General features: G+C 42.4%; 8 protein-coding genes across 12 annotated transcripts; 7 read left to right on the top strand and 1 right to left on the bottom strand.

The window, feature by feature from the left end:
• Positions 1–2,102: 2,102 nt before the first annotated feature.
• LOC115118145 (vascular cell adhesion protein 1-like) lies at positions 2,103–7,096 on the bottom strand. 2 transcript variants are annotated; one of them, XM_065002255.1, is made up of 5 exons: positions 6,888–7,096; positions 5,476–5,742; positions 3,423–3,788; positions 3,127–3,239; positions 2,103–2,908 (listed from the first exon to the last, which is right to left on the bottom strand). In XM_065002255.1, exons 1-5 carry the CDS (start codon positions 6,931–6,933, stop codon positions 2,831–2,833), a joined length of 870 nt encoding a protein of 289 aa, XP_064858327.1. In that variant the 5' UTR covers positions 6,934–7,096; the 3' UTR covers positions 2,103–2,830. The 2 variants fall into 2 exon arrangements, with proteins under 2 accessions (XP_064858327.1, XP_064858326.1); XM_065002254.1 differs by lacking the exon at positions 2,103–2,908 and having other exon boundaries at positions 2,917–3,239.
• A 5,397-nt stretch (positions 7,097–12,493) lies between these two features.
• Positions 12,494–17,146, top strand: LOC115116784 (uncharacterized). Of its 2 annotated transcripts, none has more exons than XM_065002264.1 (3): positions 12,494–12,586; positions 13,055–13,171; positions 13,681–17,146. In XM_065002264.1, exon 3 carries the CDS (start codon positions 14,095–14,097, stop codon positions 14,770–14,772), a length of 678 nt encoding a protein of 225 aa, XP_064858336.1. In that variant the 5' UTR covers positions 12,494–12,586; positions 13,055–13,171; positions 13,681–14,094; the 3' UTR covers positions 14,773–17,146. The 2 variants fall into 2 exon arrangements, with proteins under 2 accessions (XP_064858336.1, XP_064858335.1); XM_065002263.1 differs by having other exon boundaries at positions 12,504–12,770.
• Positions 17,147–19,301: 2,155 nt separating this feature from the next.
• LOC135560333 (zinc finger protein 484-like) lies at positions 19,302–30,971 on the top strand. 2 transcript variants are annotated; one of them, XM_065002207.1, is made up of 4 exons: positions 19,302–19,440; positions 28,270–28,478; positions 28,728–28,763; positions 28,962–30,971. In XM_065002207.1, exons 2-4 carry the CDS (start codon positions 28,286–28,288, stop codon positions 30,911–30,913), a joined length of 2,181 nt encoding a protein of 726 aa, XP_064858279.1. In that variant the 5' UTR covers positions 19,302–19,440; positions 28,270–28,285; the 3' UTR covers positions 30,914–30,971. The 2 variants fall into 2 exon arrangements, with proteins under 2 accessions (XP_064858279.1, XP_064858281.1); XM_065002209.1 differs by lacking the exon at positions 28,728–28,763 and having other exon boundaries at positions 19,303–19,440.
• Positions 30,972–37,028: 6,057 nt separating this feature from the next.
• On the top strand, positions 37,029–50,432 carry LOC135560359 (zinc finger protein 271-like). Its single transcript, XM_065002250.1, has 3 exons — positions 37,029–37,166; positions 45,664–45,880; positions 47,870–50,432. The coding sequence occupies exons 2-3, from the start codon at positions 45,682–45,684 to the stop codon at positions 48,721–48,723; spliced, it is 1,053 nt and encodes a 350-aa protein (XP_064858322.1). The 5' UTR covers positions 37,029–37,166; positions 45,664–45,681; the 3' UTR covers positions 48,724–50,432.
• Positions 50,433–55,237: 4,805 nt separating this feature from the next.
• Positions 55,238–65,709, top strand: LOC115115666 (zinc finger protein 345-like). Of its 2 annotated transcripts, XM_065002214.1 has the most exons (4): positions 55,238–55,397; positions 62,856–63,066; positions 63,485–63,571; positions 65,588–65,709. In XM_065002214.1, exons 2-4 carry the CDS (start codon positions 62,874–62,876, stop codon positions 65,662–65,664), a joined length of 357 nt encoding a protein of 118 aa, XP_064858286.1. In that variant the 5' UTR covers positions 55,238–55,397; positions 62,856–62,873; the 3' UTR covers positions 65,665–65,709. The 2 variants fall into 2 exon arrangements, with proteins under 2 accessions (XP_064858286.1, XP_064858285.1); XM_065002213.1 differs by having other exon boundaries at positions 55,245–55,397; positions 63,485–65,709.
• A 17,852-nt stretch (positions 65,710–83,561) lies between these two features.
• On the top strand, positions 83,562–96,793 carry LOC115126728 (zinc finger protein 883-like). The gene is made up of 3 exons (XM_065002212.1): positions 83,562–83,802; positions 91,284–91,498; positions 91,873–96,793. The coding sequence occupies exons 2-3, from the start codon at positions 91,300–91,302 to the stop codon at positions 93,735–93,737; spliced, it is 2,064 nt and encodes a 687-aa protein (XP_064858284.1). The 5' UTR covers positions 83,562–83,802; positions 91,284–91,299; the 3' UTR covers positions 93,738–96,793.
• Positions 96,794–97,256: 463 nt separating this feature from the next.
• LOC115115023 (gastrula zinc finger protein XlCGF26.1-like) lies at positions 97,257–106,567 on the top strand. Its single transcript, XM_065002176.1, has 5 exons — positions 97,257–97,307; positions 97,713–97,735; positions 98,461–98,552; positions 101,641–101,856; positions 103,737–106,567. The coding sequence occupies exons 1-5, from the start codon at positions 97,257–97,259 to the stop codon at positions 105,179–105,181; spliced, it is 1,827 nt and encodes a 608-aa protein (XP_064858248.1). The 3' UTR covers positions 105,182–106,567.
• Positions 106,568–110,527: 3,960 nt separating this feature from the next.
• LOC115116757 (zinc finger protein 345-like) lies at positions 110,528–117,937 on the top strand. The gene is made up of 3 exons (XM_065002215.1): positions 110,528–110,740; positions 114,110–114,326; positions 114,781–117,937. Exons 2-3 carry the CDS (start codon positions 114,128–114,130, stop codon positions 116,397–116,399), a joined length of 1,818 nt encoding a protein of 605 aa, XP_064858287.1. The 5' UTR covers positions 110,528–110,740; positions 114,110–114,127; the 3' UTR covers positions 116,400–117,937.
• The last annotated feature ends 3,959 nt before the right edge of the window (positions 117,938–121,896 follow it).

Raw genomic sequence — 121,896 nt, 5'->3', positions numbered from 1 at the left:
GCCACACCCTATCATAAACTACTAGTTGCCACACCCTATCATAAACTACTAGTCGCCACACCATATCATAAACTACTAGTCGCCACACCCTATCATAAACTACTAGTCGCCACACCCTATCATAAACTACTAGTCGCCACACCCTATCATAAACTACTAGTCGCCACACCATATCATAAACTACTAGTCGCCACACCCTATCATAAACTACTAGTCGCCACACCCTATCATAAACTACTAGTCGCCACACCCTATCATAAACTACTAGTCGCCACACCATATCATAAACTACTAGTCGCCACACCCTATCATAAACTACTAGTCGCCACACCCTATCATAAACTACTAGTCGCCACACCCTATCATAAACTACTAGTCGCCACACCGTATCATAAACTACTATTCGCCACACCCTATCTCCCTAGAGCCCAATCCTCCTGATATTTCATCATAAACTACTAGTCGCCACACCCTATCTCCCTAGAACCCAATCCTCCTGATATTTCATCATAAACTACTAGTCGCCACACCCTATCTCCCTAGAGCCCAATCCTCCTGATATTTCATCATAAACTACTAGTCGCCACACCATATCTCCCTAGAGCCCAATCCTCCTGATATTTCATCAAACATCGCTACAGATAGTCAACGACGTGGGTTGTAAAAAAAACAATGTTGTAACTTAATATTACTACCTGCACTGTAGATTTCCACCATCACATCATTGATATTCAGATGGGACAGTTATATTACAATATACAAGACCTTCCCTTAGGAACGTAGCACACCCACCACAATGTCCAGATGATATAACAGATCTGATTGGACAATAACCAGGAACAATACAGTCAAGACGTGGTCTAAGCCATGTTTCTTGAACACACATGACATCAGGTTTCAATCTCTAAATCTATTACACATTTCTTAAACTCCTGACCAGTTAGCAAAAAGGCTTCTGGCCAGTTAGCAAAAAGGCTTCTGACCAGTTAGCAAAAAGGCTTCTGACCAGTTAGCAAAAAGGCTTCTGGCCAGTTAGCAAAAAGGCTTCTGACCAGTTAGCAAAAAGGCTTCTGACCAGTTAGCAAAAAGGCTTCTGGCCAGTTAGCAAAAAGGCTTCTGACCAGTTAGCAAAAAGGCTTCTGACCAGTTAGCAAAAAGGCTTCTGACCAGTTAGCAAAAAGGCTTCTGACCAGTTAGCAAAAAGGCTTCTGGCCAGTTAGCAAAAAGGCTTCTGGCCAGTTAGCAAAAAGGCTTCTGACCAGTTAGCAAAAAGGCTTCTGGCCAGTTAGCAAAAAGGCTTCTGGCCAGTTAGCAAAAAGGCTTCTGGCATTCCACTGAAGGATATACATTTTTTAAAAACTGTACTTATCATCATACTGAGACATTCCATCATTGGTATTACATATCAACAATCATGGAGACAGTAACATCTGTTACTCCTAAAAACTCTGTTGTTGCTTCCACAATGACCTTCAACATGGTAGTTTTTCTTTCCACAAACGCAGTCAGGTTGATGACCTTTGACCTAGCCTTCATTAGAAAGGTTATCAAGTCAATCTGATTAACTATTAAGGTGAACCTTTTTTTGCGTGACACATTTGTGTGAGAACAAGATTTCTGAACAGGTCTGGTATCAGTGTCTGGAGCCACAACATTAACAACATTTCCTGTAGTAGCTCTACTTATACCAGGACTGACCCTGTCGTCTCCATCATTCTGCCGAGTGTGCGTTCTGTGTGGTTGGGGTTCGTTTAACATCTGATTTTAAGAAGAGAATTGTAGAAATATATGCAGGGTTTTTGACTTTACGGTTGTGGTAATGATCCACGATATCTGGAATCCCTGGGACGTCCATACCGCACTACCACATTGAAGTCGACATTTAAAATGGTAGTGGTTAGGTTTAGGATTTAGGCTAGTGACATCCCAAGGATCCCAGTTAGCACAAACCCTGTGGTAACTCGTGACGACTCTTCTCCTGTGGATCTGGTTGAAAATGCATAACATGGCGCGGCTACGTCACCTACACACAAACACATCCACCCACACTCATCATCATCATCATCATCGCAGCCAACCTGATAACAAATATGTTAAACCAATGACAGTTTATGGGTCGACTTTTATTCGTCACAAAAGACATAGACAACAAACACATTGCAATAAGGATTATGGTAGATCTGTTGCTAGAGACTGGGTTAGGATTAGGGTTAGGATTAGGGTTAGGATTAGGGTAGATCTGTTGCTAGAGACTGGGTTAGGATTAGGGTTAGGATTATGGTAGATCTGTTGCTAGAGACTGGGTTAGGATTAGGGTTAGGATTAGGGTTAGGATTATGGTAGATCTGTTGCTAGAGACTGGGTTAGGATTAGGGTTAGGGTTAGGGTTAGGATTAGGATTAGGGTTAGGGTTAGGATTAGGGTTAGGGTTAGGATGAGGGTTAGGGTTAGGATTAGGGTTAGGGTTAGGATTAGGCCGAAACATTTATATAGTTTATTAGTAATAAACATTTAAGGTTAGGATTTGAAATAAACATTTATACCGTTGTGTCGTGCATAAGAACAGCCCATAGCCATGGTATATTGGACATATACCACACCCCCTCGGGCCTTATTGCTTAATTACAGACCTGTTCAATAGCACTACTTCAAAATAACACATTTCAAAACAGCTCATTTCACATTTAGGCAAAAAGGGTTTTCTACTAACTCTGATTCCAGATCTATTGAAGACTCCCTCACAGATCACTGTCAAATCACAAAGCTCCAGCACAGAGATCGGTGTCCTAATTGGTCAATGAATAACTCAACCGTTCAATCAATAAAATAATCATTCAATATAGCCAATGAATGAGCTGGTGGAGCAGCACAGCCACCGTGGCACTCCCAGCAGCCTGACAGGAAGCTCCTGTGGAGGGAAACAGAAGTTGAACAACACCTTAAAAATCAGTTGCTAACGCACACAGACAGACAGACAGACAGACAGACAGACAGACAGACTCTAGCAGCACGGCCATGTAGGACCTCCACCTCCACTGTGTGATTGGCTCTTCCGATACGGTTCAAAGCCATGAGGGTGTAATTCCCAGCATCCTCTCTGCTCAGGTGTGTGGGCGGGGTCAGTACCTGTCCGTCTCTCAGCCAGGTGACCGATGGGAGGGGATTGCCTCTGACATCACAAGTTAGCCCCTCCCCCGCTCGCACCTCTAGCTTGGCAGAACAGGAGAACTCAGGAGCGACTGGGGGGGGGAGAAAGGATACGAAACTTCAGTGAAACAACCATATTATAATCATCATCATGACCTCATAATTACATCCCCCATCATTTGATCCCCGTCATCTTTACAACCATCATAACCCACAGCACTGATCTGTACAGATAGACATTACCAATCGAGTCACGAATCACCAGACGGACTCACAGTGCACAGTGGTGTTGAGGCGGTCTGATTCCATTACAGCAGGAGGTCGGGGTCCCTCTGGTCCCAGATCCAACATGGCTGAACAAAACCACTGGGCCCCGTCGTCAACACTAGTGGGGGAGAACTGCAGAGAATAGCTCTCGTTCACCGGTTGCCTCATGTCATTGTTCAATTGGTGAATGTCATTGTTCAGGGGTTGTGTGTATAACACTGTCCGTTCACCATTGGTAGAGACTTTGAAGAAGGTCACTCTGAGGTGCTCAATAGGAGCGGTGTTCTGGACAAAACAATGCAGAGAGTACCGATGCCCCTCAACCACGGGACCAGAGTGGTTTAAATATCTGATGGAGACTCTGTCTGGAAGCTCTGTGGAGGAAGGGAAACACACGCGCACCATTGAAATGAACAGAGTGTGTTTCTGGTCAGTTACTAACAGGTTTCTGGTCAGTTACTAACAGGTTTCTGGTCAGTTACTAACAGGTTTCTGGTCAGTGTGTTACTAACAGGTTTCTGATCAGTGTGTTACTAACAGGTTTCTGGTCAGTTACTAACAGGTTTCTGGTCAGTTACTAACAGGTTTCTGGTCAGTGTGTTACTAACAGGTTTCTGGTCAGTGTGTTACTAACAGGTTTCTGGTCAGTGTGTTACTAACAGGTTTCTGGTCAGTTACTAACAGGTTTCTGGTCAGTGTGTCACTAACAGGTTTCTGGTCAGTTACTAACAGGTTTCTGGTCAGTGTGTTACTAACAGGTTTCTGGTCAGTGTGTTACTAACAGGTTTCTGGTCAGTGTGTTACTAACAGGTTTCTGGTCAGTGTGTTACTAACAGGTTTCTGGTCATTTACTAACAGGTTTTTGGTCAGTGTGTCACTAACAGGTTTCTGGTCAGTGTGTCACTAACAGGTTTCTGGTCAGTGTGTCACTAACAGGTTTCTGGTCAGTTACTAACAGGTTTCTGGTCAGTTACTAACAGGTTTCTGGTCAGTTACTAACAGGTTTCTGGTCAGTGTGTTACTAACAGGTTTCTGGTCAGTGTGTTACTAACAGGTTTCTGGTCAGTTACTAACAGGTTTCTGGTCAGTGTGTTACTAACAGGTTTCTGGTCAGTGTGTTACTAACAGGTTTCTGGTCAGTGTGTTACTAACAGGTTTCTGGTCAGTGTGTCACTAACAGGTTTCTGGTCAGTGTGTTACTAACAGGTTTCTGGTCAGTGTGTTACTAACAGGTTTCTGGTCAGTTACTAACAGGTTTCTGGTCAGTTACTAACAGGTTTCTGGTCAGTGTGTTACTAACAGGTTTCTGATCAGTTACTAACAGGTTTCTGGGCAGTTACTAACAGGTTTCTGGTCAGTGTCACTAACAGGTTTCTGGTCAGTTACTAACAGGTTTCTGGTCAGTTACTAACAGGTTTCTGGTCAGTGTGTTACTAACAGGTTTCTGATCAGTTATTAACAGGTTTCTGATCAGTTACTAACAGGTTTCTGGTCAGTTACTAACAGGTTTCTGGTCAGTGTCACTAACAGGTTTCTGGTCAGTGTGTCACTAACAGGTTTCTGGTCAGTTACTAACAGGTTTCTGGTCAGTGTGTTACTAACAGGTTTCTGGTCAGTTACTAACAGGTTTCTGGTCAGTGTGTTACTAACAGGTTTCTGGTCAGTTACTAACAGGTTTCTGGTCAGTGTGTTACTAACAGGTTTCTGGTCAGTTACTAACAGGTTTCTGGTCAGTGTGTCACTAACAGGTTTCTGGTCAGTGTGTTACTAACAGGTTTCTGGTCAGTGTGTTACTAACAGGTTTCTGGTCAGTTACTAACAGGTTTCTGGTCAGTTACTAACAGGTTTCTGGTCAGTGTGTTACTAACAGGTTTCTGATCAGTGTCACTAACAGGTTTCTGATCAGTTACTAACAGGTTTCTGGTCAGTTACTAACAGGTTTCTGGTCAGTTACTAACAGGTTTCTGGTCAGTGTGTTACTAACAGGTTTCTGCACAGACAAAAGATACTGGGAGACACGAGAGACAGTCAGAGAGCAAACATAGGAGGGAAGTTACTCACTGTAAACAGTAACTTTCAGCACTCTGGCACACTGGCCTCCCACCTCAGAGATCTCAAAGCATTGAGGCTTTATATTCCAGTCAGTCAGGCTGTCTACTCTCCAAGTCAGCTCTTTCACCTCAGTGCCAAAGAGCGGAGATTCTCCTAGGCTCGGCTCCCAGCCCATAGAGGTGACCGTATCAGAGGTGCAGTTGGCCGAAGCAGGGGCTCCATACTTCACCACCAGCCCAGCAGGACTGACCACCAGGGAACAGGTCTCACACACGCCTGGAGAGAGAAACGGATGGGGGTGAAGGGAGGGGAGAGATATTATGTCTGTGAGTGGAGAGCCTGGAAGTGTCAGGAAACCAACGTCTTAACAATTACGCAAATAGGAAACACGACTACACACTTTTTGAGAGACGAGAGAGAGAGAGCGAGAGCGAGAGCGAGAGAGAGAGCTGGGGAGGAGGGTGCTGGTGGGACAGGAGGAAAGGGAAGTGACCTCACCTGTGTCATTGACAGAGAATGCTGACGACGCCAAAATCCAAACACAGCAACAGCACACGCATGCACACACACACACACTTAATATCAAACAATGAGGAGAGGAAAGGAGTTCCTGATAGGAAGGAAGGAGTCCCTGACCTAGCCAATCATCTCTCTGTGACCATTTTTCAGCCAATTACCTCATTCCTCTCTATGAACAGTGTTCAGTGGTCCTTTGGGATATTATGATCTCATTTACATTCACTGACATAGGCAATACATGTACAGTCATGATAGCACTGTGTGTGTGTGTGTGTGTGTGTGTGTGTGTGTGTGTGTGTAAGTCGCTCTGGATAAGAGCGTCTGCTAAATGACTTAAATGTAAATGTATGTAAATGTGTGTGTGTGTGTGTGTGTGTGTGTGTGTGTGTGTGTGTGTGTGTGTGTGTGTGTGTGTGTGTGTGTGTGTGTGTGTATTTGTTCAACCGCCATCTCTATCTAACTCAACCTCAATCTTAGTGTAATATAACCCTAAACATAATAGACATCTGAAATCATAATTTCAAAGTTGATTCGCCACCTGCAAAGCATACAACAGCTGTAAAACAGTACAGTGGAATTCTTACCTTGAGAACTCTTTCCCATCAATGCAGTGATAATAATAATGATACTAATACTAATAATAATGATAATAATAGAAAATAGAATTTAAAAAAGTATCAGATACTATGATATACGTTCTTTTTTAAAACCAATTGTTTCCTGGTGATCTAATAGTCACCTTTCTAAATACTAAATCTCTTTCATGATCTACTGCTCTGTATCACTCCTCTCTCCTTCTCACTCATTTTCTCTCTCTCTCTCTCTCACACACACACACACACACACACACACACACACACACACACACACACACACACACACACACACACACTCTCTCTCACCTGGCTTCAGAAGGTGGAGGATGAGGAGGAGAGAGAGTGTGTGCATGCTGCGTCTGTTCCTTCACTGAGAGATCAGTAGCTGCACAATGCTCCCCTCAAGAGTTCTCTTAGTAACTGAGACGAAGATAGCTTATCTCCTCCGATGTGTGTGTGTGTGTGTGTGTGTGTCCAGCTCATTGTCCCTTTTCTTTAGTCTTTTGGGTTTGTCCTGTGACTAACCTGGGTGTTCCTACTGTTCTGACTACGACCGCGTTCCAAGAATGGCACCCTATTCCCTATATAGTGCACTACTTTTAACCAGAGTCCTATGGCCAATGGTACCCTATTCCCTATATAGTGCACTACTTAGGGAGCAGGGTGCCATTTAGGACGCAGACCTGTGAGAGGAAGGAAGGGAGGAGAGAATGCTTGTCTCTAAACACAATGTGGAGTAAGAAGGGTGGGCAGAACACAAACACCATTTACAGCACACAGTACATACACACTATAGTATCAGATACTATGTCTGCTAATGAGGAGGCTACACACATACACACTAAAGTATCAGATACTATGTCTGCTAATGAGTTGAATAGGAGGAGGCTACCTACATACACACTATAGTATCAGATACTATGTCTGCTAATGAGTTGAATAGGAGGAGGCTACCTACATACACACTATAGTATCAGATACTATGTCTGCTAATGAGTTGAATAGGAGGAGGCTACCTACATACACACTATAGTATCAGATACTATGTCTGCTAATGAGTTGAATAGGAGGAGGCTACCTACATACACACTATAGTATCAGATACTATGTCTGCTAATGAGGAATAGGAGGAGGCTACCTACATACACACTATAGTATCAGATACTATGTCTGCTAATGAGGAATAGGAGGAGGCTACCTACATACACACTATAGTATCAGATACTATGTCTGCTAATGAGGAATAGGAGGAGGCTACCTACATACACACTATAGTATCAGATACTATGTCTGCTAATGAGGAGGCTACACACATACACACTATAGTATCAGATACTATGTCTGCTAATGAGTTGAATAGGAGGAGGCTACCTACATACACACTATAGTATCAGATACTATGTCTGCTAATGAGTTGAATAGGAGGAGGCTACCTACATACACACTATAGTATCAGATACTATGTCTGCTAATGAGGAGGCTACACACATACACACTATAGTATCAGATACTATGTCTGCTAATGAGGAGGCTACCTACATACACACTATAGTATCAGATACTATGTCTGCTAATGAGTTGAATAGGAGGAGGCTACCTACATACACACTATAGTATCAGATACTATGTCTGCTAATGAGTTGAATAGGAGGAGGCTACACACATACACACTATAGTATCAGATACTATGTCTGCTAATGAGTTGAATAGGAGGAGGCTACCTACATACACACTAAAGTATCAGATACTATGTCTGCTAATGAGTTGAATAGGAGGAGGCTACACACATACACACTATAGTATCAGATACTATGTCTGCTAATGAGTTGAATAGGAGGAGGCTACACACATACACACTATAGTATCAGATACTATGTCTGCTAATGAGTTGAATAGGAGGAGGCTACCTACATACACACTATAGTATCAGATACTATGTCTGCTAATGAGTTGAATAGGAGGAGGCTACCTACATACACACTATAGTATCAGATACTATGTCTGCTAATGAGGAGGCTACCTACATACACACTATAGTATCAGATACTATGTCTGCTAATGAGGAGGCTACACACATACACACTATAGTATCAGATACTATGTCTGCTAATGAGTTGAATAGGAGGAGGCTACCTACATACACACTATAGTATCAGATACTATGTCTGCTAATGAGTTGAATAGGAGGAGGCTACCTACATACACACTAAAGTATCAGATACTATGTCTGCTAATGAGTTGAATAGGAGGAGGCTACACACATACACACTATAGTATCAGATACTATGTCTGCTAATGAGTTGAATAGGAGGAGGCTACCTACATACACACTAAAGTATCAGATACTATGTCTGCTAATGAGTTGAATAGGAGGAGGCTACACACATACACACTATAGTATCAGATACTATGTCTGTTAATGAGGAATAGGAGGAGGCTACCTACATACACACTAAAGTATCAGATACTATGTCTGCTAATGAGTTGAATAGGAGGAGGCTACACACATACACACTATAGTATCAGATACTATGTCTGCTAATGAGGAGGCTACACACATACACACTATAGTATCAGATACTATGTCTGCTAATTAGTTGAATAGGATGAGGCTACCTACATACACACTAAAGTATCAGATACTATGTCTGCTAATGAGTTGAATAGGAGGAGGCTACCTACATACACACTAAAGTATCAGATACTATGTCTGCTAATGAGTTGAATAGGAGGAGGCTACACACATACACACTATAGTATCAGATACTATGTCTGCTAATGAGGAGGCTACACACATACACACTATAGTATCAGATACTATGTCTGCTAATGAGTTGAATAGGAGGAGGCTACACACATACACACTATAGTATCAGATACTATGTCTGCTAATGAGTTGAATAGGAGGAGGCTACACACATACACACTATAGTATCAGATACTATGTCTGCTAATGAGTTGAATAGGAGGAGGCTACCTACATACACACTAAAGTATCAGATACTATGTCTGCTAATGAGGAGGCTACACACATACACACTATAGTATCAGATACTATGTCTGCTAATGAGTTGAATAGGAGGAGGCTACCTACATACACACTAAAGTATCAGATACTATGTCTGCTAATGAGTTGAATAGGAGGAGGCTACACACATACACACTATAGTATCAGATACTATGTCTGCTAATGAGTTGAATAGGAGGAGGCTACACACATACACACTATAGTATCAGATACTATGTCTGCTAATGAGTTGAATAGGAGGAGGCTACCTACATACACACTATAGTATCAGATACTATGTCTGCTAATGAGTTGAATAGGAGGAGGCTACCTACATACACACTATAGTATCAGATACTATGTCTGCTAATGAGGAGGCTACCTACATACACACTATAGTATCAGATACTATGTCTGCTAATGAGGAGGCTACACACATACACACTATAGTATCAGATACTATGTCTGCTAATGAGTTGAATAGGAGGAGGCTACCTACATACACACTATAGTATCAGATACTATGTCTGCTAATGAGTTGAATAGGAGGAGGCTACCTACATACACACTAAAGTATCAGATACTATGTCTGCTAATGAGTTGAATAGGAGGAGGCTACACACATACACACTATAGTATCAGATACTATGTCTGCTAATGAGTTGAATAGGAGGAGGCTACACACATACACACTATAGTATCAGATACTATGTCTGCTAATGAGTTGAATAGGAGGAGGCTACCTACATACACACTATAGTATCAGATACTATGTCTGCTAATGAGTTGAATAGGAGGAGGTATAGATACTATGTCTGCTAATGATACACACTATAGTATCAGATACTATGTCTGCTAATGAGGAGGCTACCTACATACACACTATAGTATCAGATACTATGTCTGCTAATGAGTTGAATAGGAGGAGGCTACCTACATACACACTAAAGTATCAGATACTATGTCTGCTAATGAGTTGAATAGGAGGAGGCTACACACATACACACTATAGTATCAGATACTATGTCTGCTAATGAGTTGAATAGGAGGAGGCTACACACATACACACTATAGTATCAGATACTATGTCTGCTAATGAGTTGAATAGGAGGAGGCTACCTACATACACACTATAGTATCAGATACTATGTCTGCTAATGAGTTGAATAGGAGGAGGCTACCTACATACACACTATAGTATCAGATACTATGTCTGCTAATGAGGAGGCTACCTACATACACACTATAGTATCAGATACTATGTCTGCTAATGAGGAGGCTACACACATACACACTATAGTATCAGATACTATGTCTGCTAATGAGTTGAATAGGAGGAGGCTACCTACATACACACTATAGTATCAGATACTATGTCTGCTAATGAGTTGAATAGGAGGAGGCTACCTACATACACACTAAAGTATCAGATACTATGTCTGCTAATGAGTTGAATAGGAGGAGGCTACACACATACACACTATAGTATCAGATACTATGTCTGCTAATGAGTTGAATAGGAGGAGGCTACCTACATACACACTAAAGTATCAGATACTATGTCTGCTAATGAGTTGAATAGGAGGAGGCTACACACATACACACTATAGTATCAGATACTATGTCTGTTAATGAGGAATAGGAGGAGGCTACCTACATACACACTAAAGTATCAGATACTATGTCTGCTAATGAGTTGAATAGGAGGAGGCTACACACATACACACTATAGTATCAGATACTATGTCTGCTAATGAGGAGGCTACACACATACACACTATAGTATCAGATACTATGTCTGCTAATTAGTTGAATAGGATGAGGCTACCTACATACACACTAAAGTATCAGATACTATGTCTGCTAATGAGTTGAATAGGAGGAGGCTACCTACATACACACTAAAGTATCAGATACTATGTCTGCTAATGAGTTGAATAGGAGGAGGCTACACACATACACACTATAGTATCAGATACTATGTCTGCTAATGAGTTGAATAGGAGGAGGCTACCTACATACACACTAAAGTATCAGATACTATGTCTGCTAATGAGGAGGCTACACACATACACACTATAGTATCAGATACTATGTCTGCTAATGAGTTGAATAGGAGGAGGCTACCTACATACACACTATAGTATCAGATACTATGTCTGCTAATGAGTTGAATAGGAGGAGGCTACACACATACACACTATAGTATCAGATACTATGTCTGCTAATGAGGAGGCTACACACATACACACTATAGTATCAGATACTATGTCTGCTAATGAGTTGAATAGGAGGAGGCTACACACATACACACTAAAGTATCAGATACTTTGTGTGACATGTGCTGCTTCGTGTGATGTATTGTTGTCTCTACCTTCTTGCCCTTTGTGCTGTTGTCTGTGCCCAACAATGTTTGTACCCTGTTTTCTGCTGCTACTTTGTTGTGTTGCTCCCATGTTGTTGTCATGTCTTGCTGCCATGCTATGCTGTCATCTTAGGTCTCTCTTTAGGTAGTGTTGTCTCTTGTTGTGATGTGTGTTTTTATCCTATATTTTTATGTAATTTATTTTTATTTTTAATTTCAGCCCCCATCCCCGCAGGAGGCCTTTTGCCTTTTGGTAGGCCGTCATTGTAAATAAGAATTAGTTGTTAATTAACTGACTTGCCAAGTTAAATAAAGGTTAAATAAATAAATATGTCTGCTAGTGTGTTGAATATAGTAGGCGATTCCAAAATAAAAGGAGAAGGCTAAACACAGAGCTGATCATAAGTGGAGAAATACATGTTTGATAACTAGTATATGATAGGGTTATAATTGTGCATATATTTCCAATCGTTTATTTCTCCTTCATAACCCATTTACACACGGTTTACAGGACACGACTCTTATTTTGAAGGATTTTTTCAACCCAAAATGACGTCACCCGGAAGTTATTGCTTAGCTGGCGGCAAATAGTTTTCCACCGATATTCTCATCCCAACAAACAAATTATTTCAGGTAGCTAGTAAATTCGTTTAAATGCGTTTTACATTTTCAGTTTGAACTTTAATGAGTTATTTAAATAACGCATGTCTCAGACAAACTCTTGAGTCTTTTAGAGTGTTTGTTATCCTAGCTTGTAAAGCTAGCTAACGTTACATTAGCCATTGTCTTGGGTTGGAAAGTGACGGCAGCTCAATAGGTTGGTATCTTTCTAGCTAGCTAACACTATGCATTGTGTTTTTTGTCCATAATATAGTATTTAGCTATTGCTTTTGACTACGAAAAGTTATACACTCATATGTTGCTCTGGATAAGAGTATCTGCTAAATGTCTCAAATGTAAGCTAGCTTGCTATGTTTACTACCACATCAGCATGTTACTACCACATGTTAACATTGCACCCCTTTCCCAAATGTGGTATAACCGGATTGTTTTTTAAACTCGCCATTTATACCGCCTCTGGTTCTACTGACCCACCTCTAGCCCACCATGTCTAAACCGGGTTCTGACTGTGGCGTTCCAGTCCAGAGAAGCTCACAGCCTGGTCCAGAGACGGTCTCAGTGAAGCTGGAGGACTGCGGTCAAACACTGGAACTCAATGTGATTTGAGATTTTTTTTATTTTTAAATAGCTGATTTGGCAGTACCTTTCAAAGAATCTGTCCACAATTCACAGATTTCACAATCACTCTTTGACTGACAACGGAGCAGAGAGTTAGTCGTACAGAAAGACGAGTCACGTGACCCTTTTATGCAGCTTTCCAGTTCTAGACTGCAGGGAGAGAGAGTGAGAGTTCTAGACTGCAGGGAGAGAGAGTGAGAGTTCTAGACTGCAGGGAGAGAGAGTGAGAGTTCTAGACTGCAGGGAGAGAGAGGGCCATAGGGCAAACTCCAGCTAACTAGTTTCAATGTATGTAATCACTTGGGAAATTTTGGATTTTAGGTAAACTTCCCCTTTAACCTCATACATTCTGATAGGTGCTGTAATTTAATTGGGGAGACCTTTTGTATTGTTTGGTGTTTTAATCACACCTGAATTCTAAATAATGTATTAATTAAAAAAAAAACGTTTCTGATTGTAATCCCACATCTGTTAATATATTCCCACAGGAGAGAGCTCCAACTCAGGCTCACTCAGCGAGCCCAGTACCACAGTATCAGGAAACCACCAACAACACAGAGGGAGGAACTCAAGGCAGAAACATCACCACTGCTTGGACTGCTTCACTCGTTTCTGTGATCCAGAGGAGTTGAGACACACTTGTAAAGACCACAGCCACGGTGTAACATGTCCTCCCAAACGGAAGACGACTTCCAGCTCCTTCTCACCAATCCTCCCACCAGTCCTCCCAAACGGAAGAAGACTTCCAGCTCCTTCTCACCAATCCTCCCACCAGTCCTCCCACAATTTTCTTTCATCATCGTGTCAGCTAATGGGGATCCTAGTAAACATAAAGATATATCTGATGTTTAAGTGCGTCTTTGAGACGATGTGTTAGGGAGACTCCAGACTCCAGAGGCATTATGACGCTCACGGCTTCTTTAAGCACCCAAGAGGCACAAAACAAACTGTTTGACTGTATGCACGAGGTGTACAAAGAGGCGATTACCAAGGAGGTGTGGGCGGCTAGCTTCGTAGCGGTGCAGGTGGACGGAATGCCGTGGACAGGGGAGGTCTCCTCCGGGGTGATATTGCCCCTAGCTACAGATCTAGGATCAGCTTCCCCAATCCCAACTGTGACCATTAGTGTGGAAAATGCCATACTGGCCCAAGATCAGCTTCTTGGGCTAACAATCTACTCCAGTACGCCACAGCAGGTCTCTGTTGTGCTACGGTACACGCTTCCAGACAATACTGTCACGGAGAGGTTTTGGGAGCTTGTGGACCTAAAGGATAAAACGGCCGCCGGTCTCACCAACGCAGTCAAGGACTCACTGGAGCCACTGAATCTGGAGCACAAGATGATTGGTCAGACGTACGACGGGGCTGACGTACGCGACCTGGAAACACACCTGAAACACACCTATCCCAGCACTAACTCTGTGCACTGCTACGCTCACCCACTACGCGTCACACTCCAGCAGATCTGCTCGGCGACAGCGACTCAACTCAAAGTGTCTTTTTTGCGGATTTGTCTTTGTTTTGAAACTTTCTTCAAAGATCAGCCAAAAGAGAGCTACAGCTGCAGGGTGGAACTGTGAGCGAGAAACGGTCAGTGTGGTTTGGGAGAATCGCATTGCTCTTCTGAAGTGTGTGGAGGATATTAGGACACAGCCGATGTGGGACCAGGACTCTATCAGAGAGGCTTACGGCCGGTCAGCCAAACTCAGGGACCCCACGTTCCTACAACTACTGCAATGTTTCTATTGGGTCATGCAAGAGGTGGATGTTCTCACTGTGAACATACACAGAAGGGATGTTGTCGTGGTGGACATCGAACAGGCAGTTGATAGTTTCGAGAAGTACGTTCAAGCCCAACAGGGGAGAGCTGAAGCCACAGCACACGTAGGCCCCGTTTCGGACAACGACAAGAGAGAGAGACACAGAGAACTGCAGCGGTCATGAGGAAGGCATGTGACGTCATCGTCACACATGTGCATCACAGGTTTTCTCAAAGTAGCGACCATTTTAATCGCAGCCAAACTGGCGAATCCCACGCTCTTCTCTAAGTTCGTAGGCTGTTTCCCGTGCTCAGCCCTACAGTGTGCTGCCAAGCTATGGTGGTTAACACTGGGAAGCTGAAAGATGAATTGACCTCTCTGTACCAACACACGGAGCTCCACAGTGGTACAACAGCTCTCTCTTTACTGAAAACAATCAGCGAGCTCAACCTCCAGGATGTTTTGTCAGAGACGGTCTCTCTTCTCAAAATCATCATCACCACTCCCATGCAGACTGCCGAGTCTGACAGAAGGTTCCCCACTCTGAAGAGAATCCAGGCGTTGCCGTGTTCTCGGAACACCTCGGGTTCCGGGATCGCTTGGCAACAGAACAACGGAAGGCTAAATGCACTGTTCATGCTCTCTGTCGAGAAGGACTTCATTCAAACACTCAGGTCAGACTTTAACGACAAGGTCGTTGATAAGTTTGTCCAAAATAAAACCTGCCCTGGAGCCTTCCTGTTTAAATGAGCAGTACAGCATCTAAGAAGGCTTGGGCTGTGTCTTTATATAGTATATACTGGGGCTGTGTCTTTATATAGTATATACTGGGGCTGTGTCTTTATATAGTATATACTGGGGCTGAGTCTTTATATAGTATATACTGGGGCTGTGTCTTTATATAGTATATACTGGGGCTGTGTCTTTATATAGTATATACTGGGGCTGAGTCTATATATAGTATATACTGGGGCTGAGTCTATATAGAGTATATACTGGGGGCTGAGTCTATATAGAGTATATACTGGGGGCTGAGTCTATATAGAGTATATACTGGGGGCTTAGTCTATATATAGTATATACTGGGGGCTTAGTCTATATATAGTATATACTGGGGGCTTAGTCTATATATAGTATATACTGGGGGCTTAGTCTATATATAGTATATACTGGGGGCTTAGTCTATATATAGTATACTGGGGGCTTAGTCTATATATAGTATACTGGGGGCTTAGTCTATATATAGTATATACTGGGGGCTTAGTCTATATATAGTATATACTGGGGGCTAGGTCTGTATATAGTATATACTGGGGCTGAGTCTATATATAGTATATACTGGGGCTGAGTCTATATATAGTATATACTGGGGCTGAGTCTATATATAGTATATATTGGGGCTGAGTCTATATATAGTATATATTGGGGCTGAGTCTATATATACTATATACTGGGGCTGAGTCTATATATAGTATATACTGGGGCTGAGTCTGTATATAGTATATACTGGGGCTGAGTCTATATATAGTATATATTGGGGCTGAGTCTATATATACTATATACTGGGGCTGAGTCTATATATAGTATATACTGGGGCTGAGTCTGTATATAGTATATACTGGGGGCTGAGTCTATAGGCTGAGTCTATATATAGTATATACTGGGGCTGAGTCTGTATATAGTATATACTGGGGGCTGAGTCTATAGGCTGAGTCTATATATAGTATATACTGGGGGCCGAGTGTCCCAAATGGCGCACTATTCCCTCTGTAGTGCACTACATTTGACCATGGGCCCACAAAATAAGTCCATAGACTCCAGTAGTAAATCTTTTTTTATACATAATTCAAATCAGTAGAAGGTCTTTTAATGTTGGCTACGCCTTCTATAAGTCAATCATTTCACCTGATTAAAATATATATGCTATAGACTATGCAGAGCCACGGTCGGGTCCATTCGGATCTATCAGCTGTGGTTACGTAGACCCGAGATCCGATGACAATCAAACAGGACCCGAGGGACAGGGTAGAATTTCAGACCAGAATGGGCCCGGGTCTCGGGTATATGAAGACCTCTAATTGGCATCCAAAGTCAACAATATGAGTGTGTTGTTATGTCATGATCTGCTTGTAAACTGTAAAATGTTGTCAACTATCCTTCAACTGAATTATAAATCCAAACAGTTCCAACTGTCTGTGTGGCTCCTCTTCTTCACTGAAAGGGTATTATGTTGGTAGATTGTCTTTATCGATGACAAGTCAGTATAGTAACATGGTGATAATAAATGAAGGATAACAGATGCTATACACTGACTGTTGTAATAATATAACATCACACTGCAGATAGAAATATAATGTAATGACAGCTGTCTTGTTTTGGTTGAGAAATCCCATGATCATGATTCATGATTCATAAAACATTCCTGAAATGTTCCATAAAGCACAGGAAGCTTATTTCTCAAAAATGTTGTGCACATATTTGTTTACATCCCTGTGTGTGAGCATTTCTCCTTTGCCAAGATAATCCATCCACCTGCCAGGTGTGGCATATCAAGAAGCTGATTAAACAGCATGATCATTACTCAAGTGCACCTTGTGCTGGGGACAATAAAAGGCCACTCAAAAAATGTGTAGTTTTGCAATTGGCATACTGACTGCAGGAATGTCCACCAGAGCTGTTGCCAGATAATTTAATGTTAATTTCTCTACCATAATACGCCTCAATGTCATTTTAGAGAATTTGGCAGTACATCCAACTGGCCTCATAACTGCAGACACATGTATGCCTTCGTGTGGATTAGCTGATGTCAGCATTGTGAACAGAGTGTCCCATGGTGGGGGTGGGGTTATGGTGTGGGCAAGCATACGCTACGGACAACAAACACAATTACATTTTATCGATGGCAATTTGAATGCACAGAAAGAAATGTGACGGGATCCTGAGGCTCATTTCTTTTAAGGTGTCTGTGACCAACAGATGCGTATCTGTATTCTCAGTTATGTGAAATCCATAGATTAGGGCCTAATGAATTTATTTGAATGGTCTGATTTTCTCATAAGAACTGTAACTCAGTAAAAATCGTTTAAGTTGTTGCATCTTTTTGTTGTTGTTGCTTTGCCTGACTTATTTCCGTCAGACATATCAAGAGCATGAATCGAGACAGTGGATGGAGGTTGGAAGAGCGAGATGGCGGTGGATGGAGGTTGAAGAGCGAGACGTGGATGGAGGTTGGAAGAGCGAGATGGCGGTGGATGGAGGTTGGAAGAGCGAGACGGTGGATGGAGGTTGGAAGAGCGAGACGTGGATGGAGGTTGGAAGAGCGAGACGGTGGATGGAGGTTGGAAGAGCGAGATGGCGGTGGATGGCGGTTGGAAGAACGAGACGGTGGATGGAGGTTGGAAGAGCGAGACGGTGGATGGAGGTTGGAAGAGCGAGATGGCGGTGGATGGCGGTTGGAAGAACGAGACGGTGGATGGAGGTTGGAAGAGCGAGACGGTGGATGGAGGTTGGAAGAGCGAGACGGTGGATGGAGGTTGGAAGAGAGAGACGGTGGATGGAGGTTGGAAGAGCGAGACGGTGGATGGAGGTTGGAAGAGAGAGACGGTGGATGGAGGTTGGAAGAGCGAGACGGCGGTTGGAAGAGCGAGACGGTGGATGGAGGTTGGAAGAGCGAGACGGTGGATGGAGGTTGGAAGAGCGAGATGGCGGTTGGAAGAGCGAGACGGTGGATGGAGGTTGGAAGAGCGAGGCGGTGGATAGAGGTTGGAAGAGCGTGCTTGTTAGAAATGGAAAAGCATCGCAGTAGCTTTTGATAAAGAAGAACATCAAGACGAAGCAGCTGCTTTATAAGTGGGATGTTTAGCGCTACATCCTGAGGGGTTCGTGCTGATTGTACGGAGATTGTGATTGATTGGCTGGTTTTAAATGGCGTCCCTTGAGAACGCAAGAACAAGATGTATGTCAGGAGAAGTGCAGTATTATTATAAGGAGACTTATACTGTACTTGGAATACGGAGGAGGAATGGAGGGGGGAAAAGAGGTCTAAGAAGCTTTATTTAACTAGGCAAGTCAGTTAAGAACAAATTCTTATTTACAATGATGGCCTACCGGGGACAGTGGGTTAACTGCCTTGTTCAGGGGCAGAACGATAGATTTTTATCTTGAGTGAGTGTTATATGGTAGGGTATATGTTCATTTATTTTTTTCAAACAAACTATAAGGAAGTTCTACTCCAGTCTAGATGGTGGCGGTAATGCAACATGTATTGGATGCCAAACGCCGTTAAACCACACCGAAGAAGAAGACGCATTTCCGCCAGAAGCACGACTCTACGCTGATACGACGCTCACGAACATTTTCTGCAGCATCTCATCAACCAGACCAAACGCACTCGGGAAGTGGATGAATGTTTCCGCTTGCTCTACGAGACTTCGCCATTTCATCAAGTTCTTCTCGGCTAAATAATTAGCTACAGGAAATCAGTTCAAGGTAACCTATTGCTAATTTCAAAAACATGTTAAACGTGAGCTTGTAGCACGGTCTGTAAACTAACGCATTACACGATTAAACGGCAGTGGTTGCCGCGGCCTGGCTTTGTTGTTCCCCCAGCTAGCCAAATTTAGCTTTTAGCGATAAGCCACTTGTTAGATAGCTAGCTACACATCTCCCGTTCAACCCGTTTGTGTCGATAGCTAGCTAACAAACTAACATAACTTCGGGGTAACGGTTGAAGTGACTTTTACTTTATAATTAGCCATCTGTCGTCTCATTGTGAGTAAACTGACTGTGGCGAGGAATTAGCCAACCAGCCAACCGCCAGCTCATTGTTTAGCCACATGTAGCTAAACAAAATGTCTTAACTACAGCAACGTTAATCTGAACCACTGTAGGAAGCTAAATTGGCTGGATTAACCGTTGCTAAACTCTTGCTATCTGTTGTGAAAACAGCTAATCCCTGAACAGTTTTCCACAATTTATTAATTTGCATGATAACGTTATGTCGACATAACTTGTAGTAATTTTATTGTTTCTATCAAAATAATGGCGCGTGAAGCAGGCACACAAGCGTTTCGCTACACTAAAAATAACATCTGATAAATAAGTGTATGTGACCAAAACAATTTGATTTGAAGAATAACTAAATACGTCCGGGTCACGGTTTTTGTTTGGAATCCTTCAGAATAAGAGAGTCGTCATGTGTACTTGTGTAATAAGGCCAGAGGAGGTGTGGTATATGGCAAATATACCACCGCTAAGGGCTGTTCTTATGCGCCACGTGGCGTGCCTGGATATAGTGGTGGGAGGTCGAATCTATTCCTTGTTAAGCTTCGATTCCACTAGGAACCAACTCCTTAAGGAATCTATTTGCTGTAGTCTACTTTGAAAACAAACTCAGGCTATATCTTGGTTATCTGTCTCGTCTAGCAATGCGTCATAAATTCACCAAAAGTATATATTAGGCTATCAATGACTGGTTAAGCTATTCTTCATGGTGCCAGTGTATTGAAGTTGAACATAGCCAAATGCGTCAGTTTAATTAGCCCTAAATATGCATTAAAGCGTGTTTTGAGAGTCGAGCAAGAGTCGGCTCCAGCCGCAGGGAGTCGGCTCCAGCCGCAGGGAGTCGGCTCCAGCCGCAGGGAGTCGGCGTCGGCTACCTGGACACAGCCCTTGACCATGGGCTCCGGAGTGGCCCAGTGATCCAAGGCACTGCATCTCAGTGCTAGATGCGCAACTACAGACACCCTGGTTGGAATCCAGCTGTATCACAATGGTCCGTGGTTGGGAGTCCCATAGGGCGTCGCACAATTGGCCCAGCGTCATCTGGGTTTGGCCGGTGTTGGCCGTCATTGTAAATAAGAACTGACTTGCCTAGTTAAATAAAGGTATATAAAAAAGCAACACCTTATGCTATTATAAACTGGTTACCAAAGTAATTAGACCAGTAAAAATATCGGTCTTATCATACCCGCGGTGTACTTAAGGGATAATCAACGAGGGTTATGTCTATGGAAAATAATGAGTGACGTGGAAGGTGTTTTCAGGGAACTGATAAAACTGACTTATTTTCCAGAGAACCCATAGAGAACCCATAGAGCCCTGCGTTGATTATCCCTTTCATGCCACGGCTATAATTTAACAACATTTGCCGGTAGAAATGTGTTCAACATCCACTGAAGTAGCTAGCAAGTTTTTCTAGATAGCTACAGTAGTTGCTGTGGTAACCAAACAGACTTGCTTGTTTAGCTAACCAAACCAGCAGTCCTAGCTTGCTATTATGAAAATCGAATTCAACAATACCAATACTGTTTTCAATTACACTTTTGCAGCTCAAACAAAACTTGTAAAAATGAACTATAGCGATTTTATTATAAGAGGTCATATTAAAGAGACGCCAATCATCTTAAATCCACTTGTTTAATATTGGACATAAATATTGCACCGTAAAAAATCGATTGTGTGTCCATAAAACCAGGGTCCGGCCTACAAACTAAAGTCCATAGCATACAAAACGGAAGAGTTTGACCCAAAGTTTAATTAGATTTTTTTTACTGGGGTATTAGTCGTGCAATTTGACATCTTACTACGATGGTTTGGAGCAGTATTTCATTTGAATTTGCATTAAAATGAGTCTGTCGTTGAATGACAACAAGCCTTCCCCACAGTTGACCAATCACAGACAGTGGCGTAGACTTTGGATACTAGACTTCAGCTTGCCTCAAGAAAATTGTGTGCGCTCGAAAAGTCAAAAGAAGAAAAAAAACATACGAACACCAAAAACGAACAAAAATGTCATCAAAATAGAAGGGCAAATTGTTTCTACTGGGAAGCATATGGCAAGCTTAAGGGATGGTTGATTGATCAAGAGCATTGTCTCTCTGTTGACCCAGACAGTCAGTTAACAGAACCAAGACGTTCTAAGGAAGGTCCAATAATTTTTCTTGTTAGACCCAACTTTTCAGAATATCAATGACGTTCTGCGTGATGCGGAAGCTGTTGGCAAGTTAGGGACTGCTGCTGCATTTAGAGTTTGTTGCCCCCTCGTTATTTTTCTTGATTTTAGTCTAGCGACAAATTCAGTTACTTTTTTTAGGCTGCCATTGGGAAGTTTTCTATGGTTTTGATTAGGCACCGATATGACATTTTTGGACAATATCTGATATTTTCCTTGCCTTTAAAAAAAAAACTATACCAATTTTTTATTTCACTTACTTGCTGTGCTGTTTCGTTGTTCATTTGTTCAGTGGTTTAATTATCAACCAGGAGTTCATCATACATGTCAAGCAGTAAAGTTTCAGCTCTGTCTGTCCGTGGCCTCTCTTCCTCGGTGCGTCACTGTCACTGTGTCCGTTTACATCTTGTCCAGCTGTGTCTAACATTTCACGTAAACCCTCTTTCTTGTCTGCATCGAAGTAGCTCGATGCTAGGTACAAGGCCCGCATGGTGGCGACACCGTAAAGAGGCTCAGAGAGAATGCCACCGAATCGCTTGTTCACAGCCTCTACTAGAGTACTTTTCCAAGTTAACCCCACATTCTGTTGGCATTTTTCTTTTGGAACAGGCATGAGAACCAGCACATTTTTTGAGCATGCATTACAGCTTTCCTCAGTATGAAATCCTTGTAGACCCACTTTGCTGTCAGACTCGGAACGCTCATCACTGGTCCTAATGTCAGTCGTGAAGCAAATGGCAGTGATGCCCATTAGCAAGTAGCTCATAGACGTGTGTTTCAACAATACTCCGGTAAGGCAACATCTGAAAAACAGCTCCTACTTGGTAGTGTGGTACCGGTGCTCGACCAGTTGGGGAAAGCCAACATCATCCACGACAGAGAACGGTTGATTGTCAAGGGCAATGAATTACATTATCTTGGCATTAATGGATTTAGTCTTTTGAGTTGTCTCGCTGAAATGTTGTTAATCTTTCAAATGACTGCTGGACTTGTTGACTGCTCCATCCACACAGCAGACATTGTGGGCTAGTAGGTTAGGAATGTGTTTGTCATAATTAAATTATACTATGTGCTTTCATCAATTGAAAGCCATTAATCTATTTTATGATAATTTGTAAGGTTTCTTGTTTGCATAAAATAGACGCAGACCAGTCTTTAAATAATAGGTAATAGAATTTATTCTCGGAGCGCGCTACCACTCAAAACAAATGCATCAGTTTAAATACAGATCATGACGTCATTTCACTGTCTTAAACGAACCCCCCCCCCTCTCGACAGGACAAAGTAAGGTGAAGAGTTCATTCTAACTTACTAACACACTCCCAGATAACTTTTGACCCCTCAACATTATCGATCACCACTGAACTGACAGGTTTAATTAACAGAAACCCTAGGAATGCACTCACTGCCTAATCTAAAAACCCCAGAGCTAAGTTTCAGGTTGGGTCAACCATAGGCTAACGACCTTATGTGTTTACACAGTCCACAACCCATTTGTTCCTGCCCAGTTGGAAATGGTGTTCATTAACATTCTATTCCTCCTTGTCCTGTCACACAATTTCTTCTTATGAACTCATATTGTTAATCAAACATACAGAGTATAAGTTTACCTAGACACAATTCTATTTAAAATGGGGATATTGTTTATTCATTTATCCATAATAAATTCAACAGAATGCTGTGTTGCACGTGTAGGGCTATATTTGTTGTGGTGTCATTACGTCATCTACCTACGTTATATAGGTATGACACGTCAGCGTTAAACTAGACAGCGGGCCGATGTTGGCATTTTTAGCTAATATCGGCCAATTCCAATACTCTTACCGACCTATATCGTGCATCCCTAATTTTGATAGCATTTAGCGACTTTTCCCACTCAGTTCTGCTGCGAAAGCTGTCTGTGTAACGGAAGTCACAGCAACGGCGCACACAGGCAGAGAAGCACAAGGGGAGGGGGTGAAAACGCTACATCGGGGACCAAATAGCGATTCTCACTGAAATTGTTGGCAACACTGTGCGGAAGAAAGTGCGAAACAAACAGCATGTTGAATATAGTGGCATGATAAAGCCTAAAGAACTGTTGAATATAGTGGCATGATAAAGCCTAAAGAACTGTTGAATATAGTGGCATGATAAAGCCTAAAGAACTGTTGAATATAGTGGCATGATAAAGCCTAAAGAACTGTTGAATATAGTGGCATGATAAAGCCTAAAGAACTGTTGAATATAGTGGCATGATAAAGCCTAAAGAACTAGGATCCAGCGGAAATAACTTCATAAAATAAAAATGTGACTTAACTGAAATCTCGGACCGTCTCCGACTAAAATGACAATTTAAAGTAAAAATCTTGGTCGACCCAGAGTTGCCTGTTCTTTGAACTTTTCCATGTATAGACACATCCTATGTGTTTTAATCAAATCAAATTCATTTAGCTTGTCTGATGCTTTAAGCACACTGTTTGATTAAATAATTAACACACACAAATTACTAGAGGGAGTCCAACCAGCAATTTATTTGAATGTGGTGAGCCAGGCTCAGACTTGCTGTACTGTGTTTAAAAAAAAATGTAAAAAGATTGCAAGTGACAGGTTGCTCAGGAGGTAAAGGGGAAGTCAGATGTGTGGAATAAATGTGACTAGTTGTTTGTAAATACTGGAGATCAAGAAAAAGAAGGTAAAGAGCAAGAGCTGCGTGTCTTATGTCATGCCAGAAGGTGCTGTATAGATTTACAATTAATAATTAAAATACAGTTTTTCTGATCGTTTGGAACAATGTTAACACAATACATTAAACGTACCATAGAGAGCCGTAACGTTTATTTTTGTTTTTATTTGTCAAGATTTTATTACAGCACAGAAAACCAGTCGCATTAATTTGCGAATGCAATTACCCGAAATGGAACTGTTTATTTACTTGTTTAAAACCTCTTAGGGATATGGAGACGCTAGTGTCTCTTGTGGTCTATAGCCTGGGGAAATGCATAGCGCCAAATTCAAATAGTACGCGATAAAACTCAAACTTTCATTAAATCACACATGCAGTGTACTCAATTAAAGCTACACTCGTTGTGAATCCAGCCAACATGTCAGATTTTAAAAATGCTTTTCGGCAAAAGCATGAGAAGCTATTATCTGATAGCATGCACCCCCCCGAACCACCTGGACGAGATGTAAACAAAATAATTAGCGTAGCCGGCGCTACACAAAACGCTGGAATAAAATATAAAACATGCATTACCTTTGACGAGCTTCTTTGTTGGCACTCCAATATGTCCCATAAACATCACAATTGGTCATTTTTTTTCGATTAATTCCGTCCATGTATACCCAAAATGTCCATTTATAAAGCCCGTCTGATCCAGAAAAAAACAGCTTTCCAAAACGCAACGTCATTACAAAACATTTCAAAAGTTGCCTATAAACTTTGCCAAAATATTTCAAACTACTTTTGTAAACCAACTCTAGGTATTTGTAAACGTTAATAATCGATCAAATTGTTGACGGGCGATCTGTATTCAATAGCAGCAAGTCAACAATACATGCACGATTTTCTCTCTTTCATAACTATCCACAGTGTAACCTCTGCCCTGAATTGCCTCTTCTTCATTTCACCAATGATTAACTTCAACCCAATTCCAAAGACTGGTGACATCCTGTGGATGTTGTAGGAACTGTAAACTGGGCGCAATCTAATTTCCCTTGACAAAGACAATACAGGGAACTGCCAGAGGGATTTTTTTTTTTTCCTGAACAGTTTTTCTTTTGGGTTTTGCCTACTACACAAGTTCTGTTATAGTCACAGACATGATTGAACCGGTTTTAGAAACTTCAGAGTGTTTTCTATCCACACATACTAATCATATGCATATACTATATTCCTGGCATGAGTAGCAGGACGTTGAAATTTTGCACACTTTTTATCAAAATTTAGAAATAATGCACCCTAACCTTTAGGCTCGCTTTATTTTAACAACTAAAATGCTTGATTGCATTTTCAAATCATGAATGACTTGTATGCTGTGTGATGACATGAACGAACAAATGATATAGTAGCTTATATAAGTATTGAATTATAGTCCTCGGTAAGTTACAGTATTAAGACTAGACGGGATGCGCTCTTAGGCCTACAGCTCAATGGTGGTTATACAAGAATGCTATAATAATAAGCCTACTAATAATGACATTACTCATTATTAATGATCATAATAACAATAAGGAGATCGAGATATGGGTTGTACTGATTTTATGATGAGCTAATGCTACGTTATTTTGGCGGCCATGTTTGATGACATCATTCAATGCATTTTGGAGATCAAGAAAAAGGAGCAGTATAATTCTAAATATCCTGGACAATTTGGAACCGTGTAAGCTAACACTAAATTAATTATAAATATTACCAGATGGGCTGTATTAATTATTACAGCAAAGCAAAGATTAAAATATTATTTTAGTATTAATATTAAATTAGAATTTGTGAAATTATTTACTTGGCATATAGTTGCGTGAGGCATGGTGCTCACGGAATCCATTAGGCTATTAAACAGTCAAACAGGCAACAGTGGCAGGATCTGTCTCATTTCTCTAGATGGATTATTTATTTATTTATTATAGGCCTAATTAAGTTGGTTTCCTCCCTCAATTTTCTTAGACAATTAAAGCAAGGGCTGTTTCCTTGTCTCCTCAAGGGGTACGCGCAATGCCTTCGGGGGTACGCCAAATACAAATGTGATTCACTTTTATTTTTTATTTTAACAACTGTACATTTATATTTTCCAACAGGGCTATACATTTGGGTGAGATTTGTTTCTCGCCTGAGTAGCCTCGTTTCACTGCCAAAAACGTTATTAAACCATCTAGTGTTCAGCGAAATAACTACACAATGTCAAACATACAGGTAAATAATGAACATCCAATCACAATAACCGTTACTCATCCAATCACAATAACCGTTACTCATCCAATCACAATAACCGTTACTCATCCAATCACAATAACCGTTACTCTCTAGCGGGAAACCTTCACTCTTGCGCAGACATTTAAAAATTAAACATGACCATTTGAAATGTGAGTGTGCGCTGACCCTGGTGCTAGAGGGGGTACACAGCTGGTACGCAGCTGGAGGTTGAATGTTTGAAGGTGTACGGGACTATAAAAAGTTTGGGAACCACTGTCTTCGACTGATGGGACTGTACCATCCACACCATTTGTCCACTCAGACAGGTGCGAATCAGAGTCTTGTACACCATGATACAGTGCATTCAGAAAGTATTCAGACCCCCTGACTTTTTCCACATTTTGTTATGTTACAGCCTCATTCTAAAATGGATTAAATACTCCCCCCCCCCCCCCCCAATATATTAAAAATAAAACATACCTTATTTACTTAAGTATTCAGACCTTTTCCTATGAGACTCGATATTGAGCCCAAGTGCATCCTGATTCCATTGATCATCCTTGAGATGTTTCTACAACTTGATTGTTGTCCACCTGTGGTAAATTCAATTGATTGGACATGATTTGGAAAAGCACACACCTGTCTATATACGGTCCCACAGTGCATGTCAGAGCAAAAACCAAGCCATGAGGTTGAAGGAATTGTCCGTAGAGCTAGACAGGATTGTGTCGAGGCACAGATCTGGGGAAGGGTACCAAAACATTTCTGCAGCATTGAAGGTTCCCGGGAACACAGTGGCCTCCCATCATTCTTAAATGGAAGAAGTTTGGAACCACCAAGACTCTTCCTAGAGCTGGCCCCCGGGCCAGGTGACCAAGCACCCGATGGGCACTCTGGCAGACCTCCAGAGTTCCTCTGTGGAGATGGTTGTCCTTCTGGAAAGTTCTCCCATCTCTGCAGCACTCTACCAATCAAGCCTTTCCGGTAGAGTGGCCAGATGAAAGCCACTCCTCAGTAAAAGGCACATGACAGCCCGCTTGGAATTTGCCAAAAGGCACCTAAAGGACTCTGACCAAACCAGATTGTCTGGTCTGATGAAACTAAAATTAAACTATTTGGCCTGAATGCCAAGCGTCATGTCGGGAGGAAACTAGCCATCGCTCATCACCTGGCCAGTACCATCCCTACAGGGAAGCGTGGTGACAGCATCATGCTGTGGGTATTTTTTTTCAGTGAAATTATATCAAAATAGTGGTGCCAACTTCCTCTGGAGGGGTCCTTTTTTAACGTAAAACCACCTCTTCTGAGCAAACATATCTATCTATTGTGATCTAGTGTGCCTGAAGTCGGATTAAATCATTTTCCATCATTTAACTCGCTTAGATACATACATTTTTGTCTTTTCCAGAACTATACCACGATCAAGGTCTGAAAGTCTCACACTGAAATCTTTCGGTCTCCTCTTTTTTAGATCTACCCAACTTACCATGTCTGGTTCTGGATGGGGTGTTCCAGCCCAGAGAAGCTTACAGCGGGCTCCAGAGATTATTTTAGTGAAGCTGGGGGACTGCAATCAAACAGTGGAATTCAATGTGATTGTCAAAGAGGAGGAGGAGGAGAGAGAAATCAATGAGGGGGAGGAGGAAGAGCGAGAGGATGACAGGGACTCTGTTGACCCAGGTAAATTCAGGCTAACATCCTCTTTGGTTCAGAGAGGTAAAACTACAAAGCAATGAGTTGGTCAGCTAACTTTGATAAACAACTCAAAATAGCTATTGGTTTTCTGGTTCATTAAGAAATGTAAACTTAGGTTTTTGGTTGTTGAGTTAATTAGACCATGACAATGTCTATCATATCTTAAAAAAAAAGAGTTAATTATGAATATTTAGGCAATTTAGCTGGTTAACTCATTGATTCTGCTTTTTGTAGTATACCCCTCAGGCTTCTGTATGTGTAAGAGGGAAGGTGAGTGTCAAAACAAAAATGTCTACAGACCAATGGGCAATGCATCGTAATTCAACAATTGTATTATATATGTGTGATGCAACAAGCAAAGTATTTATTTCAATACTCTGTTCATTCTAATGACTGAATCCTGCATGAAGATAAAATACTTTGTTCCTCTGTCTGTATCTTACCCTATATCTGTTCATATTCTTACAGGAGAGATCCCCAACCCAGACTCGGTCAACAAGCCCAGTTCCACAGCATCAAGACTGCCTGGTTGTGGGAGTTACCCCTGTCCTCAATGTGGAAAGTTTTTCAGTTCCTCAACTCATCTAAAGAATCATCAAAGAGTACACACTGGAGAGAAACCTTTTGACTGCTCGGCATGTGGGAAGAGTTTCAGTGAGAAAGTAAACCTTAAGAGACATGAGAGAGTACATAGTGGAGAGAAGCCTTACCACGGCACCACGTGTCGGAAGAGCTTCAATCACTCAGGAAGCCTTAAGGAACACCAGCGACTACATACATGGGAGAAACCTTACCACTGCTCTCTTTGTGGGAAGTGTTTCAATCGAGCAGGAGACCTGAAAACTCATAAGAAATCACACAGTGGAAAGAAGCCTACCTGTACTTTCAATGTGATTGTCAAAGAGGAGGAGGAGGATGAGGAGAAGGAAAAGAGGGAAGAGCAGGAACCTAGTGGTGTAGTTGACCCAGATACATCAAGACTATCTGGTCGTGGTCGTTACCCCTGTCCTCAATGTGGGAAGAGTTTCAGTTCCTCAGGTAAGCTAAAGAATCATCAGAGTGTACACACTCGAGAGAAACCATTCCACAGTGCCACATGTGGGAAGAGTTTCAGTGTAAAAGTCAACCTCACGAGGCATGAGATGGTACATAGTGGAGAGAATCCGTACCACTGCACCAAATGTGGGAAGAGCTTCATCATTCATTCTGGAAGCCTTACACATAGAGTACCTACAGGGGAGAAGCCTTACCACTGCTCTCTGTGTGGGGAGGGATTCACTCAGCTAAGAAGTCTTAAAAGTCATGAGAGAACATCCATTGGAGGGAAGCCTGCCTGTGCTTTTAATGTAATTGTCCAAGAGGAGGAGGGAGAAAAGAAAGAAGTTGAGGACAATAGCGGTGTAGTAGACAGTGCATGTCGGAGCAAAAAACAAGGCACGAGGTCGAAGGAATTGTCCGTAGAGCTCCGAGACAGGATTGTGTCGAGGCACAGATCTGGGGAAGGGTACCAAAAGATTTCTGCAGCATTGAAGGTCCCCAAGAACACAGTGGCCTCCATCATTATTAAATGGAAGAAGTTTGGAACCACCAAGACTCTTCCTAGACCTGGCCGCCCGACCAAACTGAGCAATTTGGGGAGAAGGGCCTTGGTCAGGGAGGTGACCAAGAACCCGATGGTCACTCTGACAAAGCTCCAGAGTTCCTCTGTGGAGATGGTTGTCCTTCTGGGAGGTTCTCCCATCTCTGCAGCACTCTACCAATCAGGCCTTTATGGGAGAGTGGCCAGACGGAAGCCACTCCTCAGTAAAAGGAACATGACAGCCCGCTTGGAGTTTGCCAAAAGGCACCTAAAGGACTCTCAGACCATGAGAAACAAGATTCTCTGGTCTGGTGAAAACAAGATTGAACTCTTTGGCCTGAATGCCAAGTGTCACATCACCATCCCCATGGTGAAGCATGGTGGTGGCAGCATCATGCTGTGGGGATGTTTTTCAGCTGCCGGGACTGGGAGACTAGTCAGGATCGAGGGAGAGATGAACAGAGAAAAATACAGAGAGATCCTTGATGAAAACCTGCTCCAGAGTGCTCAGGACCTTAGACTGGGTCAAAGGTTCACCTTCCAACAGGACAACGACCCTAAGCACACAGCAAAGACAACCCAGGAGTGGCTTCGTGACAAGTCTCTGAATGTCCTTGAGTGGCCCAGCCAGAGCCCGGACTTGAACCCGATCGAAAATCTCTGGAGAGACCTGAAAATAGCTGTGCAGCGACGCTCCCCATCCAACCTGACAGAGCTTGAGAGGATCTGCAGAGAAGAATGGGAGAAATTCCCCAAATACAGGTGTGCCAAGCTTGTAGCGTCATACCCAAGACGACTTGAGGCTGTAATCGCTGCCAAAGGTGCTTCAACAAAGTACTGAGTAAACGGTCTGAATACTTATGTAAATGTATTATTTTAAATAAATTTGCTAAAATTTCTAAAAACCTGTTTTTGCTTTGTCTTATGGGATATAAAAGTGACGATAAACTATTTTTTAAATCCATTTTTAGAATAAGACTAATGTAACAAAAAAGTGTAAAAAGTGAAGGGGTCTGAATCCTTTCCGAATGGGCTGTAATATGAACGCAGCGTCATTAAAGCAGTTAGATGCAGTTTATCATAGCGCAATGCTCTTTATTCCGGGAGACAGTTTTAGAACTCACCACTGCATTCTCTATCAGTAAGTTGGTTGGCCCGCTGTGATGTCACCACTGCATTCTTTATCAGCAAGTTGGTTGGCCTGCTGTGATGTCACCACTGCATTCTCTACCAGCAAGTTAGTTGGCCCTCTGTGATGTCATCACTGTATTCTCTACCAGCAAGTTGGTTGGCTCTCTGTGATGTCATCACTGCATTCTCTACCAGCAAGTTGGTTGGCCCCCTGATGTCACCACTGACATCACAGAGAGCCACTGACATCACACCACTGACATCACATGTCACCACTGACATGACACAGATGTTTGTTTGGCCCTCTGTTACGTAGGTAAATAAATTGCTATGTTTTCATTTATAATGCCCTTTTACAAAAAGTCTCACCGTAGCTAACCTGTTTACCACATCCGGTCTCAGGGATGGTTAACTCTGGAAACTCCTTTGGTCTCTACTGAGTTCGGTACATCAGCCTTTAGTCTTCTTGCACCTTATTTGTGGAACAGTCTTCAAAATGTTAAATGTGATGTTTTGATGCTGCTAAGGGGTCATTCAGAAAGCTGATTGAGGACCTTATAACTGATTGTTTATTTCTGCTTGCATTTTGTATTTATTCTGGGGGGAGAAATATTAACGCAACATGCAACTATTTCTAAGATTTTACTGAGTTACAGTTCATATAAGGAAATCGGTTTTTAAAAAATGGAAATAAATTCATTAGGCCCTAATCTACCCGAACAATGTAATAGTCCGGTGGCCATTTGATGAATTGTTCAGCTCTTATGGCTTGGGGTTAGAAGCTGTTCAGCAGTCTGATGGCTTGGGGTTAGAAGCTGTTCAGCTCTTATGGCTTGGGGTTAGAAGCTGTTCAGCAGTCTTATGGCTTGGGGTTAGAAGCTGTTCAGCAGTCTTATGGCTTGGGGTTAGAAGCTGTTCAGCAGTCTTACGGCTTGGGGTTAGAAGCAGTTCAGCAGTCTTACGGCTTGGGGTTAGAAGCTATTCAGCAGTCTTACGGCTTTGGGTTAGAAGCTGTTCAGCAGTCTTATGGCTTTGGGTTAGAAGCTGTTCAGCAGTCTTACGGCTTGGGGTTAGAAGCTGTTCAGCAGTCTTATGGCTTGGGGTTAGAAGCTGTTCAGCAGTCTTACGGCTTGGGGTTAGAAGCTGTTCAGCAGTCTTACGGCTTGGGGTTAGAAGCTGTTCAGCAGTCTTATGGCTTGGGGTTAGAAGCTGTTCAGCAGTCTTACGGCTTGGGGTTAGAAGCTGTTCAGCTGTCTTACGGCTTGGGGTTAGAAGCTGTTCAGCAGTCTTATGGCTTGGGGTTAGATGCTGTTCAGCTCTTATGTCTTATGGCTTGGGGTTAGAAGCTGTTCAGCAGTCGTATGGCTTGGGGTTAGAAGCTGTTCAGCAGTCGTATGGCTTGGGGTTAGAAGCTGTTCAGCAGTCTTACGGCTTGGGGTTAGAAGCTGTTCAGCAGTCTTACGGCTTGGGGTTAGAAGCTGTTCAGCTGTCTTACGGCTTGGGGTTAGAAGCTGTTCAGCAGTCTTATGGCTTGGGGTTAGATGCTGTTCAGCTCTTATGTCTTATGGCTTGGGGTTAGAAGCTGTTCAGCAGTCGTATGGCTTGGGGTTAGAAGCTGTTCAGCAGTCGTATGGCTTGGGGTTAGAAGCTGTTCAGCAGTCTTACGGCTTGGGGTTAGAAGCTGTTGTTAGCAATTGGATATGTAGATGGGTGAGCCGGTCAAGGATCGATTCAGACTAAGTGGTAAATTTTATGACAAGTAAACAGTTTATTCAGAGTGAAAATATGTAGTACAGCGTAATTACGGCTCTTCCGTTAATTCGTGTTGGAACAGCAGGCAGAGAGCGAGTAAACAGTCAGCACAGCCCTTGTATACGTCACAGAAAGTAGGTTGACTCTAGGAAGATCGGATCTCCGGATTGGTTCAGCTGGTTGTAGTCTGTAGTCTTCCGCCATTGGCTCAGTTGTCTGTCCGTCATCATAGAATCTTCTTCGGGCACACAGTGTTCGTTTAAAAGGGAGATTATGTGTGTAATGTGGGAGCTATCCTGTAGGGGACCCCACAGGCTTTACTGTGAAAATACGTTGCTATGTGTTGTCTCAGTTATAACAATGCAATAGCCACGTATTTAGCAGTAGATTGGTCTCCTGCATAATAGCAATTCTTTACACTGTTCAGCAGTCTTACGGCTTGGGGTTAGAAGCTGTTCAGCAGTCTTATGGCTTGGGGTTAGAAGCTGTTCAGCAGTCTTATGGCGGCTTGGGGTTAGAAGCTGTTCAGCAGTCTTACGGCTTGGGGTTAGAAGCTGTTCAGCAGTCTTACGGCTTGGGGTTAGAAGCTGTTCAGCAGTCTGATGGCTTGGGGTTAGAAGCTGTTCAGCAGTCTTACGGCTTGGGGTTAGAAGCTGTTCAGCAGTCTTATGGCTTGGGGTTAGAAGCTATTAAGCAGTCTTATGGCTTGGGGTTAGAAGCTATTAAGGAGCCTTTTAGTCCTGGACTTGGCGCTCCGGTACTGCTTGCCGTGCGGTAGCAGAGAAAACAGTCTATGACCTGGGTGACGAAGTCTCTGACAATTTTATGGGCTTTCCTCTGACACGTCTAGTATATAGGTCCTGGATTGCAGGAAGCTTGGCCCCAGTTATGTACCGGGCCATACACACTACCCTCTGTAGCGCCGAGCAGTTGCCATACCAGGCGGCGATGCAGTCACTCAGGATGCTCTCCATGGTGCAGCTGTAGAACTTTTTGAGGATCAGGGCACCCATGCCAAATCTTTCCAGTTTCCTGAGGGGGATAAGGTTTGGTTGTGCCCTCTTCACGACTGTCTTGGTGTGTTTGGACACTGATAGGTCGTTGGTCATGTTGACGCCAAGGAATTTGAAACTCTCGACCCGCTCCACTACAGCCCCATTGATGTTAATGGGGGCCTGTTGGGCCCGCTTTTCCTGTAGTCCACGATCAGCTCCTTTGTCTTGCTCACATTGAGGGAGAGGTTGTTGTCTTGGCACCACACTGACAGTCTCTGACCACCTCCCTATAGGCTATCGTTGGTGATCAGGCCTACCACTGTTGTGTCGTCAGCAAACTTAATGATGGTGTTGGAGTCGTGTTTGGCCACGCAGTCGCGGGTGAACAAGGGAGTACAGGAGGGAACTAATTACACACCCCATGAGGGTCCCCAGGGTTGAGGATCAGCATGGCAGACGTGTTGTTGCCTGCCCTTACCACCAGGGGGCGGCCCGTCAGGAAGTCCAGGATCCAGTTGCAGAGGGAGGTGTTTAGTCCCAGGGTCCTTAGCTTAGTGATGAGCTTCGTGGGCACTATGGTGTTGAACGCTGAGCTGTAGTCAATGAATAGCATTCGCACATAGGTGTTCCTTTTGTCCAGGTGGGAAGGGCAGTGTGGAGTGCGATTGAGATTGCGTCATCTGTGGATCTGTTGGGGCGGTATGCAAATTAGGGTGGGTCTAGGGCAGTGGTTTCCAAACTTTTCATAGTCCTGTACCCCTTCAAACATTCAACCTCCAGCTGCGTGTACCCCGCTAGCACCAGGGTCAGCGCACACTCAAGTGTAGTTTTTTGCCATCATTGTAAGCCTGCCACACACACACTATACAACACATTTATTAAACATAATGAGGTTTTTTTTTCACAACCCGGCTTGTGGGAAGTGACAAAGAGCTGTAGGACCAGGGTACCAATAATAATCAATAATTTTACTGTTTATTTAACTATCTTACATATACCTATACATTTACCTTATTGGACCAGAGTACCAATAATAATCAATAATTGTACTGTTTATTTAACTATCTTACAGATACCTATACATTTTACCTTATTGGACCAGAGTACCAATAATAATCAATAATTGTACTGTTTATTTAACTATCTTACATATACCTATACATTTACCTTATTTGTATAACTCACACCTCAGAGAGTCTGGTCTTTCATCTGCTGAAGACAAACAGAATATGTGGTTAAACAGAGAGACCTGAAAGAAACCTCTACATCAGTAGTTCCTAAATGTTTTATAGTCTCGTACCCCTTCAAAACATTTGACCTCTAGCTGTGAATCCTCCTCTTAGCACCAGGGTCAGCACAGTCTCAAATGTTTTTCAAACTCTCAAATCATTCTAAGCCTGCCACACACACTATATACATTTATTAAACATAAGAATGAGTTTGTCGCAACCCGGCTCGTGGAAAGTGACAAAGAACTGTTATAGTACCAGGGCACAAATAATAATAATCAATAATGTTGTACTTTATTTAGCCATCTCACATATGAAGCTTTATTTGTTCATTGAAAATTGTGAGTAACTCACCACAGATTAATGAGAAGGGTGTGCTTGAAAGGATGCACATAACTCTGCAATGTTGGGTTGTATTGGAGAGAGTCTGTCTTAAATCATTTTCCACACACAGTCTGTGCCTATATTTAGTTCTCATGCTCGTGAGGGCCGAGAATCAACTCTCGCATAGGTACGTGGTTGCAAAGGGCATCAGTGTCTTAACAGTGCTGTTTGCCTAGGCAGGAAATCTGGCAGTGCCGTCTGATTTTAAATTCAATTTTCACAGAACCGCTTGTTGCAATTTTGATGAGGCTCTTGTTCAGATATCGGTAAGTAGACTGGAGGCAGGCAATGAATGGGATAATGAATCCAGTTGTTTGCGTCATCCGTTTCGGGAAAGTACCTGCATAATTGCGTACCCAATTTACTCAGGTGCTTCCCTATATCACACTTGACATTGTCCGTAAGCTTGAGTTAATTTGCACACAAAAAAATCATACAATGATCGAAAGACGTGTGTGTTGTCCTTGTTAATGCAGACAGAGAAGAGCTCCAACTTCTTAATCACAGCCTTGATGTTGTCCCGCACGTTGAATATAGTTGCGGAGAGTCCGTCTAATCCTAGATTCAGATCATTCAGGTAGGCCAGTCGTGTGAGAAACTCATCATGCAAGAGGTCAGACAAGTGATTATGGTCAGTAAAAACATTAAGCTCGTCTCTCAATTCAAATAAACGTGTCAACACTTTGCCCGTTGATAACCGGCGCACTTCTTCTGTATGTTGTAAAAGCGTTACATGGTCACTGCTCATATCCTTAACGTAGTGCATAAAATACAAGTTCAGGGGCCTTGCTTTAATAAGTTCACCATTTTCACTGTAGTGTCAAACGTCTTTCAAGCTGCGGTGGATGCTGCAGTACACCCAAGTGGGGTCGGGAGCAACTGTTTGCACGAGCGTTACCACTCCACTATGTCTCCCTGTCATGGCTTTTGTGCCATCAGTACAGATACCAACATGAGCAGCAGCTACGTTTGGCTACATATGGACCGTTAGTGGAATTCCCACGAGAGAGCAGCGGTTAATGTGATTGGATGTTAATTATTTGACATTTTATATTTGACAATTTTGTTATTTCACTGAACACTAGATGATATAGATATTTAATTTATATTTTTGGCAGTGAAACGAGGCTATTCCGGCTAGAAAAAACCCAAATGTATAGCCCCGTTGGAAAATATAAATGGACTGTTTTTTAATGTGAATCACATTTTTAATACCTGATCTACGGTATCCGGGAGGATGCTGTTGTGAGCCATGACCAACCTTCAAAGCACTAAATGGCACTTCATGGCTACTGTCTGTAATGCATCTTCTTCGTTGAAAGTGTATTATGTTGGTAGATTGTATTTATCGATGACAAGTCAGTATAGTAACATGATGATAATAAAGGATAACAGATGCTGTACACTGTTTGCCTGACTTCTTTCCGTCGGAGGCCTGTAAAACATGCACAATGACTACGCTGATACGACGCTCACGAACATTTCCTGCAGCATCTCATAATCCAGACCAAACTCACTCGGAAAGTGGACACATTTTTCCCGCTTGCTCTACGAGACCTCACCATATCCAATTATTTTCAGCCAAACAGGAAATCAGTTCCAGGTAACCTATTGCTAATGATTATTATTTGTTTTAATGATACTTGTAACACGGTCTGTAAACCAACACATTCCAGGATGAAACCGCACTGGTTTCCGCGGCCTGGTTTTGTTGTTCCCCCAGCTAGTTAGCTGTTAGCCAGTTAGCAACATATCTCCCGTCAAAACCCGTTTGTGTAGTTAGCTAGCTAACATACTAACTTTATTTCAGGGTCACGGTTGAAGTATGACTTTTATTTAATAGTTAGCCAGCTGTCGACTCATCGTGAGTAAAATGACTGTAGCGAGGAAATAGCTAACCGGCTGCTCATTGTTTAGCCAAAGATAGCTAAACTAAATATGTTGTATAACTAACCTATCTAGGTAGATAGCTCGCAAAATTATGACTTCCCGGCTACCGGTTTATGCAAACAGTTAATCCCTTGAACAAACCTATAGTGTCATTGCGCAAAATGGTATGCAGCATCATATCTGGATATTTGTGCAACAAAAGTTCAACCTTAAGCTACAATTTCTGCCAAGCCGTCCACACATGCATTTACGCATACTTCCGATAAATTCAACGTATGCACCACACAGAACGCACTGCAACGCAAGGCAAACGCATTGGTCCACTGCCTGTTCATCCCGCTATCATCAAGAAGGCGAGGTCAGTAACGTAAACTCGTAAATCGCCTTGGTCTGTACAATTGCCCTTATTTTAGCTCCCCAAAACGTAATACTTCCAGATCAACTGTATTTTCAATACCATTGTAAAGCACAATTCCTCCCCTTTCCAACAAAATCAATTACATGACCTTAACACTGCCCGTTTCTGCATAATTCAAGCAGGCAATGAGCCCCATCTGGTCTTTTTAAAAATGGCAGGTGGGGACATGTCTTGTGGGAAAATTGCTTTTTTCATTCGATCTGTCACCTTATCACCTCTAAAATGTAAATAAAACACAAGAGTTTATATAATCTTTCATTACATACCTATTTGAAGGTTTGTGTTGAATTTGAATCGTGTTTTTAGGGCGGCGCTAAAGTGAGCTTAGAAGTAAACAGCGGCTTTGAGAAGGATGATCGCATGCAATGATGATGAAAAAAATGACTCTTACCCCCGTCACTGTCCATTTCTTGTTTTTAAAGGATGAGAGAAGTGCTACACCTGGTGGAAAGAGATTGTAAGACAGGAATAGTTGCTTTATGCGTGCTGTACGTTACAACATGACACATCAAGATGTAACGGAGGGTCAGTTTTTTTTCAACTTTTCTCCAATACTATAGAGCCATTACCATGTCGATCAACGCTTGAATAGAAACCTAGTTCACACCCCCGATTTTTGACGTCAACAGTCGCTACAGTCCCATTAGTTTTCTTTGTAGCCTCGTTTGAAAGTCGCGGTTACGCACATTTGTACAGAATGGGGTGAGTTTACGTTACAGGTGCATCAAAGCTGGGACCGAGAGACTGAAAAACAGCTTCTATCTTAAGGCCATCCATCACTAACATTGAGTGGCTGCTGCCAACATACTGACTCACATCTCTAGCCACTTTAATAATAAATTATTGGATGTAATAAATGTATCACTAGCCACTTTAAACAATGCCACTTTATATAATATTTACATACCCTACATTACTCATCTCATATGTATATACTGTACTCTATACCATCTACTGCATCTTTATGTAATATGTGTATCACTAGCCACTTTAAACAATGCCACTTCATATAATGTTTACATACCCCACATTACTCATTTCATATGTATATACTGTACTCTATACCATCTACTGCATCTTGCCTGTGCCTTGTTTATGTACATATTCTTATTCTTATTCATTCCTTTACACTTGTGTGTAAAAGGTAGTTGTGGAATTGTTAGGTTAGATTAATCGTTGGATATTACAACATGGTCGGAACTAGAAGCACAAGCATTTCGCTACACTCGCATTAACATTTTAATTTTACCTTTATAGGCAAGTTAGTTAAGAACACATTCTTATTTTCAATGACGGCCTAGGAACAGTGGGTTAACTGCCTGTTCAGGGGCAGAACGACAGCTCGGGGGTTTGAACAACAAATCTGTTGCATTTGAGATATGCCTGACCGCATATCTCACATATCCAAGCTTCACTTGTTCAGGTAGAGTCTCCTCAAACGACAATAATATCGACAGGCTTTTCTCCTTCCTTCCATTCACCATACGGGTCAGGTGACGTGCACTGACCAATCCTGGGACTCGTCAACTATATCCTCCTTTTGCAGGCTCCGAAGATCAATACAGGTTACTTCTGACGTAGGTTCACCTTTCCCACTGCGTTCTTCACAGTCCTCGGTATTACAAATGGATTTCCCAAATGAACCTCCTTGTCCAAAAAAATGCAGTCCGATAAGAATTATGTTATTGGACCGGTCCTTCTCTTCTACTACAACTTTGGCCCGTTTTTGTTTCCATTCTTTGATTTCACTAGTTTCCATTTTTTGATTTCACTAGTTTCCATTCTTTGATTTCACTAGTTTCCATTCTTTGATTTTACTAGTTTCCATTCTTTGATTTCACTAGTTATCCATTCGTTATCACACACTTCACTTGTCGCACTTTCCGTCTTACTCGCTTCTTGGAACCGGTTGTTGTCATTGGATCTTTTGGAATCCTTCAGAATAAGAGTCCCGTCATGTTTACCAAACATTATGGATAAACTGAAGAGGATGCATGTCTCTCCGCCCTAATAATGGGAGTGGTTGTCCACAAAGCGGCTGTCTAACTCTCTGAACTGGTGGCCTCATCTCATTTATTGTAATCTGTTTTTGAATATATAACTGCCTGTATTCAATGGAGAGATAACAACAGTCATCCTCCAAGCATCGTTACCCATCGCTCCACAAAAGCCGCGGCCCTTGCAGAGCAAGGGGAACCACTACTTCAAGGTCTCAGAGCAAGTGAAGTCACCGATTGAAACGCTATTTAGCGCGTACCGCTAACTAAGCTAGCCGTTTCACATCCGTTACACTCACCCCCCTTTTGACCTCCTCCTCTTTCCGCAGCAACCAGTGATCCGGGTCAACAGCATCAATGTAACAGTATAACTTTAGACTGTCCCCTCGCCCATAACCGGGCGCGAACCAGGGACCCTCTGCACACATCAACAACAGTCATCCTCCAAGCATCGTTACCCATCGCTCCACAAAAGCCGCGGCCCTTGCAGAGCAAGGGGAACCACTACTTCAAGGTCTCAGAGCAAGTGACGTCACCGATTGAAACGCTATTTAGCGCGCACCGCTAACTAAGCTAGCCGTTTTACATCCGTCACACTTTGTAAGAAAGCTAACATTTCAGTTCCTTGCTCAGAACATGAGAACATACAGTGCCTTGCGAAAGTATTCGGCCCCCTTGAACTTTGCGACCTTTTGCCACATTTCAGGCTTCAAACATAAAGATATAAAACTGTATTTTTTTGTGAAGAATCAACAAGTGGGACACAATCATGAAGTGGAACGACATTTATTGGATATTTCAAACTTTTTTAACAAATCAAAAACTGAAAAATTGGGCGTGCAAAATTATTCAGCCCCCTTAAGTTAATACTTTGTAGCGCCACCTTTTGCTGCGATTACAGCTGCAAGTCGCTTGGGGTATGTCTCTATCAGTTTTGCACATCGAGAGACTGAAATTTTTTCCCATTCCTCCTTGCAAAACAGCTCGAGCTCAGTGAGGTTGGATGGAGAGCATTTGTGAACAGCAGTTTTCAGTTCTTTCCACAGATTCTCGATTGGATTCAGGTCTGGACTTTGACTTGGCCATTCTAACACCTGGATATGTTTATTTTTGAACCATTCAATTGTAGATTTTGCTTTATGTTTTGGATCATTGTCTTGTTGGAAGACAAATCTCCGTCCCAGTCTCAGGTCTTTTGCAGACTCCATCAGGTTTTCTTCCAGAATGGTCCTGTATTTGGCTCCATCCATCTTCCCATCAATTTTAACCATCTTCCCTGTCCCTGCTGAAGAAAAGCAGGCCCAAACCATGATGCTGCCACCACCATGTTTGACAGTGGGGATGATGTTTTTCAGGGTGATGAGCTGTGTTGCTTTTACGCCAAACATAACGTTTTGCATTGTTGCCAAAAAGTTCAATTTTGGTTTCATCTGACCAGAGCACCTTCTTCCACATGTTTGGTGTGTCTCCCAGGTGGCTTGTGGCAAACTTTAAACAACACTTTTTATGGATATCTTTAAGAAATGGCTTTCTTCTTGCCACTCTTCCATAAAGGCCAGATTTGTGCAATATACGACTGATTGTTGTCCTATGGACAGAGTGTCCCACCTCAGCTGTAGATCTCTGCAGTTCATCCAGAGTGATCATGGGCCTCTTGGCTGCATCTCTGATCAGTCTTCTCCTTGTATGAGCTGAAAGTTTAGAGGGACGGCCAGGTCTTGGTAGATTTGCAGTGGTCTGATACTCCTTCCATTTCAGTATTATCGCTTGCACAGTGCTCCTTGGGATATTTAAAGCTAGGGGAATCTTTTTGTATCCAAATCTGGCTTTAAACTTCTTCACAACAGTATCTCGGACCTGCCTGGTGTGTTCCTTGTTCTTCATGATGCTCTCTGCGCTTTTAACGGACCTCTGAGACTATCACAGTGCAGGTGCATTTATACGGAGACTTGATTACACACAGGTGGATTGTATTTATCATCATTAGTCATTTAGGTCAACATTGGATCATTCAGAGATCCTCACTGAACTTCTGGAGAGAGTTTGCTGCACTGAAAGTAAAGAGGCTGAATAATTTTGCACGCCCAATTTTTCAGTTTTTGATTTGTTAAAAAAGTTTGAAATATCCAATAAATGTCGTTCCACTTCATGATTGTGTCCCACTTGTTGATTCTTCACAAAAAAATACAGTTTTATATCTTTATGTTTGAAGCCTGAAATGTGGCAAAAGGTCGCAAAGTTCAAGGGGGCCGAATACTTTCGCAAGGCACTGTATGAAACCTGGTGGTTCATTTTAACATGAGTCTTCAATATTCCCAGGTAAGAAGTTTTAGGTTGTAGTTATTACTATCTAGCCATTTCACTTCGGTTACACCAGCCTCATCTCGGGAGTTGATAGCCTTGAAGTCATAAACAGCTTGACGCACAATGAGGCGCTGCTGGCAAAACGCACAAAAGTGCTGTTTGAATTCATGTTTACGCGCCTGCTTCTGCCTACCACCGCTCAGTCACATACTTGTATGCTCAGTCAGATTATATGCAACGCAGGACACGCTAGATAATATCTAATAATATCTTCAACCATGTGTAGTTAACTAGTGATTATGATTGATTTTTTAAAATAAGTTTAATGCTAGCTAGCAATGTATCTTGGCTTACTGCATTCGCGTAACATGCAGTCTCCATGTGGAGTGCAATGAGAGAGAGGCAGGTCGTTATTGCGTTGGACTAGTTAACTGTAAGATTGCAAGTTGGATCCCCAGAGCTGACAATGTGAAAATCTGTCATTCTGCCCCTGAACGAGGCAGTTAACCCACCGTTCCTAGGCCGTTATTGAAAATAAGAATGTGTTCTTAACTGACTTGCCAAGTTAAATAAAGGTATAAAAATGAAATGTTTTTAAAAAATTGGCAAATCGGCGCCCAAAAATACCGAGTTCGATTGTTATGAAAACTTGAAATCGGCCATTCCGATTAATCGGTTGACCTCTAGTTTGGACTATGATAGTTCTTTAGTGATGTGAACACAGAGGAACTTGAAGCTCTCGACCCCTCCCCTACAGACCCGTCAATGTGAATGGTGGCGTGCTCGGCCCTTCGTTTCCTGTAGTCCACTGTCAGCGCCTTTGTCTTGTTGAGGGAGAGGTTGTCCTGGCACCACGCTGTGTGTTGTCGGCAACACTTAATGGTGATTCACCTAGCTGTATAGGGCCATAAGCAAACAAGAAAATGCTCATCCAGAGACGGCACACCTAGTGGCCGGTGATCAGTTTTACCTCATTTCTATCAGCATGCACCTGTGCAAAACTCTAAATCACCTTTTACTACACACACAGAGACACATACGAAGCTCTGCCTCGCTCTCCGTCTGGCAAATCATCCTCCCGATTCCTGTTTACAAGCAAAAACTCAAACAGGAAGTACCAGTGACTCACTCAATACAGAAGTGGTCCGACGAAGAGGATGATAAGCTACACGACTGTTTTGCACAGACTGGAATATGTTCCCGGGAATCATCTGATGGCATTGAGGAGTACACCACATCAGTCACCGGCTTCATTAATAAGTGCATCAACGATTTTGTCCCACAGTGACTGTACGTACATATCCCAACCAGAAGCCATGGATTACAGGCAACATCTGCACTGAGCTAAAGGCTAGAGCTTCCGCTTTCAAGGAGTGGGACACTAATCTGTACACTTATAAGAAACCCCGCTATGCCCTCCGACGAACCATAAAACAGGCAAAGCGTTAATACAGGATCAAGTTTGAATCCTACTACACCGGGTCTGTTGCTCGTTGGATGTGGCAGCGCTTGCAAACTACCACAGATTACAAAGCGAAACCCAGCCACGAGCTGCCCAGTGACACAGACGTACCAGAAGAGCTAAATGCCTTCTATGCTCACTTCGAGGCAAGCAACACTGAACCATGCATGAAAGCATCAGCCTTTCCGGACAACTGTGTGATCACGCTCTCCATAGCGGATGTGAGTAAGACCTTTTAAATAAGTTAACATTCACAAGGCTGCAGGGCCAGACGGATTACTAGGACGCATACGCAGAGCTGACCAGCTGGCAAGACATTTTCTCCCTGACACAGTCTGTAATACCTACATGTTTCAAGCAGACCACCATAGTCCTTGTGCCCAAGAACGCCATGGTAACCTGTCTAAATGACTGCCACCACGTAGGACTCGCATCTCTAGGCTGGTCATGGCTCACATCAACACCATCACCCCAGACACCCAGGTCTCACTGCTGGTCATGGATCACATCAACACCATCACCCCAGACACCCAGGTCTCACTGCTGGTCATGGATCACATCAACACCATCACCCCAGACACCCAGGTCTCACTCCAATTCACATACCGCCTCAACAGTTCCACAAATGACCCAATCGCTATTGCACTCCACACTGCCCTTTCCCACCTGGACAACAGGAACATGTGAGAATGCTGATCGTTGACTACAGCTCAGCGTTCAACACCATAGTGCCCTCCAAGCTAGCTCATCGCTAAACTAAGGGCCCTGGGTTTAAACACCTCCCTCTGCAACTGGATCCTGGACTTCCTGACGGGCCGCCCATTTATCTGACAATCTAAGGTTGATTATCTACAAGGTTATGGTTGAATGACCTGTTTTAATATTTCACCAGCTTGTGTTATGTTATTGGTTATTGAGGGGTTACTGAGTGAGAAATACTTTGTTTCACCTTGCTGAATTTTGAATGTGGTTTTGGGAAAGCTACTGTTTTATTATTGAATGTTTAATGCTGATGGTTTGAGAAAACAGTCCACTGCTCTTTATTATTTTGAGTGTTACCAGTGTGAAGCTATATCACAGTGAGTGATTGTATACATTGACTATTAAAGACACCATACTGTTGCTCTTGTTTTGTTGTGTTGACAATCAAGACTCTCAACACTAATTCCACTGCTCCTAGTGGATGAACATTCTATAATTCTTACACTTCATAATGGAATTAAATCAAACGATTCGAAACTACTTTTAACAATTAAGACTGAAAATGATACAAAAACACGTTGACTTGAAGAACGATGCGGATACAAAGTTTGTTAACACAATGACGGTTTGTGTTGTTCTGTGTGGAAATGGTTAGAAGTAGGGTTAGGAGTTAGGGTTAGGGTTAGAAATAGGGTTAGGGTTAGAAGTAGGGTTAGGGTTAGGAGTAGGGTTAGGGTTAGAAGTAGGGTTAGGGTTAGAAGTAGGGTTAGGGTTAGGGTTAGAAGTAGGCCTTGTGCATGGAGTTGGATGGTTTGTTTAACGTTGTAGAATATTCAGTGGAAACAGTGTTTGTGCTCCACGGAGTTGTATAGATTGTTTAACTTTACATTCATTGGTTTTTCATACATTTTTAAAGTGACAACTCTGTGTGTCAGCATCAATCTGTTACCTTGGAATTGCCCCTAATCTATTCAACATGAATAGCCAGGTGATTTTGAGGTAAGAAAATGCTTGTGTTGCTTATAGGGTGATGTTTGAATCGGCTACTGAGGATGGGGTGGTAATGTCAATCACTGAGTGTATCAGATATTAGTAATGAATTTGAAGTGAATATGCTTGTACTCAACAGCCAGTGTTTTTCTTCACTTATGGCCTAATCTGACTGGCTGTTGCCGTCAATCCTATATTTATTTTAGGGAAAAAAGTTTCCTACTGGACTGGATGTGTGGTTAGCTAGCTTAGATACATGTTTGTCTTTTCTGGAGCTATACCACGATCTAGGTTTGTGAAAATCACCCTGAACTCTTTCGGTCTTCTCTTCTTTTAGATCCACCTCTAGCCTACCATGTCTGAACCAGGTTCTGGTTGTGGTGTTCCAGCCCAGAGAAGCTCACAGCGGGGTCCAGAGTTGCTGTCAGTGAAGCTGGCGGACTGCAATCAAACAGTGGAACTCAATGTGATTGTCAAAGAGGAGGAGGAGGAGAGAGAAATCAATGAGGGGGAGGAGGAAGAGCGAGAGGAGGACAGGGACTCTGTTGACTCAGGTAAATTCAGGCTAAAATCCTCTTTGGTTCAGAGGTAAACAACCCAAAATAAGCATTGATTTTCTGGTTCATTAAGAAATGTAAATATGTTTTTGGATGTTGAATAAAATGTTAATTCTGAATATTTAGGCAAGTTAGCTGGCTAACTCATTGATTCTGCTTTGTAGTATAACCCTCAGACTTCTGTATGTGTAAGAGGTGAGGCGAGTGCCCCCAAAAAATGGCTACAGACCAATATGCTATGCATTGTAATTTGACAATTGGTTTCAGAGCTGGTCATGGGTGCACCTCAGCCACGCTCAAGGTCCTAGACGATATCATAACCGCCACCGATAAAAGACTGTGCAGCCATCTTCACTGATCTGACCAAGGTTTTCGACTCTGTCAATCACCGTATTCTTATCGGCAGACTCAATAGCCCTGATTTCTCAAATGACTGCCTCGCCTGGTTCACCAACTGCTTCGCAGACAGAGTTCAGTGTGTTCAATCGGAGGGCCTGTTATCCGGACCTCTGGCACTCCTATGGGGGTACCACAGGGTTCAATTCTTGGGCCGACTCTTTTCTCTGTATATATCAACGATGTCGCTCTTGCTGCGGGTAATTCCCTGATCCACCTCTACGCAAAGGACACCATTTTGTATACATCTGGCACTTCTTTGGACACTGTTAACTAACCTTCAATGCCATTCAACACTCCTTCCGTGGCCTCCAACTGCTCTTAAATGCTAGTAAAACCAAATGCATGCTTTTCAACCGTTCGCTGCCTGCACCTGCCCGCCCGACTAGCATCACTACTCTGGACGGTTCTGACCTAAAATATGTGGACAACTACAAATACCTAGGTGTCTGGCTAGACTGTAAACTCTCCTTCCAGACTCATATCAAACATCTCCAATCCAAAATCAAATCTTGAATCGGCTTTCTATTTCACAACAAAGCCTCCTTCACTCACGCCGCCAAACTCACCCTAGTAAAACTGACTATCCTACCGATCCTCGACTTCGGCGATGTCATCTAGAAAATAGCTTCCAATACTCTACTCAGCAAACTGGATGCAGTCTATCACAGTGCAATCCGTTTTGTTACCAAAGCCCCATATACCACCCACCATTGCGACCTGTATGCTCTCGTCGGCTGGCCCTCGCAATATATTCGTCGCCAGACCCACTGTCTCCAGGTCATCTATAAATCTATGCTAGGTAAAGCTCCACCTTACCTCAGTTCACTGGTCACGATAACAACACCCACCCGTAGCACGCGCTCCAGCAGGTATATCTCACTGTTCATCCCCAAAGCCAGCACCTCCTTTGGCCGCCTTTCCTTCCAGTTCTCTGCTGCCAGTGACTGGAACGAAATGCAAAAATTGCTGAAGCTGGAGACTTACATTTCCCTCACTAACTTTAAACATCAGCTATCTGAGCAGCTAACCGATCGCTGCAGCTGTACCTAGTCCATCTGTAAATAGCCCACCCAATCTACCTACCTCATCCTCATATTGTTTTTATTTACTTTTCTGCTCTTTTGCACACCAGTATCACTACTTGCACATCATCATCTGCTCATCTATCACTCCAGTGTTAATCTGCTAAATTGTAATTAATTAGCTACTGTGGCATATGTATTGCATTACCTCCTCACGCCATTTGCACACACTGTATGTAGACTTTCTTTTTTTTCTATTGTGTTATTGACTGTACACTTGTTTATTACATGTGTAACTCTGTGTTGCTGTTTGTGTCGCACTGCTTTGCTTTATCTTGGCCAGGTCGCAGTTGTAAATGAGAACTTGTTCTCAACTAGCCTACCTGGTTAAATAAAGGTGAAATAAAAAAATGCATTGTAATTTGACATTGTAATTTCACAATGGCATTATCTATGTGCAATGCGACAAGCCCAATCCTAATGACTGTTGAATCCTACATTGTTAAACTTAAAGCCTTTGTTCCTCTGTCTGTTTCTTACCCTATATCTGTTCATATTCTTACAGGAGAGATCCCCAACCCAGACTCAGTCAACGAGCCCAGTTCCACAGAATCAATAGTACCACCTGGTTGTGGGAGTTACCCCTGTCCTCAATGTGAGAAGAGTTTCAGTTCCTCAACTAACCTAAAGAATCATCAAAGAGTACACACTGGAGAAAAACCTTTTGACTGCTCAGCATGTGGGAAGAGTTTCAGTGAGAAAGTAAACCTTAAGAGACATGAGAGAGTACATAGTGGAGAGAAGCCTTACCACTGCACCCAATGTGCGAAGAGCTTCAATCATTCTGGAAGCCTTAAGGAACACGAGAGAATACATACAGGGGAGAAGCCTTACCACTGCTCTCTGTGTGGAAAGAATTTTCGTGTCGCAGGAGGCCTAAAGAATCATCAGAGATCACACAGTGGAGAGAAGCCTTACCACTGCTCTCTGTGTGGGGAGGGATTCACTCAGCTAAGAAGTCTTAAAAATCATGAGAGAATACCCATTGGAGGGAAGCCTGCCTGTCCTTTCAATGTAATTGTCCAAGAGGAGGAGGGTGAGAGGGACATCAATGTGGAGGAAAAGAGAGAAGTTGAGGGAGAGGAGGACAAAAGTGGTGTAGTAGACAGTGCATGTCAGAGCAAAAACCAAACCATGAGGTCGAAGGAATTGTCCGTAGAGCTCCGTGACAGGATTGTGTCGAGGCACAGATCTGGGGAAGGGTACCAAAAAATTTCTGCAGCATTGAAGGTCCCCAAGAACACAGTGGCTTCCATCATTCTTAAATGGAAGAAGTTTGGAACCACCAAGACTCTTCCTAGAGCTGGCCGCCCGGCAAAACTGAGCAATCGGGGAGAAGGGCCTTGGTCAGGGAGGTGACAAGAACGTTACAGTAACCGTATTACCGCCACACTGGGGTTCATGATGGCAGTCAAATTCCACGTGACCAATTAGGCTTCTCCGAGCTCTGATGCAGCTGATGGTCATTAGTAGCCTACCAAACTTGCTTAAAAACCTCTAGTGACACCCCATCCCGTGAACGGGACCGTTGTCATCATCTGACACTAATTAGCATAACGCAATGGACATAAATCTTCCTAGAAAATATTCCTATTCATGAAAATCACAAGTGAAATATATTGGAACACAGCTTAGCCTTTTGTTAATCACCCTGTCATCTCAAGATTTTCAAAATATGCTTTACAGCCAAAGCTAGACAAGCATTTGTGTAAGTTTATCGATAGCCTAGCATAGCATTATGCCTTGCTAGCAGCAGGCAACCTTGTCACGAAAATTAGAAAAGCAATCAAATTCAATCGTTTACCTGAATGAACTTCGGATGTTTTCACTCACGTGACTCCAAGGTAGATAGCCAAAGTTCATTTTTCCCCAAAATATTATTTTTGTAGGCGAAATAGCTCCGTTTGTTCTTCACGTTTGGCTGAGAAATCGACCGGAAATTGCAGACACGACAACGCCCAAAAAATATTCCAAATTAGCTCCATAATATCGACAGAAACATGGCAAACGTTGTTTAGAATCAATCCTTAAGGTGTTTTTCAAATATCTATTCGATAATATATCCACACGGTTTCTCAGTAGAAGCGATTGGAATGATGGCTACCTCTGTACTTTACACGAGATTTTCTCCGGGAGCATCATGTGACCACTTGCGCAATGTAGCCCCCTACGGTATTCTTCAACATATATGCGTAAAACTACATCACAGTGCTGTAGACACCTTGGGGAATACGTAAAAAGCGTAAGCTGGTTCATAGCACATTCACAGCTCAATGGGGACTCATTGGCACGCAGCGCTTTCAAAATATGGGGCACTTCCGGATTGGATTTTTCTCAGGCTTTCGCCTGCAACATCAGTTCTGTTATACTCACAGACAATATCTTTACAGTTTTGGAAAACGTTAGTGTTTTCTATCCAAAGCTGTCAATTATATGCATATTCTAGCATCTTGCCCTGACAAAATATCCCGTTTAAAACAGGAACGTTTTTTCCCCAAAAATGCAAATACTGCCCCTAGAGTCGCATCAGGTTAACTGCCTGGTACTCAGCACTCTGTTGTCCCTCTAATCACTCTGGGATCAATGCAAATGTAGTCCAACAACTAATCAAACACTTCATGATAATGGTCCATTCTAAATCAAAACTAAACTAATTTCACACATTATTATTTTATAAATGTAAAGACAACTTTAAAATCAAGAATAGTCTGATAGGTGACAATGTTAGCTTGTGGATGATGTGTTGTCACTTGTGGATGATGTGTTGTCACTTGTGGATGATGTGTTGTCACTTGTGGATGATGTGTTGTCACTTGTGGATGATGTGTTTCCACTTGTGGATGATGTGTTATCACTTGTGGATGATGTGTTATCACTTGTGGATGATGTGTTATCACTTGTGGATGATGTGTTATCACTTGTGGATGATGTGTTTCCACTCGTGGATGATGTGTTGTCACTTGTGGATGATGTGTTGTCACTTGTGGATGATGTGTTGTCACTTGTGGATGATGTGTTGTCACTTGTGGATGATGTGTTGTCACTTGTGGATGATGCAATGAAACTTGTGGATGATGTGTTATCAGAAATGCCTTTTTGTTTGTGTGACTTTTTCAAATCATAGTCGCACACACCTCATGAAGCCCAGCCCACAGGCCTTGTACTATGGGGGATAGTAGATTGACATAGGCAAGTGCTTTTGCTGTTTGTTAGGCCTACTCATCTTGTTGGTTGACGTAAAGTAGGCTAAATGTGGACTGTTCTAACTTCTTCAATATGCGCCTCGGAATTCGAAAAAGAGGGGCTTGCGCAGTTTTTCTTTTTTCTTTATTTAACTAGGCAAGTCAGTTAAGAACAAATTCTTATTTTCAATGACGGCCTAGGAACTGTGGGTTAACTGCCTGTTCAGGGGGAGAACGACAGATTTGTACCTTGTCAGCTCAGGGGTTTGAACTTTCAACCTTCCGGTTACTAGTCCAAAGCTCTAACCACTAGGCTACCCATCCCCCCGATGTATCGGTCTTCACTTGTAGCCCAGTTCTCAGCTGGAATATCTCGTGAGAAGCACCACATCACATGGCGGGCGTTGGCTGATAAGAATGTAGATATCTGAGAGAGCCATGTGAGAGAAGTGCTTCGGCGCACGGCAGCTGGGAGAAGGGAATTATCACTGTTATATTCAGCCCAAGGGCACCATGATGCATTTACGTCCACACAAGGGGGGGACGTCGCCCGGGAAATTCGAGGCCTGATGTGAATATTGTCAAGTGCTTGTCAAAATTTTTAATGAGAGACTGATGAAGTGTGTGCAGCTTGCGACTATTTTTCAAATCGTCCTTAGAGACCCATCATGCAGGCTTAGAATGTATTACAAAATCAGAACATACGTCCCAACGTTTGTATCACAACTAAAGTTGCATAAGTAACTCTACATGAAGCATATCGGAGGACAGGGTCCTGTGTTAACCGCTCAACACAGAATAGCCGCATGTGCGGACTTCCTTTTAAATTGTTTGTAGAAAATATCCTTGCTATTTTACTAAGCTGTGTTCAATTGTATTCGTCATACTATAAAATAATTTTAAGAAATAATGCCACGGAATTCTAAGCAAATCTTGTCTGCTAAAATGAACTAGTGTAGCCCACAGCCATATCAGGACCTAACGTAAGGACAACTTTTACAGAGTATGGTATTCTGTTCTTCTGAAATATACTTTATTTAGATTTGATTCATATCGTGTTTCTTTAGACCTGTCTAAAATAAATAACGGATTTATTGTGATGTAGACTACTACGTTAAATGGATGTATTAGACTTTTAAAATGTAGATGTTCCAAAGGTCTACATCAGTGGTTTGTAGGCTGTGTGTGGAAGCCAGGAGATGCAAAATGTGTTTGTTAGTTAAATATCAATTACCGTCTGACCGGCAGTTATTTGCTTGACAATCACCGGCTGACAAAATGTCATGACCACCACAGCCCTCACTCTGACAGAGCTCCAGACTTCCTCTGTGGAGATGGGAGAACCTTCCAGAAGGACAACCATCTCTGCAGCATTTAGGCCTTTATGGTAGAATGGCCAGACGGAAGCCACTCCTCAGTAAAACGCACATGACAGCCCGCTTGGAGTTTGCCAAAAGGCACCTAAAGGACTCTCAGACCATGAGAAAGCAGATTCTCTAGTCTGATGAAAGGAAACCAGGCACTGCTCATCACCTGGCCAATACCATTCATATGGTGAAGCATGGTGGTGGCAGCATGATGCTGTGGGTATGTTTTTCAGCGGGAGGGACTGGGAGACTAGTCAGGATTGAGGTAAGATGAATGGCGCAACATATAGAAAGATCCTTGATGAAAACCTGCTGCAGAGCGCTCAGGACCTCAAACTGGGGTGAAGGTTCACCTTCCAACAAAACAACAACCCTAAGCACACAGCCAAGAGAACGCAGGAGTGGTTTCGGGACAAGTCTCTGAATGTCCTTGAGTGGCCCAGCCAAAAGTCCGGACATGAACCCGATCGAACATCTCTGGAGAGACCTGAAAATAGCTGTACAGCGACGCTCCCCATCCAACCTGACAGAGCTTGAGAGGATCTGCTGAGAAGAAGGGGAGAAACTCTGTAAATACAGGTGTGTCAAGCGTGTAGCGTCATAACCAAGAAGATTTGAGGCTGTAATCTCTGTCAAAGGTGCTTCAACAAAGTACTGAGTTATGGGTCTGAATACTTATGTAAATGTGATATTTCAGTTTTTTATTTGTAATAAATTAGCAAAAATGTCTAAACTATTCTTGTTTTGTCATTATGGATTAGAGTATTGTGTGTAGATTGATGAGGGGACGACGACAATTTAATCCATTTTAGAATAAGGCTGTAATGTAACAAAATGTTTAAGAAGTTGTCTGAATACTTTCCAAATGCACTGTATATAGACAGGTGTGTGCCTTTCCAACTCATGTCCAATCAATCAAGTTGTAGAAACATCTCAAGGATGATCAATGGAAACAGGAGGCACCTGAGCTCAATTTCAAGTCCCATAGGAAGGGGTCTGAATACTTATGTAAATAAGGTTTTTCCATTTTTTTATTTTATCCATTTGCAAATGTTTCTAAAAACCTGTTTTTGCTTTGTCATTATTGTGTCTAAATTGCTAGGAATTGTTTTATTTATCCATTTTAGAACAAGGCTGTAATGTAACAATGCAGTTAGATGCAGTTTATCATAGCGCACTGCTCTTTATTACGGGAGACAGTTTTAGTGCTCACCACTGCATTCTCTACCAGCAAGTTGGTTGGTCCTCTGTGATGTCATCACTGTATTCTCTACCAGCAAGTTGGTTGGCCCTCTGTGATGTCATCACTGCATTCTCTACCAGCAAGTTGGTTGGCCCTCTGTGATGTCATCACTGCATTCTCTACCAGCAAGTTGGTTGGCCCTCTGTGATGTCATCACTGCATTCTCTACCAGTAAGTTGGTTGGCCCTCTGTGATGTCATCACTGCATTCTCTACCAGCAAGTTGGTTGGCCCTCTGTGATGTCATCGCTGCATTCTCTACCAGCAAGTTGGTTGGCCCTCTGTGATGTCATCACTGCATTCTCTACCAGAAAGTTGCCAGAAAGTTGGTTGGCCCTCTGTGATGTCATCGCTGCATTCTCTACCAGCAAGTTGGTTGGCCCGCTGTTACGTAGGTAAATAAATTGCTATGTTTTAATTTATAAAGCCCTTTTACAAAAAGTCTCACCGTACTTAACCTGTTTACCACATCCGGTCTCAGGGATGGTTAACTCTGGAAACTCCTTTAGTCTCTACTGAGTTCGGTACATCAGCCTTTAGTCTTCTTGCACCTTATTTGTGGAACAGTCTTCAAAATGTTAAATGTGATGTTTTGATGCCGCTAAGGGGTCATTCAGAAAGCTGATTGAGGACCTTATAACTGATTAATGTTTATTTCTGCTTGCATTTTGTATTTATTCTGGGGGGAGAAATATTAACGCAACATGCAACTATTTCTAAGATTTTACTGAGTTACAGTTCATATAAGGAAATCGGTCAATTGAAATAAATTCCTTTGGCCCTAATCTATGGATTTCACATGACTGGGAACTGGAAGATGCTGTCGTATAAGTCGAACATCCCAAACATGCTCAATGGGTGACATGTCTGGTGAGAATTGCAGGCCATGGAAGAACTGAGACATTTTCAGTTTCCAGGAATTGTGTACATGTAGCGGTCTTTATATGTACCACAGAAGAAAAAAACAAGAAATAAAGAGCGACACCAGAGCTGTGTATTTTGGGCTTTTACATAGATCTGCAATGGTATTATGAAAAGACAAGACAGGAATACATCAGTCTCCAAGGCACCATCTGACGAGTTGTTCTTTCTCTACATCTCCCATAATGCAATGCTAACATACGTCGGCAGCTCAGCAAGCCATCTGCATCACAGAAAGACATGCTAGCTAGCAACTGCAATACTTTTCAGCACTCTGTAAAACTATATCAATAACGATACATTTCTGAAAGTTCCATGGTTTCAATAGTCTCACACTCTCATATAACAACACCCATAGCATTAACATTGGGATGCTTCATTTATTTACATTTATGGACTTCAACACAAGGAGTAATCTGCGACACATACCTTTCTCAGTGTTTTCTCAGACTGAGGAGAACGGGAACTACGGGTAGTGCCAGGGTGTTAGTAAGTGACGTAAGCACCCAGATTAAATAAAATACATTTCATGACATAAAAATAGAAGATTTTAATATCAACCTCTACAGGATTGGTGGGTCCCCCTCGGGACGGTTGAGCTAACGTAGGCTAATGCGATTAGCATGAGGTTTTAAGTAACACGGCCATTTGCCAGGACATAGACATGTCTGATATTGGCAGAAAGCTTAAATTCTTGCTAATCTAACTGCACTGTCCAATTTACAGTAGCTATTACAGTGAAATAATACCATGCTATTGTTTGAGGAGAGTGCACAGTTATGAACTTGAAAAGTAATTAATAAACCAATTAGGCACATTTGGGCAGTCTTGATACATTTTGAACAGTAATGCAATGGTTCATTTGATCAGTCTAAAACGTTGCACCTACAATGCTGCTATCTAGTGTCCAAAAGCTCAATTGTGCCTGGGCTGGAATAATACATTATGGCCTTTCTCTTGCATTTCAAAGATGATGGTACAAAAAAATCATGTTTTTTTCTGTTTATTATCTTTTACCAGATCTAATGTGTTATATTCTCCTACATTCATTTCACATTTCCTCAAAGTGTTTCCTTTCAAATGGTATCAAGAATATGTATATCCTTGCTTCAGGTCCTGAGCTGTTTGGCCTGACTTCTGTCTGTCAAAGAGGCTAACAAAACATGCACAAACACTACGCTGATACGACGCTCACCAACATTTCCTGCAGCATCTCATAATCCAGACCAAACGCACTCGGAAAGTGGGTACATTGTTTCCGCTGCTCTACGAGACCTCACCATATCCAATTATTTTCAGCCAAACAGGAAATCAGTTCCAGGTAACCTATTGCTAATGATTATTATTTGTTTTAATGATGCTTGTAACACGGTCTGTAAACCAACACATTCCAGGATGAAACCGCACTGGTTTCCGCGGCCTGGTTTTGTTGTTCCCCCAGCTAGTTAGCTGTTAGCCAGTTAGCAACACATCTGTCAAAACCCGTTTGTGTAGCTAGCTAGCTAACATGCTAACTTTATTTCAGGTTCACGGTTGAAGTGTGACTTTTATTTAATAGTTAGCCAGCTGTCGACTCATCGTGAGTAAAATGACTGTACCAAGGAATAGGCTAACCGGCTGCTCATTGTTTAGCCACAGATAGCTAAACTATATATGTTGTATAACTAACCTATCTAGGTAGCTAGCTCGCAAAATTATGACTTCCCGGCTACCGGTTTATGCAAACAGTTAATCCCTTGAACAAACCTACAGTGTCATTGCGCAAAATGGTACGCAGCATCATCTGGATATTTGTGCAACAAAAATTCAACCTTCAGCTACAATTTCTGCCAAGCCGTCCACGTATACACTTACGCATGCACGTTCGATAAATTCGACGCAGTTATTGAAAAAAAAAAGTGGTTGTCATACTTGAGTAAAAGTAAAGATATCTTAATAGAAAATGACTCATATAAAAGTCACCCAGTAAAATACTACTTGAGTAAACGTCTAAAAGTATTTGGTTTTAAATATACTGAAGTATCAAACGTAAATGTAATGCTAGGGACACACCCCAACACTCAGACATAATTTAAAAACGAAGCATTTGTGTTTAGTGAATCCGACAGATTAGGTAGGAGGGATGACCAGATGACCAACCTTCTAAGCATTCAACACATAATGAGTACTTTTTCTCTTGATAAGTGTGTGAAATTGACAATTTTCATGTCCTGCTAAGCATTCAACATGTAATGAGTACTTTTGGGTGTCAGGGAAACTATGGAGTAAATAGTACCTACTTTTCTTTAGAATTGTAGTGAAGTAAAAGTTCTCAAAAATATAAATATTGTAACGACCCTGTGTTTATAAACGCGGATATCGTCTCTGCCGCTTGAGAATGCTTTTGCGGCACAGTCGATAGCGCGCTGGACTTCAGGGCTGGAAGGTCGGGGGTTCGAGTCCTGCTCCCATCCTGTTTCATTACAATATAAATATTGTGATGATCAATGCATGGTCCGTTTCCCATGACTTTTTCAAGCAAATGAATAAGGAATGTCGTCATAAGAAGCAAAATTCGGGTTTCCATCAAAAAAATAATGCAGCTGTGAAGCAGGGAAAAGTAACTAAGTATTTCGGGGTCACAGATCATCTTCTATGGTATAATGTCGTTCTCAACAATTGGACGTGCATTCCACCACCTACTGTGGGGTGGATAATCAGGATCCTAAAAAGGAAATAATGTGGGTATTTCTTATTTATTTTTTCAGACAAACATTATGTATATTTATTTTTTGTATACCAAACATTATGTATATACTGAGATGATGCATGTCTCTCCGCCCTAGTAATGGGAGTGGTTGTCTACAAAGTGGCACGGTGGGCTGTCTAGCTCCCCCCTATCCTTTCTTTGAATTGGTCGATACATCTCATTATTGTAATCCGTTTTTGAATATTTGATGAGGGTTGTTGACGTCAACCGCCTGTATTCAATGGATTCGAGATGCTATGTCACTTTAATAATGTCACTTTAATAATGTTTACAGATCTTGCATTACTCATCTCATATGTATATACTGTATTTTATACCATCTATTGCATCTTGCCTATGCCGCTCGGTCATTGCTCATCCGTATATTTATATGTATATATTCCATCTCTTTACTTAGATTTGTGTGTATTAGGTAGTTGTTGTGGAATTGTTAGATTACTTGTTAGATATTGCTGCACTGTCGGAACTAGAAGAATAAGAATTTTGCTACACTCGTAATAACATCTGCTGACCATGTGCATGTGTGACCAATAACATTTGATTTCATTTATGCTACTAGCCTCATGTCATGAATATGCATAGCCATCTCGAGACAACTCCAAAATAGTGTCCTACTTATATCAGTGCACTCGAAAACTACTTGAACATTCCCGAAAACTCTATTAGATCAAATAAACCTTGTGTAGCAAATAAGCCATTGTTTTTTTGTTGTTGACCAAATTCGACTCACTCTCATTGACCTCTATACAAAAACTCCTTGCTTGGTGGGCAAAACAACGAGAAAGATTTGCAGCCAAGTTAGGCATCTCTTCCTATCTGTGTATACAGTCTTGGCCAAAAGTTTTGAGAATGACACAAATATTAATTTTCACAAAGTCTGCTGACTCAGTTTGTATGATGGCAATTTGCATATACTCCAGAATGTTATGAAACGTGATCAGATTAATTGCGAAGTCTCTCTTTGCCATGCAAATGAACTGAATCCCCCCAAAAACATTTCCATTGCATTTCAGCCCTACCACAAAAGGACCAGCTGACATCATGTCAGTGATTCTTTCGTTAACTTCTTATGGCTGGGGACAGTATTGAGTAGCTTGGATGAATAAGGTGCCCAGAGTAAACTGCCTGCTACTCATGCCCAGTTCCTAATATATGCATATTATTAGTAGATTTGGATAGAAAACACGCTGAAGTTTCTAAAACTGTTTGAATGATGTCTGTGAGTATAATATAACTCATATGGCAGGCAAAAACCTGAAAAAAAATCCAACCAGGAAGTGGGAAATGTGAGGTTTGTAGTTTTTCAAGTTATTGCCTATCGAATATACAGTGTCTATGGGGTCATATTGCACTTCCTACGGCTTCCACTAGATGTCAACAGTCTTTAGAACCTTGTTTGATGCTTCTACTGTGAAGGAGGGGAGAATGGGAGCTGAATGAGTCAGAGGTCTGCCAGAGTGCCATGAGCTGACCACGCGCATTCACGTGAGTTAGCTTGCGTTCCATTGCATTTCTACAGACAAAGGAATTCTCCTGTTGGAACATTATTGCAGATTTATGTTAAAAACACCCTAAAGATTGATTCTATACATCGTTTGACATGTTTCTACGGACTGTAACGGAATTTTTTGACTTTGTCTGCTCGCGCCTCATGAATTTGGATTACTGGGCTAAACACGTTAACAAAAGGAGGTATTTGGACATAAATGATGGACTTTATCGAACAAATCAAACATTTATTGTGGAACTGGGATTCCTGGGAGTGCATTTTGATGAAGATCATCAAAAGTAAGTGAATATTTATAATGCTATTTCTGACTTCTGTTGACTCCACAACATGGCGGATATCTGTATGGCTTGTTTTGTTGTCTGAGCGCTGTACTCAGATTATTGCATGGTGTGCTTTTTTGGTAAAGCTTTTTTGAACTCTGACACAGCGGTTGCATTAACCAGTTGAAGCTAGGGGGGCGCTATTTCATTATTGGATAAAAAACGTGCCCGTTTTAAGCGCAATATTTTGTCACGAAAAGATGCTCGACTATGCATGGAATTGACAGCCTTGGAAAGACAAAACTCTGACGTCTCCAAAACTGCAAAGATATTATCTGTGAGTGCCCCAGAACTAATGCTACAGGCGAAACCAAGATGCAACCTCAAACAGGAAATGAGCAGGATTTTTGAGGCTCTGTTTTCCATTGTCTCCTTATATGGCTGTGAATATGCTGTGAACGAGCTTATGCGCTCTGCCGTTCGTCCAAGATGTCTGCAGCATTGTGGCGTATTTGTAGGCATATCATTGGAAGATTGGCCATAAGAGACATTTACCAGGTGTCCGCCCGGTGTCCTTTGTCTATGTTGGTGCGTAATTCTCAGTGGCAATAATTTTACTATGCTATACAGACAGAGAAGTATCGTTCCTGGAAGTGTGCATCATTGAAGAGATATGTGAAAAACACCTTGAGGATTGGTTCTAAACAACGTTTGCCATGTTTCAGTCGATATTATGGAGTTAATTTGGAAAAAAGTTCGGCGTTTGGATAACTGAATTTTCGTTTTTTTTTTGGTAGCCAAACGTGACGCACCAAACGGACCGATTTCTCCTGCACAAAAAATCTTTCAGGAAAAACTGAACATTGCTATCTAACTGAGAGTCTCCTCATTGAAAACATCCGAAGTTCTTCAAAGGTAAATGATTTATTTGAATGTTTTTGCTGGTTTTTGTGAAAATGTTTCCTGCTGATGCTAACGCTAAATGATACGCTAGCTATCAGTACTGTTACACAAATGCTAGTTTGCTATGCTTGAGAAGCATATTTTTGAAAATCTGAGATGACAGTGTTGTTAACAAAAGGCTAAACTTGAGAGCAAAGAGATTAATTTCATTTCATTTGCGATTTTCATGAATAGTTAACGTTGGAACTACAGAACATAACGCGCCAATGTAAACTCAGATTTTTGTATATAAATATGAACTTTATCGAACAAAACATACATGTATTGTGTAACATGAAGTCCTATGAGTGTCATCTGATGAAGATCATCAAAGGTTAGTGATTCATTTGATCTCTATTTCTGCTTTTTGTGACTCCTCTCTTTGGCTGGAAAAATGGCTGTGTTTTTTGTGGCTAGGTGCAGACCTAACATAATCGTTTGGTGTGCTTTCGTCGTAAAGCCTTTTTGAAATCGGACACTGTGGTGGGATTAACAACAAGTTTATATTTTAAAATGGTGTAAAATACTTCTATGTTTGAGGAATTTTAATTATGAGATTTCTGTTATTAATTTGGCGCCCTGCACTTTCACTGGCTGTTGTCATATCGATCCCGTTAGCAGGATCTAAGCCACAAGAAGTTAACACAGGTGTGAGTGTTGACGAGGACAAGGCTGGAGATCACTCTGTCATGCTGATGGAGATCACTCTGTCATGCTGATGGAGTTTGAATAACAGACTGGACGCTTCAAAAGAAGGGTGGTGCTTGGAATCATTGTTCTTCCTCTGTCAACCATTGTTATCTGCAAGGAAACACGTGCCGTCATCATTGCTTTGCACAAATAGGGCTTCACAGGCAAGGATATTGCTGCCAGTAAGATTGCACCTAAATCAACCATTTATCGGATCGTCAAGAACTTCAAGGAGAGCGGTTCAATTGTTGTGAAGAAGGCTTCAGGGCGTCCAAGAAAGTCCAGCAAGCGCCAGGAACGTCTCCTAAAGTTGATTCAACTGCGGGATCGGGGCACAACCAGTACAGAGCTTGCTCAGGAATGGCAGCAGGCAGGTGTGAGTGCATCTGCACGCACAGTGAGGCAAAGCCTTTTGGAGGATGGCCTGGTGTCAAGAAGGGCAGCAAAGAAGCCACTTCTCTCCAGGAGAAACATCAGGGACAGACTGATATTGAAAAATCAGTCCTGTGTCATGCCAACAGTAAAGCATCCTGAGACCATACATGTGTGGGGTTGCTTCTCTGCCAAGGGAGTGGGCTCACTCACAATTTTGCCTAAGAACACAGCCATGAATAAAGAATGGTACCAACATATCCTCAGAGAGCCAACTTCTCCCAACCATCCAGGAACAGTTTGGTGACGAACAATGCCTTTTCCAGCATGATGGAGCACCTTGCCATAGGGCAAAAGTGATAACTAAGTGGCTCGGGGAACAAAACATCGATATTTTGGGTCCATGGCCAGGAAACTCCCCAGACCTTAATCCCATTGAGAACTTGTGGTCAATCATCAAGAGGCAGGTGGACAAACAAAACTCCACAAATTCTGACAAACTCCAAGCATCGATTATGCAAGAATAGGCTGCCATCAGTCAGGATGTGGCCCAGAAGTTAATTGACAGCATGCCAGGGCAGATTGCAGAGGCCTTGAAAAAGAAGGGTCAACACTGCAAATATTGACTCTTTGCATCAACTTCATGTAATTGTCAATAAAGGCCTTTGACACTTATGAAATGCTTGTAATTATACTTCAGTATTCCATAGTAACATCGGACTAAAATATCTAAAGACACTGAAGCAGCAAACTTTGTGGAAAGTAATATTTTTCATTCTCAAATGTTTGGCCATGACTGTAGGTCGCATTCTGTATCATACAGCTATGAAAGTTGTATATTTAGAACTACCTGCTCGATTGGAATCCAGTGACGTCTGTGTCTTGAGTGACTTTGTAAATGTATAATTAGTGCGAAAATTTGCAGAATTATCTATATATTTTATACTTGTTATCATAGTTCAAAAGGCCTTTCGCACATCTGAGCTATCTTTATTTGCAGGTGCCTGGTAAGTTGAATAAAATGAGAAAAAAGAAGAAACCCGCACACTGCTATTGATAGTATCACTGCTCTTTAATAAGCTTTATGTACGGGCTTTGAGGCCTTCGTCGGAGCTTTACGTATGGGTCTCGAGGCCTTCGTCGGAGCTTTACGTACGGGCCTCGAGGCCTTCGTCGGAGCTTCTAGTCTCAGGAACACTTCTAGTCTCCAAGTCCACTGAGTTTACACCCCCAGGAACACTTCTAGTTTCCAAGTCCACTGAGTTTACACCCCCAGGAACACTTCTAGTCTCCAAGTCCACTGAGTCTACACCCCCAGGAGCGTCACTGCTCATTTTGCGGCCCTTTAAAGAGTGGCCAATCAGCTTTAATCCACTTGTTTGTCATATTGGACATAAATACTGCACCGTACATAATCGATTGTGTGTCTATAAAACCAGGGTCCAGCCTACTCACTAGAGTCTATAGAAGGGGTGGGCAAACTGTTTGGCTCAAGGGCCACATCAGGATTTTGAAATTCAACGGAGGGTCACATTTTTGGGGGGACCAATTGTTTGTTAAAATCAATTTGAGGGGAACTCCCGAGTGGCGCAGCAGTCTAAGGCCCTGCATCGCAGTGCTCGAGGTGTCACTACAGACCCTGGTTTGATTCCAGGCTGTATCACAGCAGTCTAAGGCCCTGCATCGCAGTGCTTGAGGTGTCACTACAGACCTGGGTTTGATCCCGGGCTGTGTCACAGCTGGTCATGACTGGGAGACCCAGCATCGTCCGGGTTAGGAGAAGGTTTGGAAGGCTGAGATTTCCTTGTCCCATCCCGCTCCAGCGACTCCTGTGGCGGGCCGGGCGTATGCACGCTGACACGGTAGCCAGGTGTACGGTGTTTCCTCTGACACATTGGTGCGGCTGACTTCCGGGTTAAGCGGGCATTGTGTCAAGAAGCAGTGCGGCTTAGCTGGGTCATGTTTGGGAGGACGCACGGCTCTCGACCTTCGCCTCTCCCGAGTCCATAAGGGATTTGCAGCAATGGGACAAGAATGTAACTACCCATTGAGATGCCACGAAATTGGAGAGAAAAGGGAAACTTTTTTTTTATTTTTAGGTTTAACTCAGCATCACTCTGTTACCTTGGAATTGAAAAAGGATTCCTGCTGGACAGGATGTGTGGATAGCTAGCTTGGATGTTTGTCTTTTCTGCAGCTATAACACGATCAAGGTTTGTGAAAATCACCTTGAACTCTCTTGGTCTCCTCTTTTAGATCCACCTCTAGCCTACCATGTCTGAACCAGGTTGTGGTGTTCCAGCCCAGAGAAGCTCACAGCAGGGTCCAGAGGTGCTGTCAGTGATGCTGGATAACTGCAGTCAAACAGTGGAATTCAATGTTATTGTCAAGGAGGAGGGCGAGGAGAGAGAAATCAATGAGCGGGAGGAGGAAGGGAGAGAGGAGGACAGGAACTCTGTTGACTCAGGTAAATTCAGGCTAACATCCTCTTTGGTTCAGAGAGTTGAACAACCCAAAATAACCATTGATTTTCTGGTTCATTAAGAAATGTAAACTTACATATGTTTTTGGGTGTTGAATAAAATGTTACTTCAGAATATTTAGGTAAGTTAGCTGGCTAACTCATTGATTCTGCTTTGTAGTATACCCCTCAGGCTTCTGTATGTGTAAGAGGGAAGGCGAGTGCCAAAACAAAAATGGCTACAGACCAATGTGCAATGCATTGTAATTTGACAATTGTATTATATATGTGTGATGCAACAAGCCCCTTGCAAAGTATTTATTTCAATACTCTGTTAATCCTAATGACTGTTGAATCCTGCATTGTTAAGCTTAAATACTTTCTCTGTCTGTATCTTACCCTATCTCTGTTTATATTCTTACAGGAGAGGGCCCCAACCCAGACCCAGACAACGAGCCCAGTTCCACAGCATCAAGACTACCTGGGCGTGGGAGTTACCCCTGTCCTCAATGTGAGAAGAGTTTCAGTTCCTCAACTAACCTAAAGAATCATCAAAGAGTACACACTGGAGAGAAACCTTTCGACTGCTCAACATGTGGGAAGAGTTTCAGTGAGAAAGTAAACCTTAAGAGACACGAGAGAGTACATAGTGGAGAGAAGCCTTACCACTGTACCACATGTGGGAAGAACTTCAATCATTCAGGAAGCCTTAAGCAACATCTGCGAATACATACAGGGGAGAAACCTTACCACTGCTCTCTTTGCGGGAAGAGTTTCAGTCGGGCAGGAGACCTGAAGACTCATCAGAGATCCCACAGTGAAGAGAAGCCTTACCACTGCTCTCTTTGTGGGAAGAGTTTCAATCAGCCAGGAAACCTAAAAAGTCATCAGCGAATACACATTGGAGAGAAGCCTGCCTGTGCTTTAAATTTGATTGTCAAAGAGGAGGAGGATGAGAAGGAAATCGATGAGAAGGAAAAGAGAGAAGTTGAGGATGAAAATAGTGGTGTAATTGACCTAGGTACATCAAGACTTCCTGGTCGTGGGAGTTACCCCTGTCCTCAATGTGGAAAGAGTTTCAGTTCTTCAGGTAATCTAAAAAATCATGAGAGAGTACACACTGGAGAGAAACCTTTCCACTGTGCCACATGTGGGAAGAGTTTCAGTGAAAAAGTTAACCTCACGAGACACGAGAGGGTACATAGTGGAGAGAAGCCGTACCACTGCACCCAATGTGGGAAGAGCTTCAATCATTCTGGAAGCCTCAAGGAACATCAAAGAGTACATACAGGGGAGAAGCCTTACCACTGCTCTCTTTGTTGGAAGAGTTTCAGTCAGCCAGGAAACCTTAAGAAACACCAGAGAATACATACAGGGGAGAAGCCTTACCACTGCTCTCTGTGCGGAAAGAATTTTCGTTTCGCAGGAGACCTAAAGAATCATCAGAGATCACACAGTGGAGAGAAGCCTTACCAATGCTCTCTGTGTGGGAAGGGATTCACTCAGCTAAGAATTCTTAAAAGTCATCAGAGGATACATATTGGAGAGACGCCTGTCTGTGCGTTCAATGTATTTCTCCAGGAGGAGGAGAGTGAGAGGGAAATCAATGTGGAGGAAAAGAGAGATGTTGAGGAAGAGGAGGACAATAGTGGTGTAGTTCACCCAGATATATCAAGACTACTTGGTCGTGGTCGTTACCCCTGCCCTCAATGTGAGAAGAGTTTCCGTTCCTCAAGTAATCTAAAAAATCATCAAAGAGTACACACCGGAGAGAAACCTTTCCACTGCTCCCTATGTGGGAGGAGTTTCAGTGAGAAAGTAAACCTTAAGAGACATGAAAGAGTACATAGTGGAGAGAAGCCTTACCACTGCACCACATGTGGGAAGAGTTTCAATCATTCAGGAAGCCTTAAAGAACATCAGAGAATTCATACAGGTGAGAAACCTTACCACTGCTCACTGTGCGGAAATAATTTCCGTTTTGCGGGAGACCTAAAGAATCATCAGAGATCACATAGTGGAGAGAAGCCTTACCACTGCACTCAGTGTGGAGAGAGATTCACTCAGCTAAGAAGTCTAAAAAGGCATGAGCGAATATCCATTGGAGCGAAGCCTGCCTGTGCTTTCAATGTGATTGTCCAGGAGGAGGAGGAGGGAGGAGAGCGAGAAGTTGAGGGAGAGGAGAGTAACTTGAAATAAAGGTGAAGTGAGGATACTTAAGCTAACTCAATAACTATTGAAATTCACACCTTTCCTTACAATGGCATCTTCTGTGACAACATGGTCATGGACAGCACCATTTAGGGCTATCTTCATCTTCTTATACTTACTTCTTAGTGTATTGGAAGTTCACAAATTAACTCAACTTGAATACCTCCACCACCTAATGTGCTAGAGAGTGTATTCCCTCCAATTGTCACCTAAAATGACTGCCTGTAGCTCAGGACCTGAAGCAAGGATATGCATATGCTCTATACTCCCAGGAATGATGGATAATTAACTTATATATTAACTTTCACACATCTAGATGGCCGGGCAGGTTGGGTGTGGAGCCAGAGACAGCAGGGGTTCAAACTGGAGAATCCAGTTCCTATATTTAAATAGAACAATAACAATTTAATGTATCAAATAAAACTATGCTACATTTTATCTCTGGCTGTGGTAAGTTTTTGTTGTTGTTATGCATTCTCCTCAAACAATAGCATGGTACTTTCCCTCTATAATGGCTACTGTAAATTGAACAGTGCAGTACGATTAACATGAATTTAAGCTTTCTGCCCATATAAGACATGTCTATGTCCTGGAAAGTTTGCCGTTACTTACAATAGTCATGCTAATCAAATTAGCGCACGTTAGCACAACCGTCCCGTTATAGGGACACCGATCCCGTAGAGGTTTTTAACCAACCCTGTGAACGGGTTTGAGGCAGCTGCTCTTTTATAAATAGTATCACCATAATTGAGAACAGGTAGACAGGTTGACTGCCAAATCTGTTTCCTGCTGACTGGAGAGAGACTAGATCTGTTTTTGTAAAAAAAAAAAAAAAAAAAAAAAACAGCTCATCGGTCTAGTGTTGGCCATTGTGACGTCATACATTTCATTGTAAACATAAACATCGGATGGTGAGAACAGAGGATTTTTTTTTACCACCAGCCAATGGGATGACATCACAGAAGCTCTCGCCATTCACACTTCCTGCCAGTTCATTGTGAACGCTTTAACCTATTTTATATCCAGCAAGGTTCTTCTTTATTGAATATACTTTTTTTTTTATTGCTCAAAATAAGTGAACAAACTACAGGGTTTTTAGGGAAGGGTTTAGGGAAGGGTTTTTAGGGAAGGGTTTAACATGTCTAAACTGCTGAAGGTTTCCAAAAAGCACAGTGGTCTCCATCATTGGAAAAAATATGGAACTACCCAGAATTGGCCTGGAGCTGGCCATCTGACCAAACTGAGCAACCGGGGCAAGAAGGACCTTGTTCAGGCAGGTGACCAAGAACCCAATGACCACTGACAGAATTCCAGTGTTCCTGGGCTGAGATGGGAGAACCTGCCAGAAGGACAACCGTCTCTAGAGAGCACTTTATCTGGACTTTATGGGAGAGTGGCCAGACGGACGCCACTCCTAAGAAAAAGGCACATGACAGCAGGCCTGGAGTTTGCAAAGAGGCACGTTAAAAAGACTCATGAGAGCATAAGGCAAAAATATTATGTGGTCTGATGAGACAAACATTTAACTATTTGGCCTGAATGCAAAGCTCTATGTCTGAAGGGAAAAAAACAGGAACAGTTCATCATCCGTCAAACACTATCCCTACCATGAAGCATGGTGGTGGCAGCGCAATGCTTTACAGTGGCAGGTACTGGGAAGCATGGTGGTGGCAGCGCAATGCTTTACAGTGGCAGGTACTGGGAAGCATGGTGGTGGCAGCGTGATGCTTTACAGTGGCAGGTAATGGGAAGACTGATAAGGATATAGGGAACAATGAATGAAACCAAATTAGGGCTGACCCCATTTTTAGTCTAGTGGTCGATTGTTTGGTCGATAGGTTGTTGGTCGACCGAGATTTCTTTAGGTGTGCAGTCACAAATATATATTTATGTGTGTATATATATACATATACAAATATATACAAATATATATTTATGTGTGTGTGTGTGTATATATATATACTAGTGTCACGGTGCTAAAACATATGGTTCAGTGCGCCGTTGAATTTGCCGCCATTTCCTAGACCATGTTGCTATGTGCATAACAGCAAAGTTAACCCTGGTATTGGTGTTGTTTACACTATTCCCAACGGGCAGAATAATATTATTGTAATCTTAAAACAGCCTCTGTTTGTCACGCAGCTCTGTGCACATAATATGCACGCAGCTCTGGCTCCTATACCCTCCTTCTTTCTCTTGATCTCGTGCATCTTTGTTGTTATTGTCGTGATCGTCATTATAATAACGTCATTGTCATTCGTAGGCTTCTTATAATAGTACTCTCTAAGCTGTAGGCTTAAGAGCGCGTCCTGTTTTAGTCTTAATACTGTAACGTCGCTCTACTGTGTCAATCAATCATTTGTTCGTTTCGTGTCGTGTCATCGCACAGCATGCGAGTCATTCATGCAATCAAGCATTTTAGTTTTAACATCAAAGAACAAAGGGAGTTCTGGGTAATTAGCCTAAACAACACATAAACCGGCCTAAACAACACATAAAACAACACATAAACCGGCCTAAACAACACATAAACCGGCCTAAACAACACATAAACCGCAATTCACAAATCCATGCAACTATTTTACTCTTTGCTGTAATAAAGGATTTATATATTTTTTATTTGACAAAAAAATGAATTTAGTGTTGTTTACACTGTTCCAAACATGTTTCAATGGTTGAGGGAGTAGGGAATGCTTTTCCTAAACAAATTAGGTATTTGACTTGAAGCTGATACAGACATACCCAAGGTGACTCAAAGCTGATACAGACATACCCAAGGTGACTCAAAGCTGATACAGACATACCCAAGATGACTCAAAGCTGATACAGACATACCCAAGATGACTCGAAGCTGATACAGACATACCCAAGATGACTCAAAGCTGTAATCACAGCCAAAGGTGCTTCTACAAAGTATTTACTCAATGGTGTTATTGACTCAAGGATGTGAACACTTATGTAAATGAGTTATTTCTGTAACTTAATTTTCAATTTTTAAAAATCGCAAAACATTTCTATAAACACATTTTCACTTTGTCATTATGGGGTATTGGTGTGTAGATGGGTGAGGAAAAAAATATTCACATTTTAATTTCAGGCTGTAACACAACAAAATGTGGAATTAAGTACTTTCTGAAGTCTCTGTAAGTGAGAACTGTAACTCAGACAGGATCACCTTCTCAGTGGGAGGAGTCAGTTTATTCATGTTAATTGACTCCGGGGGCCACGAGTAACATAGTAGATGAGAGCACATGGCAAATCACATAGTAGATGAGAGCACATGGCAAATCACATAGTAGATGAGAGCACACGGCAAATCACATAGTAGATGAGAGCACACGGCAAATCACATAGTAGATGAGAGCACACGGCAAATCACATAGTAGATGAGAGCACATGGCAAATCACATAGTAGATGAGAGCACATGGCAAATCACATAGTAGATGAGAGCACATGGCAAATCACGAGTAACATAGTAGATGAGAGCACATGGCAAATCACGAGTAACATAGTAGATGAGAGCACATGGCAAATCACGAGTAACATAGTAGATGAGAGCACATGGCAAATCACAAGTAACATAGTAGATGAGAGCACATGGGAAATGTTGAAAGCCTAGATAATCAGATGCCGTTCATCACTGACTGATAAACAGCTGTATGCATACTCATCAGACTGATAAACAGCTGTATGCATACTCATCACTGTCTGATAAACAGCTGTATGCATACTCATCACTGACTGATAATCAGCTGTATGCATACTCATCACGTGAGTCATCACCAGTAAAAGTGTTTTCTTCACATGCCAAATAAAGATCAACCTACATGTTGAAGGGAGGAGATCAACCTACATGTTGAAGGGAGGAGATCAACCTACATGTTGAAGGGGTGGGAGATCAACCTACATGTTGAAGGGAGGAGATCAACCTACATGTTGAAGGGGTGGGAGATCAACCTACATGTTGAAGGGAGGAGATCAACCTACATGTTGAAGGGAGAAGATCAACCTACATGTTGAAGGGAGGAGATCAACCTACATGTTGAATGGGGGAGATCAACCTACATGTTGAAGGGAGGAGATCAACCTACATGTTGAAGGGGTTGGAGATCAACCTACATGTTGAAGGGGAAGATCAACCTACATGTTGAAGGGAGGAGATCAACCTACATGTTGAAGGGAGGAGATCAACCTACATGTTGAAGGGAGGAGATCAACCTACATGTTGAAGGGTTGGAGATCAACCTACATGTTGAAGGGGAAGATCAACCTACATGTTGAAGGGTTGGGAGATCAACCTACATGTTGAAGGGAGGAGATCAACCTACATGTTGAAGGGAGGAGATCAACCTACATGTTGAAGGGGTTGGAGATCAACCTACATGTTGAAGGGGTTGGAGATCAACCTACATGTTGAAGGGTTGGAGATCAACCTACATGTTGAAGGGAGAGATCAACCTACATGTTGAAGGGAGGAGATCAACCTACATGTTGAAGGGGGAGATCAACCTACATGTTGAAGGGGTTGGAGATCAACCTACATGTTGAAGGGAGGAGATCAACCTACATGTTGAAGGGAGGAGATCAACCTACATGTTGAAGGGAGGAGATCAACCTACATGTTGAAGGGGTTGGAGATCAACCTACATGTTGAAGGGGGAGATCAACCTACATGTTGAAGGGAGGAGATCAACCTACATGTTGAAGGGAGGAGATCAACCTACATGTTGAAGGGGTTGGAGATCAACCTACATGTTGAAGGGGGAGATCAACCTACATGTTGAAGGGAGGAGATCAACCTACATGTTGAAGGGGGGAGATCAACCTACATGTTGAAGGGAGGAGATCAACCTACATGTTTAAGGGGTGGGAGATCAACCTACATGTTGAAGGGAGGAGATCAACCTACATGTTGAAGGGAGGAGATCAACCTACATGTTGAAGGGGTGGGAGATCAACCTACATGTTGAAGGGGGAGATCAACCTACATGTTGAAGGGAGGAGATCAACCTACATGTTGAAGGGGTTGGAGATCAACCTACATGTTGAAGGGAGGAGATCAACCTACATGTTGAAGGGAGGAGATCAACCTACATGTTGAAGGGGTAGATCAACCTACATGTTGAAGGGAGGAGATCAACCTACATGTTGAAGGGAGGAGATCAACCTATATGTTGAAGGGAGGAGATCAACCTACATGTTGAAGGGAGGAGATCAACCTACATGTTGAAGGGGTTGGAGATCAACCTACATGTTGAAGGGAGGAGATCAACCTACATGTTGAAGGGGAAGATCAACCTACATGTTGAAGGGGGAGATCAACCTACATGTTGAAGGGAGGAGATCAACCTACATGTTGAAGGGAGGAGATCAACCTACATGTTGAAGGGGAGAGATCAACCTACATGTTGAAGGGAGGAGATCAACCTACATGTTGAAGGGAGGAGATCAACCTACATGTTGAAGGGAGGAGATCAACCTACATGTTGAAGGGAGGAGATCAACCTACATGTTGAAGGGGTTGGAGATCAACCTACATGTTGAAGAGAGGAGATCAACCTACATGTTGAAGGGGTAGATCAACCTACATGTTGAAGGGGGAGATCAACCTACATGTTGAAGGGAGGAGATCAACCTACATGTTGAAGGGAGGAGATCAACCTACATGTTGAAGGGGGAGATCAACCTACATGTTGAAGGGAGGAGATCAACCTACATGTTGAAGGGAGGAGATCAACCTACATGTTGAAGGGGGAGATCAACCTACATGTTGAAGGGAGGAGATCAACCTACATGTTGAAGGGGAGAGATCAACCTACATGTTGAAGGGAGGAGATCAACCTACATGTTGAAGGGAGGAGATCAACCTACATGTTGAAGGGAGGAGATCAACCTACATGTTGAAGGGAGGAGATCAACCTACATGTTGAAGGGGTTGGAGATCAACCTACATGTTGAAGAGAGGAGATCAACCTACATGTTGAAGGGGTAGATCAACCTACATGTTGAAGGGGGAGATCAACCTACATGTTGAAGGGAGGAGATCAACCTACATGTTGAAGGGAGGAGATCAACCTACATGTTGAAGGGGGAGATCAACCTACATGTTGAAGGGGTGGGAGATCAAAGTACATGTTGAAGGGAGGAGATCAACCTACATGTTGAAGGGGGAGATCAACCTACATGTTGAAGGGAGGAGATCAACCTACATGTTGAAGGGTTGGAGATCAACCTACATGTTGAAGGGGGAGATCAACCTACATGTTGAAGGGAGGAGATCAACCTACATGTTGAAGGGAGGAGATCAACCTACATGTTGAAGGGGGAGATCAACCTACATGTTGAAGGGGGGAGATCAACCTACATGTTGAAGGGAGGAGATCAACCTACATGTTGAAGGGAGGAGATCAACCTACATGTTGAAGGGGGAGATCAACCTACATGTTGAAGGGAGGAGATCAACCTACATGTTGAAGGGAGGAGATCAACCTACATGTTGAAGGGGAGATCAACCTACATGTTGAAGGGGAGAGTTGAAGGGAGAGATCAACCTACATGTTGAAGGGTTGGAGATCAACCTACATGTTGAAGGGAGGAGATCAACCTACATGTTGAAGGGAGGAGATCAACCTACATGTTGAAGGGAGGAGATCAACCTACATGTTGAAGGGGAGAGATCAACCTACATGTTGAAGGGAGGAGATCAACCTACATGTTGAAGGGGAGAGATCAACCTACATGTTGAAGGGGGAGATCAACCTACATGTTGAAGGGGTTGGAGATCAACCTACATGTTGAAGGGAAGAGATCAACCTACATGTTGAAGGGGTAGGAGATCAACCTACATGTTGAAGGGAGGAGATCAACCTACATGTTGAAGGGAGGAGGACCAATAGAGAAGCGATAGAGAAGAGAGAAGAGAAGCTGACCAATAGAGAAGCTGTGGACCAATAGCACAGACCTTTATGTCTGAGAGAAGCTGTGGACCAATAGCACAGACCTTTATGTCTGAGAGAAGCTGTGGACCAATAGCACAGACCTTTATGTCTGAGAGAAGCTGTGGACCAATAGCACAGACCTTTATGTCTGAGAGAAGCTGTGGACCAATAGCACAGACCTTTATGTCTGAGAGAAGCTGTGAACCAATAGCACAGACCTTTAGGCGTGTTCCGTTCCACCTGAGAGAAGCTGTGAACCAATAGCACAGACCTTTAGGCGTGTTCCGTTCCATCTGAGAGAAGCTGTGAACCAATAGCACAGACCTTTAGGATAAGGAACGACAAAACATGGATTTAATGGAGAGAGTGGATGGTGTCCACACCCTGAGTGATTCTGGTAGTGTTCGTGCCAATATGGTGAATCTGGTAGTGTTCGTGCCAATATGGTGAATCTGGTAGTTTTAGTGCCAAAACCGGACGGCGATATAAGACTGTCTGGACATGAGACAAGCACACAGCGATCATACGTGGCAGATACCCAACCCCCACAGAGGATGAACTTTAGCAAGGAATGAATGGGTTTACTGTCACGTTCAGTAAACTGGATCTTAAAAGGGGGCTTAAATCATCAACAGGAGCGAACCCCAGACATAACGACGTTTGCAGTGCATAATGGGACATACAGAAAGAAAAGACTCTGGAGTTCCATCGGAGAGCGAGAACGTATCAACGTGACATCACAACAGCAACTGGCATCGAGGGGTTTGGAGAACATATCGGATGATATCATCGTCCACGTCCCAGACGAAGGAGAGCCGTGACCAGCGGGGCTAAAATGCTGTCCTCAATAGGCTGACTGTCCTCAATAGGCTGACTGTCCTCAATAGGCTGACTGTCCTCAATAGGCTGACTGTCCTCAACAGGCTGACTGTCCTCAATAGGCTGACTGTCCTCAACAGGCTGACTGTCCTCAACAGGCTGACTGTCCTCAACAGGCTGACTGTCCTCAATAGGCTGACTGTCCTCAATAGGCTGACTGTCCTCAACAGGCTGACTGTCCTCAATAGACTGACTGTCCTCAATAGGCTGACTGTCCTCAATAGGCTGACTGTCCTCAATAGGCTGACTGTCCTCAACAGGCTGACTGTCCTCAATAGGCTGACTGTCCTCAACAGGCTGACTGTCCTCAATAGGCTGACTGTCCTCAACAGGCTGACTGTCCTCAATAGGCTGACTGTCCTCAACAGGCTGACTGTCCTCAACAGGCTGACTGTCCTCAACAGGCTGACTGTCCTCAATAGGCTGACTGTCCTCAACAGGCTGACTGTCCTCAATAGGCTGACTGTCCTCAACAGGCTGACTGTCCTCAATAGGCTGACTGTCCTCAATAGGCTGACTGTCCTCAACAGGCTGACTGTCCTCAATAGGCTGACTGTCCTCAACAGGCTGACTGTCCTCAACAGGCTGACTGTCCTCAATAGGCTGACTGTCCTCAATAGGCTGACTGTCCTCAACAGGCTGACTGTCCTCAATAGGCTGACTGTCCTCAATAGGCTGACTGTCCTCAACAGGCTGACTGTCCTCAACAGGCTGACTGTCCTCAACAGGCTGACTGTCCTCAATAGGCTGACTGTCCTCAACAGGCTGACTGTCCTCAACAGGCTGACTGTCCTCAATAGGCTGACTGTCCTCAATAGGCTGACTGTTCTCAATAGGCTGACTGTCCTCAACAGGCTGACGGTGAGCTGACTCTCAGCTCAGAGAAATGTCAGTTCAACATGGGGGCAAATGGGTGTTTTAAATGAGCCCACAGCTGAAAGAGTGAGAGCAGAGTGGAGAGCAGAGTGGAGAGCAGAGTGATGAGCCTGAGACGACATCAGAGGTTTGTGTCTTTCTAGTTCCCCACTTCGGACCAGGAAACAGAAGAAGAAGAAGAAGGCATTTCAGTCATTTTAAAGAGGAACTGTCTGAAGCCGTCAACACTCTCGCATACTTTGACAAAGACACTCCCACAAAAAGTACCAGCAGACGCAGGACCAGTGGGCCTATAGGAGCTGTGATCCTGCAAGAACAACAGAGAGAAATAGTTCCAGTCTGTTATGTGAGCAGGAGTCTGAACGCAGATATTCACAAAGTGAGCGTCAGGCCCCTTTGTGTTGGTTTGGCCTTGTGAAAGGCTTCAGCCATATGTATACGGCAGGGAGTTTGATCCAGTGACTGATCATAAGGCGTTAGAGGCTATTGACAGTCCTCGCTCAAAGCGCTCCTATCAAACGGTGGGGTGCTGAGACTCCAACAATATGACTGTTGTGTTGTCCACATATCGGGGGGGGGGACACAACATGGCTGACCCTCTGTCTCGTCTAATTGAAGAGACTGCAGTGAAAGACTCACACACACACACGGAGCAGAGGAGAGCGTGAGATTTGTGGCTGTGAAACCATCTCCAAATGCAATGAGACCACAAGGGAAGTGGAGGAAGCATCAGCTACAGACAAGGAGCCAAGAGAGCTGAGAAATGCTCTGCAGAGTGGGTGTTATGAGACATGCCAGGCCTGTAGAAAATTAACTGTGTATAATCCGACAGTCCTAAAGGGAACAGGCATTGTTTTGCCACGTGAGCTTTGTGTGACGGCTGTAGCCTTAGATCACCAGGGACATGTGGGTATTGTAGTCACAAAACTACATGTCATGGGTAAAGCACGATGGCCAGACATTGTAGTCACAAAACTACATGTCATGAGTAAAGCACGATGGCCAGACATTGTAGTCACAAAACTACATGTCATGAGTAAAGCACGATGGCCAGACATTGTAGTCACAAAACTACATGTCATGAGTAAAGGACAATGGCCAGACATTGTAGTCACAAAACTACATGTCATGGATAAAGCACGATGGCCAGACATTGTAGTCACAAAACTACATGTCATGAGTAAAGCACGGTGGCCAGACATTGTAGTCACAAAACTACATGTCATGGATAAAGCACGATGGCCAGACATTGTAGTCACAAAACTACATGTCATGAGTAAAGCACGACGGCCAGACATTGTAGTCACAAAACTACATGTCATGAGTAAAGCACGGTGGCCAGACATTGTACAAGGCTGCAGAGAGACACGTCAAGTCCTGCCTTTGCTGTCAGATTGTAGCACGACCAGACGTGCCAGAACCTCTGAGACCCACAGAGCTACCTGAAGGGCCGCGGCAGGACGCCACCAACTGACCTATTGGATCCACGACCAACAGGACACTCAGTACTAGTAGTTGTAGACGATTACAGCAGATATTATGAATATAATATCATGCAATCTACTACCACAGAAAAAAAGGTGATTGATAGTCTGGAGACTATTTTCAGTCGTCATGGTCTCCCATGAACAATCCCATCTGATTGTGGCCCACAGCACCTGTCCTCCCAGTTCTAGAACTTCTGCCGGGACAATGATGCTGAGCAGAAAGGGAAATTCAAGATCTATGCAGACAACTGTCGCAGAGCTGAACACTCTGACATGGACATCGGAGACCAGGTTCTCCTAAAACAGGACAAAAACAGACAAGTTCACAACAACCTTCAACACTGTGATCAATATAGAGGGAAACAATGTGGTTGTTCCATCTCCAACTGGAGCCAGGTGTTCCAGCAATACAACATTCATGAAGAGCTATAGAATTGAGGAGCCAAATCCACAACCAAAGGACAGAGACTGCGGAAACAGAGTCCTACTCTGAGACATTACATAGAGTCCAAACCAGAGACTGACAGAGACTGCGGAAACAGAGTCCTACTCTGAGACATTACATAGAGTCCAAACCAGAGACTGACAGAGACTGCGGAAACAGAGTCCTACTCTGAGACATTATATAGAGTCCAAACCAGAGACTGACAGAGACTGCGGAAACAGAGTCCTACTCTGAGACATTACATAGAGTCCAAACCAGAGACCATATGTGCGGGATCACCACAAAGACCACGGACACCCAAGCTAGTCAGGCCTCAGAGATGAATTTAACTGCCACAGAAGTTAACAGACTTAGTCATTTAAATCATTATCCTGTTCTGTAAGGGGTAAAGAAAACAAGCATAAACTGGAAAAAATGACAAGCACAAAGGACTAATGTGAAGACTGAATGTTTGAATTATGTTGTGAAAAAGGTGCAAAAATGTTTTGTTACAGTAAGAAAATAATAATAATAGTGTTTTGTTTTTCTTAGAAGTAGACTTAAAAAGGAAAATCCATTAGGAGAACAGAAATAAGACATTGAACAGATTTCAGTTGTTTATTGGTAACACAACGGTTGCTATACAGGTAAAGAATGAGAGTTGTCCTGTACAGTCGTTATAATTAAAAAAAAAAAAAAAAAAAAAGGTTAAATTGATACACACCTTGGTTATTGTGCCAATTAGCTGTCTATAGCATGCTCTGAACACCTGTGTGTAAGTGTAACTCGGGAAGAGTAGTGGAAGTGTAGTTTGGTCGGATGGAGGCACCATAGCTGTATGGCTCTGTTACTACTACAGTGTAGTTTAGTAGGATGGAGGCTGTACCTGCTACAGTGTAGTTTAGTAGGATGGAGGCTGTATGGATCAGTAACTACTACAGTGTAGTTTAGTAGGATGGAGGCTGTATGGATCTGTAACTACTACAGTGTAGTTTAGTAGGATGGAGGCTGTATGGATCAGTAACTACTACAGTGTAGTTTAGTAGGATGGAGGCTGTATGGATCTGTAACTACTACAGTGTAGTTTAGTAGGATGGAGGCTGTATGGATCAGTAACTACTACAGTGTAGTTTAGTAGGATGGAGGCTGTATGGATCAGTAACTACTACAGTTTAGTTTAGTAGGATGGAGGCTGTATGGATCAGTAACTACTACAGTGTAGTTTAGTAGGATGGAGGCTGTATGGATCTGTAACTACTACAGTGTAGTTTAGTAGGATGGAGGCTGTATGGATCAGTAACTACTACAGTGTAGTTTAGTAGGATGGAGGCTGTATGGATCAGTAACTACTACAGTGTAGTTTAGTAGGATGGAGGCTGTATGGATCTGTAACTGCTACAGTGTAGTTTAGTAGGATGGAGGCTGTATGGATCTGTAACTACTACAGTGTAGTTTAGTAGGATGGAGGCTGTATGGATCTGTAACTACTACAGTGTAGTTTAGTAGGATGGAGGCTGTACCTGCTACAGTGTAGTTTAGTAGGATGGAGGCTGAATGGATCTGTAACTACTACAGTGTAGTTTATTAGGATGGAGGCTGTATGGATCTGTAACTACTACAGTGTAGTTTAGTAGGATGGAGGCTGTATGGATCTGTAACTACTACAGTGTAGTTTAGTAGGATGGAGGCTGTATGGATCTGTTACTGCTACAGTGTAGTTTATTAGGATGGAGGCTGTATGGATCTGTAACTACTACAGTGTAGTTTAGTAGGATGGAGGCTGTATGGATCTGTAACTACTACAGTGTAGTTTATTAGGATGGAGGCTGTATGGATCTGTAACTACTACAGTGTAGTTTATTAGGATGGAGGCTGTATGGATCTGTAACTACTACAGTGTAGTTTATTAGGATGGAGGCTGTATGGATCTGTAACTACTACAGTGTAGTTTATTAGGATGGAGGCTGTATGGATCTGTAACTACTACAGTGTAGTTTAGTAGGATGGAGGCTGTATGGATCTGTAACTACTACAGTGTAGTTTAGTAGGATGGAGGCTGTATGGATCTGTAACTACTACAGTGTAGTTTAGTAGGATGGAGGCTGTATGGATCTGTAACTACTACAGTGTAGTTTAGTAGGATGGAGGCTGCATGGATCTGTAACTACTACAGTGTAGTTTAGTAGGATGGAGGCTGTATGGATCAGTAACTACTACAGTGTAGTTTAGTAGGATGGAGGCTGTATGGATCTGTAACTACTACAGTGTAGTTTAGTAGGATGGAGGCTGTATGGATCTGTAACTACTACAGTGTAGTTTAGTAGGATGGAGGCTGTATGGATATGTTACTGCTACAGTGTACAGTTGTGGGCAAAAGTTTTGAGAATGACACAAATATTAATTTCCACAAAGTTTGCTGCTTCAGTGTCTTTATATATTTTTTGTCAGATGTTACTATGGAATACTGAAGTATAATTACAATAATTTCATAAGTGTCAAAGGCTTTTATTGACAATTACATGAAGTTGATGCAGAGTCAATATTTGCAGTGTTGACCCTTCTTTTTCAAGACCTCTGCAATCTGCCCTGGCATGCTGTCAATTAACTTCTGGGCAGCCCATTCTTGCATAATCTATGCTTGGAGTTTGTCAGAATTTTGGGGGTTTGTTTGTCCACCCGCCTCTTGAGGATTGACCAAGTTCTCAATGGGATTAATGTCTGGGGAGTTTCCTGGCCATGGACCCAAAATATCGATGTTTTGTTCCCCGAGCCACTTAGTTATCACTTTTGCCTTATGGCAAGGTGCTCCATCATGCTGACACGGTATTGTTCATCACCAAACTGTTCCTAGATGGTTGGGAGAAGTTGCTCTCAGAGGATCTGCTGGTACCATTCTTTATTGATGGCTGTGTTCTTAGGCAAAATTGTGAGTGAGCCCACTCCCTTGGCTGAGAAGCAACCCCACACGTGAATGGTCTCAGGATGCTACTGTTGGCATGACACAGGACTGATGGTAGCGCTTACCTTGTCTTCTCCAGACAAGCTTTTTTCCGGGATGCCCCAAACAATCTTAAAGGGGATTCATCAGAGAAAATGACTTTACCCCAGTCCTCAGCAGTCCAATCCCTGTACCTTTTGCAGAATATCAGTCTGTCCCTGATGTTTTTCCTGGAGAGAAGTGGCTCCTTTGCTGCCCTTCTTGACACCAGGCCAACCTCCAAAAGTCTTCGCTTCACTGTGCGTGCAGATGCAATCACACTTGCCTGCTGCCATTCCTGAGCAAGCTCTGTACTGGTGGTGCCCCGATCCCGCAGCTGAATCAACTTTAGGAGACTGTCTTGGCACTTGCTGGACTTTCTTGGGCGCCCTGAAGCCTCTTCTTCACAACCATTGAACCGGCCTTCTCCTTCTTCTTCACAACCATTGAACCGGCCTTCTCCTTCTTCTTCACAACCATTGAACCGGCCTTCTCCCTCTTCTTCACAACCATTGAACCGCTCTCCTTGAGGTTCTTGCCTGTGAAGCCCTTTTTGTGCAAAGCGATGATGACGGCATTTGTTTCCTTGCAGGTAACCATGTTTGACAGAGGAAGAATAAGTTACTTCCGGCGCCGACAGAGATGGCCGCCTCGCTTCGCGTTCCTAGGAAACTATGCAGTTTTTTGTTATTTTACGTGTTATTTCTTACATTAGCACCCCAGGTCATCTTAGGTTTCATTACATACAGTCGAGAAGAACTACTGAATATAAGATCAGCGTCAACTCACCATCAGTACGACCAAGAATATGTTTTCCGCGACGCGGATCCTGTGTTCTGCCTTACAAACAGGACAACGGAATGGATCGCATGCAGCGACCCAAGGAAACGACTCCGAAAAAGAGGGAAACGTAGCGGTCTTCTGGTCAGACTCAGGACAAGGGCACATCGCGCACCACTCCCCAGCATTATTCTTGCCAATGTCCAGTCTCTTGACAACAAGGTTGATGAAATCCGAGCAAGGGTAGCATTCCAGAGGGACATCAGAGACTGCAACGTTCTCTGCTTCACGGAAACATGGCTCACTGGAAAGACGCTATCCGGGGCGGTGCAGCCAACGGGTTTCTCCACGCATCGCGCCGACAGAAACAAACATCTTTCTGGTAAGAAGAGTGGCGGGGGCGTATGCCTCATGACTAACGAGACATGGTGTGATGAAGGAAACATACAGGAACTCAAATCCTTCTGTTCACCTGATTTAGAATTCCTCACAATCAAATGTAGACCGCATTATCTTCCAAGAGAATTCTCTTCGATTATAATCACAGCCGTATATATCCCCCCCCAAGCAGACACATCGATGGCTCTGAATTAACTTTATTTAACTCTTTGCAAACTGGAAACCATTTATCCAGAGGCTGCATTCATTGTAGCTGGGGATTTTAACAAAGCTAATCTGAAAACAAGACTCCCTAAATTTTATCAGCATATCGATTGCGCAACCAGAGGTGGTAAAACCTTGGATCATTGTTACTCTAACTTCTGCGACGCATATAAGGCCCTGCCCCGCCCCCCTTTCGGAAAAGCTGACCACGACTCCATTTTGTTGATCCCTGCCTACAGGCAGAAACTTAAACAAGAGGCTCCCACGCTGAGGTCTGTCCAACGCTGGTCAGACCAAGCTGACTCCACACTCCAAGACTGCTTCCATCACGTGGACTGGGATATGTTTCGTATTGTGTCAGATAAAAATATTGACGAATACGCTGATTCGGTGTGCGAGTTCATTAGAACGTGCGTTGAAGATGTCGTTCCCATAGCAACGATAAAAACATTCCCTAACCAGAAACCGTGGATTGATGGCAGCATTCGCGTGAAACTGAAAGCGCGAACCACTGCTTTTAATCAGGGCAAGGTGTCTGGCAACATGACCGAATACAAACAGTGCAGCTATTCCCTCCGCAAGGCTATTAAACAAGCTAAGCGTCAGTACAGAGACAAAGTAGAATCTCAATTCAACGGCTCAGACACAAGAGGCATGTGGCAGGGTCTACAGTCAATCACGGACTACAAGAAGAAACCCAGCCCAGTCACGGACCAGGATGTCTTGCTCCCAGGCAGACTAAATAACTTTTTTGCCCGCTTTGAGGACAATACAGTGCCACTGACACGGCCTGCAACGAAAACATGCGGTCTCTCCTTCACTGCAGCCGAGGTGAGTAAGACATTTAAACGTGTTAACCCTCGCAAGGCTGCAGGTCCAGACGGCATCCCCAGCCGCGCCCTCAGAGCATGCGCAGACCAGCTGGCCGGTGTGTTTACGGACATATTCAATCAATCCCTATACCAGTCTGCTGTTCCCACATGCTTCAAGAGGGCCACCATTGTTCCTGTTCCCAAGAAAGCTAAGGTAACTGAGCTAAACGACTATCGCCCCGTAGCACTCACTTCCGTCATCATGAAGTGCTTTGAGAGACTAGTCAAGGACCATATCACCTCCACCCTACCTGACACCCTAGACCCACTCCAATTTGCTTACCGCCCAAATAGGTCCACAGACGATGCAATCTCAACCACACTGCCCTAACCCACCTGGACAAGAGGAATACCTATGTGAGAATGCTGTTCATCGACTACAGCTCGGCATTCAACACCATAGTACCCTCCAAGCTCGTCATCAAGCTCGAGACCCTGGGTCTCGACCCCGCCCTGTGCAACTGGGTACTGGACTTCCTGACGGGCCGCCCCCAGGTGGTGAGGGTAGGCAATAACATCTCCTCCCCGCTGATCCTCAACACGGGGGCTCCACAAGGGTGCGTTCTGAGCCCTCTCCTGTACTCCCTGTTCACCCATGACTGCGTGGCCACGCACGCCTCCAACTCAATCATCAAGTTTGCGGACGACACAACAGTGGTAGGCTTGATTACCAACAACGACGAGACGGCCTACAGGGAGGAGGTCAGGGCCCTCGGAGTGTGGTGTCAGGAAAATAACCTCACACTCAACGTCAACAAAACTAAGGAGATGATTGTGGACTTCAGGAAACAGCAGAGGGAACACCCCCCTATCCACATCGATGGAACAGTAGTGGAGAGGGTAGCAAGATTTAAGTTCCTCGGCATACACATCACAGACAAACTGAATTGGTCCACTCACACTGACAGCGTCGTGAAGAAGGCGCAGCAGCGCCTCTTCAACCTCAGGAGGCTGAAGAAATTCGGCTTGTCACCAAAAGCACTCACAAACTTCTACAGATGCACAATCGAGAGCATCCTGGCGGGCTGTATCACCGCCTGGTACGGCAACTGCTCCGCCCTCAACCGTAAGGCTCTCCAGAGGGTAGTGAGGTCTGCACAACGCATCACCGGGGGCAAACTACCTGCCCTCCAGGACACCTACACCACCCGATGTTACAGGAAGGCCATAAAGATCATCAAGGACATCAACCACCCGAACCACTGCCTGTTCACCCCGCTATCATCCAGAAGGCGAGGTCAGTACAGGTGCATCAAAGCTGGGACCGAGAGACTGAAAAACAGCTTCTATCTCAAGGCCATCAGACTGTTAAACAGCCACCACTAACATTGAGTGGCTGCTGCCAACACACTGTCATTGACACTGACCCAACTCCAGCCACTTTAATAATGGGAATTGATGGGAAATGTTGTAAATATATCACTAGCCACTTTAAACAATGCTACCTTATATAATGTTACTTACCCTACATTATTCATCTCATATGCATACGTATATACTGTACTCTACATCATCAACTGCATCCTTATGTAATACATGTATCACTAGCCACTTTAACTATGCCACTTTGTTTACTTTGTCTACATTCTCATCTCATATGTATATACTGTACTCGATACCATCTACTGTATGCTGCTCTGTACCATCACTCATTCATATATCCTTATGTACATATTCTTTATCCCCTTACACTGTGTATAAGACAGTAGTTTTGGAATTGTTAGTTAGATTACTTGTTGGTTATCACTGCATTGTCGGAACTAGAAGCACAAGCATTTCGCTACACTCGCATTAACATCTGCTAACCATGTGTATGTGACAAATAAAATTTGATTTGATTTGATTCCAAGCACCACCCTCCTTTTGAAGCTTCCAGTCTGTTATTCAAACTCCATCAGCATTGCAGAGTGATCTCCAGCCTTGTCTTCGTCAACACTCACACCTGTGTTAACGAGAGAATCACTGACTGACGTGATGTCAGCTGGTCCTTTTGTGGCAGGGCTGAAATGCAGCGGAATTTTTTTTTTTTTGGGGGGGGTGTTCAGTTCATTTGCATGGCAAAGAGGGACTTTGAAATTAATTTAAGTTTATCTGATCACTCTTCAGAACATTCTTGAGTATATGCACATTTCCATCATACGAACTGAGCAGCAGACTTTGTGAAAATTGGTATTTGTTTCATTCTCAAAACTTTGGCCACAACTGTATGTCAGAGAGGCCCAGCATCATCCGGGTTAGGGTTTGGCCCGGGGTAGGCCATCATCATAAATAAGAATTTGTTCTTAACTGACTTGCCTAGTTAAATAAAATACATTTAAAAAAATGTCAGGTTGACGTTAAAGTTCATGTCCAAGTAAAGAAGGAATGTCGTGTATTGATGTGACGTGCTGACATATGACGTCACCACAGGAATGTGGGGTTTATTTCACGGCCAGTTACGGAGTAAAGACATGTTGAAGTTTTCCTTCGAGTCTGGTTGAGTTAATGCAGCATAATATCCTAAGTATAGGCTTGAACAAGAGAGGCCTGTAAAACATGCACAAACACTACGCTGATACGACGCTCACGAACATTTCCTGCAGCATCTCATAATCCAGACCAAACTCACTCGGAAAGTGGATACGTTTTTCCCGCTTGCTCTACGAGACCTCACCATTTACAATTATTTTCAGCCAAACAGGAAATCAGTTCCAGGTAACATATTGCTAATGATTATTATTTGTTTTAATGATGCTTGTAGCACGGTCTGTAAACCAACCCATTCCAGGATGAAACCGCACTGGTTTCCGCGGCCTGGTTTTGTTGTTCCCCCAGCTAGTTAGCTGTTAGCCAGTTAGCAACACATCTCCCGTCCGACCCGATTGTGTAGCTAGCTAACATGCTAACTTTATTTCAGGTTCACGGTTGAAGTGTGACTTCCATTTCGTAGTTAGCCAGCTGTCGACTCATTGTGAGTAAAATGACTGTTGTGAGGAATTAGCTAACCGGCTGCTCCTTGTTTAGCCACAGATAGATAGGTTGGTTACAAAATATTTGGTTTAGCTATCTAGGTAGCTAGCCAAATTAGCTGGACTAACCGTTGCTAAACTAACCGGCTACAGGTTTATGCAAACAGCTAACGCCTCGATCATACCGACAGTATTATTGCGTTTTGGTACTCCCGAGTGGCGCAGAGATCTAAGGCACTGCAGACCCTGGTTCGATTCCAGGCTGTATCACAACCGGCCGTGATCGGGTGGCGCACAATTGGCCCAGCATCGTTAGGGTTTGGCCAGGGTAGGCCTTCATTGGAAATATAATACTTTGTTCTGAACTGGCTTGCCTCGTTAAAGATTAAATAAAAGTAATTTCCTATCCAACTGGCCCGCGTTTGCCTTGCAGCATTGATTTGCAGAGGCAGTGCGTTCTGTTTGGTGATTTATGTTGAATTTATTGAACATATGCGTCAAACTGTATGCATAGACGTCTTGACAGAAATAGCAGAATGTGAATGTTGTACACACATCCAGATGATGCTGTGTACCTTTTTGTGCAATAATTCTGTTGGTGTGATCAAGGCATAACCCTTTTTCCATAATATTTTCAAGCAAATTAAGAAGGAATGTCGACCTAAGAAGCAACATTCGGTTTTCCATCATAATGATACAGCTGTGACGCAGGCAAGAATAACTAAGTACTTCCGGGTCAAGGATATTTTGGAATCCTCCAGAATAAGAGTCCTGTTCTTTTGGATAAACTGACAAGATGCATGTCTCTCCGCTCTAGTAATGGGAGTAGTTGTCCACAAAGTGGCATGGTGGACTGTCTAGCTCCCCCCTATCCTTTCTTTGAATTGGTGGATACATCTCATTATTGTAATCCTTTAAAAAAGATTTGATGAGGGTTGTTGACGTCAACCGCCTGTATTCAATGGAGAGATTGTATGCTACTAACATTTACTACCATCTTGGGATAGTGTCCTACTTATATCAGTACACTCGTAACGACTTAAACATTACGAAACTTCTATTAGATCAAATAAACCTTGTATCGCAAATAATATTTTTTGTTGTTGACTGAATTCGACGCACTCTTCATTGACTTCATACAAAAACCTGTTACTTAGCCAAACAATTGGGGGGGGGAAACACCACCTGCTGGACGGATACAGATTTGCACCCTAGCTGGGCCTCTCTCTTCCACTTCCTCTCTGTGTGAATACTTTGTAAATTAATAATTAGTGCAGAATTATCCATGTATTTTATCCTTGCAATTATTCTTTGTTTGACAACAAGTATTTCTATCAGATATTGTGGGATGTATTTGTTTATTTCAATCCTAAATGGTCAACAATGTTGTTTGTGTGTCTGCTCTTATCTTGTGTACATTGTGCTGCAGTAAAAGGTCCATTCTACCCAGGAACACTTCTAGTCTCCAAGTCCACTGAGTTTACACCCCCAGGAGCGTCGCTGCTCATTTTGCGGCCCTTAAAGAGTGGCCAATCAGCTTTAATCCACTTGTTTTTCATATTGGACATAAATACTGCACCGTACATAATCGATTGTGTCTAATAAAACCAGGGTCCAGCCTCTACTCACTAAAGTCCATAGCATACAAAACAGAATGTACGTGTCCAATATGAAAAATCTACTTGGATTGGCTACTCTTTAAGGGCTGCAAAATGAACAGCGACACTTCTCTGGGTGTGAACTCGGTGACAGTGACGTTGTGAAGTTGGCAACGATAAGAAGTAGCCGGGAGTGCAAATACACCTATTCTGGAAATTCATGAGCAGGAATATATCGCTAGCTCTGACTATGGAAGCAGATTACTAACTTGTTCCGGCTGAAGATCATTAGTTTGATAACGGATACGAGAGAAGGGTACTAATTGATTGTTTCACAGGGACTCTAAAAGAAAATATCATTATTCTCTTCATGGAATAAAGACGTTCCATGAAGAGAATTGAAAGTCATTGAAGACGTGGATGTCGCCTGAGTCGCTGATTTTATTTAGAATTGGTAGGGGAAAAAAGGAAAAAAAACAATTTTCTTCTGTTGACAATTTTATATCAAATCGGATGTTTTGTCACCGGTGTAGACTTTTACAATGTGATACTTACTTACGAGCCCAAGTTGCTGGATCGAATCCCCGAGCTGATAAGGTAAAAATCTGTCGTTCTGCCCCATGAACAAGGCAATTTAACCCACTGTTCTACCGGGCGCCGAAGACATAGATGTCAATTATGGCAGCCCCCACACCTCTGTGATTCACAGGGGTTAAATACAGCCCCCACACCTCTGTGATTCACAGGGGTTAAATACAGCCCCCACACCTCTGTGATTCACAGGGGTTAAATGCAGAAGACACATTTCAGTTGAAGGCATTCAGTTGTACAACTGACTGGGTCTTCCCCTTGTTTTGTCACAGGTGTAGACTTTACAGTGAAATGCTGACTGACGAGCCCTTTCCCCTTGTTTTGTCACAGGTGTAGACTTTACAGTGAAATGCTGATTGACGAGCCCTTTCCCCTGTTTTGTCACAGGTGTAGACTTTACAGTGAAATGCTGACTGACGAGCCCTTTCCCCTTGTTTTGTCACAGGTGTAGACTTTACAGTGAAATGCTGATTGACGAGCCCTTTCCCCTGTTTTGTCACAGGTGTAGACTTTACAGTGAAATGCTGACTGACGAGCCCTTTCCCTGTTTTGTCACAGGTGTAGACTTTACAGTGAAATGCTGACTGACGAGCCCTTTCCCCTGTTTTGTCACAGGTGTAGACTTTACAGTGAAATGCTGACTGACGAGCCCTTTCCCCTGTTTTGTCACAGGTGTAGACTTTACAGTGAAATGCTGACTGACGAGCCCTTTCCCCTGTTTTGTCACAGGTGTAGACTTTACAGTGAAATGCTGACTGACGAGCCCTTTTCCAACAATGCAGAGTTAAAAAGTAAAATGAGAATAGTAAAACAGTAAAATACAAGGCGTAGCGTTACCAAGTCTGTCTGTGTGAGGTTACATGGTTACATGGTTACATGGATAGTCAGATTTAATATAATAGTTTGATTAAAAACGTGCTTTGCAAGAAGAACGGTTTCTCTAATAATAATCCTGTTTCCATGGAAACATCTGAAATCCGGCTACCCGATGGCACTCTGATAAATGCAGAAGATTACTACTCAAAATAAATGTTCTATCACAGTGATCATGTTATTTATTATTTTTTTAAGCACATTTAATTCCGAGTTCGGACATAGAAATAGTTTTCACAAACAAAATGTTATAAGACAGTAGTACATTCAGTTGTTCTGAACTCACTTCACTTTGCACTTAACAGGGAGGCTCGATTTGCTGTTGCCAGCACATGTGCAGATCAAATACAATTAGCTGGAATTTCGATTTCAAATACAATTAGCTGGAATTTTTATTTGAAATACAATCTGCTGGAATTGTGATTTTATGCTACATGTCCTATAGGCTCAGAAAACCTTGTTTTAATCGGCGTTGATGCTTGCTTTGATTTTTCACCGTATACCGATTTTAAGATTTTGTATATATATTTTTTATTTTACCTTTATTTAACTAGGCAAGTCAGTTAAGAACAAATTCTTATTTTCAATGACGGCCTAGGAACAGTGGGTTAACTGTCTGTTCAGGGGGCAGAACGACAGATTTTGTACCTTGTCAGCTCGGGGGTTTGAACTTGCAACCTTCCGGTTACTAGTCCAACGCTCAAACCACTAGGCTACCCTGCCTAGAGTAAGCAGAGTAAGGTGTTTACATGACTATTGGATAATTTGCCCTAATCAGATTAATATTGAGGTAGTTGAGGTAATATATGCATGTAGTTTGGGGTACAAGTGACTAGGCAATCAGCATAGATAATAAAGAGGAACAGCAGTATACAAAACCAGTCAAAAGTTTACACAGACCTACTCCTTCAAAGGTTCACACAGACCTACTTCTTCAAAGGTTCACACAGACCTACTCCTTCAAAGCTTTACACAGACCTACTCCTTCAAAGGTTCACACAGACCTACTCCTTCAAAGGTTCACACAGACCTACTCCTTCAAAGGTTCACACAGACTTACTCCTTCAAAGGTTCACACAGACCTACTGTTTCAAAGGTTCACACAGACCTACTCCTTCAAAGCTTTACACAGACCTACTCCTTCAAAGGTTCACACAGACCTACTCCTTCAAAGGTTCACACAGACCTACTCCTTCAAAGGTTCACACAGACCTACTGTTTCAAAGGTTCACACAGACCTACTGTTTCAAAGGTTCACACAGACCTACTGTTTCAAAGGTTCACACAGACCTACTGTTTCAAAGGTTCACACAGACCTACTCCTTCAAAGGTTCACACAGACCTACTGTTTCAAAGGTTCACACAGACCTACTCCTTCAAAGGTTTTTCTTTATTTTTACCATTTTTAGTAGTGAAGACATCAAAACTATAAACTGGCACATGGAATCATGTAGTAACTCAAAAAGTGTTAAACGAATGCTTTTCCAACGGTCTTCAAGGAGTTTCCACATATGCTGAGCACTTGTTGGCTGCTTTTCCTTCTCTGCAGTCCAGCTCATCCCAAACCATCTCAGTTGGGTTGAGGTTGGGTGATTGTGGAAGCCAGGTCATCTGATGCAGCATTCCATCACTCTCCTTCTTGGTCAAATAGCTCTTACACAGCCTGGAGGTGTGTTGGGTCATTGTCCTGTTGAAAAACAAATGATAGTGGGACTAAGCCCAAACCAGATGGGATGGCATATCGCTGTATAATGCTGCATGCTGGTTAAATGTGCGTTGAATTCTAAATAAATCACAGACCGTGTCACCAGGAAAGCACCATCACACCTCCTCCTCCATGCGTCACAGTGGGAACCACACATGCGGAGATCATCCGTTCACCTACTCTGCGTGTCAAAGACATGATGGTTGGAACCAATAATTTGGACTCATCAGAACAAAGGACAGATTTCCACCGGTCTAATGTCCATTGCTCATGTTTCTTGGCCCAAGCAAGTCTCTTCCTATTGGTGTCCTTTAGTAGTGGTTTCTTTGCAACAATTTGACCATGAATGCCTGATTTCACGCAGTCTCCTCTGAACAGTTGATGTTGAGATGTGTCTGTTACTTGAACTCGGTGAAGCATTTATTTGGGCTGCAATCTGAGGTGCAGTTAACTCTAATGAACTTGTCCTCTGCAACAGGGGAAACTCTGGGTCTTCCTTTCCTGTGGCGTTCCTCATGAGAGCCAGTTTCATCATTGCGCCTGATGGTTTTTGTGACTGAAGAAACGTTCAAAGTCCTTGAAATGTTCCTGATTGACTGACCTTCATGTCTTAATATAGTGATGGACTGTCGTTTCTCTTTGCTTATTTGAGCTGTTCTTGCCATAATGTCGACTTGGTCTTTTACCAAACAGGGCTATCGTCTGTATACCACCCCTACCTTGTCACAACACAACTGATTGGCTCAAACGCATTAAGAAGGAAATAAATTCCACAAATTAACTTTTAACAAGGCACACATGTTAATTGAAATGCATTCCAGGTGGACTACCTCATGAAGCTGGTTGAGAGAATGCCAAGAGTGTGCAAAGCTGTCATCAAGGCAAAGGGTGGCTACTTTGAAGAATCTCAAATATAAAATATATTTTTAATTTGTTTGACACTTTCTTTGGATACTACATGTTTCCATATGAGTTATTTCATAGTTTTGATGTCTTCACTATTATTCTACAATGTAGAATAAAGAAAGAAAAACCCTTGAATGAGTAGGTGTGTCCAAACTTTTGATTGGTTCTGTATGTACAGTGTGAAAGTGTGTGTGTTTTGTGTAGTATTTGTGAGGGTGCAAGAGAATCAGTGCAACAAACAAAAGAGGGTCAATGCAAATAGTCCGGGTAGCCATTTGATGAACTGTTCAGCAGTCTAATTGCTTGGGGGGGTAGAAGCTGTTCAGCAGTCTGATGGCTTGGGGGGTAGAAGCTGTTCAGCAGTCTGATGGCTTGGGGGGTAGAAGCTGTTCAGCAGTCTGATGGCTTGGGGGTAGAAGCTGTTCAGCAGTCTGATGGCTTGGGGGTAGAAGCTCTTCAGCAGTCTGATGGCTTGGGGGTAGAAGCTGTTCAGCAGTCTAATTGCTTGGGGGTAGAAGCTGTTCAGCAGTCTGATGGCTTGGAGGGTAGAAGCTGTTCAGCAGTCTGATGGCTTGGGGGTAGAAGCTCTTCAGCAGTCTGATGGCTTGGAGGGTAGAAGCTGTTCAGCAGTCTGATGGCTTGGAGGGTAGAAGCTGTTCAGCAGTGTAATTGCTTGGGGGTAGAAGCTGTTCAGCAGTCTGATGGCTTGTGGGTCGAAGCTGTTTAGCAGTCTGATGGCTTGGGGGTAGAAGCTGTTCAGCAGTCTGATGGCTTGGGGGTAGAAGCTGTTCAGCAGTCTGATGGCTTGAGGTAGAAGCTCTTCCGGTGCCAAACTTGGTACTCCTGGACCGCTGGCCGTGCAGTAGCAGAGATTACTTGGGTAGATTGAGTCTTTGACCATTAGGGCCTTCCTCTGACGCTACCGGGTATAGAGGTCCTGGATGGCAGGGAGCTCGGCCCCAGTGATGTACTGGGACCATACACACTACTAGAGGTTGACCGATATGTGTGGTAGCTAGATTAGATACATTTTTTATTTTTTGTTGTTGAATTTTTACCCCTTTTTCTCCCCAATTTCGTGATATCAAATTGTTTTAGTAGCTACTATCTTGTCTCATCACTACAACTCCCCTACGGGCTCGGGAGAGACGGTTGAAAGTCATGCGTCCTCCGATACACAACCCAACCAAGCCGCACTGCTTCTTAACACCGCGTGCTTCCAACCCATGCACCTGGCAACCTTGGTTAGCGCGCACTGCGCCCGGCCCGCCACAGGAGTCGCTGGTGCGCAATGAGACAAAGATATCCCTAACCCGGACGACGCTAGGCCAATTGTGCGTCGCTCCACGGACCTCCCGGTCGCGGCCAGTTACGACAGAGCCTGGGCGCAAACCCAGAGTCTCTGGTCGCACAGCTGACGCTGCAGTACAGCGCCCTTAACCACTGCGCCACCCGGGAGGCCCGCTTAGATACATTTTTATTGTCTTTTCTGGAGCTATACCACGATCTAGGTTTGTGAAAATCACCCTGAACTCTTTCGGTCTCCTCTTTTAGATCTACCCAGCCTACCATGTCTGAACCAGGTTCTGGTTGTGGTGTTCCAGCCCAGAGAAGCTCACAGCAGGGTCCAGAGTTGCTGTCAGTGAAGCTGGGGGACTGCAGTCAAACAGTGGAACTCAATGTGATTGTCAAGGAGGAGGGCGAGGAGAGAGAAATCAATGAGCGGGAGGAGGAAGAGAGAGAGGAGGACAGGGCCTCTGTTGACTCAGGTAAATTCAGGCTAACATCCTCTTTGGTTTAGAGAGTTGAACAACTCAAAATAACTTGATTTTCTGGTTCATTAAGAAATGTAAACATGTTTTTGGATGTTGAATAATCATTGATTCTGCTTTGTAGTATAACCCTCAGGCTTCTGTATGTGTAAGAGGGAAGGCGAGTGCCCCCCAAAAATGGCTACCGACCATTGCGCAATGCATTGTAATTTGACAATGGCGGCATTATTTATGTGCAATGAAACAAGCCCCTTGCGAAAGTATTTCTTTCAATACACTGTTAATCCTAATTAATGTTGAATCCTGCATGAAGATAAAATACTTTGTTCCTCTGTCTGTTTCTTACCCTATATCTGTTCATATTCTTACAGGAGAGATCCCCAACCCAGACTCAGTCAAGGAGCCCAATTCCACAGCATCAGGACTATCTGGTTGTGGGAATTACCCCTGTCCTCAATGTGGGAAGTGTTTCAGTCGAGCAGGAGACCTGAAGACTCATCAGAGATCCCACAGTGGAGAGAAGCCTAACTGTACATTAAATGTGATTGTCAAAGAGGAGGACGGTGACTGTACTCTTAATGTGATTGTCAAAGAGGAGGAGGATGAGAAGGAAAAGAGAGGAGTTGAGGAAGAGAAGGAAACTAGTGGTATAGTTGACCCAGATACATCACGACTTCGTGGTCGTTACCCTTGTCCTCAATGTGGAAAGAGTTTCAGTTCCTCAGGTAATCTAAAGAATCATCAAAGAGTTCACAATGGAGAGAAACCTTACCACTGCTCTCAATGTGGAAAGGGTTTCAGTCGAGCAGGAGACCTGAAGACTCATCAGAGATCCCACAGTGGAGAGAAGCCTCACCACTGCTCTCTTTGTGGGAAGTGTTTCAGTCGAGCAGGAGACCTGAAGACTCATCAGAGATCGCACAGTGGAGAGAAGTCTGCCAGTACTTTCAATGTGATTGTCAAAGAGGAGGAGGATGAAAAGGAAATCGATGAGACGGTAAAGAGAGAAGTTAAGGAAGAGCAGGAACCTAGTGGTGTAGTTGACCCAGATACATCAAGACTATCTGGTCGTGGTCGATTCCCCTGTCATCAGTGTGGGAAGAGTTTCCGTTCCTCAGGTAAACTAAAGAATCATCAAAGAGTACACACTCGAGAGAAACCATTTCACTGTGCCACATGTGGGAAGAGTTTCCGTGAAAAATTCAACCTCACGAGACACGAGAAGGTACATAGTGGGGAGAAGCCATATCACTGCACCCAGTGTGGGAAAAGCTTCAATCGTTCTGGAAGTCTTAAGGAACATCAAAGAGTACATACAGGGGAGAAGCCTTACCACTGCTCTCTTTGTCAGAAGAGTTTTAGTCAGCCAGGAAACCTTAAGAAACATCAGAGAATACATACAGGGGAGAAGCCTTACCGTTGCTCTCTGTGTGGAAATAGTTTTTGTTTTGCTGGAAACCTAAAGAATCATCAGAGATCACACTGTGGAGAGAAGCCTTACCGCTGCTCTCAGTGTGGGGAGGGATTCCCTCAACTAAAAAGTCTTAAAAGCCATCAGAAAATACATATTGGAGAGACGTCTCCCTCTACTTTCAATGTGATTGTCAAAGAGGAGGATGGTGACTGTACTTTCAATGTGATTGTCAAAGAAGAGGAGGATGGGAAGAAAATTAGAGAAGTTGAAGAGGACGACAACAACAGTGGTGTAGTTGACCCAGATACATCAAGATTGCCTGATCGGGGTCGTTACCCCTGTCCTCAATGTGGAAAGATTTTCAGTTCCTCAAGTAATCTTAAGAATCATCAAAGAGTACACACTGGAGAGAAACCTTTCCTCTGCTCCCAATGTGGGAAGAGTTTCAGTGAGAAAGTAAACCTTAAGAGACACGAAAGAGTACATAGTGGAGAGAAGCCTTACCACTGCACCACATGTGGGAAGAGCTTCAATCATTCAGGAAGCCTTAGAGATCACCAGAGAATTCATACAGGGGAGAAACCTTACCACTGCTCACTTTGCGGAAATAATTTCCGTTTCGCAGGAGACCTAAAGAATCATCAGAGATCACACAGTGGAGAGAAGCCTTACCAATGTTCTCGGTGTGGAGAGGGATTCACTCAGCTAAGAAGTCTAAGAAGTCATGAGAGAATATCCATTGGAGGGAAGCCTGCCTGTGCTTTCAATGTGATTGTCCAAGAAGAGAAAGAAGTTGAGGGAGAGGAGAGTGATGTGAAATAAACGTGAAGTGAGGATACATAAGCTAACTATAGGTATTGATATTCACACCTATCCTTGCAATGGTGTCATGGACTGCACCATTTAGGGCTATCTTCATCTTCTTTTACTTCTGAGTGAATTGGAAGTTCACAAATGAACTCAACTTGAATACCACCACCACCTAATGTGCTGGAGAGTGTATAAATCTGACCTTTATTTTGACAGGGAGTCAATACTGAGACCGAGGTCTCTTTTCCAGATGAGGCCTGTATAGCACCACAATACACATTAAACTACCAATTCATATACACATTAATACACAATAAACACATTCAACTACCCATTCATAAACAGAATATACACAGTGTTATACACAACATGACACAAAGAAAAACAGACATTCTTTAGCAACAAGGTCCCATAACAACTGTCTGAAATGCCCTAGAGGCACCAATTCCTCCAATTTTAAAATGCATTGTAGATTATTCGACACACGCAAGGCACAAGGAATCCAAATGCTGATCTACCGAACTCTGTAGACACCAATGGAGTCTCTAGAGTTAACCAACACCAATGGAGTCTCTAGAGTTAACCAAGCCCAATGGAGTCTCTAGAGTTAACCAAGCCCAATGGAGTCTCCAGAGTTAACCAACCCCGATGGAGTCTCTAAAGTTAACCAACCCCGTGACCAGGTTTGAGTTTTAAACATCAGTAAGGGGTTTCCTGCACAACTGTAAAATCAGACTGTAGCCTTGTCACAGCCAGGTCAGCAGTCGGGGTAATTCCGTAACGTAATAGTATCATACGTATTTAGATGAGATCGAGACAAGATCGTTAACAACTATAGTGGTTGCTGTAGTAATGCTATTCCCAGGCCTAAAGCCTTTACATGAGATCGATATACTGAACAATACGTTTTCCATTCAAACACAAAAAAACGTATTTTGTGCACAAATTTGTTTACGTCCTTGTTATTGAGCATTTTTTTATTTTGTGAAGATAATCCATCCACATGACAGGTGTGTCATATCCAGAAGCTGATTAAATAGCATGATCATTACAGCGTGAACACTGACAAACTGATGTCCCAGCCTTATTAGTCTAGTCATGGTAAAAACATGACGTCTGGCCTCCCGAGTGTCACAGCGGTCTAAGGCACTACTGTCTTTCTTTTGAATGCACAGATGACACAATAAACAACCATATCTAACTTTAACTACCACAGTATCATGTTAAAGGGCAATTTCACAATTACATAGTCATAATCTCAAGCACCACCCCCAACATCAACATTTGTGAAAATGGCACATTTTTATGTTTTGCAGTGAAATATATAGAGGAATATGTGTTTCCAATGACATCAGTGTGATTTTAACCAATTATCAGGAGGCATTGTTTACTAATTACCTACTAATTGGTTGATGACGTCATCAACCAATGTTGATGTTGGGGTGGTGCTTGAGATGATGAATGTAGTATGTTTTTTTTTAATACATTATTTCCTGTTAAAGCAACGTATGTACACGACTAACATGTAAAACAGTAGCATAGTCTATAGAGGCCTGTATACTAGGGGCTGAGTCTATAGAGGCCTGTATACTAGGGGCTGAGTCTATAGAGGCCTGTATACTGGGGGCTGAGTCTATATATAGTATATACTGGGGGCTGAGTCTATATATAGTATATACTAGGGGCTGAGTCTATATATAGTGTATACTAGGGGCTGAGTCTATAGAGGCCTGTATACTGGGGGCTGAGTCTATAGAGGCCTGTATACTGGGGGCTGAGTCTATAGAGGCCTGTATACTGGGGGCTGAGTCTATAGAGGCCTGTATACTGGGGGCTGAGTCTATAGAGGCCTGTATACTGGGGGCTGAGTCTATATATAGTATATACTGGGGGCTGAGTCTATATATAGTATATACTAGGGGCTGAGTCTATATATAGTGTATACTAGGGGCTGAGTCTATATATAGTGTATACTAGGGGCTGAGTCTATAGAGGCCTGTATACTGGGACTGAGTCTATATATAGTATATACTGGGGGCTGAGTCTATATATAGTATATACTGGGGGCTGAGTCTATATATAGTGTATACTAGGGGCTGAGTCTATATATAGTGTATACTAGGGGCTGAGTCTATAGAGGCCTGTATACTGGGACTGAGTCTATATATAGTATATACTGGGGGCTGAGTCTATATATAGTATATACTGGGGGCTGAGTCTATATATAGTATATACTGGGGGCTGAGTCTATATATAGTATATACTGGGGGCTGAGTCTATATATAGTATATACTGGGGCTGAGTCTATATGTAGTATATACTGGGGCTGAGTCTATATGTAGTATATACTGGGGGCTGAGTCTATATGTAGTATATACTGGGGGCTGAGTCTATATGTAGTATATACTGGGGGCTGAGTCTATATGTAGTATATACTGGGGGCTGAGTCTATATGTAGTATATACTGGGGCTCAATGTCCCAAATGGTGCGCTATTCACCCTGTAGTGCATTACTTTCGACCATGAGCCCTATTCTGTAGTGCACTACATTTGACTATGGGCCCTATTCTGTAGTGCACTACTTTCGACCATGGGCCCTATTATGTAGTGCACTGCATTTGTCCATGGGCCCTATGGGCTATTCTATTGAAAACAAAATAAGTCCATAGACTCAAGTAGAATTCAGTTGTAGATATTTTTTATACCTGATTAAACTCAGTAGAAGGGCTGGTTTGTATTGACATAAAATATATTGTTATGTCATGATCTGGATGGAACCGGTGTTTTTTAGAATATTGTTCTGTTCCGGAACAGTATAGATCCCTTTCGTTGTCAGTTCTGGTTCTGTTGCTTGAAATTCCGTTTTTCTTTTCTGTTCCCTGAACTGGTTCCAACTCCTGGTTTAGAATATTGTAAAGTATCCATTAATTAAATAATAAATGCTAACAAACTGTAATCTTCTTCTTCATTAAAGGTGGATGATGTTGGTAGATTGTCTTTATCCATGAAAAGTCAGTATTGTATCATGGTGATGATAAATCACAAGAATAAAAGATGCCAGACACTCACTGCATTGTTCGAATATTATAAACGGTCTGGTTTGAGCCCTGAATGCTGATTGGCTGACAGCCGTCGGCATATCAGACAGTATGACAAAACATGTATTTTTACTGCTCTAATTACATTGGTAACCAGTTTATAATAGCAATAAGGCACCTCGGGGGTTTGTGGTATATGGCCAATATACCTCCGCTAAGGACTGTATCCAGCCAGTCCGCTTTCAGTCGTGCATAAGAACAGCCCTTAGCAGTGGTATATTGGCCATATACCACACACCCTCTGGCCTTATTGCTTAAACACAAGAGGCTACTCTGGTGAATGTTTGTATTGAATGGAGAGTGGTTGGGAAATTGTTTTTCACTCCGTGTAACGTTGCGCTGGAACACGAGAAAAGGTCGACAATCAACAGTCACTTCGAATCAGCAAAGTATAAGTATGTCATAACAGTTCCCACGGCAGCGGCAGATCACCATGACTGAAGTGGTAGCAGGGAAGACTGTGGCAAGCGCTGAAAGAATCAAGGTGAGTGGCGTTTTACTCAAACATTTACTCCGCTACTCTTGGCTTTAGTAGGGTGGTCGGCACTCTGCTCTCCCCAGTGTGTCTATGGAGAGCGCTGCTCAAAGCGCTGAGTGCAATTTTTTGTCAGCTTTGCCGAATTCAACTTAATACGTATGACGAAAGCACAAGCTTTCTGGATTTAAAAATAAATGGTAATACCGTTTTAAAAGTACTTATCAACCACAATACTCTATTTTTACGTTTTCTGTTCTTCATCTCCCTTTCGACACTTTCAGAAAAAATCACAATCAAGCATTTTGAAGACAACAAAAACCGATGCTCAAATTGAAAGCGATTGATCAGCTTTGGATCTATTTGTTTTGTTTGAGAGAAAATGTGAGTGGGAGGTGCATCTTGTGTTGATAGCAAGCCCCAAGCCTGATGGAGAGGTGTGTGTGTGTGTGGATACATTTTATCTAATTAATTGGTGCAATTGTTATTTTTCAGATTTGTGAAGATTGGGTACACACTTAAACAACAGTCAACATGCACGACATTGCAAAATGTATCACAGAATTTCCGAAAAGCTTCCACAAAATCAAGTAGAAATCAGAAAAGAATGTCGCGAAAAGTTGCATTATGTTGGTAGATTTCTTTATTGATGTCAGTATAGTCACTTTAAATAAAATAATGCCACTTTAATGTTTACATATCTTACATTACTCATCTCATGTGTGTGTATATATACTGTATTTTATACAATGTATTGCATCTTGCCTCTCGGTCATCTCATCCATATTTTTATAAGTAGATATTCTTAATCCATCCCTTTAGATGTGTGTATTGTTGTTGTGAATTTGTTAGATTACTTGTTAGATATTACTGCACTGTCGGAACTTGAAGCCAAGCATTTCGCTACACTCGCATTTAACATATTCTAACCATGTGTGACCCATACAATAGTAACATGAGGATAATAAAGGATACCAGATGCTGTACACTGTTGTAATAATATAACATCACACTGCTGATAGAAATGTAATGACAGCTGTCTTGTTTTGGTTGAAATATCTATTTTCGTTTGTTTTGCCTGATTTCTTTCCGTCGGAGGCCGGTAAAACATGCACAATGACTACGCTGATACGACGCTCACGAACATTTTCTCATAATCCAGACCAAACTCACTCGGAAAGTGGATACATTTTTTCCTCTTGCTTTCCGAGACCTCACCATATTATTTTCAGCCAAACAGGAAATCAGTTCCAGGTAACCTATTGCTAATGATTATTGTTTGTTTTAATGATGCTTGTAACACGGTCTGTAAACCAAAACATTCCAGGATGAAACCGCACTGGTTTCCGCGGCCTGGTTTTGTTGTTCCCCCAGCTAGTTAGCTGTTAGCCAGTTAGCAACACATCTCTCGTCCAACCCGTTTGTGTAGCTAGCTAACATGCAAACTTTATTTCAGGTTCACTGTTGAAGTGTGACTTTTATTTCATTGTTTAGCCACGGGCCTTTTGGTAGGCCGTCATTGCAAATAAGAATTTGTTAACTGATTTGCCTAGTTAAATAAATAAACAAATATTTGGTTTAGCTACTTAGGTAACCAGCTAGCAAAATTAGCAGGACTAAACGTTGCTAAACTAACGTTATTCTACATTTTCTTGCCTGCCGAAACGTTTACAGGTGTTGTGCCGAAAATCACCCCCTGCCAGAATTCAGCCCCCCCTAATGCGTGAACGCGCACGCACGCTCTTCTACGTTTTCTTGCCTGCCGACCCCCCCCTTTCTAATTTCCTTAATTTTGTGTCTAGAGTCAAATACTTAATGTGGCACACACTACTGGTCAACACGAGCCACCAAAATCCTGTCAAATACTTTATATAGAACAAACTTCGCGTCAGGATATGCAACTGAAATTAATAGTTAATGTATGTGTGTTATATTAAATATAGAGGAGGGAATAAACGGGATCAGAAATCTCAACTAGGAAGCAAGTCGCAGCAATTAACAATTGAGTGCATGCGCGTACACGGGGTTCGGAACAACACCAGCTACCGGTTAATGCAAACGTTCGAACACAACTACAGTGATTTTGCGCAAAATGGTATGCATCAACAGTTCAACCTTCAGCTACCATTTCTGTCAAGCCGTCCAGGCATACACTTTTATACATGCGTTCGATCAATTCAACGAATGCACTGCCTATGCAATGCAATACTGTAAAGCAAACACAGTGTCCCATTGGAAATTAATGAATGTACTTCTGATGCACCAAAATACAATGATACTGTTGGTGTGATCAAGCAAAGTAAGAAGGAATATCGACATAAGAAGCAAAATTCAATCAAAATAATAAAATACAGTTGTGAAACCGACAAGAATAAGGAAGTACTTCTGGGTCAAGGATATTTTGGAATCCTTCAGAATAAGAGTCATGGATATATGGATATACTGACAAGATGCATGTCTCTCCGCCCTAATAATGGGAGTGGTTGTCCACAAAGTGGCACGGTGGGCTGTCTAGCTCCCCCCTATCCTTTCTTTGAATTGGTCGATACATCTCATTATTGTAATCCTTTAAAAAAATATTTGATGAGGGTTGTTGAAGCCAACCAGCTGTATTTAATGGAGAGCGATGGATCAAATCAAATGTTATTGGTCACATACACATGGTCAGCAGATGTAAATGCAAGTGTAGCGAAATGCTTGTGCTTGTAGTTCCGACAGTGCAGTAATATCTAACAAGTAATCTAACAATTCCACAACAACTACCCAATACATACACATCTAAAATCTATGTAAAGGAATGGAATAAGAATATATACATGGAAAGATATGGAAAAGTCTGTATGTAGGTAGCAGCCTCTCTGTGTTAGCGATGGCTGTTTAACAGTCTGATGGCCTTGAGATAGAAGCTATTTTTCAGTCTCTCGGTCCCAACTTTGATGCACCTGTACTGACCTCGCCTTCTGGATGGTAGCGGGGTGAACAGGCAGTGGCTCGGGTGGTTGTTGTCCTTGATGATCTTTTTGGCCTTCCTGTGACATTGGGTGAGGGACGTGCCCTGGAGGGCAGGTAGTTTTCCCCCCGATGATGCGTTGTGCAACCACACCACCCTCTGGAGAGCCGTAGCGTTATGCCATGAATATGCATGGCTATCTCGAGACTCCAATGTTTTTTTCTAAAAGTTGTGTGTCACGCATGTCACGTGTCCTACTTATATCAGTACATTCGTAACGACTTAAGGATGACAGAACTTCTATTCGATCAAGTAAACCTTGTGTAGGAAATAAGCCATTACTTTTTTTGTTGACCAAAATCGACACTCATTTCCTCCATACAAAAACTCCCTGCTTGGTGGGCAAAACAACAAGAAAACGCCACCTACTGGAGGGAGACAGATTTGCAGCCGCATTGGGCCTCTCTTCCTCTTCCTCTCTGGTTATACTTTGTAAATAAAATTATTTTCTATAAGATATTATGTGATTTATTTGTTTATTTTTTTCCAGAGTAAATGATCAACAATGTGTTCTGTTAGTAGTCCTATTAATTATTTCCACAATTATCAATATATTTTAGTTATCGTACAAAGAATAATTATAATATTTATATAAAATAGTTATTTGCTAATTTTTTCAAGTCTAAATGGTCAACAATGTGTCTTATTAGTTATTGCACCTTACACAATTATCTGTACGCGACTGAGTTTACACCCCCAGGAACACTTCTAGTCTCCAAGTCCACTGAGTTTACACCCCCAGGAACACTTCTAGTCTCCAAGTCCACTGAGTTTACACCCCCAGGAACACTTCTAGTCTCCAAGTCCACTGAGTTTACACCCCAGGAACACTTCTAGTCTCCAAGTCCACTGAGTTTACACCCCCAGGAGCGTCTCTTTTTTCGTAATTGAATCGCAATTGGATATCACGAAATTGGGGACAGAAAGGGGGTAAAATACACACAAAAAAACCAATTCTAAACTACTTTGAACAATTTCCACTGAAAATTATTGATAGATTGACAGTTTTTGCTGTTTGGTGCTGTCATTGTTACCAAACTTTGTAGAATTTTCTGTGTAAATTGTTCAAATTAGACCTTGTGCATGGAGTTGTATGGTTTGTATTCATTGCTTGTATATGCTTGTACTCAACAACCAGTGTTTTTCTTCACTTATTGCCTAATCTGACTGGCTGTTGCCGTCAATCCTATATTTCTTTTAGGCAAAAAAAGTTTTCTGCTGGACGGGATGTGTGGTTAGCTAGCTTAGATACATGTTTGTCTTTTCTGGAGCTATACCACAATCTAGGTTTGTGAAAATCTCCCTGAACTCTTTTGGTTGCCTCTTTTTTAGATCTACCCAACCTACCATGTCTGAACCAGGTTCTGGTTGTGGTGTTCCAGCCCAGAGAAGCTCACAGCAGGGCTCCAGAGTTGCTGTCAGTGAACCTGGGGTACTGCAGTCAAACAGTGGAACTCAATGTGATTGTAAAGGAGGAGGGCGAGGAGAGAGAAATCAATGAGCGGGAGGTGGAAGGGAGAGAGGAGGACAGGAACTCTGTTGACTCAGGTAAATTCAGGCTAACATCCTCTTTGGTTCAGAGGTAAACAACCCAAAATAACCATTGATTTTCAGGTTCATTAAAGAAATGTAAACTTGATGTTTTTGGTTGTTGTTAATTCTGAATATTTAGGCAAGTTAGCTGGCTAACTCATTGATTCTGCTTTGTAGTATAACCCTTCTAAAACTGTTTGAATGATGTATGTGTAAGAAGGAAGGCGAGTGCCCCCCCACAAAAAAAAATGTCTACAGACCATTGTGCAATGCATTGTCATTTGACAATGGTGGCATTATCTATGTGCATTGCAACAAGCCCCTTGCAAAGTATTTATTTCAATCCACTGTTGATCCTAATTCATGTGGAATCCTGCATTAACTTCCTGGTGACACATGGGGGCAGTTTTGAGTAGCTTGGATGAATAAGGTGCCCAGAGTAAACTGCCTGCTACTCTGTCCCAGATGCTAATATATGCATATCATTACTAGTATTGGATAGAAAACACTCTGACGTTTCTAAAACTGTTTGAATGATGTCTGTGTGTATAACATAACTCATATAACATGTTAGGCGAAAACCTGAGAAAAAATCTAACCAGGAAGTGGGAAATCTGAGGCTTGTAGTTTTTAAAAACTCAGCCCTTACAGTGGGATATTGGTTATATTGCACTTCCTAAGGCTTCCACTAGATGTCAACCGTCTTTAGAAACTGGTTTGAGGATTCTACTATAAAGGAGGGGCTCATAGGAGCTGTTTGAGTCAGTGGTCTGGCAGAGTGCCTTGGGCTCATGATGCGCGGTCGTCGAGAGAGGTAGCTCCCTTTCCATTGCTTTTCTACAGACAAAGGAATTCTCTGGTTGGAACATTATTGAACATTTATGTTAAAAACATCCTAACGATTGATTCTATACTTAGTTTGGCATGTTTCTACGACCTGTAATATCACTTTTTGAACTTTTCATCCGACGTTCGGCTGGACCTGAACACGCGTTTGGATTTGTTTACCAAACGCCCTAACAAAAGACGCTATTTGGACATAAATGATGGACATTATCGAACAAATCAAACATTTATGGTGGAACTGGGATTCCTGGGAGTGCATTCTGATGAAGATCATCAAAGGTAAGTGAATATTTATAATGCTATTTCTGACTTCTGTTGACTCCACAACATGGCGGATATCTATATGGCTTGTTTTGTTGTCTGAGCTCCGTACTCAGATTATTGCATGGTGTGCTTTTTCCGTAAAGTTTTTTTGAAATCTGACACAGCGGTTTCATTAAGGAGAAGTATATCTCTAATTCCACATGTAACACTTGAATTTTCGTCAACATTTATGATGAGTATTTCTGTAACTTGAAGTGGCTCTCTGCAAATTCAATGCATGTTTCAGAACTATTGAACGTAACGCGCCAATGTAAAATGAGATTTTTTAAATATAAATATGCACTTTAGCGAACAAAATACACATGTATTGTGTAACATGAAGTCCTATGAGTGTCATCTGATGAAGATCATCAAAGGTTAGTGATTCATTTTATCTATATTTCTGCTTTTTGTGACTGTTATCTTTGGCTGGAAACATGGCTGGATTTTTATGTGACTTGGTGATGACCTAACATAATCATTTGTGGTGCTTTCGCTGTAAAGCATTTTTGAAATCAGTCACTGTGGCTGGATTAATGAGAATTTTATCTTTAAAATGGTGTTTGATACTTCTATGTTTGAGGAATTTTAATTATGAGATTTTTGTTGTTTTGAATTTGGAGCCCTTCACTTTCACTGGCTGTTGGCGAGGTGGGACGCCATTCCCACATATCTCATAGATGTTAAGCTAAAATACTTTGTTCCTCTGTCTGTTTCTTACCCTATATCTGTTCATATTCTTACAGGAGAGATCCCCAACCCAGACTCAGTCAATGAGCCCAGTTCCACAGCATCAAGACTGCCTGGTTGTGGGAGTTACCCCTGTCCTCAATGTGGGAAGTGTTTCAGTCGAGCAGGAGACCTGAAGACTCATCAGAGATCCCACAGTGGAGAGAAGCCTACCTGTACTTTCAATGTGATTGTCAAAGAGGAGGACGGTGACTGTACTCTCAATGTGATTGTCAAAGAGGAGGAGGAAGAGAAGGAAATCGATGAGACGGTAAAGAGAGAAGTTAAGGAAGAGCAGGAACCTAGTGGTGTAGTTGACCCAGATACATCAAGACTATCTGGTCATGGTCGATTCCCCTGTCATCAGTGTGGGAAGAGTTTCCGTTCCTCAGGTAATCTAAAGAATCATCAAAGAGTACACACTCGAGAGAAACCATTTCCCTGTGCCACATGTGGGAAGAGGTTCCGTGAAAAATTCAACCTCACGGGACATGAGAAGGTACATAGTGGGGAGAAGCCTTACCACTGCACCCAGTGTGGGAAAAGCTTCAATCGTTCTGGAAGTCTTAAGGAACATCAAAGAGTACATACAGGGGAGAAGCCTTATCACTGCTCTCTTTGTCAGAAGAGTTTTAGTCAGCCAGGAAATCTTAGGAAACATCAGAGAATACATACAGGGGAGAAGCCTTACCGTTGCTTTCTATGTGGAAATAGTTTTGGTTTCGCTGGAAACCTAAAGAATCATCAGAGAGCACACTGTGGAGAGAAGCCTTACCACTGCTCTCACTGTGGGGAGGGATTCCCTCAACTAAAAAGTCTTAAAAGCCATCAGAAAATACATTTTGGAGAGACACCTGCCTGTACTTTCAATGTGATTGTCAAAGAGGAGGAGGATGAGAAGGAAATGAGAGAAGTTGAAGAGGAAGACAATAGTGGTATAGTTGACCCAGATATATCAAGACTGCCTGATCGTTACATCTGTCCTCAATGTGGAAAAAGTTTCAGTACCTCAAGTAATCTTAAGAATCATCAAAGAGTACACACTGGAGAGAAACCTTTTCTCTGCTCCCAATGTGGGAGGAGTTTCAGTGAGAAAGTAAACCTTAAGAGACACGAAAGAGTGCATAGTGGAGAGAAGCCTTACCACTGCACCACATGTGGGAAGAGCTTCAATCATTCAGGAAGCCTTACAAATCATCAGAGAATTCATACAGGGGAGAAACCTTTCCACTGCTCACTGTGCGGAAATAATTTCCGTTTTGCTGGAGACCTAAAGAATCATCAGAGATCACACAGTGGAGAGAAGCCTTACCACTGCTCTCAGTGTGGCGAGGGATTCACTCAGCTAAGAAGTCTAAGAAGTCATGAGAGAATATCCATTGGAGGGAAGCCTGCCTGTGCTTTCAATGTGATTGTCCAAGAAGAGAGAGAAGTTGAGGGAGAGGAGAGTGATGTGAAATAAACGTGAAGTGAGGATACATAAGCTAACTACACAAGCTAACTATAGGTATTGATATTCACACCTATCCTAGAAATGGTGTCTTTTGTGACAACATGGTCATGGACAGCACCGTTTAGGGCTATCTTCATCTTCTTATGCTTCTATGAGTGTATTGGAAGTTCACAAATAGGCCTGTATACTGTGGCTGAGTCTATAGGACTGTTTACTGGGGCTGAGTCTATATATATATATATATATATATATATAGTAATTACTGGGGAGTCTATATAGGCCTGTTTACTGTGGGTGAGTCTATATAGGACTGTTTACTGGGGCTGAGTCTATATAGGCCTGTATACTGGGGCTGAGTCTATATAGGCCTGTATACTGGGGCTGAGTCTATATAGGCCTGTATACTGGGGCTGAGTCTATATAGGCCTGTATACTGGGGCTGAGTCTATATAGGCCTGTATACTGGGGCTGAGTCTATATAGGCCTGTATACTGGGGCTGAGTCTATATAGGACTGTATACTGGGGCTGAGTCTATATAGGCCTGTATACTGGGGCTGAGTCTATATAGGACTGTTTACTGGGGCTGAGTCTGTTTATAGTATATACTGGGGCTGAGTCTATATATATATATATATATATATAGTATATACTGGGGCTGAGTCTATATATATATATATATATAGTATATACTGGGGCTGAGTCTATATAGGCTTGTATACTGTGGGTGAGTCTATATAGGACTGTTTGCTGTGGGTGAGTCTATATAGGACTGTTTACTGGGGCTGAGTCTATATAGGCCTGTATACTGGGGCTGAGTATGTTTATAGTATATACTGGGGCTGAGTCTATATAGGCCTGTATACTGGGGCTGAGTATGTTTATAGTATATACTGGGGCTGAGTCTATATATACCATATACTGGGGCTGAATCTAAATATAGTATATACTGGGGCTCAATGTCCCAAATGGGGCACTATTCCATCTATCTTTCATTGCCTCCAGTAGAATTCAGTTGTGGATATTTTTTATACCTGATTAAACTCAGTAGAAGGGCTGGTTTGTATTGACATAAAATATATTGTTATGTCATGATCTGGATGGAACCGGTGTTTTTTAGAATTTTGTTCTGTTCCGGAACAGTATAGATCCCTTTCGTTGTCAGTTCTGGTTCTGTTGCTTGAAATTCCATTTTTCTTTTCTGTTCCCTGAACTGGTTCCAACTCCTGGTTTAGAATATTGTAAAGTATCCATTAATTAAATAATAAATGCGAACAAACTGTAATCTTCTTCTTCATTAAAGGTGGATGATGTTGGTAGATTGTCTTTATCCATGAAAAGTCAGTATTGTATCATGGTGATGATAAATCACAAGAATAAAAGATGCCAGACACTCACTGCATTGTTGGAATATTATAAACTGTCTGGTTTGAGCCCTGAATGCTGATTGGCTGACAGCCGTCGGCATATCAGACAGTATGACAAAACATGTATTTTTACTGCTCTAATTACATTGGTAACCAGTTTATAGCAATAAGGCACCAATGTTTGTGATGAATGGAGAGTGGATTATCTACTTTACACACAATCTCTGCTCTACTTGTTCAGCTTCCCAGAGAAGAGGCTACACCGGAGAATATTTGTGAAGAATAAAGAGTGGTGCTCGTTTTATGAAGTTAGATCAAAAAACTGATTCAATTTAGGATCATAGGCTGAGTTTACACAGGCAGCTAAGATCTGATGTGAAAAAAATGTCATGTGATTGGTCAAAAGACCAATGAATGGAGAAAAAAAACTCAATTGGGCTGCCTGTGTAAACGCAGCCATAATGACAGTATTCTATATTTGTGCTCACCCTCCTTTCACATTTCTCAACATGAGTTTAAGAAATATATAATTCTTCAAGTCTTAGATCTTGGGTTATGGAGAGTGTTATTTTGAAGTAGCCTACAGTGTTGTGAATGATGTACAGTGTTATTTTGGCATGGCCTATTGTCCATAGTGGCAGCATGGCCTATTGTCCATAGTGGCAGCATGGCCTATTGTCCAGAGTGGCAGCATGACCTATTGTCCATAGTGTCAGCATGGCCTATTGTCCAGAGTGGCAGCATGGCCTATTGTCCAGAGTGGCAGCATGGCCTATTGTCCAGAGTGGCAGCATGGCCTATTGTCCAGAGTGGCAGCATGGCCTATTGTCCAGAGTGGCAGCATGGCCTATTGTCCAGAGTGGCAGCATGGCCTATTGTCCAGAGTGGCAGCATGGCCTATTGTCCAGAGTGGCAGCATGGCCTATTGTCCAGAGTGGCAGCATGGCCTATTGTCCAGAGTGGCAGCATGGCATGAGAGAAACATGTGATCATTCACAAAATCATTCAAAACAATCTCAGCTAAAAGACTGTGCGAAACACTTTCCAAATGTTGTACACTAAAGTGTTTTTCACTCCGTGCAACGTTGTGCTTGGAACACGAGAGAAGGTCGACAATCAACAGTCACTTCGAATCAGCAAAGTATATGAGAATGTCAGAACAGTTCCCACGGCAGCGGCAGATCACCATGACTGAAGTGGTAGCAGGGAAGACTGTGGCAAGCGCTGAAAGAATCAAGGTGAGTGGCGTTTTACTCAAACTTTTACTCCGCTACTCTTGGCTTTAGTAGGGTGGTCGGCACTCTGCTCTCCCCAGTGTGTCTATGGAGAGCGCTGCTCAAAGCGCTGAGTGCAATTTGTCAGCTTTGCCGTATTCAACTTAATACGTTTGACGAAAACACAATCTTTCTGGATTTAAAAATAAATGGTAATACCGTTTTAAAAGTACAATACTCTATTTTTACGTTTTCTGTTCTTCATCTCCCTTTCGACACTTTCAGAAAAAAATCACAATCAAGCATTTTGAAGACAACAAAAATCGATGCTCAAATTGAAAGCGATTGATGAGCTTTGAATCTATTTGTTTTGCTTGAGGGAGAATGGGAGTGGGAATGGGAGGTGCATCTTGTGTTGATAGCAAGCCCCAAGCCTGATGGAGAGGAGAGGTGTGAGTGGGAATGGGAGGTGCATCTTGTGTTGATAGCAAGCCCCAAGCCTGATGGAGAGGAGAGGTGTGAGTGGGAATGGGAGGTGCATCTTGTGTTGATAGCAAGCCCCAAGCCTGATGGAGAGGTGTGTGAGTGGATTATGATACATGGATATATATTTCATCTAATTTATTGGTGCAATTGTTGTTTTTCAGATTTGTGAAGATTGGGTACACACTTCACCAGATGTTGAAGGAAGATGTGTACTAAACATCCTCATGGCGCCACATGAAAAGGATTCCTCGGGGAGAATGATTGGCTACCTCGCAGAGACAGTGTTTCTGGAGCAGTGCAAACCATTCAATTAGTTTCCATGGCGGTGGTGAAATGTCTACAAGACTACAGTATCTCCAATGATGACGTCTTTGTCTTTGACACAGAGAGAGAGAAATGCTGCGTACATGAAGAAAGCCTACAAAAGCTGCACTTCAGTCATTGTTCCCCCAACTCCCTGCACATAACATGCATGGCTCACATCATGAATCTGATAGGGAGTGCTTTCCACAAACCTTTTAATCAGCTAAACACATTCATGCTATGTTTTTTTGCAGATATTTTACCAGACAGGGGCACGCAAAAGAAATACCTTACCTTCCTCGCCAACAAACTGGCAGGACGGAAGAGAGCAACTATGGCTCCCATTCCATGTGCAACACGCTGGAACTCATGCTTCTCATCAGTGCAGTACCACTCAGAGCAGTATGGCCTCTACAATGGGTCCATGTTGTGTTCTCATGTGTTGCTGCCATGCTGTGTTGTCATGTGTTGCTGCCATGCTGTTGTTGTCTTAGATCTCTTCATGTAGTGTTGTCATGTGTTGCTGCCATGCTGTGTTGCTGCCATGCTGTGTTGTCATGTGTTGCAGCCATGCTGTGTTGTCATGTGTTGCTGCCATGCTGTTGTTGTCTTAGATCTCTTCATGTAGTGTTGTCTCTATTGTCGTATGGTGTGTTTTGTCCTATATTTTAATTTAATGTATATTTTATTTTTAATCCCTCGTCCCCACAGGAGGCCTTTTTGCCTTTTGTTAGGTCGTCATTGTAAATAAGAATTTGTTCTCAACCGACTTGCCTCGTTAAATAAATACAAATACAGATGGAAATACAGGTATGATTTAAATCTACATGCAATTGCTTAAGTCATTGTCATAACATTGTAATTATGCCGTAATGTCATTTCATAGTCATATTTCCTATGTTCCTCTTTTTTAAAATTCTGTGTCATTCAAAGGTGTGTGGCCAAAGTGCACTGCAGTCTGTAGAGAAACTCCACGAGATGCTACAAGACCACGAGCTGGTTCAGTTGCTGCAGATTCAGCTGAACATCATGGCAGACAAGTGCAAAGTCAACCAAAGTGCTGTACAGAAACCCAGCCTAAAACCACAAACAGCAAGCAATGCAGGTGTAGAAGCACCTCTCATTATTATGTTCAGAAAAAGAGCTGTGTTTGTGTTCAAAAAAGCACTTTGTATCTAATTGTTCTCATGGAAGATGAACATGAGATATGTCTTAATTGCAGATTGGACCCCAGGTGTTTCTTTTGTCCTAGTTTAATCTTTTTTTTAATGGGGGAATGCACTTTTCTTATGTTGGAGCTAGCTTCCATCCCATTTTTTTGTTCAGAAAAAGAGCTGTTTGTTCAGGAAAATTTGAGCACTTTAAATGTCTCTAATTGTTTTAGTATTATGTATTCTGCTTATAATCTATATAAAACTGATCACATATGACTTTATTGCTTTATATGAAATTAACGTGAGAAAAAAAAACATTGCAAAATGTATCACAGAATTTCTGAAAAGCTTCCACAAAATCAAGCATTTATGGAAGTAGAAATCAGAAAAGAATGTCGCGAAATCCTGTATTATGTTGGTAGATTGTCTTTATTGATGTCAGTATAGTCGCTTTAAATACTTTAAATAATGCCACTTTAATCTTTACATATCTTACATTACTCATCTCATATGTATATATACTGTATGTTATACAATCTATTGCATCGTGCCTATGCCTCTCGGTCATCTCATCCATGTATTTATATGTACATATTCTTATTCAATCCCTTTAGATTTGTGTGTTTTAGGTAGTTGTTGTGAATTTGTTAGATTACTTGTTAGATATTACTGCACTGTCTGAACTTGAAGCCAAGCATTTCGCTACACTCGCATTAACATCTGCTAACCATGTGTGACCCATACAATAGTAACATGAGGATAATAAAGGATAACAGATGCTGTACACTGATAGAAATATAATGTAATGACAGCTGTCTTGTTTTGGTTGAAATATCTATTTTCGTTTGTTTTGCCTGACTTCTTTCCGTCGGAGGTCGGTAAAACATGCACAATGACTACGCTGATACGACGCTCACGAACATTTCCTGCAGCATCTCATAATCCAGACCAAACTCACTCGGAAAGTGGATACATTTTTCCTCTTGCTCTACGAGACCTCACAATTTCCTCAAGTTCTTTTCAGCCAAACAGGAAATCAGTTCCAGGTAACCTATTGCTAATGATTATTATTTGTTTTAATGATGCTTGTAACACGGTCTATAAACCAACACATTCCAGGATGAAACCGCACTGGTTTCCGCGGCCTGGTTTTGTTGTTATCCCAGCTAGTTAGCTGTTAGCCAGTTAGCAACACATCTCTCGTACAACCCGTTTGTGTAGCTAGCTAGCTAACATGCGAACTTTATTTCAGGGTCACGGTTGAAGTGTGACTTTTATTTCATAGTTAGCCAGCTGCCGACTCATCTTCAGTAAAATGACTGTACCGAGGAAATAGCTAACCGGCTGCTCATTGTTTAGCCACAGGCCTTTTGGTAGGCCGTCATTGCAAATAAGAATTTGTTGTTAACTGAGTTAAATAAATAAAACAACTATTTGGTTTAGATATTTAGGTAACCAGCTAGCAAAATTAGCAGGACTAAACGTTGCTAAACTAACGTTTACAGGTTGTGCCCCGAAAATCACCCCCTGCCAGAATTCAGCCCCCCTCCCCCTTACTGCGTGAACGCGCACGCACGCTTTTCTACATTTTCTTGCCCCCCCCCTTTCTAATTTCCTTAATTTTGTGCCTAGAGTCAAATACTTCCGGTGGCACACACTACTGGTCAACATGAGCCACCAAAATCCCGTCAAATACTTCATATAGAACAAACTTAGCGTCAGGATATGCAACTGAAATGAATAAATAATGTATGTGTGTTATATTAAATATTATATTAAACATTAAACATGCCTTCTGGATGGTAGCGGGGTGAACAGGCAGTGGCTGGCTTGGGTGGTTGTCGTCCTTGATCTTTTTGGCCTTCCTGTGACATCGGGGTGCGGGACGTGCCCTGGAGGGCAGGTAGTTTGTCCCCCCCCACGCATGTCACGTGTCCTACTTATATCAGTACATTCGTAACGACTTAATGATGACACAACTTCTATTCGATAAAGTAAACCTTGTGTAGGAAATAAGCCTATCATGTGTGTCCTCCTATCATTTATTGCACCTTACACCCCCTGCCAGAATTCAGCCCCCCCTACTGCGTGAACGCGCACGCACGCTTTTCTACATTTTCTTGCCTGCCGAACCCCCCCCCCCCCTTTCTAATTTCCTTAATTTTGTGCCTAGAGTCAAATACTTCCGGTGGCACACACTACTGGTCAACATGAGCCACCAAAATCCTGTCAAATACTTCATATAGAACAAACTTAGCGTCAGGATATGCAACCGAAAATAATAAATAATGTATGTGTGTTATATTAAATATTATATTAAACATGCCTTCTGGATGGTAGCGGGGTGAACAGGCAGTGGCTGGCTTGGGTGGTTGTCGTCCTTGAGGATCTTTTTGGCCTTCCTGTGACATCGGGTGCGGGACGTGCCCTGGAGGGCAGGTAGTTTGTCTCCCCCCCCCCACGCATGTCACGTGTCCTACTTATATTAGTACATTCGTAACGACTTAAGGATGACACAACTTCTATTCGATAAAGTAAACCTTGTGTAGGAAATAAGCCATTACTTTTTTTTGTTGACCAAAATTGACACACTCATTGACCTCTATACAAAAACTCCCTGCTTGGTGGGCAAAACAACAAGAAAAACGCCACCTACTGGAGGGAGACAGATTTGCAGCCGCGTTGGGCCTCTCATCCACTTCCTCTCTGCGTATACTTTGTAAATAAAAGTATTTCTATAAGATATTATGTGATTTCTTTGTTTATTTGTTTATTTTTTCCAGACTAAATGCTCAACAATGTGTTCTGTGTGTAGACCTATTAATTATTGTCCACAATTATCAATATATTTTATACTAGTTATCGTACAAAGAATAACTAAAACATTTATATAAAATATTGTTATTTATTTGTTTTTGTTTTCAAGTCTAAATGGTCAACAATGTGTGTCCTCCTATCATTTATTGCACCTTACACAATTATCTGTACGTTGTGCTGCAGTAACAGGTCCATTCTACCCAGGAACACTTCTAGTTTCCAAATCCACGGAGTTTACACCCCCAGGAATACTTCTAGTCTCCAAGTCCACTGAGTTTACACCCCCAGGAATACTTCTAGTCTCCAAGTCCACTGAGTTTACACCCCCAGGAACACTTCTAGTCGCCAAGTCCACTGAGTTTACACCCCCAGGAACACTTCTAGTCTCCAAGTCCACTGAGTTTACACCCCCAGGAACACTTCTAGTCTCCAAGTCCACTGAGTTTACACCCCCAGGAACACTTCTAGTCTCCAAGTCCACTGAGTTTACACCCCCAGGAACACTTCTAGTCTCCAAGTCCACTGAGTTTACACCCCCAGGAACACTTCTAGTCTCCAAGTCCACTGAGTTTACACCCCCAGGAACACTTCTAGTTTCCAAGTCCACTGAGTTTACACCCCCAGGAACACTTCTAGTCTCCAAGTCCACTGAGTTTACACCCCCAGGAACACTTCTAGTCTCCAAATCCACTGAGTTTACACCCCCAGGAACACTTCTAGTCTCCAAATCCACTGAGTTTACACCCCCAGGAACACTTCTAGTCTCCAAATCCACTGAGTTTACACCCTCAGGAACACTTCTAGTCTCCAAGTCCACTGAGTTTACACCCCCAGGAACACTTCTAGTCTGCAAGTCCACTGAGTTTACACCCACAGGAACACTTCTAGTCTCCAAATCCACTGAGTTTACACCCTCAGGAGCGTCACTTTTTTCGTAATTGAATCGCAATTGTTTATCTTGAAATTGGGGAGAAAAAGGGGGTAAAATACACACACAAAAAAAACAATTCTAAACAACTTTTAACAATTTCCACTGAAAATTATACAAACACAGTGCAGATTGACAGTTTTTGCTGTTTGGTGCTGTCATTGTTACCAAACTTTGTAGAATTTTCTGTGGAAATTGTTCAAATTAGTCCTTGTGCATGGAGTTGTATGGTTTGTTTAACTTTTTATTCATTGGTTTTTCATACATTTTAAAGTGACATCTCTGTGTCTACATCCCTCTGTTACCTAGAATTAGGGGCAATTCCTAACACAAGAAAATGCTTGTGTTGCCTAATAGCCTATAGGCAAATGTTTGAATAGGCTACTGAGGATGGGTTGGTAATTTCAATCACTGTATGTATCAATGTATCATATATTAGTAATGAATTTGAACTGAATATGCTTGTACTCAACAGCCAGTGTTTTTCTTCACTTATGGCCTAATCTGACTGGCTGTTGCCGTCAATCCTATGTTTATTTTATGGAAAAAGGTTTCCTGCTGGACGGGATGTGTGGTTAGCTAGCTTAGATACATGTTTGTCTTTTCTGGAGTTATACCACGATCTAGGTTTGTGAAAATCACCCTGAACTCTTTCGGTCTCCTCTTTTAGATCCACCTCTAGCCTACCATGTCTGAACCAGGTTCTGGTTGTGGTGTTCCAGCCCAGAGAAGCTCACAGCGGGGTCCAGAGATGCTGTCAGTGAAGCTGGGGGACTGCAGTCAAACAGTGGAACTCAATGTGATTGTCAAAGAGGAGGAGGAGGAGAGAGAAATCAATGAGGGGGAGGAGGAAGAGCGAGAGGAGGACAGGGACTCTGTTGACTCAGGTAAATTCAGGCTAACATTCTCTTTGGTTCAGAGAGTTGAACAACCCAAAATAGCTATTGATTTTCTGGTTCATTAAGAAATGTAAACTTAGATATGTTTTTGGTTGTTAAGTCAATTAGAGCATGCCAATTTCAAGTTAATCTTTCAAAAAATATATATATTTCTGAATATTTAGGTAAGTTAGCTGGCTAACTCATTGATTCTGCTTTGTATTATACCCCTCAGGCTTCTGTATGTGTAAGAGGGAAGGCGAATGTCTACCGGCCATTTGGCAATGCATTGTAATTGCACAATGCCATTATCTATGTGCGATGCTATGCAACAAGCCCCTTGCAAAGTATTTATCTCAATACTCTGTTAATCCAAATGATTGTTGAATCCTGCGTTGGTAAGCTTAAAGCCTTTCTTTCTTTGTCAGTTTCTGACCATATATATATGTTAATATTCTTACAGGAGAGATCCCCAACCCAGACTCAGTCAAGGAGCCCAGTTCCACAGCATCAAGACTACCTGGACATGGGAGTTATTCGTGCCCTCAATGTGAGAAGAGTTTCAGTTCCTCAACTATTCTAAAGAATCATCAAAGAGTACACACTGGAGAAAAACCTTTCCACTGCTCTGCATGTGGGAAGAGTTTCAGTGAGAAAGTAAACCTTAAGAGACACGAGAGAGTACATAGTGGAGAGAAGCCTTACCACTGCACCCAATGTGGGAAGAGCTTCAATCATTCTGGAAGCCTTAAGGAACACCAGAGAATTCATACAGGGGAGAAACCTTACCACTGCGTTCTTTGTAGGAAGCATTTCAGTCAGCCAGGAAGCCTTAAGAAACACCAGAGAATTCACACAGGGGAGAAACCTTACCACTGCTCACAGTGTGGAAAGAATTTTCGTTTCGCAGGAGACCTAAAGAGTCACCAGAGATCACACAGTGGAGAGAAGCCTTACCACTGTTCTCAGTGTGGCGAGGGATTCACTCAGCTCAGGCGTCTTAAACGTCATCAGAGGATACACATTGGAGGGAAGCCTGTCTGTGTTTTAAATGTGATTGTCAAAGAGGAGGAGGTTGAGAGGGAAATCAAAGAGGAGGAAAAGCGAGAAGTTGAGGAAGAGGAGGACAATAGTGGTATAGTTGACCCAGATACATCAACATTACCTGGTTGTAGTCTTTACCCCTGCCATCAATGTGGGAAGAGTTTCCGTTCCTCAAGTAATCTACAGAATCATCAGAAAGTACACACTGGAGAAAAGCCTTACCACTGCTCTGAGTGTGGGGAGGGATTCACTCAGCTACTACGTCTTAAAAGTCATCAGATAATACACAATGGAGGGAAGCCTGTTTGTGCGTTAAATGTGATTGTCAAAGAGGAGGAGGTTGAGAGGGAAATCAAAGAGGAAAAGCGAGAAGTTGAGGAAGAGGAGGACAATAGTAGTGTAGTTGACCCAGATACACCAAGACTGCCTGATCGTGGTCGTTACCCCTGCCATCAATGTGGGAAGAGTTTCCGTTCCTCAAGTAATCTAAAGAATCATCAAAGAGTACACACAGGAGAGAAACCTTACCACTGCTCCCAATGTGGGAGGGGTTTCAGTGAGAAGGTAAATCTTAAGAGACATGGCAAAGTACATAGTGGAAAGAAGCCTTATCACTGCACCCAATGTGAGAAGAGCTTTAATTATTCAGGAAGCCTTAAGGAACACCAGAGAATACATACAGGGGAGAAGCCTTACCACTGCTCTCTATGTGGTAAGAGTTTCAGTCAGCCAGGAAACCTTAAGAAACATCAGAGAATACATACAGGGGAGAAGCCTTACCACTGCTCTCTTTGCGGTAAGAGTTTCAGTCAGCCAGGAAACCTTAAGAAACATCAGAGAGTACATACAGGCGAGAAGCTTTACCACTGCTCTCACTGTGGGGGGGGTTTCACTCAGCTAAGAAGTCTTAAAAGTCATGAGAAAATACACATTGGAGGGAAGCCTGCCTGTGCTTTCAATGTGATTGTCAAGGAGGAGGAGGAGGAGGAGGAGGAAGAAAAGAAAGAAGTTGAGGGAGAGGAGAGTGATGTGAAATAAAGGTGAAGTGAGAATAGATTAGCAACTCTATAGTTATTTAAATTCACACCTATCCTTGCAATTGCATCTTCTGTGACGGCATGGTCATGGGCAGCACCATTTGAGTTTTAAAAATCAGTAAGGGTTTTTCCTGCACAACTGTAAAATCAGACTGTAGCCTTGTCACAGCCAGGTCAGCAGTCGGGGTAATTCCGTAACGTAATAGTGTCATCCGTATTTAGATGAGATCGAGACAAGATCGTTAACAACTATAGTGGTTGCTGTAGTAATGCTATTCCCAGGCCTAAAGCCTGATTGGTTTACGTTAACAATACATGTCTTATTGTAAACCAGGTTGCTAGTCCGGGCCTAAGCCTGTGTTCCTGGCCTTGACCCAAGCATCATTTATTTTATGAATTATTTCTGAACAGGATACCACCTCCTAATGTACTGCAGTGTGTACAGTCTGAACAAGATACCTCCTCCTAATGTACTGCAGTGTGTACAGTCTGAACAGGATACCACCTCCTAATGTACTGCAGTGTGTACAGTCTGAACAAGCAGTTATGGAATGTTATCTCAGGACTATAAATTCATTGGTTGACTCCTCCTCCTGACCTGGATGGAATTATACGACCTGGATATAGTGCACTACATTTGACCATGATTTTTGGAATGAGATGTTGGACGAGCAGGTGTCCACTACATCGGTTACCACTACAAACGTATCTTCCTCTATCTACTACCAAACAGAGAAACGCTCCATTTTCACATCTGCTGATGTTGGGTTGGTGCTTGAGGTTATGAACATGTAGTAGAATGTTTTTGAAATGTCCCTTTAAAGGTACGTATGCCCATGTACACGACTAACATTTACATGTAAAACAGTTGACAGTAGCGTCATCTATATTTGACTTGAGCTGAATACTGGGGCTGAGTCTACATATAGTACATACAGTACATACTGGGGCTGAGTCTACATATAGTACATACTGGGACTGAGTCTCTATATAGTATATACTGGGGCTGAGTCTATATATAGTATATACTGGGACTGAGTCTCTATATAGTATATACTGGGGCTGAGTCTATATATAGTATATACTGGGGCTGAGTCTATATATAGTATATACTGGGCGCTGAGTCTATATATAGTGTATACTGGGGCTGAGTCTATATATAGTATATACTGGGGGCTGAGTCTATATAGTATATACTGGGGGCTGAGTCTATATAGTATATACTGGGGGCTGAGTCTATATATAGTAGACACTGGGGGCTGAGTCTATATATAGTAGATACTGTCTATATATAGTATATACTGGGGCTGAGTCTATATATAGTATATACTGGGGTCTGAGTCTATATATATTATGTACTGGGGGCTGAGTCTATATATAGTATATACTGGGGCTGAGTCTATATATAGTATATACTGGGGCTGAGTCTACATATAGTACATACTGGGACTGAGTCTCTATATAGTATATACTGGGGCTGAGTCTATATATAGTATATACTGGGACTGAGTCTCTATATAGTATATACTGAGGCTGAGTCTATATATAGTATATACTGGGGCTGAGTCTATATATAGTATATACTGGGGCTGAGTCTATATATAGTATATACTGGGGCTGAGTCTATATATAGTATATACTGGGACTGAGTCTCTATATAGTATATACTGGGGCTGAGTCTATATATAGTATATACTGGGGCTGAGTCTATATATAGTATATACTGGGCGCTGAGTCTATATATAGTGTATACTGGGGCTGAGTCTATATATAGTATATACTGGGGGCTGAGTCTATATAGTATATACTGGGGGCTGAGTCTATATAGTATATACTGGGGGCTGAGTCTATATATAGTAGACACTGGGGGCTGAGTCTATATATAGTAGATACTGTCTATATATAGTATATACTGGGGCTGAGTCTATATATAGTATATACTGGGGTCTGAGTCTATATATATTATGTACTGGGGGCTGAGTCTATATATAGTATATACTGGGGCTGAGTCTATATATAGTATATACTGGGGCTGAGTCTACATATAGTACATACTGGGACTGAGTCTCTATATAGTATATACTGGGGCTGAGTCTATATATAGTATATACTGGGGCTGAGTCTATATATAGTATATACTGGGGCTGAGTCTATATATAGTATATACTGGGGCTGAGTCTATATATAGTATATACTGGGGGCTGAGTCTATATATAGTATATACTGGGGGCTGAGTCTATATAGTATATACTGGGGGCTGAGTCTATATATAGTAGACACTGGGGGCTGAGTCTATATATAGTAGATACTGTCTATATATAGTATATACTGGGGCTGAGTCTATATATAGTATATACTGGGGGCTGAGTCTATATATATTATGTACTGGGGGCTGAGTCTATATATAGTATATACTGGGGCTGAGTCTATATATAGTATATACTGGGGCTGAGTCTATATATAGTATATACTGGGGCTGAGTCTATATATAGTGTATACTGGGGCTGAGTCTATATATAGTATATACTGGGGCTGAGTCTACATATAGTATATACTGGGGGCTGAGTCTATATATAGTGTATACTGGGGCTGAGTCTATATATAGTATATACTGGGGGCTGAGTCTATATATAGTGTATACTGGGGCTGAGTCTATATATAGTATATACTGGGGGCTGAGTCTATATATAGTATATACTGGGGGCTAAGTCTATATATAGTATATACTGGGGCTGAGTCTATATATAGTATATACTGGTGCTGAGTGTCCCAAATGGCGCGCTATTCACCCTGTAGTCCACTACTTTCGACCATGGGCCCTATGGGCTATTCTATTGAATACAAAATAAGTCCATAGACTCCAGTAGAATTCAGTTGTGGATATCTTTTATACATTATTAAACTCAGTAGAAGGGCTGGTTTCTATTGACATCAAGTCTATTGTTATGTCATGATCTGGATGGAACCTGTGTTCCTTTCAGGGTTTGGAACCTGAAAGTATTTCCCAATTATTTTGATCTGAACAGAACCGTTATTGTTTTTTTTTGTTCCATTCCAGCAAAGTAAAGTTCTGAACCGGTTTGACCCATGACGCGCTGGGCATCTTGTTGTTATGACGTGTATGATCTGAATTATTTTATTTTTATTTTACCTTTATTTAACTAGGCAAGTCAGTTAAGAACAAATTCTTATTTTCAATGATGGCCTAGGAACAGTGGGTTAACTGCCTGTTCAGGGGCAGAACGACAGATTTGTACCTTGCAACCTTCTGGTTACTAGTCCAACACTCTAACCACTAGGCTGCCCACGGAAGTATACCTACGGAGGAGCGGCTTCTATGATGAAACTTTGAATGTCTTTGAACTTCAGAGAGTTGGCTTTAACTAACGTTGCACCAGAACTATCCCTTAATCATGACTCTCAGTTCCATTACAGTACAGATAATGCCTCCTAAACGTGATAACTATAGTATCCTTAACTAGTATTGAAATAGTTCATCAATGTTCTCTAATTAAACCTCTCTCTCCGTCATGTCTGAATCACGCATGTAATGTCAGTAGCTACAGTAGACTATGCATGCTTCGGTGGGAGGGGAGGGGGAATGTAGCCTACACACACGGGCAAAGATTTTCAGCAGGCAGACACTGGAATATGTTTCTGAGTGTATAGGGACTGAAAATAAAATGCCTGGAATGTAAAAGAACATTATTAACCAGTTCCCATACTTTTAAAATCACTGTTCTGTTCCGGAACAGTATAGATCCCTTTCGTTGTCAGTTCTGGTTCTGTTCCTTGAAATTCCATTTTTCTTTTCTGTTCCCTGAACTGGTTCCAACTCCTGGTTTAGAATATTGTAAAGTATCCATTAATTAAATAATAAATGCTAACAAACTGTAATCTTCTTCTTCATTAAAGGTGGATGATGTTGGTAGATTGTCTTTATCCATGAAAAGTCAGTATTGTATCATGGTGATGATAAATCACAAGAATAAAAGATGCCAGACATTAATTGTTGGAATAATATAACATCACACTGCAGGCCTGTGTAGGATGATCTACTTTACACACAGTCTCTTCTCTACTCGTTCATCTGCTCAGAGAAGAGGCTACTCTGGTGAATGTCTGTGATGAATAAAGAGTGGTGCTCGTTTAATAAAGTTAGATCAACGCTTAATACAGTTAGATAAACGTTTAATAAAGTTAGATCAAAATCACATTTTCGAGCTCTACCCGTAGATTTTGCAGTGACGTATTGTCCCCATGAGTGACAGAACACTGAGCCAATCACGGAGCAACTAGAGAACATTACCAAACCCCTATGCTTCGTATTTTCCGCTGACTGCCCCACCACCACAGAAAGCACTGAGCTAGGCTGAAACACCTGCATTTTGGAGCTGCCTTACTCAAGAAAGCAAAAAAAGAGACCAAGTTTGTATGTGGCTTTATTAAGTCAATGTTTTATTTATTTATTTTACATTGTTTGCAAACTGAAATGTGACATGTATTAATGCCAAAATAACATGCAAAACAGGCAACAATAAAAAAAAAGATATATATATACACATACAGTACCAGTCAAAAGTTTGGACACACCTACTCATTCCAGGGGTTTCCTTTATTTTTACTATTTTCTACATTGTATAATAATAATGAAGACACCAAAACTATGAAATAGCACATATGGAATCATATAGTAACCAAAGAAGTGTTAAACAAATCAAAATATATCTTATATTTGAGATTCTTCAAAAAGAACGCAGCACAACTATGCAGTTACCCATACCTGGGACTGGGCAAAAACTCCCTATTTTCAGCCACAGACTAAAGAAAAGTTATGTATCTGTCAGATGGCCAAAACATGTACAACTACAACAGCTGATATGACACTCACAAACATGTATCGCAGTGCTCCATTAATCCAGACCAGACACAGTCAGCAGGGTTAGGGGGTCACATAGCAGCAACACACTAGCTGTATCCTATCCACATTATGACTTCAGGTTTTCGGAATTTGATTTCAAAATAAAAGTCCCGGGGATAAACTTTTTTTGCAGCTTTGCATAGGACATAATGTTAAAATGATGTTAAAATAATAATAATTAGTCCAGCAACACTGTATTATTCAGTGCCCCATGAAATGACACCATATGTACACTGAGTCTACAGAACATTAGGAACACCTTCCTTATATTGAGTTGCACCCCCTTTTGCCCTCAGAACAGCCTCAATTTGTCGGGGAATGGACTCTACAAGGTGTCGGAAGCCTTCTATAGGGATGCGGAGCCATGTTGAATCCAATGCTTCCCACAGTTGTGTGAAGTTGGCTGGATGTCCTTTGGGTGATGGACCATTCTTTATCTACACACAATACCCCACAACGACAAAGCGAGAACAGGTTTTTAGACATTTTTGCAAATGTATTAAAAAATAAAATACAGAAAGAGCTTATTTACATAAATATTAATCCTTGAGATGTTTTGACAACTTGGAGTCCACCT

This window comes from Oncorhynchus nerka, linkage group LG15, assembly GCF_034236695.1.
Source record: "Oncorhynchus nerka isolate Pitt River linkage group LG15, Oner_Uvic_2.0, whole genome shotgun sequence".
Classification (NCBI taxonomy): Eukaryota; Metazoa; Chordata; class Actinopteri; order Salmoniformes; family Salmonidae; genus Oncorhynchus; species Oncorhynchus nerka.
This window is presented reverse-complemented; position numbering and strand designations above follow the sequence as displayed.

Bases quoted from the DNA above. Each gene is read 5' to 3' on its own strand.
- LOC115118145 (XM_065002254.1), bottom strand. From the start codon at position 6,933: ATGCACACACTCTCTCTCCTCCTCATCCTCCACCTTCTGAAGCCAG. The intron at 3,789-5,475 runs GTGAGTAACTTC...CTTCCTCCACAG, and splicing joins GCTGAAAGTTACTGTTTACA to AGCTTCCAGACAGAGTCTCC. The intron at 3,240-3,422 runs GTGAGTCCGTCT...TCCCCCCCCCAG, and splicing joins CCTCAACACCACTGTGCACT to TCGCTCCTGAGTTCTCCTGT.
- LOC115126728 (XM_065002212.1), top strand. From the start codon at position 91,300: ATGTCTGAACCAGGTTCTGGTTGTGGTGTTCCAGCCCAGAGAAGCTCA. The intron at 91,499-91,872 runs GTAAATTCAGGC...ATATTCTTACAG, and splicing joins CAGGGCCTCTGTTGACTCAG to GAGAGATCCCCAACCCAGAC.
- LOC135560333 (XM_065002207.1), top strand. From the start codon at position 28,286: ATGTCTGGTTCTGGATGGGGTGTTCCAGCCCAGAGAAGCTTACAGCGG. The intron at 28,479-28,727 runs GTAAATTCAGGC...TGCTTTTTGTAG, and splicing joins CAGGGACTCTGTTGACCCAG to TATACCCCTCAGGCTTCTGT. The intron at 28,764-28,961 runs GTGAGTGTCAAA...ATATTCTTACAG, and splicing joins CTGTATGTGTAAGAGGGAAG to GAGAGATCCCCAACCCAGAC.
- LOC115115023 (XM_065002176.1), top strand. From the start codon at position 97,257: ATGACTGAAGTGGTAGCAGGGAAGACTGTGGCAAGCGCTGAAAGAATC. The intron at 97,736-98,460 runs GTGTGTGTGTGT...CTCATAATCCAG, and splicing joins GCCCCAAGCCTGATGGAGAG to ACCAAACTCACTCGGAAAGT. The intron at 98,553-101,640 runs GTAACCTATTGC...CCTCTTTTTTAG, and splicing joins AAACAGGAAATCAGTTCCAG to ATCTACCCAACCTACCATGT.
- LOC115116784 (XM_065002264.1), top strand. From the start codon at position 14,095: ATGACGCTCACGGCTTCTTTAAGCACCCAAGAGGCACAAAACAAACTG.
- LOC115115666 (XM_065002213.1), top strand. From the start codon at position 62,874: ATGTCTGAACCAGGTTGTGGTGTTCCAGCCCAGAGAAGCTCACAGCAG. The intron at 63,067-63,484 runs GTAAATTCAGGC...ATATTCTTACAG, and splicing joins CAGGAACTCTGTTGACTCAG to GAGAGGGCCCCAACCCAGAC.
- LOC135560359 (XM_065002250.1), top strand. From the start codon at position 45,682: ATGTCTGAACCAGGTTCTGGTTGTGGTGTTCCAGCCCAGAGAAGCTCA. The intron at 45,881-47,869 runs GTAAATTCAGGC...ATATTCTTACAG, and splicing joins CAGGGACTCTGTTGACTCAG to GAGAGATCCCCAACCCAGAC.
- LOC115116757 (XM_065002215.1), top strand. From the start codon at position 114,128: ATGTCTGAACCAGGTTCTGGTTGTGGTGTTCCAGCCCAGAGAAGCTCA. The intron at 114,327-114,780 runs GTAAATTCAGGC...ATATTCTTACAG, and splicing joins CAGGGACTCTGTTGACTCAG to GAGAGATCCCCAACCCAGAC.